The sequence below is a fragment of the Sardina pilchardus genome, chromosome 2 (genome assembly GCF_963854185.1).
Source record: "Sardina pilchardus chromosome 2, fSarPil1.1, whole genome shotgun sequence".
NCBI lineage: Eukaryota > Metazoa > Chordata > Actinopteri > Clupeiformes > Clupeidae > Sardina > Sardina pilchardus.
This window is the reverse complement of record NC_084995.1, coordinates 27,370,049-27,501,165: the sequence shown is the minus strand read 5'-3', so window position 1 is coordinate 27,501,165 and position 131,117 is coordinate 27,370,049. Positions and strand designations below refer to the sequence as shown.

The window sequence follows — 131,117 nt, the reverse complement described above, 5'->3', positions numbered from 1 at the left end:
TTAGAGAGGTAATTTTTTCTAAAATGGTGGAGGTGGGGTAAAATGAGACAAATGGTGTGGGGTACCATGAGGCACAAGTTAAAGGGATAGTTCGGATTTTAAGACACGAAGTTGTATGGGTTCCCTGTCAGCAACGTAGTGCATCAGCACTGACTTACCCCCGACAGCGTCCTGTGAGCCGAGATCCAGCCGGTTTTTGATCGTTTTTGATGCCGGACTATTTTCTTCAGCAAGTTTCTGGGGTCACGAAAGTAAAGTGTTTTTCTTCTCAAAACCATATGCGTTCAACAGAGTGATATATTTGCACCACAAAAACGTTGTCCAGCTGTCAGTAGCGCGCAGTGATAGGAATCGCGAAAAATAAGTAAGTGATAACGAGGTTTGAATTTTTCCTGGACAACGTTTTTGTGGTGCAAATATATCACTCTGTTGAACGCATATGGTTTTGAGAAGAAAAACACTTTACTTTCGTGACCCCAGAAACTTGCCGGACTACTTTCTTCAGCATCAAAAACGATCTAAAACCGGCTGGATCTCGGCTCACAGGACGCTGTCGGGGGTAAGTCAGTGCTGATGCACTACGTTGCTGACAGGGAACCCATACAACTTCGTGTCTTAAAATCCGAACTATCCCTTTAAGTTTAGTTTTAAACATATTTTAATGTAATTAATCATTATTATTTTCATTATTTATATATTATAATATATTATAATATTTATATAATGTATTAATTATTAATAATACATCATTATTATTATTATAGCCTAATTTATTACATATGAATTCATATGTAATGTAACATTTTTATTTTAAACGTGATGAACATTGTAGAAAAGCCATCATGCCAAGGCAATACACCAGGAAGACAACCTGGGGCAAAACACCCCTCGAGGAGATGGAGAGTGCAGCTGCTGAGGTCAAGGAAGGAAAGAAGTCTATCAGAGCAGCTGCAAGGGACAGAAATATTGACTCCACTTAAAGGGTCACTGCACCCTAAAATAGGTTTTTTGAGCTGTTGATTGATTGAAAATACTCATAAGTGGTGAACTGTACTATTACCAGGGTTAATATTGACAAAAATCGTGTTTCTCGACAAAAGTAACATTTCGTCTGATTTTGTATTGGAGATATTGCTCTCTCGCGCATACTACCGTTTGAAAACAACTAGAGTCACTTCACCCCATAACTCCACCCACTTCACATTTCTGAAAACGGCTTTCAAAATGGGCGAGACGTTCTGAAATTTGGAGAGAGAGTGCAGCACTGCTGCAACCAATCAACCATGGTGATTTCGTGTCAATCTGGGAATGAGTGCTGCAGACATGGCTTATCACAGGTAGGCTAATCAGGGCAGCAGGTGTTGGGGCGTTTCAGTCCTAATTTGTAACGACCCGGTGACGTAGTGTCGGACTAGAAGTACAGGACAACGTCATCATTCCAATAGTATTTTGGACCAACATGCCATGGCATGTTTTCAAACGGTAGTATGCGCGAGAGAGCAATATCTCCAATACAAAATCAGACGAAATATTACGTTTGTCGAGAAACACGATTTTTGTCAATATTAACCCTGGTAATAGTACAGTTCACCACTTATGAGTATTTTCAATCAATCAACAGCTCAAAAAACCTATTTTAGGGTGCAGTGACCCTTTAAGTGCCGTCAACTTGCATTTGAATATGCAGAGAGAAACAATATCCCTGTCCCTGCCAATTGGTCAAAGACACAATGTGCAGGTAGCTAGGGTGCAAGAGATCACGTGATTATATAGGTTAATTAAGGCCTAACTACTAAAGCTATCTTAATCTTATAATAATAATGAATTGTCTACTCTAGGTGAAGATTGGTTTCGCAGCTTCCTAACACGTCGCCATCTCTGTCCGAACTCCAGAGGCAACATCCCTGGGAAGGGCTACCTTCAATAAAACTACAGTCAGGGAGTTCTTTGACAATCTGGCTGTAGTGATGGACAGATGACAGAATTAATTATTTAGTTGCAAATGCTTTACGGAGGCTTTACCTGTGAGATCTTTGATTCTGATATGGTTCTTACTATACCTCTCATCTTTAACAGGCATGCATTCCCTCCACACATGATTTATAATGTGGATGAGTCAGGTGTCTTAACAGTACAAAAGCCACAGCAGGTAAGCTACACATGGACACTAGAGGGCATATTAAAGGAACACTTCACCGTTTTTTCATAATTATTAAACTGTGTTATTTCCCTAATTAAGACGAGTTGATACATACCTGTCACGTTTCACATGGAGGTGTTTGGACACTTCTAACTTCATCTCTGTTTGGATCCTAATGAATGCATTGGGCTAGCTAAGTGCTATCAAAGTTGTGCCACGTGCCAGAGCCAGTGAGTGCACGCATTGAAGCGTGAGATGTATCAACTTGTCTTAATTAAGTTAATAACGTAGTTTAATATGAAAAAACGGTGAAGTGTTCCTTTAAAGTGCTAGTACATATTAAAAATTCTGGTACATATTAGGTTAAGAGTATGGCTCTAGTAGACTACACATTAAAATGCCGTGCACAGTAAAGTGTTGGTACATGTACAATGCTATGAATCTGTGAATTGGATTAAATTAAAAAAAGATGTGGCATATGTTTCCAAAGCAGATGTGGTGAAGAAGATGCCTGAACCTAAGAGGCGTGGAGGAACCACCCGTAGAGAGCAATTGTTCATCTTCGCCTGCAATCTGCAGGGCTGGAATGTAGAGTAGTAGGTAGAGAATGACTGATGCTCTAATTTAGGATCTAGTCCTGTTCAGTCCCAGGCTGTTCTGGCTCTAAGGGTCCTGTGTTCTGACCCACAGACTGTGTTCTGTTGGCTGAAATTGTTTTTTATTTTATTATTATTATTATTATTATTATTATTATTATTATATGTGTGTGAGTGTGGGCTGTGTTCAATAATATTTTTATATTAAGACTTTTATACAGCCTACAGGATATTTTGTAGTGTATAAGTTGAATTACAGCAAGGTGATTTCTATCTCTCAATTGAATGTTAATTAAACATTTTGAATTACATTATTGTAGGCTATTTGATTTTGTTTAGAATCACTTTCAAGTGCTTAGGAAATAAAATGCTTAATTGACCAATCCCCATGATTCTATTACTAGTCAGGATTCTAACTGTTACAACATCTGTTGTTGTTTCAGAGTGGAAAAACTAAGTGAATCAGTTTACCCCAAGCTGGTTCACTTCACACCATTGACTTCTCTGGTCTGTCTCATTTTACCCCGAAGCTGGGGTAAAGTGAGACACAAGACCACTTTTTTAAAAAACATTATATTGTCACTGCCTTTCATCCAAAATACATTCTGATCATTACCATTGCAAGGAAACATCCTGAATTAATGGGAAATGTGTCAATTTCACCAATATATCATTTTAGCTCGCTTGGAGGGGAGCAAATGTAAAAAATGTCTCACTTTACCCCACTCTCCCCTATTGCCACACAGTGCGCGCACACGCACACACACACACACACACACACTTGTCTGATTGTCTTTCTGATCCCTTCACCCTTTCTTTTCTTCACACTTTTCTTACACGCCCAGACCTTGCGGATAGAGCTCTCTCAGCCTGCCCAGCCTCATGCTCCAGTCGCTGAGAATACCTGTGATTCCGGAGTCGGCTTACAGGACAGAACAGACTAGGCACAACATGGCAGTGGGCGAACTCCGTTCCAGCTTGTCACCATCTTTCAGCTTGCCCAGCTTTGTACTCCAGTCGCTGAGAGTTGCAGCTGTGTTCCCCTGAGCAAGGCACTAAACCCCTCTGTCAGGAAAATCTTCCCAATAATAAGACACAAGAACCACAACACGTAGTACGTTTGCTCTTGGCCGAGAGGAGAGAGTGACCAGAATGGAGAATTCTCCTTTCTGCAAAACAGTCTCTGACTTTCTCCTCGCAGCCTTTTTATTCAGCGGAGTGTGGCTCATCAGTTATACAATCAGTGGTTACAACAGTTGTTTACCAGACACTTTTTTGCAGTCCTCTTTAAATTTTGAAATCTGCACACTGAACTTTTCTTGGTGTGAACTTGACTAGGACATTCTGTGTCTGCAGATTTAGGTGTCGGCGGTCAACGGTCACTTTATGTCTACAGCAACTTGCAAGCACACATACAACAATGATAACTAGAAATGCAATTCCAAGGAATTACCAGTGCATGAAAATGCAAAAATATATAGATAGATAATGTAGATATGGTTACTAAGGTGTAGCTAGGGTAAACATGGTGGTTGCATAGTTTAAAGAGAGTTAATGTGTGAAGGTAGACAGTTTAAAGGTTAAACATTCCAGTTGTAACTTAACTAATGATTTCTAAAAGGTATGTTAAAATGTTAACAATGATAACCAGGTTGATTGGTTTACTAAGCTAATGATTTCTAACAGTTATGGTAAAAATGTTAACAATGCTAACTATGTTAACAATGCTAACCAGGTTGATCAGCTAACTTAACTAATGATTTCTAACAAAAATGTTAAAAATGTTAACTATGCTAACAATGCTAACTATGCTAGCAATGTTAACCAGGTTGATTAGCTAACCTAGCTAATGATTTCTATCAGTTATGCTAAAAATGCTAACTATGCTAACAATGCTAACTATGCTAATCAGGTTGATTAGCTAACTTAGCTAATCATTTCTAGCAGTTATGTTAAAAATGCTAACTACGTTAACAATGTCAACTATGCTAACAATGCCAACCAGGTTGATTAGCTAACTTAGCTAATCATTTCTAGCAGTTATGCTAAAAATGCTAACTATGCTAACAATGCTAACTATGTTAGCAATGCTAACTAGGTTGATTAGCTAACTTAGCTAATCATTTCTAGCAGCTATGCTAAAAATGCTAACGATGCTAACTATGCTAACCATGCTAACTAGCTAACTTGCTACTGAGGACTTTTATTTTGAAACATTTGTTGATAGGGTATCCATGGCTGCCACTATCAGGAATAAAGAAGTTACTGTAGTAAAATCATGTTGGTTGCTATGGAAACGGTCATAAACGCTTAATTTTGATGGTTGCTATGTTGGTTGCCAGGTACATGGAGGTCTCATGTAGTTGACTGGAGGCATAGTTGATGATAACTGACAGTTGGAATGGTTGAACAGTTAAATAGTTGAGTAGTTTCAATGGTTAAATGATTTAATAGTGTATTATTGCAGTGAGGACTTTTATTTTGAAACGGTTGTGGAAAGACGAAACAGGTTAACAGGATATGTAGTCTTCACAGAGAGTTGTATGCTTAAAGCCTGAGAGAGAGAGGGCTGCTGCAGGTGGGGCTGGCCACCTGGCATAAGATTCTAATTGCTTAACGACCCGACTGTGATGTCATAGAGGCCAATGTTAAGTCTATGGGGAAATTTTTAATAGTTTTTAATTTATAGTTTAAAAAGTATAAAAGTTACAAAGTTGAAAAATACTTAGCAGCATGCCCCTATTGAAGACCTACGTTACAACGTTTGAATGAAGTTTCTAGGTTAAACGGTTCAAGCTGAATAGAAAAAATGAATTTGGTAAGCGGAATAATAATAACTAGAAATGCAATTCCAAGGAATTACCAGTGCATGAAAATGCAAAAATTGATAGATAATGTAGATATGGTTACTAAGGTGTAGCTAGGGTAAACATGGTGGTTGCATAGTTTACAGAGAGTTGATAGTGTGAAGGTAGACAGTTTAAAGCTGAAACATTCCCAGTTCTAACTTAACTAATGATTACTATTCATGTTAAAATGTTAACTATGGTAACAATGATAACCAGGTTGATTGGTTAACTTAGCTACTGATTTCATGCAGTAATGGTAAAAATGTTAACTATGCTAACTATGCTCACAGTGTTAACCAGGTTGATTAGCTAACTTAGCTAATGATTTCTAGCAGTTATGCTAAACATGCTAACTATGCTAACAATGCTAACTATGGTAACAATGCTAACTTAAACTAACAATGCTAACCAGGTTGATTAGCTAACTTAACTGATGATTTCTAGCAATAATGCTAAAAATGCTAACTATGCTAACAATGCTAAAATTGCTAACAATGCTAACCAGGTTGATTAGCTAACTTAGTTGATGTTTTTTGCAGTTATGCTAAAAATGCTAACTATGTTAACTATGCTAACCATGCTAACTTGCTAGTGAGGACTTTTATTTTGAAACATTTGTTGCTAGGGTATCCATGGTGGCCACTATCAGGAAACAAGAAGTTACTGCAGTATAATCATGTTGGTTGCTATGGAAACGGTCATAAACACTTAATTTTAATGGTTGATATATTGGTTGCTAGGTACATGGAGTTTTCGTGTAGTTGACTGGAGGCATAGTTCTAGTTGATAACTGACAGTTGGAATGGTTGAACAGTTAAATAGTTGAGTAGTTACAATGGTTAAATGATTTAATAGTGTATTATTGCAGTGAGGACCTTTATTTTGAAACAGTTGTGGACAAAGGAAGTAGTGAAACAGGATCTGTAGTCTTAATGAGATTGTATGCTTAAAGCCTGAGACAGAAGGTGCCTCTCATATAGTGTTTACGCGTCCTCTCTCGCTCCTCGATCCTCACTGATCTTTCTTTATGTAGATCATTGAGGATCGAGGAGCGAGGGAGGGCATATAAACGCTGCTTGAGAGGCACCCACAGTAAATACTTTAAAAGTTGTATGTAGATAGTCTAATTAATGTTGATAGATAGAATGTTTAATGGATGTTGATAGGCAGATTGTTTAATAGATATTGATTGACAGTTTAATGGGTGGATGAGTGAATGGTCTGAAGAAGATGAATGGATAGAAGGTTGGATGGAATGTGCCTTATATTCTTGTTAAGAGAGACACTGATACAGCTCTCTGAGAGTTGTTGATACAGGTGTAATCAATTTAACTGGCTATTCTTAAGAGAGCCAGAGTGTACGCTTAAAGCCTGAGACAGAGTAAATCATTTAAAAGTTGAATGTAGCTAGTCTAATTAATGTTGATAGACAGAGAGTTTAATGGATGTTGATAAACAGTTTAATGGGTGGATGAGTGAATGGTCTGAAGAAGATGAATGGATAGAAAGTTGGATGGAATGTGCCTTATATTCTTGTAGAATGGAGAGACACAGCTCTCTACTGAGAGAGTAGTACAGGTGTAATCAACTTAACTGGCTAGTCTTAAAGGTGCACTATGAGATCCTGCTTGATCTTAGCGAGATTTCATTTGTATCTCAAATCGTATGTTTCTCCCCTTGATCAGCTTGCTGTCTGTCCACTGAATACGATGTGAAAAAACCCGATATCAAAAGACAACACAGGGGCTGTGATCCTCAAAACAAACGTTAACAACAATAGGGGCACAGGATGTGCACCAAAACAATAACAAACCAAAGATTCTAGAACAGAGCCAGATTGATCAGTTATTACGTCAAAAGAATGAAGCTCTGAGTTCGACGTCAGGCGCGCCACTGTGTAAGCTCAGCGCAACATTTCAGACACAGTTCAATCATAACACCTAAACAGCTGTTTTTGCCGTTGTCAGCTGGGTTTTTTTGTTTACACGGTAATGAACTGTAAGATCTGGCCGTGTGAAAGGCACGATTTATTATTTTTCAACTTTCCAGTGAATAAGGAGGTAATAGCCTAGGCATTTACTTAGTCAGATAATGTGCGCTGGTGAATAGATAATCAATTCCCATTGGGAGATTCTGTTAAGCTAGCTAGCAGGCAAACTAACTTAGCTACGTTATATTATCATCTTTTTTTCTTATTTTCTATCCGTAGGCTAAGTTAACCTTTGTTTACAGCCACTGGCGCATTACCAATCACTATAATGTAGGCCTAGGCTAAGTCAAGTAACATGGTAGCACGACAACCACTATAAGCCTATACTTTTCAAACGGGAGTCCAGAACAGGACCGAACAGGTGTTGTGAGTAATGAAGAAGCAGTGATCATAATCATAATCGTAAAACACGCCACATATGCTGCCTCCAGTGAAAGCTTGTTGTGCAGTCTGTGAAAGCACAAAAAAACACAAGCTTGATGCCTGTAGCGGTCGTTTGCAAGAAGCCTATGCCATAGCTTAATTTAAGACCGATCCGATTGCATCATATTGTAGCCTACCTATATTTTCGTTGTCGACTGACTTGAGAGAATTGGTTCATTGTAGCCCATATTCTCTTATTTCTCTCAACTGCAACATTGACACAGCCTAGCCTACTAACCACGACAGCCTAGCGTATCCTTATAGTTAACTTCTTACGGTATCCGTCTTTTTCATAATTGGCTGCTGTGCTGTGTCGTTCATAGACAGTATACTATATGAAATATAATATGAAGTATACTATGAAAGGGAGCGATGAGCGAAATCTTTAGCCTATAGGCTAAAGATTTCGCTCATCGCTCCCTTTCATTATCTCTAGGCCTAGGCTACTGTGCGCAAAGTGTCGAGGCCACATACAGTCGAGTCGGGACATAAAATAGTTTAAGGCATGTTTAGTAGGATATGGCAGCGCCATAGACTATCAGACTGTTTATTTAAGGATTTCCGATGTTGCGGAAGGAAATTCGTTGGGATCCTCGTCGTCATATTTTAACAAATAAAGCTCCCTCACTAGACCTAGGCCACTGGTATTTATGGAGGGTTAAGAGGGGGGAAATCGTTTAACAGAGACCTCACACCCCCAAAAAATGTCTGCCCGTGACATGATGAATGAATGCATAATTTTCCAGGTGCCACTGTAATCGCTAACTGTAAATTGATTAATCCAACACAACTCCTCGTCCGATTTTCAGTTTGCATGGAAATCATTGGTAGCCTATGTTTGCCTAGGGCTGCCTGTGGGCCGGCTTTTTCCTCGTTTTATACCAGCTAGCAGTGTTTGAAAAAGGCTGACTACTTAGACTTAATGGAACAAGTTCATGGAAAACTAAATGTTTGCGCAGAACGTGTTTCAATAATCTATCCTACAGACGAAGGTTACGTGAGTAAGTGTATCTTGTTGTTATCCAAATTGTTAGCAAGTTACAGAGGCTGGCTAACTCAGCTGACAGTCAGTCCGACAGAAGGGGGAAGCATAGAACGCTGATGTCGGATTTGCAACAATTTATTCCGACTCCACAAGGAACATTCTAAAATCCTGTGCACCTTGCGTTTGTTTTGTTTTGGTGTTTATGGAACGTCAAAAGAAGTGACGTCAAAAAGGATCTCATAGTGCACCTTTAAGAGAGCCAGGCCTGAGACAGAGTAGATTGTTTCAAAGTTGAATGTAGATCGTCTAATTGATGTTGATAGGCAGACTGTTTAGAATGGGTGGATGAGTGAATGGTTTGAAGAAGATGAATGGATAGAAAGTTGGATGGAATTAGGAAGACTTATGTTGATACCGTTGATACAGGGGAACAGAAAATGTAGTCTCAAGAGAGCCAGTTTAAAGCCTGAGAGAGAGAGAGAGAGAGAGAGCTGCTGCACCTGGACTGGCCACCTGGCGTAACATTCTAATTGCTGCCGTGATGTCATAATGAGCAATGTTAAGTCTATGGGGAAATGTTTAATAGTTTTTAATTTACAGTTTAAAAAGTATAAAAGTTACAAAGTTGAAAAATATATTGCACAGGTCTCCTTAGTAAGACCTACGTAACAAAGTTTGAATCAAGTTTCTACGTTAAACGGTTCAAGCTGAATTGCGAGCGTTAGAAGAAGTTGGAATAATAAGAAACCTAGGAAGAACAGTACAGTGCATTTTCATGCACTGTAATAAGAAGAAGAAGAAGAAGCCTAGGAAGAACAGTACAGTGCATTTTCATGCACTGTAATAATGTTTTCCATCACACCCTCACTGCTCCCCGAGCCCCGCTGTTGGGCAGGCAGCTCGCTGCTCTGGGTTAGTGTGTGCTTCACCTCACTGTGTACTGTGTGTGTTCACGAATTGGGAGAAATGCAGGGCCCGAATTTCCCTCACGGAAAAGTATCTAGTTACACTATGACAGCTTTTATGATTTTAGTTCAATTTAACTTTTGCACTTAAAGGGAAACTATGCAGGTCTTTTTGGCTTAATTTACCTTAACTGAACAGCTTCGGAGTAATCGGAATGTCTTTTTTTCGGGTTGAATGGTGGCCGTTTTGCTTCCACCTACTGTAGTGTCTGTGAGTGGAAAACCACCCTTGCAACATTGGGCTGGCGGGCCAGTGCACTGACAAACAGAAGTCTCGCAGCCTCGCGATCATGCGCATGAAAAGGCAGACTGACCGATTGAGGAGTGTTGTAAAATGTGCACGCTAAAGCTAGGAGCTCTGCAGAGAAACCTGCCAGCATAAAATGAGAAAACAGCAAAGTAATCGCCAAACCTGCTTAGTTTCTCTGCGTAATAATCTCTTTGAAAGCATGCTCAATCACTGGTATATGAACTATTAGGTGTTTGTTTTTAGAACTAAATATGGAAGGGGAAATAGGCTACACTTATTCAATAGGTTTTACTTTTATTATTCATGGCAGCCACACATTGACGCATAGCAGTTCTGAAATTGGGGGGACGGATGTTTATATTATGTCTGTATATGTAGTACTCTTCCCTTATGTATGCCTCACTGATGACAACTAAGACATTCCAAGGATGCGGACTGTTCTGATAATCCACTTAGTTCTCTGTTCTGATGATCACATCACTGTCCTACATCTTAAAAAAAACATCTGTTAACAGTCAGTTTGTAACAAAGCTATTCGGCACCTGCTTCATTAATTTATAGCATCATTAGTGATGGCGGAAGTGGAAAGAAAAAATAAAATAATGTTTTGGCTTCAGTCCTAAATTAGTGTCTATAAAAATAAGCTCTACGATAACAAATAAAATCTTTAGCTGTTCAGACATTGACCTTTTGTGCATTTCTTACACAGTGCTGAACAGTACAATCATATGAGAGTGGAGTGTAGCCTACACACCCATTCTACAAAAAAGTTTCCAATAAACAAATATTTCAGACATGCACATTCATTTAGTGACACACAAGCAGCAACGTGGTCCACCTACAAAGGAAAATATCCATCACGTTATGTGTACACTGTCAACAGCAAACCAAGACAAACATCTTTATATTCAAATGGTAACCTTACAGTTTTCAATGATACTTACAGAATTCGAGCAAGGAAAAAATCTTATTGATTGCCACTATGTTCGAAAAACATGAAATCCTGAAACATAAGCAAGAGGTCAGAAGTTAGGTACAGGTCAACACAAACCAGACAAGCAAGTGTAAATGGCTTGATGTCAGCAATATGCTTTGCTCACAATGAGAAAACAGGCCCCAAATAAGACAGCCTTTATTTTCACATCCAGGTCCAAGGGGAACTTAATTCCAAAATTGTCTGCATCAGTGAAGGCTTCTTGCACCAGACCAGTCCATTGTTTAGAAATGTTGCCAACTTGTGTGAGTTCATCCAAAGACACAACCTAACGAGTCATAAAAGTGTCATGCATAATTGAGATGTTAAAATGGCTATGCAATAAATAATGTTGCAGATTATTGTATAAAAGACAGGCTCTCTAAATATGCACATTTATTCAATGGTCTGGTCATGATTAATTTTAAATTCCTGTAAATATGCTTTGCTGAGTTAATAAATATTGTTGAAATAGTTGAGATATTGATGTTGATAATATTGCAGTGATCACATGGACCTAAAGCATTACGAAGATTTAGACTGTTCTACCTGAAAATCCACATCTGCACAGCATTTGCATGGACAACATGGACCCACAATTTTCAGGACATCCTCCCTTTTCTCATTTTGAATGGTCAGCTTGGGTAGGTATGGATGCCAGTTCTGAATGACATATCCAATAGGGTTTCCGGGTGGTGCCTGTACTTCCAGCTGTAACAGATGCAAGACACTTACAAGTTCCCGCATATAAGCCGCACTGTGTATAAGCCGTAGGACAGTGTTTTATGCAAGTTAAAAGAAACAAAACCATAGTAACTGGCCCCCTGTATTAGCCTCATAGCTGAAGACATTTAGCAAAATCAATGTATAAGTTGCGGCTAATAGTCGGGAAATTACGGTACAACCCCAACAATGTGGTCATTCTCTTTCTCTGACAAAACATACTGCACCTCCTGGAGACAGCAGGGAAAGCAGCACAAGGAGCAGTTCAATGGCCGCTTCAGGGTGATCACTTCAAGGCCGTGATTATCCTGAATATGTAAGACGAAGGAGCGCGAGGGTCCGCAGCACTGCCTGTTACAGCAGTCATTCTCCTCCGCCACATAGAACACCTGCTGGCCCATGACGTTCTTCACCAGATACTTATTATTGGTCTCCCATCCCAATATTGCTGCATGGCAGAAATGAAAGTCAAGTTTAAACTAATGCTGATTTACTCATAACACCAGAATTGAGGAAACAGCTCAGTAAATTGATGACAGTGCAGGTGTGCAACTGATAAATATGGAAGAAATGATTGATGTTACCTTCAGCTAACTCCACTTTCTGATTAACAAGAAGCTGATCAATCTGTAATAGGAACAAAATCAATACAAATACCATGTTGCCTCAACATGATATGCACATAAATAACAAGAAAAAATCTCCAAAATGTCTTTCCTCCCCTGAAATACAGTGTCAGAGAATAGACACCTTATTCAAAAATGTATTGTTGAAATAAATTGTCTTTTTTTTTAGATCTTACCTGTTTCTCCTAAAGCCTACCTTACACTGACAGACTTTCAAAAGATTTGGGAAAGGTTCTTGAAAGATTGTAGTCTTTTAACTCAATGGTTCTTAACTGGTCTGGCTTTGGGACCAACAATTGCCAGTTAAAGTCGCGACTCACGACCCATATATATATTTAGCGTTCAAGCCAACGGATATGGTGACCTAGCCTGACTCTCGCCAGACCCTTGTAGTTCTGCCATGCTCCACCAGAGGCGTTTCGCTGAGCTCCACACAAGGGTCTGGACGCGAGGGCAATCCAAACCCCTGCCAGTGATCAAAAAATGAGCAACCAATCAGGAGCGCCGAAGCGAGTGTTTGATTCAAATAACAATGGCGGCAAGCAGCGAGGAGTCTTGTGCTGACATTGCTTCTGCTATTTCAACCGTTTTGTCGAATCTATCGAGTATTCATTCTTTACAAGAATAGTTTTGAAGACATTTATTGGTGGCAAGGATGTTTTTACTCTTCTTCCGACCCAAGAGCTTGAAGAAGCCAGCACGTCATTCAAGATAACAGGCAAGTGGTTTATCAAATCACATGCGAGGATGTTTTACAAGGACCCGCCTTCATAAATACATCTCCTATCGAGAAGTCCCAGATCCTTGTGTGAAGCAGACAGCGAACTACAGGATCTGGCGAAAGTCAGGTTAATGGTGACCTACATGTTAACACACAAAGTGTCATGTAGACTTTACTTGTCTGGAACATGCTGATGTTTGGCATTACATTTGCATTTACCACTAAAATTGTGTCTAACATGACCGGTTACATAAACATTGTTTATGTCCATGGCCATGACTGACATTGGCTACAAATAAAGTCTGTTAAAATAAAGGTACAATATTAGATATGATAAGGTAGCCGTCATAGAAATGTATATGAAATTATCATTGTGAACATTATGTCCTAGGGCATGAGTGACAAGAGACCACAAGCAGTTAGATAGAGAAGAACACACGCACTCGCAAAAAATGATATATGAAACCATTTTATAAGAAACCCACACGCTTGGCAGGAAATCAACAAGGTGTATGACCTATGCATTGAGTAAAGATGCTTGCAAATAAAAGGAACCTGCTATGCTTGGGTGAGCAGAGACTACCACGGACAAGCCCCTCCTCCGGAGCAGAACGTCTTGTGTGATTCTTGTAGTGTAAGGGATTTTTCCCTCATATCACAGTAGCATTTTAATAAAAGCTCCGTGACCCACCCAGAACTGTTCCTTTACCCATTTTTGGGTCCCGACCCACCTATTAAGAAACACTGTTTTAACTAATGCCCCTCATGCAAGCTTTACTCAAAAGACTATACAATCTTTCAAGAATCTTTCCCAAATCTTGTCAAAGTCTGTCAGTGTAACTTAAGGTAGGCTTAAGGATCCCTTTAGAGAAATAAAGCAGGATAAGTTCACACCATGAACGGCCCTTATGAGGAAAACCAGAGTATTTTGATATTCTCAGCTGCAAAATAGCCTTCCTCTTACTGTACCTCAGCCCAAGTCCAAATTAACTTCAACTTAAGATCTCAAAATGCTTCAGTTTTCTTCTCAATCTATTCTTATCTTGCCTTGTTCCTCCTAAGGGTCCCATAGAAGACATTTGTGGGACTTGCTCTCCTATTGATAGATAGATAGATAGATAGATACTTTATTGATCAAAGGCATATGAACAAATATGAGCCTAAATAAAGAGCAAAGACATGCAACAAAAAAAAAAAAAAAAAGAAAAGAAATACGGTACTGCACATCCGTCACTAAGTGAATGTTTTAACTGTATAGTGTTGGTGAGTAGACACCTTACTTGAGCAAGGTATTCCAGGCCCGGAGGGCAGTTTACAGGTCTCTGTGGATTGGCCATCACCCCCATCTGAGGAGGCACATAATCTGGGGAAGACAAGGAATTGAAGAGATTACACATTACCTACATAATTTCATAGAAAGTAGTTGCTCCTTTTTAGGCATTAGCTCACCTGGTGGGACTTTTCCGTCAGGAATGGCTGAAAAAACATTTCTCTGTGGTTGAATGTCGATGGCATTACCTATGTTAGTAAAATAACAAGTCAAAATATGTTAGATCAGGCAAATAGGGTTAGGCTACAGACTATCAAAGGCTACTCCACTATGATGGCAGTGGCCATTCCATAGTGGCTCAAACTAAATGGTAGGCACAACATAAATTTTATCCAGGGGTAAAAATTAAAATGACCTAGAATAAAAGAATTGAAATGAAAACTGTCAAATTCAGCCTACCTCCAGCAGCCATGAAGCCAATGTCGCTTATCCTTAGGAAACATGTAAATAAACCAGACAAACAGGTTTGTCAAAGTTTCCCCTTATCTTGCACGTGCTGGTGCTGATGCTACGTAACGCCTATTGCCCAGTTACAGAAAAATCAACCGACTTATATTTCAATAGATAGCTGCATAGGCCTATGTGGATAGGCCAAATGTGTTTCTTACATGGTTGGTATAATAACAGGCCTAATCATAATCAACCCATAAAAGGGTTATAGGCTATTTGTCAAAATGTCATATAATAAAGGCACATCAACGACAAATGTTGTAATCATTCTGCCAAGAAATACATTTCCTAAATCTGAGTGGTTCTCTAAACTTGGTGGTGCGCGGTCGGCCTAACAAAATGTGGTCAAGGGGTTATGCTGCATTTTTTATAACGTTTTTATAACGCGATGTAGCCAATCAAGGACAGGACTAACCGTTTTAGAGGTAAGGGATAGGCCGCACCTCTCCGGGTGATAACATGGAATTAACAAAACAGGAAGACAACTAACATGTTAGGAAGAATTCAATCAACCATACTAGCGTTTAATTTGCATGCGCCGTCATAATAAATTAACTGTAAATAAACCTAAACAAAACTTCCCGGACGCTGATTGACGACTGACGGCGGTACCTTTAAGACAGGTAACAACAGACAGAAATAGGCTATCACTCGACAAATGTCTATACTTTTGACTACTAGGCCAGCAACCTCAAAATATTGCGCTACGACATATCCAACTGCCAGGAAGATATCCATACTGCATGTTTTGCAATGCATGTTCAGTGATTGCCAGACGTTATTTCAACAAAGGTCAGCGCCAAAATCAGGCTGTGACTGTTTAAAAACCTGTGGAGTGAGTCGAAGTAGACCAAAGAAAGGCCAATATAACATTGTCCATAAAACAAGACAAACTTACCACGAGTTAACCCAGATAGCAAACCCCTTTGGGCCGGACCCGCATAAAAGCCTCTAGATCCGGACGTAGCTTACACATGGTTTCTGGCTAAGGACCAGATCTGGGCCGGTTAGACTTTTCAGCTTTAACTGCAGTGCTGTTTTTCTTACGATCAGCAGATCTGGCCCAGATCCACTTACCACATCGGAACCAAAGCTTCCTCAAAGACAGTTCACTGATGTGGCCCACATCTGTAATACGGACCTAGGCCACCTTCAAGCTATTCAACGAGGCCAATCACAGCCAAATAGCTTACATACAAAACTTATAACTGATCCTTGCTTATTTCCAGATAATCTGGTAAAAAATCACCCTATAGATATGATTTCAAAATCATATCCAGCTAACATTTTTGGGGGGTGCAAGTAAAGTTTTTATTGTTGTTGTTGTTATTGTTGTTATTGTTGTTGTTGTTGTTGTTGTTGGTTTGTTTGGGCAGCAATTTTCCATGAAAAGGCCACCTGCTTGCTGATCGCACGCCTACCTGGACTATTGACAACTAGACAACTGCTTTACAAATATAATACATTCTTAAAAATATATACAGCATATAAGGTCCATATAAGGCCACATCCGCCTGACAGTCTACCTCCGTTTTGGCTACGGGCACCGGACCCGATCCGCCTCGCCAGCGCGCCTTCATTCACCGGGTCCGCGACGGACCCTGTACGGATGCATACACCGAACGCGCCCTAACGGTTTATTTCATCAGTTTTCTCGCTGATGGAGTGCTGCCGAGTGTGAGACAAAACGGTGGCGTCTGAAGGCTCACTGTAAGTATGCTCCTATATGCTTTATTTATGCAATTACCTAGTCTATCCAGTGAAAACGTACTTCCATAACACAAGTTACCTACTTATCTAGCTTTGTTTGCTGATCGATCCGAAAATGTGATGGTAGCTCACATTTACATACCAGCTAGCTGCTAACGTGTAGCTTGCGCAAGCTAATTTAGCTCACTTAGTCCTGTCCAACTTTATGAACTTTTTTAAAAAATGTATAATTAACTCAATACTGAATTTAAAATGAGCGCAACTTGATTTGACGGTAACCTTATGTGTTTGCCCGTGAACAACAAAAGTTGCCTTGCGTGAGCTAGCATTAGCAGGCTAGCTTGTTGGCCAACGATAACTTAAAGTTGTTACACAAACATAGCAGCTAATAGTTTTTTGTTAACGTTATGAAAGCTTAGATGTTGGACTCGGGAGTCTTTTCTCCCGAGAGAAAACTTAGGCTATTTCGTATGTGTTTAAACCTCATTTCATTCTGGGAGGGAGGCTGATTTCACATTGTTTCCCTGTCCTGATTTGAAATGCTGATTTTAAATTATGAACGACGTTAGCGGCTGGTTCCAAAACGTAAACTAATTAGGCAGAAGCTATGCGCCCTGTCACCCTCATGCTCAGACATTGTTGACACTTTTAGAAGACAGGAACAAAACAGCTTCGGGATTCATGCCCTTATATTTTGTAGCTACACGTTAGTGAGAAACCAACTAACTGGCCTACTATTCAATCTAAATAGTAGAGATTCCTCCCTAACTTTTATTAAGTAAGGGCACAAATTCCGAAGCCATTTGTTTTATGTAGAAATACTGCCGTCTACGAGTTCATTTAATGATGTTGAAAGTTTCTTGGAGTAAGATTTGACTGAAAAGGGACAATTATAGAAGAGGCAGTAGTTGACTTGATGTATATCCTTGCTTTGCCTTGTCACAGACCAGACTGTTTTCAATGTTTAGAATGGGGTGTAATATTAAGTATTGATAAAAATGTGGCTATTTCTTTCTGATGATGAGAGTAATGCATATTTATGTATCTGTATTACAGGTCATTCACAAGTCTGGTTTGGGGGTCTACCCTTGCTCATCCTGGCCTGCCACCCAAGTAAAGTAAGCTATACAGTTTTACATTTGATCTATTTGACTTTTGGTCCACACATTAATAACACAAATAACCATATGCCTTTGTAAGTGGTGTTACCAGTTCAGGATGAATTGAAGGTACATGTCAAAATACATGACTGCCTTTGTCTGCTGAAATAAAAATCCACCTAATACCTCAAAAGCTCTCTAAAGAAATGTACATATATATATATTTTTTTTTTTTCAGAAGAGAAATAACCACAGGCCTCTGCAACTGCTGTTTCCAGGTAAGGATCAAAGCTTCGGGATTCGTGCCCTTATATTTTGTACACATCAGTGAGAAACCGGCTAACGGGCCTACTATTCAATCTAAAAAGTCTTGTTTCCAAGTGACTCTTTAGACTGAATAGTAGAGATTCCTCCCTAACTTTTATAAAGTGTAAGGGCACAAATCCCGAAGCCATTTGTTTAATGCAGAAATACTGCTGTCTACAAGTTCATTTAATGATGTTGAAAGTTTCTTGGAGTAAGATTTGACTGAAAAGGGACATTTTAGAAGAGGCAGTTAGTTGACTTGATGTATATCCTTGCTTTGCCTTGTCACAGACCAGACTGTTTTCAATGTTTAGAATGGGGTCTAATATTGGTATTGATAAATATTTGGCTATTTCTTTCTGATTATGAAAGTAATGCATTATGTATCTGTATTACAGGTCATTCACAAGTGGCTCCAGTCTGGTTTGGGGGTCTACCCTTGCTCATCCTGTCCTGCCACCCAAGTAAAGTAAGCTATACAGTTTTACATTTGATCTATTTGACTTTCGGTCCACACATTAATAACACAAATAACCATATGCCTTTGTAAGTGGTGTTACCAGTTCAGGATGAATTGAAGGCATATGTCAAAATACATGACTGCCTTTGTCTGCTGAAATAAAAACCCACCTTATACCTCAAAAGCTCTCTAATGAAATGTACATATTTATTTTATTTTTTATTTCAGAAGAGAAATAACTACAGGCCTCTGTAACTGCTGTTTCCAGGTAAGGATCAAAGCTTCGGGATTCGTGCCCTTATATTTTGTACACGCTAGTGAGAAACCCGCTAACTGGCCTACTATTCAATCTAAAAAGTCTTGTTTCCAAGTGACTTTTTAGACTGAATAGTAGAGATTCCTCCCTAACTTTTATAAAGTGTAAGGGCACAAATCCCGAAGCCATTTGTTTTATGCAGAAATACTGCCGTCTACAAGTTCATTTAATGATGTTGAAAGTTTCTTGGATTAAGATTTGACTGAAAAGGGGCAATATAGAAGAGGCAGTAGTTGACTTGATGCATACAGTATATTCGCTTTGCCTTGTCATAGACCAGACTGTTTTCAATGTTTAGAATATATGGGAAGGGAAGCTAAAATGAAAATATTCTCTGGATCCCAAAATAATGCTATTTTCTAATGGGGTGTAATATTGGTAATGATAAATATTTGGCTATTTCTTTCTGATGATGAAAGTAATGCATATTCATGTATCTGTGTTACAGGTCATTGTCACAAGTCACAAGTGGCTCCAGTCTGGTTTGGGGGTCTACCCTAGCTCATCATGTCCTGCCACCCACACAAAGTAAGCTATACAGTTTTGCATTTGATCTATTTGACTTTTGGTCCACACATTAATAATACAAATAACCATATGATATGCCTTTGTAAGTGGTGTTACCAGTTCAGGATGAATTGAAGGTACATGTCAACATACATGAATCCCTTTGTCTGCTGTAATAAAAATCCACCTTATGCCTCAAAAGCTAATGGAATGCACATATTTTTTTATTTCAGAAGAGAAATAACTACAGGCCTCTGCAACTGCTGTCTCTAGGTAAGGATGAATTGAGATACATTCAACATAATATATATAGCCTATATGTATATACAATTCTTTATTCTACATGCTGAAATGTCTGATATTCATGACCGCACACTTCATGCAGATTATATTCACATTACAACTCCACCTCTTTAATTCAGCTGTCTGATTGAAGCCTCAAAATATTGTAAACAAAGTAACATAGTTGGCTAGCTTGTCATAGTCTACTGGTTGGACTGTTCAGTTTCCCCATGTGTGTTTAAGTTTAAAAGTAGAGTAATACTTGTGTCCTTGAGAGAGGCGCTTTTGAGTCTTTTGAGTTGAAAACATTGGTATTGAGATGATCAGTCAACTTGAATGCAAGAGTTTTAATCAAATGTGCGCCGCTTGCTAACCGGATTTTATAATACGCTAATTCAGCTAGTCGTCTTCTATGCATCATTGTTTTCACGATGTGAATGTTTTATCTGGATTGCATGTGCTTGTCTAGGGGCGGGTGTCCATTGAGTGTGCACGAGAGAGAGAGAGAGCGAGAGAAATCGGGCCATTTAGACATGATATGCGGAATGTATACGGCCACCTGTTGTTCACGTCTTCTTTAGAAGTTCTGTCAATTTCTGTCAAATGCGGCCGCGCCGTTAATGCCTGACCGCGGAAGAGAGTCGTTTTTACTAGCCTTTGAATGTTTCCGTGACTGGATTCACAGGACAGTTGTGGCGGCAACATTACGGCGAAATTACCAGGTCAGCTACAGGGAAGTAGCCTAGATATTATACGGATATATGAATTCAGACATCACAGCAAAGACAACCCTACCGTACACACCGTGGACATTGTGGAAATACACGTCTGTCTGAAAACGGCTAGTTTGGTAAAGTTGCATGCATTGTCTACAGGGAAAACTCCTTCCACCCGAGCAGTGGCAGGTGCATCAGTGCGAGCCTGCCCATATAATTTAGTAGCACACTAATATAACGTATTTTCTTTTTCCACAGGAGCGGTACGCAAGTGTCCAGTGACAGCCCAGGCAACGGATACCGACATTCACCAATGTGCTGGCGCATGACCGAGAAGGGGGGACGTCGCAAACGCCAGTGTGAAGGAGCAAGCTAGATTCATTGATGATCATCATGTTTTGAATAAAGTTTTTTTGAAAAAAAAAAGTCAACATTTTCTTCGATTCTGATTAGGGTTATTGGGGTATTGGACTATGTTAGTCGCTGGGTAATTTTCTTAGCCTTGTTTTAAAGACACCAAGCGAGAATGTTAGATTGTTAAATGTGTAGGCTACTTTATGCGGATGTAGGCCTATGATTGCTACTTCTGACTGTAGGGTAATTAAATATAAGGTAGCCCAAACACATCATAGACTAAACATCATGTAGCCTAACTATAAATGCCGAAAATAAGGCATAGCTGGCATCGATCCGGTACGCGGTTCCATGCTGCATCTATACGGGACTGGGCCAGCGCTGTTCCAGTTCCAGTTCAGAGCCGTGCAACGGATTCTGACCACTTCGTGGCCGATGTGCGTTTGGGCGCTGGGCCGTGTCCGTTAAACGGATCAGATGCGGATAGAACGGTAGGTGTGGGCCAGATCCACCCCAGTGTAGTTTTACTGTTTTGGTACGGGAATGGGCCAGCGCCGACCCATCTCCGGTGCAGAGCCATAAAACGAATCCTGACCACTATCGGCCCGCTGTGCGTTTGGACGCTGGACCGTGTCCGTGAGACGGATCCGGGCCGGATCGCATGATAGGTGTGGGCCAGGTCCACGCCAGAGTGGTTTTGCTATCTGGGAAGTCACTCTTCAATCCGCCGTCTACCTGGAAATGAAACTGATGATGGCAAAGCCCACTGCAGGAAACAGTCATAAACTGGTTGCTAGAGGCAACTCCCAGATAGAGCTCTAGGTGGCAATAATTTGGCAATAATTTCATGCCAGACGCAGCCAGATGGGGCTGCGCTTTTATCGAGGTACTGGTAGCCTACATAGGCTATCAATAAGGTAGGCTACAGTAAATTGAATCAATATAAGCGAGCCCTACAGCCAATATAGGCTAATAACGGTAGTCAAGAGAGAACGAAAATGGATGGTCAGATAGGGAAAAAGTAATAGCCTAGTGGTCCAGCTATATGTTTCAAGAGTTGGGTCTTCAGAAACGGTCTCATCAGATCAAGATTCTTCTTAAATTTGACCATAGAGTCTCCCACATGTCTTTTGGCCAGCCTTTGCCAAGAGTTAATAAGAGCTTTGCCCCTCACCTACTGTAGAGCTTTGAGTGAAGAACTTGGGCAATAGTTGTTGTATACATCTCCTATCTCAGAATAGCCTACTCAAAGTTGCCTTTGGTGGCCTCCCCCACCAGTACTCTTCTTAAAAGGACATTCAGTTTGTGGGGATGGCCTGATTCCCCATATTCCTTATGTAGTCATGGGGCCTATGTGGTTTCCGTGGAACTGACATTTTAATTTTTGGAGAGTGGTTGGACTGTCTTCAGTGGTTATTGAACATGAAGAAAAAGTATGTCTCCATTTTTTTTAAATTATTATTTTTTAAACCTGTTTTAACCCTATTTTTCTGATATTGTATATTTCACTGTACGGCAATACACTACAGGTGAATAGGGTAAAATATTTAACTAGCAGATATCACTATGAAACTTCCCCAATTGATTACATACATTAACATAACAAAAAACAAAATGTTTTCTGTAATTTAATGTGTAAATATGCAACTTAGGCAGAATCTAATTAAATATGCACTATAATTTGCATACATTTTGAAACACAAAATCTGAGCTTTGGATAAAGCCAGGTTCATTTTTTTTTCATTGTATTAACATATTAGATGGGAGAAAAATTACAGAGGGATTTATGGATATCTATGTCTGTTGTCCTGTAAAAGAATATACAGTAGGCCTACTGTCAATAGCCTTGAAAAATCGTTTTTTTGTTTTTGTTTTTAAGGAGGAAATATAAAGGATCATATATTAGGTCAGGAGTCAGGACTAATAAAATATTAACAAACCCCTCTGTAAAGATCTTGTAAATTTAGCTTGGTATAAGACTGGAATGTTTGGTGCACGTACAGTAAGTGCTTCAGAAGTGGAGATAACATAACGTAGCCTAAGATCAAACTTGGCTCCAAATTGTACTGGTTTCTAAGCATTATGCTCTCATGTGAAAACTTTTGGCAACACTGTTAAGCTGTATGATTATCTCACTGTTTTTGCAAAGGCTCATGGGAACACAATGTAATGGTGACACCAAGGCATCCATTCATTTGCCTTATTGGTTAGGTGCCTTGCTCAAGGGCACTTCAGCCGTGGTGGACTGGTCGGGGATCGAACCGGCAACCCTCCGGTTACAAGCCCGATGCGCTAACCAGTACACCACGGCTGCCCCACAAACTCTCTTCCCCCCTGTACTGTATGCTTACCCGATTACTCAATTGGAATGATTATATGAATACAATAAGGATGTAAAGTTGAAAATGTAAAGTTAGAGCTGTCCTGTTTATCAAACCATATTACTGTATGTTACAATTACATGAAACAGTCTAGTTCTGAATGAAACACATCCTTTAATGTGTTCAAATAGTCATTCCGATTGAGTAATCCACTTTTTCTAATTGAATCAAGTAAAGTAAGCATATGCTATATTGCCAAAAGGTATTCGCTCACCTGCCTTGATTCACATATGAACTTCGGTCACATCCCATCCTTAATCCAGCATAGGGTTTATTATGACGCCGGCAAACCCTTTGCAGCTATAACAGCTTCAACTCTTCTGGGAAGGCTTTCCACAAGGTTTAGGAGTGTGCTTATGGGATTTTTGTCCATTATTTCATAAGCGCATTTGTGAGGTCACACACTGATGTTGGACGAGGCGACTGGCTCTCAGGATCCGCTCCAATTCATCCCAAAGGTGTTCTATCGGGTTGAGGTCAGGACTCTGTCAAGCTCATCTACACCAAACTCGGTCATCCATGCCTTTATGGACCTTGCTTTGTGCACTGGTGCACAGTCATGTTAGAACAGGAAGGGGCAATCCCTGAGCTGGGCTTGGTCTCTTAGTTCTAGAGAAAGGAACTCTGAATGCCTCAGCATTAACCAAGAGATTTTGGACAATTCCATGCTCCCAACTTTGTGGGAAGTTTGGGGATGGCCACTTCCTTTTCCAACATGACTGTCCACCAGTGCGCAAAACAAGGTCCATAAAGGTAAGGATGACAGCGTTTGGTGTGGATGAACTTGACTGGCCTGCACAGTCCTGACCTCAACCCAATAGAATACCTTTGGGATGAATCAGAGAGGATCCTGAGAGCCAGTCGCCTCATCCAACATCAGTGTGTGACCTCACAAATGCGCTTCTGAAAGAATGGTAACCCCCCCCCCCCCCAAACACACTCCTAAACCATATGGAAAGTCTTCCCAGAAGAGTTGAAGCTGCAAAGAGTGGACCGATGTCATAATAAACCCTATGGATTAAGGATGGGATGTGACTGAAGTTCATATGTGAGTCAAGACAAGTGAGTGAATACTTACTTGCCACACAGTACACACACACACACGCACACGTCACACACACACCTGTCTGTTTGTCTATCTGATCCTTTCACCCTTTCTTTTCTTCACACTTCATACTATGGAAGGCCTTACAGGCCTCAGCTGGTGCTGGCTATATACAAGTTGATTAAACTTGATTTAACAGAGATCTCTGCACTTTGTGCTCTGAATGGGTGTAGACAAGAACTGACAGAGCAGGCTAGGCCTACACTCAAGCACACTAATAGGCACGAATTGATAGTATTGATATTTACAGGTTTTTTTGAATGCTTAAGCACTAATCGTGATTCTTGTAGCACAATTTCTAAAACTATTAACATATATGGCAAAACCACTCACTGAGTTTGCCAAACTAAAAGCACAAACACTGCTTTGAACTCAGTTTGCAATTTTGTAACACACACTTTGCAAAACTGTATAGGCACTCTTTTTGCGGAACTTTAAACACAACTCACTGCTTACACTCAATTACCAAATTTCCAACACACTCCTAGCAAAATCATACACATGTATGGCTATCATTACAGTTTTTTCCAATCGTTTACACACAATTTTGAAAATGGGGCTCTTTTTGTCTAAACACATCACACAATTAACCAAACACAACACCCAGTCACCAGAACATAACAGATTGTTAGCAAAATGAAATATTTCTGTCAAAACAATAAACACATTGATAAAACCTTATACTGTTCTCATATCACTAACACATTCTTTGAATGATTCCACACTGTCGCTATCTTATACACACCAACACAATAAATTCAAAACACATCTGTAAAAACCCTCTTCCAATATATGGATCTTATTCAGACATATTGTTTGAGAGCATTAGGATAATTTAGATGACAAAATATTTTGATGAACCCTCATCAAGCAATGCACAAAACTGATGCCGCAGACAATATTTCTTTCTTTCACTGTACCATATGTTCAGTTACAGTGACAAGTCAATCAACAGAAAATGGCAAAATTATAGTTCTTACTACTGTAAAGTGTAGAAAAATAAACATTTGTACACAAATAAAAAGTACTGTACACTTACAGTCACTGAAGAAACACTAAAGCAACAATACAAACAAGTAACAACAATACGTAATACTCTAATCATCTCTCCGTCTAGCTGGATCAAGCCATAAGAGTTCATCCACATCACAGGCTATGGGTGCCTCTCATTTGGGCTTTTATACATCCTCCCTCGCTCCTCGGGCCTCGATCCTCACTGATCGACATAAAGAATAATGGGGCGAAAACAATGGGATAGTCTATCCAGTTTCAGTTATAGATCAGTGGGAACGCCCCTCGAGGAACGAGGATAACACACCTGAGTGCTGCGTTTTCAATTTTGCATATGCGTGCTTACACAGCTGGTGGATGTGATTATTCAATTTGTTCATTAGTGTGGTCATTGGCAAGCCAGGGCTTTGTAATGAGAAGGAAGTACCTAACAATCTTTATCTGTGTCTAAGGTGTTAAAATGTGTTTTACGTTTTGACATTCACTGTGTGTAATGTTTTGCAGAAAGTGTGAAGCTGAATTTGGGCTTAATGTTGTACTGCTCTGCGCAGGTGTTTTGCTTAAGTATTGTTAACTGTATGATAACCTTGATTTTTAGTGTCTATACAATTGGAAAAAAACTATAACATTATTTTTGTGTTTTTGTGAAAACTGTTTTAGATCATTAGTTCACTTTGCAATCAGCCTTAGCAGTGTAAATAAGGCACAGGTAAGATATCTGTGTGGAGTACAATGGAGGGAGCAGGAAGAGTGAAAATTAGGAGGAGGCCTGGAAGAGGATGTGGAGGTGAAGAAGTAGGAGAAAGAGGAGGAGGAAGAGGACAAGGAGGTGAAGGAGCGAGAGGGAGAGGATGACAAGGACAAGGAGCCCGGTGCCTTGGACAGGAGGATATTGCATGCGATGTAGATGAAATTTTGTGCCCGTACCCAGAGAGACGTCATGATGTAGAGTTTTTTTTTTCTCAGTGAAATCACTATTTTGTCTTTTGTATTTGTTTTGATGAGTGTGAACACCAATACTTGAAGTTTGGATTCCTATGTTTACAGAACAAAACTATTGTTAAGTGTAGCGCCCTCTAGAGGACTGCTGACTACGCCACCCCTTGGGTTAGCTAAGAACTGTTGTGTCAGAGCAAGGGGAACTCTGCCCCAAAAAGGCACAGGCACAGGTGTTTAGAAAAATACAAAAATACAATCTTTATTAAATATCGCTGGATTTGTTGCATGGATTGGTCAATAAATATGAAAATACATTAGCTGAACGGGGCTTATAGCACCACCAGGTAAGTCAGTCAAGCCACAGAGACCTAGAGGAAGAGCACTTATCACATAGCTACAGTCTCTACCAAACGTGAATGGGTGCACACAACCCCATTAGTAATACATATTAAGAGTTCGAACCACACACACAATACAATAATTGAGTTCTGGCAAACACTCCACTCAAGCTTAAGAATGTTAAGCATTCACACTACAAAGCATTAAGCTCAAACATTATGTGAATCACTACTACAGTAACTAAGGAGACCTGCTTTCCTGGTGTTCCATGTGGCTGAACTGCTACCGAGGCTATATAAGGGAAAGAGGGAGACATTAACAAACAAAAAGAAAAGTAAAAGAAAAAAACATATCTAGCCTGTGGCTCACAAGGCTACAACACCAAACACACAGCATACAGCCCGCAGGCTAGATAAGATAAACTAAAGAAAATTACTAAACTAAGAGCAGCACACATCAAGCATACAATAAGCTACTAGAGAACAGCAACTAGCACACAGGGCATCGGTAGGTCTGTATCGGTATTTAAGTTGACCCGTGTTGGTGAGCCCTACTCTCGTCCACAGCCACAGTCAGCTGAGCACTTATACACGGAATGAACCCCCGACCACTAGATCCTATTTGTTTGTGTAGATCAGGACACCGCTAAGACACCGACCCACAGTAACTGATCAGCGTCGGCTCCCCGGCTCCCTCCAACGCTACCCAAACAGAAGCCCATTTAGTAAGTTCGTAAAAACAGCAACAGTCTACAAGAGAAATGTTCACAACATACCTTAAAACTGGTCACACGACCCAAACGCCGCTACGCACCCACCAAGCTTGCAACAGGGAAACACTACTGCACTAAGGAACCCAGGTGTCTATAACTATGCCTGTTCCTAACTGAGGCCGGGGTGAGCGGTAATTAGTGACGTCGCCAGGTGTGAGAGTGATAGGAAGAGGAAGGAAAACAAAACACACCCACTAGCAAGTCCCATACGCTACAATCCATCCCCTCCAAATGAATCGGCGGCCCGACGATGGTAGGTTATGCTTAAGGCCCATGGGGTTCACAGTCCAGCAATTCCTCTTCACTTCTGGCAACAATGCTTCGTGGGAGTCGGTAGGGGTTTGTGTGTTGGCCTGCTTTAGACCTGGCAGTGCGTCGCAAGGATGTGGGCACCGTCTCTGGTATGGTATCCACATCAGATGTAGAGGCCTCCAGGGGCTCTTGCATGGGTTCTTCCAGGGGCTCATCCTCATAATACACCATGACTGCATCTCCCAGAGGACCATCTTCTGCAGGTGTGAGAGTTGAGGGCGAGTCAGGTCTGCTTACAGGGTGCACATCTCCCTCTGATCCCGACCGCATCCCCTCAGGCACCATCCTCAACTCAGACCGATGGACATGCCGAACTGGTCCTCCATCCAGAGGAGCCACCGTGTAGACTGCCCCAGTTCCGGAGGGACTTCGAAGCACACGGAAGACCTCAGCCCTCCAGTGGTCTTGCATTTTATTCCGGCCTTGCACATGATTTCGCAGATATACAAACTGCCCTTCTTCAAGCCCTGCGTCATTCACTTGATTATTGTGATTCTGGTTTCGCCGGTGTGCCTGTTTCTCAGACCTTTGCTTCACATGTTCTTGTGTCAATCTCACACTCTCCTGATGCTTCTGGACCCACTCTTCCAGTGTGTCTGCATGCTGGACTGTCCCTGGGGTACCCAGGAGAAAATCCACCGGCAATCTTGGATGATGGCCAAACATGAGATAGTACGGAGTGTGCCCAGTAGTCTGATGGGGTGTGGTATTGTAGGCGAAGGTGAGCTGAGACAGATGTTGTGGCCAACGTCGCTTTTCCGCTACTGGCAAAGTACGCAACAGGTCATGTAATGTACGGTTGAACCGTTCACATTGTCCATTCCCCTGCGGGTGGTATGGTGTTGTCCTGCTCTTCTGAATACCGTACATCTGGCACAGCTGTTGAATCAATGAGCTTTCAAAATTGCGCCCTTGATCTGAATGTATTCGGGCTGGGGGACCAAATCGATGAAACCACTGCTGAACTAATGCCCGGGCAACAGTGGCCGCCTTTTGGTCCTTGGTGGGAATAGCCTGAGAGTACTTGGTGAATATGTCAGTTAGGATCAACACGTTTTCTCTGCCATCACTCGCAGGCTCCAGAACAGTGAAATCTAAGGCTAAAATCTCATTAGGTTGGCTAGCCTGTAATGTACTCCAGTATGAACGAACTTTGGGCTGTACAGCCTTCCCCAGCACACACCTCTGACATTGTTGGCACCATTGTTCTGTATCTCGGGTCATGTTCGGCCAGAAACACCGGGTCCGCAAGAGCTGAAGGGTCCTCTCCAGGCCTTGGTGTCCCTGGTTGTCATGGACACTTTGCAGTACCTCTTTTTGCAAGCACTGGGGAAGCAGAACTTGAAGTATCTGTGGGCCTCCACCCGGGGTCTGAATGAGGCGGTACAGCACTCCCTCCTGCTCTACTAACCGGTCCCACTGACGAAGCAGAGTCCTGCTAGCACTGGGCAATAGCTCCCGTTCCCTGGTCTCTGGACGTCGCCCCTCCTGGTGACACTTGCGTACAGGCCCAATGACCGGGTCGGCCTGCTGCAGCTGCCTTAAGTCTTCGGCTGTGCGTCCAGGCAACGCAACCATTTCTTCACACCGGCCCTCTATAGCAGGTTGTAGGCATTTCCTGCCCAAGACTTCCAGGGCTGGAATCTCTGTGCCAACGGCAAAACGCTCCAGATACTGACGGGACAATGAGTCAGCATTTTGATTAGTCCGTCCAGGGCGGTACTTGAGGGTAAAGTTGAAGGATGCGAGTTGCGATGCCCACCGCTGCTCAAGGGCTCCCAGCTTAGCAGTCTGTAAGTGGCTTAGCGGGTTGTTATCGGTCAGAATCGTGAAATGGTTCCCGAGCAAATACTCACGAAACTTCTCCGTGACTGCCCACTTTACCGCAAGCAACTCGAGCTTCATGGAGCTATAGTTCTCCATATTTCTCTCCGTTGGCCTTAGCCCCCGACTGGCAAAAGCCACTGGCCGGACTTTCCCATCCTGCTCCTGGGATAGTATGGCGCCTAGTCCCCCATGGCTAGCATCTACCTCGAGAATGAAGGCCTTTTTAAAATCTGCATATGCTAAGACTGGAGCAGAGGTGAGTCTCTCCTTAAGAGACTGAAAGGCATGTTCACAAACATCATCCCAAGCTGCCGTTATGGGAACTGGAGGAGTTTTTCCTTTCCGCCGGGGTCCATTCAGCTTCCCTACCAGGTGATGAAGAGGGGCTGCCAGTTTAGCGAAACCCTCCACATATCGCCGGTAATAACTTGCAAAGCCGAGGAAGGAGCGCAGTTCAGCAAGATGGTTCGGCCGTTTCCACTCTCTCACAACTTCGATCTTGGCAGGATCTGTGGACACCCCCTCAGCAGAGACAACGTGCCCCAAGTAGCTCACTTGATGTTGAAAAAAGTTACATTTAGACAGTTTGACCTTAAGTCCCTGCTTTTGTAGCCGCGCAAAAACTTCCCCAAGGCGTTCAAAATGTTGTTCTACCGTGGCCGAAAAGACCACCACATCGTCCAAATATAGAAGAACGGATTGGTACCGGCAGTCGCCGAACATGCGCTCCATAAGGCGCTGGAACGTCCCTGGAGCATTGCAAAGCCCAAATGGCATTCGATTAAACTCGAAGAGGCCAAATGGGGTGCAGAAGGCAGTCTTGGGCTTGTCTCTCTCGGCCATGGGCACCTGGTTGTACCCGCTCGCAAGGTCCAATGTGGAGAACCACTTTGCCCCAGACAGAGCATCCAATGACTCTTCAATTCGGGGGAGGGGGTACGCATCACGGCGAGTCTTCGCATTCAATTGCCGATAGTCGACGCAAAGCCTAAGACTTCCATCTTTCTTAGTTACCAGGACGATGGGGGAAGAGTACGGGCTACTACTCTCTCTGATAATCTGGCTATCCAGCAGTTGTTGAATATGTGCCTTCACAGTCTCATACTGGGAGGGTGGAATACGTCTATATGGCTGGCGGACTGGAGCATCATCCAGCAGGGGGATCTCATGAGTTATCAGGGAGGTGCACCCTAAGTCTCCCTCACCGCTGGAAAAAATGTTATTGTACTGGGCGAAAAGGGCCTTGGCCTGCGAGACTTGCTGCTGAGTCAGCCCCTTGAAGTCAGGAACGGGTGTAGCAGTGGCACATGGGGTCGTGGTTACCTCTTGGGTGGATACATAGGCGCAACAGTCCTCCCAGGAGGGGTCTACTGCAAACGAGGAGGTTCCTGTGGAGGGCGCCATTACAGCTTGCACTGTGCCAATGACACGGCGTGGGGGAAGCCATACGTCGGTGCTATTAACATTAACTACAGGGGCACACAAAAGGCCCTTCTGAGCAGAAACAAGGGTGGGGGATACTAAAAGGCCATCGGGTAACTGCTCCTCCTCGAAGCCTAATGGCTCCAGCAAAAATTCAGCAGACTCTAGCTGGGGGCATGTGACAGGAATCATGGTGAGGCAGCCAGCCCCAAGACGAACGGAAGACTCCCCCTGCACTTTCACTTTGAAGGGCTTGGCAGCATTGCTGATGGCCTGGATCTTTTCACACTGTCTCAAAGCACGCTGCGCTGCTGGGGCCGCCGACTTCACCAGAGGGGAGTGAAAGAGCCGAGAACCATGTTGCTCAAAAAGCAGTTTATAACATTCTCCAAGTATGTTCATCCCTAAGATGCCTGGTGTTGCTGTTTTTCGGCTATGGAGAATAACATCTTCCGGGTCCCTGACAACAAGTACCCCCCTCCCCGGAATACACTGTCCCAAAACTACCACGTCCATCTCAACATAGCCACTATATGGTATATCTAGCCCGTTAGCTGCCTTGAGGCCTAGCCATTTACAGTCTTTCTTCTGTAAGTGAAGGAAATGTTTATTAAAGAAACCCTCACTAACTGTGGTCACCATTGAACCAGTGTCAACTAAACAAGAAACCATTACCCCCCCCATAGTTACACTTAACACAGGACAATTCCCCACTAACTGTCCATATGAAGAAGAACAAACAGAGCCAGAGACTTCCCCTCCCAGTGCGTGGCTCTGCACACTAGGGGGCTCTAGTTTCCCTGCTGACCAGAGGAGCTACCGGTAGGAGCTGCGGGCTGGCTAATAGAGTGGGCAGGGGGTGGATGTGAAGCTGGGTTACCCGTAGAGCGGACTGCCTGACAGTATCGAGCTATGTGTCCGGGCTGGTCACATCGGAGACAAATAGGCTGCCCATTAGGGGCACGTTTAAAGCGAACCCCCCTGGGTGGCTGAGGAGCTGAGGGTGTGTAACTAGACTGCCCTAAATGTTTAACCAACATGTCTATTTGGGCCTGCTGTTTGGAGACAATGTCTTTGAGTTCGGCTAGCTCAGGATTTGGGGTGAAGGTGGCCTCACACTGTGATGTATAAGGTGTTTCACTAGTAACACGCACCGAAGTGCGATGGTTTCGATCCCGGCCTGCCTGTCCCTCTTGCACCCACCTAATGGCCTCCCGGCGTACTTCTAAGAGTGTTAATCCCTCATTAGTCCGCACCAGTCTCTTAAGTTCCCTACGCAACATGTGGTCATTAACATTCTCGCAGAATTGGTCCCTAAGTACAAGGTCAGAGTTAGCAATAGCATCGGCCTTTGACTGCTTTACCTTTTCCATAAGTTCCATCAATGCATGGGAGAATTCAAAGAGTGACTCATTTTCTTTTTGTTTTCTATCAAAAAAACGTTGTTGCCAAAACACATATGATTTAGCACACCCATACACCTCTTTTAAAACCTTCAGAATTTCTGTTGAACTTTCTCTGACCGCAGTCGGTCTGTATTTAATTTCATTCCGGGCTTCGCTCTCAAGGTGGTCATACAAAAACACCGCTTTTTCTACCTCAGACATAAATCTTGACGTGATACAGCTTTGCACCTCCTCAATCCAATCGTCAATATAAAGACACCCCGCTGCAGTGGAGCCAGAGAATTTTGGACACCGCCTCTCTCTAGGCAGATACAAAGCCTGTTCCCGTCGTATAGGTTGGGCACCATCATCACCGCCATTGCCCCTAGTACCTCCATTTTGTGCGCGGGAAAGTCTCTCATTTTCCGCCCGGAGCTGCTCCAGCCGCTCCTGAAGCTGCCGGAGTTCGATGTTGGATCCTCCACTGGTATCCTCGTCCATCTTGTTGCCAGCTGCTGTTCTCTAGATACAAGCACACACACACACACACACACACACACACACACACACACACACACTTGCTGCTCGCTTGACCAACCCAAAACACCACTTCCAAAAAAAGAAAAGTATCTCCTGCCAACTTACGCCAAATTGTAGCGCCCTCTAGAGGACTGCTGACTACGCTACCCCTTGGGTTAGCTAAGAACTGTTGTGTCAGAGCAAGGGGAACTCTGCCCCAAAAAGGCACAGGCACAGGTGTTTAGAAAAATACAAAAATACAATCTTTATTAAATATCGCTGGATTTGTTGCATGGATTGGTCAATAAATATGAAAATACATTAGCTGAACGGGGCTTATAGCACCACCAGGTAAGTCAGTCAAGCCACAGAGACCTAGAGGAAGAGCACTTATCACATAGCTACAGTCTCTACCAAACGTGAATGGGTGCACACAACCCCATTAGTAATACATATTAAGAGTTCGAACCACACACACAATACAATAATTGAGTTCTGGCAAACACTCCACTCAAGCTTAAGAATGTTAAGCATTCACACTACAAAGCATTAAGCTCAAACATTATGTGAATCACTACTACAGTAACTAAGGAGACCTGCTTTCCTGGTGTTCCATGTGGCTGAACTGCTACCGAGGCTATATAAGGGAAAGAGGGAGACATTAACAAACAAAAAGAAAAGTAAAAGAAAAAAACATATCTAGCCTGTGGCTCACAAGGCTACAACACCAAACACACAGCATACAGCCCACAGGCTAGATAAGATAAACTAAAGAAAATTACTAAACTAAGAGCAGCACACATCAAGCATACAATAAGCTACTAGAGAACAGCAACTAGCACACAGGGCATCGGTAGGTCTGTATCGGTATTTAAGTTGACCCGTGTTGGTGAGCCCTACTCTCGTCCACAGCCACAGTCAGCTGAGCACTTATACACGGAATGAACCCCCGACCACTAGATCCTATTTGTTTGTGTAGATCAGGACACCGCTAAGACACCGACCCACAGTAACTGATCAGCGTCGGCTCCCCGGCTCCCTCCAACGCTACCCAAACAGAAGCCCATTTAGTAAGTTCGTAAAAACAGCAACAGTCTACAAGAGAAATGTTCACAACATACCTTAAAACTGGTCACACGACCCAAACGCCGCTACGCACCCACCAAGCTTGCAACAGGGAAACACTACTGCACTAAGGAACCCAGGTGTCTATAACTATGCCTGTTCCTAACTGAGGCCGGGGTGAGCGGTAATTAGTGACGTCGCCAGGTGTGAGAGTGATAGGAAGAGGAAGGAAAACAAAACACACCCACTAGCAAGTCCCATACGCTACATAAGGATTGTAGTCAAGACCCAAATGCAGACCAAATGCAACTCAGCAGGTTTTATTGAAGATTTCCAAAGTCAGTAGCTGAGATCACGAGTGAACAAAAAATCCAAAAAAGGAGAAAGCACAAAAGATCCAGTCAAAAGATAAAGTCCAAAAGGTAACTCACAGGAAATCCAGGGAAAAAAGCTCCAAAAAAGACAGCAAAGTCACTTGCAAACACAGACCAAACATCAGGCTTCTGGTTACGTTCTGACACGGATCACAAAACAGACTGAACTTAAATAGCAGAAACAGGTCTAATTGAATGAGGAGCAAACAGGGAAAATCAATTACAATAATGAGCAAAGCAGGTGAGACTCAAATGAGGGGCGGAGTTCAAACTCAAAACAAAGGCACATGGAGTCAGAAACAAAGACATGTAATGCCACAAGGTTCCAGCAGGGCAGAGTCCATAGGCATGGGAGCTGAATACTAACAATACGCCCCCTCTAATGGGTGCCTCACGGCGACCCTTTGGGCAGCATGGGATGTTGGCGATGGAAGTCTTTGAGGAGCGTCGGGTCCAAGATGTGTCGCGCCGGGATCCAGCACCTCTCCTCCGGGCCATAGCCCTCCCAGTCCACGAGGTACTGAAGCCCACGGCCCCGACGCCGAACATCCAATAGTCGCCGCACTGTGTACGCCTCAGAGCCATCAACAAGCCTAGGGGGAGGGGGAGGTGTGGGGGCAGGGTGCATGGGACTGCAAATGAATGGCTTGACCCTAGAGACATGAAAGGTGGGGTGAATGCGGCGCAGGGGGGCAGGGAGCTTGAGACGGACTGCGGTTGGGCTGATGACCTTGTCAATGGGGAAGGGCCCGATAAAACGGGGGGAAAGCTTATAGGACTCAGTCTTGAGGGGCAGGTCTCGAGTCGAAAGCCACACGCGTTGTCCCTGACGATACGGGGGAGGTCGGGAACGATGTTTGTCAGCCTGGATCTTCATGCTGGCAGAGGAGCGAAGGAGGGTTGAGCGTGTGCGTCTCCATGTCCGGCGACATCGACGGATGAAGGCCTCAGCAGAAGGGACACCAACCTCCCTCTCCTGGTCCGGGAACAGCGGCGGCTGATAGCCCAAGGAGCATTCAAAGGGAGACTGGCCTGTGGAGGAGGAGATATGCGAATTGATCGCATACTCTGCCCATGGGAGTTGTTGGCTCCAAGAGGTGGGATCCGTCTCCAGCTGTTGATTCGCCCTCTCCGTCTGGCCATTGCTCTGCGGATGAAATCCAGATGATAAGCAAACAGAGGCACCAAGCAATTTACAAAAGGCTTTCCAAAAGGCAGAAGTGAATTGGGGGCCTCTATCTGACACCACCTCCACTGGTAGCCCATGTATCCGAAATACATGTTGCACCATTAAACCGGCAGTGTCCTTGGCAGAAGGAAGGCTAGGAAGGGGAATGAAATGGACAGACTTGGAGAAACGGTCAACAACAGTAAGAATAGTGGTGTTACCGTCTGATGGTGGCAAGCCAGTTACAAAGTCCACAGAGATATGGGACCATGGTCTTCGTGGCACCGACAGAGGTTGCAGCAGGGCATCGGGTTGAGGTCTTGTTCCTTGCACAGACCGAGCAGGATTGAACAAACTTGAGAATGTCCTCTTTCATAGAAGGCCACCAGAATCGCCTTCCTATGAAGGCCTGAGTTCTTCTGGATCCAGGGTGGCCGGACAACTGGGTGGAGTGACCCCACTGTAAAACCTGTGGACGGACAGAGTTAGGGACAAACAGACGGTTACTAGGACATCGACTGGGCCCTGCCTCTCCAGATTGAGCTGCGACAACAGCAGATTCAATCTCAAACTGAACTGCCCCCACAACACAATGAGAAGGAAGGATGGTTTCTGATGCTGGAGGTCGGTCTCGAGAAGCAAACCTTCGGGACAGCGCATCGGGCTTCACATTCTTGTGGCCAGGGCGGTAGGATAAGGTGAAGTTAAACCTGGAGAAGAACAAGGACCAGCGTGCTTGGCGTGGGTTTAACCTCTTTGCCGTACGGATGTACTCAAGGTTCTTATGGTCAGTCCACACCAAGAACGGTAGTGAGGCACCCTCCAGCCAATGCCTCCATTCCTCTAGGGCCAACTTCACTGCCAGCAACTCCCTGTTCCCCACATCATAATTCTGTTCAGCAGGAGTGAGACGGTGAGAAAAGAAGGCACAGGGGTGAACCCTGTTGTCCTTGGCAGAGCGGTGGGAGAGCACAGCACCAACACCAACCTCAGAAGCGTCGACTTCAACAATGAACTGCCGGTTGGGATCGGGCTGGATCAAGATCGGAGCAGAGGTGAAGCGTCGCTTCAGGTCCTGAAATGCCTCCTCCGCCGCTGAGGACCAGATGAATCTCACCACAGGGGAGGTCAGGGCGGTGAGCGGAGCTGCCACAGTGCTGAAATTTCGGACAAAACGTCTGTAAAAGTTAGCAAAACCAAGAAAACTTTGCAGTTCCCGACGCTTAGAGGGTGCTGGCCAGTCCAGAACTGCCTTGACCTTCTGTTGGTCCATGTGGATGGCTCCAGGTGAAATCACATAGCCCAGGAATGCAACAGTGTGTTGGGCAGAGGAGGGTTGTATGGGTGTCACGCTCACCAGTACCCCTCTTACTGGCGAGCGTTGGCTTTTACCGGGCAGGAGGCAATGAAGTGTCCTGGCTGGCCACAGTAAAGACAGGAACGCGAGTCAATCCTTCGCTGTCGTTCCTCTCGGGTCAGGCGGGTGCGGTCTACTTGCATAGGTTCTGGCTCAGATGCATCTGGAGGTGGAGGAGGTGGTTGCACGGCTGGACTAAACAAGAAAGTTCCTGGAGAACCCCTAAATGCTCTCCCCCGGCGGCGTTCTTGTAGCCTCTTGTCAATGCGGATAGCCAGGTTAACCAGGCCTTCACAGGTTTGGGGCAGTTCATGGGAAACCAGCTGATCCTTGATCTCAGAGAGGCCATTCAGAAAGGTGTCGAACAGAGCCGCAGCATCCCAGCGAGTACAGGTTGCGAGAGTCTGAAAGTCGATGGCATAGTCTGACACTGATCGGTTCCCCTGGCGCATATGGAGCAGTTCACGTGCAGCCTCATGCCCGTGCTTGGAACGATCAAAGACCCTTCTCATCTCAGATGAAAATTCCTGGAAATCACCACAAGAAGGCATGTCTGCATCCCACATAGCTGTCCCCCATTCTCTAGCACGTCCAGAAAGCTGAGTAATTACATAGAGCTAAAGTGGCCTATCAGAGGGGAAGGTAGATGGTTGGAGTTCAAAAATAAGGGAGCACTGAGACAAAAAAGAACGACATGTACCGGGCTCTCCAGAATACTTCTCAGGCGGAGGCAGCCTTGGCTCACGGACTGGTGGTGGACATGACGTGGCTGCAGTAGACGACTGAGCAAGTTGAAGTGGCTGGATCTGGGCCGTCAGGTCTCTGATGCTAGCAGAAACCGAATCCAGCTGAGTTTGCTGACGCCCTAGGAGTGCGCCTTGTTTCTCAAGACAGGTCATCATCCCGAGTCGGGTCCGCTGGGTCCATGGTGGTCAGAACATACTGTTAAGGATTATAGTCAAGACCCAAATGCAGACCAAATGCAACTCAGCAGGTTTTATTGAAGATTTCCAAAGTCAGTAGCTGAGATCACGAGTGAACAAAAAATCCAAAAAAGGAGAAAGCACAAAAGATCCAGTCAAAAGATAAAGTCCAAAAGGTAACTCACAGGAAATCCAGGGAAAAAAGCTCCAAAAAACAGACGGCAAAGTCACTTGCAAACACAGACCAAACATCAGGCTTCTGGTTACGTTCTGACACGGATCACAAAACAGACTGAACTTAAATAGCAGAAACAGGTCTAATTGAATGAGGAGCAAACAGGGAAAATCAATTACAATAATGAGCAAAGCAGGTGAGACTCAAATGAGGGGCGGAGTTCAAACTCAAAACAAAGGCACATGGAGTCAGAAACAAAGACATGTAATGCCACAAGGTTCCAGCAGGGCAGAGTCCATAGGCATGGGAGCTGAATACTAACAACTATGACCTCAAACTGACATACTGTAGCCTACCTTGTGCACAGAGAAAGCAAAAGCCAGATGTGTCTTGTATTCATACCATCAGTGTGTAGTTGACACATTGTGTGCTTAGTAAATTATGGCTTGTGTTTACTGTTTGATACAGAAACACCATTTTTACAAAGGTGTGGAGAGTTAATCAAGCTGTGTTCGCTTTTGCAAGAGAACTACAATGTTTTGATAATTTGGTGAAAGGTTTTGTTATTTGTGTGCAGAGTTTTGCAAAAATAGCCAATAGTTACAAAAATGTGCTTAAGCAATCAGAAAAAACTGTAAGTATTTTTAGGCAGACAATTTTGAGCATTTTAGGCACAGTGTCTTAAAGAGATCACTCATCAGCCTAAAGATGTTTTTTTATGTTGTATTGTTTCTGTCCACTTTTGCACACAACCTTGTAGAATATCTTTGCCTTAGTTTTTGGTACCAACCCCTGTGCTACAATACCAGAGATGTGAAGTTTATTGGCAAAACGCCTATTTGACCTTTTCAGAATTTGACCTTTGATTTGGGTCACTAAAACCTTCAAGAAAAAATAGACATATTTTTTTTTCTCTTAAGAACCCAAAGAACAAAGATATAGTATAGTCTCCAAAAATTAACATACGATTTCCACTAACCCCCAAATTAGACACATAGGCCCCGTGACTAACCCATTTAATCCCAACGGTCACAATTGTGACCATTTTTTTTTTTTTGCTTCTGTGCCTTTACAGATGTCATTGTATGAAGTATCAATACATTTTCCCCAAAAATGGAAACCTGAAAGGGTCTCAGTTAAATATGTGAAGTGCCAAATGTGTAGTGTAATTTGTCACATGGTCAGAGCTGCTTATGTTTTGGTTGCACCCTGAACAGAAAATTTCCACCCAAAAGCTCCCAAACTAAAGCTTAGAAAAGTATGTTTATGTAAAAATAGGGCAAAGAGTTTGGGTACACATAATCTTTAAGGTGTCTAGTATGGAGGGATGCAAATGAAATATGTGAACTTTGTTCAGCGTTCTCATAGCATGAGTGAACATGAAGACGGTCACAATTGTGACCGCTAGGCAACTACAGAGTCAGATTTTGGGGATTTTCTCTTTTTTTGACACATTTCTTTGTCCAATCATCTAATTTCCAATACATTCCAAACAGAGATGATATGGGGACATTGTCCCAGGTCTGTTATTTACATTTAAATGTGTATCACAATACAATACTCAACATTGCCTCTGCAATTCTCTGCTATATTCTAAGTGTGCCGATTTTTACATAGAGAAGCCATTGTATCACACTATTATACATAGCTATTGTAATAGCTAATTTTCTATGTTGTTCTTTTTCTTAATTTTACTTTCAGTAATGTCCTACACATATAAGATCTAACTGACTGTCCAGATTTTACAATCATACCTCAAAAACAGTAAATCATTGTCCCCATTGACTATATTCCTATATATTCCTATATTGCATATGTCACTGGTGGTGGGGGTTGTAATCAACTCGCCAGTCAGCCTGTTGAAGGCAAATTGGCTGAATGTATGCAAAGACTTGCAATAGACATGAACAACCTTACCAGAAAATATATTCCCCACCCCTTTCCCAACAGCCCCCCAACCCACCCCCCAACACACACACTTATGCACAGTAAAGGGCCTATGTCACAGGGGCCAGGCAGACAAACCAGAAGCACAGCTTCATGTGATCAAAAATAATTGTCTCATCAATCTGTCCTGACACTATTGTATGTCCACGTTACAGACTGTGTCCTATTATGTATTTAGAACCTTACTTAATCCAGTAGTAAAATTAATTAAATTGAGCAATATAATGGATATCACACCGTTCTGACACTAGATTAGGCCAATAACTGAGGTCAGAGCAGGCTCCTATGCTCCTCAGGGTTATTTGGGATCAGGGACAGGGGTCCTGTGTTCTCCAGGTCAAGCATTGTATGTTTCCAGGGTCCTCCAGCATTATAAAGCACATAGTAGATACCCGAATGAGCATAGGTCCCAGGATATAGGACACTGGGGACATGAGGCCTTTGGAGCAAAGGGACCAGGTAACTTAGGATGTCACTTCATGTGTGTTCACTAATTCACGGATGGGATAAATGCAGAAACCAAATTTCTTGTGTACGCAAGTATACTTGGCTTAAAAACTTGATTTACAATAATAAACAGACAAACGACATCTCTTTTTGCAACATGTGGTGGTTGTTGCATTGTGGTATATAGTTGATATAGATGATATAATGGCTTTTCTATGTAAACATGGTAAGGTTTTTCATGTCTATTGCAGGTCTCAGCATACATTTAGGCATTATGCCTCTAACAGGCTGACTGGCGAGTTGATTATACCCCCCACCACCTAGTTTGTATATGTGACATATGTAAAATAGTAGTCAATGAGGACAATGATTTACTGTTTTTGAGGTATGATTATCAAATCTGGACAGTCAGTTAGATCTGATATGTGCAGGTAATGACTGAAAGTAAAATTGAGATAAAGAACAGCATAGAAAATCAGCTATTACAATAGCTATGTATAATAGTGTGATATAATGGCTTCTCTATGTAAAAATCGGCACACTTAGAATATAGCAGAGAATTGCAGAGGCAATGTTGAGTATTGTATTGTGATACACATTTAAATGTAAATAACAGACCTGGGACAATGTCCCCATATCATCTCTGTTTGGAATTTATTGGAAATTAGATGATTGGACAAAGAAATGTGTCAAAAAAAGAGAAAATCCCCAAAATCTGACTCTGTAGTTGCCTAGCGGTCACAATTGTGACCGACAATAAAACACTCCTTTTCACCCACTTTTTTATTAAGATTTTAAAAAATAGTAATTGATTACTTCAAAGGGTTACTCAAGACACATGATTTTGATATTTTCATGTCTGGGAAAAAATTGGGATTAAACGGGCTAATGATGGATTTCGCTGAACTCCATATAGGATGTTCAGTGACTTGAATATTATTTTTGTATCCATCCCCTCACTTTTCAATAGCATTTTTCTGAATTGCTAAGAGTGTTGTTTTGTTCTAATTTTTCTTCATGGTGGAATGGTAGCCACTAGCCAGGAATACTGATTACTCAATGACTGGATCTTCAGGAGTCTCCATTTCACTAATTGCGAGACTAGGAGCACTGGTTGGACTGCTGTTGGTTTAGGTCATTCACTTAAATACAGTATGTATGCAGCCACTTATTTTATATATTTGTGAGTAATTAGTATTGCTTTGTAGAATTCTGCTTTCACTTGTAAATTATTAAACTATAGAACTGCTTTCACTTTAAAAATATATATATATATAAAAAAAGGGCCAAATTAAAAAGACCAAGATTTCATTTATAAAAGGAAAAAAGTGAGAAAATATCCAAGAGGAGTGAACACTTTATAGATACTGTGGTATCTGAGGAGTTTCAAAGCATAATAAATCCCTGTGAGATTTTCTTTTAAATAAAGAATGGATTTAACTTTCAAAAAGCAATGTAAGAAGGGAAACTTGTCATAACCTATACCCCTTTTTGCCATAAAACTGGAGAACTGAATGACATCTAGTGGTTTCAGCACGGAAGGGGTGGCATTTTTACATTCATTTATTATATTGGGTGGGTGGGGTTACATTGATGCAAATTAATTCCACATTGGGTCTCACATCTAGCATAGTTTAGGACATCTCTGCGTGTTATCAAACAACTGTAACTGAACATATGGTTTGAACCTATTAATGTTGAACTGGCGTTGAAAATGTGGAAAAACATATCAGCAATGGTAATGGTGGCTGTGTTTTATTATTTATTTACAGGAAACAAATGCATAAAATCAATTTATTCATAGTCAATACTGTTACGTACACTAGGGGGCACTATTTAATCACTAAGAGCAACCTCAGTGTTTGTCATTTTGTGTTTATACACCAAGTTATTCATTGTAATGAATACATTTTAAAGAGGCTTGGAGACATATGTATGCCCTACGACACACACTCATGTACACACACACACAAAAACACACACTTATACTCACACACTCATGTATGTGTGTAATGTATGAATATGACTCTCACTTCTTTCTTTTGTTTATGAAAATGGAGATCATGATTAATAAGATGGTGTGAACCAAAACAAAATGCTAGCAAAAATATGCATGATATTAACACTGAATTTAAATATGTGGTCTTAAAACTATACGACTGGAATAGTACATTGCACATCAACACTTCCCTGTATTTTAGACTCTATAATCTGAAATATCATGCAAGAAGAAAAACCAAATAGCCAACATATGAAATTAGAATACTGTCCTAAATAAATAAATACCATAGTGTTTACTAAGGTGTAGTGATAACACATTTTTGTGAGGAACCGCAAGAGATTTTTGTTGGACTCAATTTCTTTCTATTAAGATTTGTTACATGACTGAGTTGTAGACTGAGTTGTAGACTAAATGTAGCTTTTGTGATTTTGTGAAAGGAATATGTGGTGTGAGTGTGTGTGTGTGTGTGTGTGTGTGTGTGGGGGGGGGGGGGGGGTACACACAAACTAGTACATTTCCATATGCAAAAAACATGGTAACTGTCTGTAGATACAAGTATCCAAAAAATAATACAAAAAAACTCTAAAATGAGATAAAAGACATAAAACACTCACTCACACACTAATCAATTCCAAAGTTAAAGTAAACATTAAAACTCTTCATAAAGCCTCACTATGACATCTATTTGAACACTATATGACTTGGTACTGGAACAACCTGCCAGCCTCACATTTTAGAAGGACCTCTTTTCAACAAAGGGATTATATATTTGCTATAATTGCAAAACTATATAGCGAGTTGACGTGTTTTTGTAATGCTGTGTAATCTGTGGGGACCACTTTCGGTGACATCCAAACTCCGGGCGGCCATGTCACTTGTATGAGGGGGAGAGCTGAGAGCACGGAGGGGATCCCTGTCTAGGAGGCGGTGAACTTCCTGAGTGTGATGACGATGAGTGCCAACAGCACAGACGCCCCCAAAAACACAGCGATGACGATGGCAGTGATGGCACCCGGCCCTAAAACACCTACACACAGACAACAGGGCCCAGCTGCCGTTATACGTCACGTCATGACAAACTCAGGCTTGTAATACACATGTGACTACCAGGAGTTACCAAACGCATGCAATATTTCTGATGAAACCTCACATTACAACAAAATGCAATTGCTATTCTACTGTAAATATTATTCACTGTTTTATTTACATTTACTGAATGATATGATCTAATGTTATGTTTCTCATGAACTGTTAATTGGTGAACAGAATAAAATGCTGTTTTGCTAAAAATGTTCATGTGTGTTTGAGCTAATATACTGTATTTTAGTACAAAAATACGAAAATATTTGGTTTGTGGCAACAGTGTGTGACTACACTAATGAACGGAACATAGAACCTATATAAAGCATTGGCCAAGCTTTGTGGCCACTGGCTGGACAGAGCTTGACACAGTGCATGTCCTGCTGTTAAATCTGCACTGGCAAGTTCTGCAGTGGCCTCGCTCACCTTCATCCTCATCCACAACTGTTGGGTGTGTCATGTCCTCATAGTCAAAGGTGAAGGCGTTTTCCGTCAGCTCCTGAAAGGGGTCCTTGGTGGTGACATCTAAGGCTCCTCCACCAGACAACGTGTCCTGGTTATCACTCTGTAGTGTGGGGTTAGGATCAGCAACTGTTTCTGTGGAAACAATTTTCAGTCAGTCACAACGCTCTCTTGCTCTTGCCAAGTAGTGAAGAGGTAAACAGGTAATCCCTTCATGACTGCCATGATGAAGAGGGCCTTTAGACCTTGAGGGAGCTGACTGTAAGGAGACGACTGTTCCTTTGGGATGCTATCAAGATGACTAAGGTAGTGGCTTATTTAGCTGAACATAAAAGCAAGGTAGTAAAGAGAGAGAGGGTGCGAGTGGAAGGGGAGAAACTGTTAGTCACAGGGCCACTTTGATGCTACAGGGAAGAGGGGGTTGGGGCCGGTGGGATCTGAGTAATGGCCGCTCTGTGCTGCCGGCCGCGCTGCCTGCCCATGGGTGACGCTAAAAGAGAGCCTTTGTGTCCTGGCTACAGGTAACGTTGGCAGTGTGCTCCTCCTCCCTCCACCCCCCCCCCCCCCCCCCCATCCTCACATTTCCTGCGCTCCTCTCACATCTCCCGCTCACATTCCACAGCTCCTGGCATGGAGCGACCATGCGACTTTTCACACCCACACCATAGTCATGGCAACATGACCCTGGTTTCCCATGTCACCCCTCTCTCTCCCACACCTTCGGCATGACTGACACCAGAGAGGGGGGATTGACCTGAACATTGTGGAGTGCCTCCAAATCGATGCTAAAAACAGCAATCTGGGATCTCTCCTTCCAAGCTGTTCAATGTCTGAACTGAATCACCTCATCTTTTCAGCAAACAGTGACGAGCATGTCCACGTGCACACACACACACACACACACACACACACACACACACACACACACACACACACACACACACACACACACACACACACACACACACACACACACACACACACACACACACACCATTTATGTACTGGGTAAAGGAAAAAATCAGTCAACAAGAACAACACAGAAGCTGTGCCCATGCACATGTCAGGAAGTCACCGTCGCAGGCAGGTGTTGCGTAACCACCCTTCCAACAGGACACTTGGTAGAGGTAGAGTGGTTGATCTCCTTTTACAGGGCCAACGAGTGTCACTTGGCGCTCGGCGCAGAGGTGTGAGCGTGTACTAGAGGGGTATTTTTGATAATGGCGTGTTTACTCTCAGACGCACGGCTGCTTCCTGAGCAGCAGCGAGCCACAGGTACGGCCCGGCGGGCCCCCGGCCAGCAGCCCCATCAATAAGGCCTTCACTGCCGGGCACAAAAGGCCGCTTGTGCGGTCAGGGAGGGCGGCTCGCTACTGCAACGGCCAAGCCCAAATCTAGCCCGGGCACTGCATGTTAAACAACCTTGTTTATGAAACATTCTGTGGAAAGGCTCGGACTGGGGATGAGCAGATTGAGAAATGAAGGAGCAATGGCCCTCCCCCTCAAGATATTCCGTTTGCGTTAGCCAGGCCCTGTGTACACGGTTTTTATTTTTTGGGGTATTTTTCCTGTACTCTGTATTTTGAGCTGGGACTTGATGGGTTCACTATGGTTGGGTGAGGCTGCATCTGGTCAGGCTTTCATCTGCTGTGGAACATCCATGTCCCAACAGTTTTCACCTTTTATAGATGCAGGCCTAGATTATGGGGCCTATTTCAACAACACACAAACGGTTTTTGGTCATTTGTCCCCTCCAACACATTGGTTAAACGGTATTTTAGCAACACAAATCAATCAAACATGCAATGATATTCCGCAGTTCGGAATAATTGCAACTGAAGTTCTATGGGTTATTGAAAACAATGTCTCCTGTTCGTGGCATTGTTTTGCAAAAAAGTTGAACAATGGTGAATGCTAACATCTAGCAAGAACAAACAGCTGTCACCTGATGACCCCCGGTCGGGATTTCACATTGAGCAGAGAGATGACAAAGACAGAAAACAGGCGTGTGTGAGGGCCTGTGGATCCACCTAAGGTGGGGGGCAGACTGGGGCCCGTGTCCTCAGTTCACCTCTGTTTGTTGGGTGGAGAGACAGGCAGCTCTGAACAAAACCAGCAGACAGAGGCCCTGCTTGTGTGGGTGGCGTCAGAGTCATCCGTATACCGCTCGCCACGGTCACGACACACCTCAGAGCACACTCAGAACAGGACACAAACAAACTGGACGCTTTTGGAATTCCGACTCAACCCCCATGCTGGTAAATGACCAAGTTCGATGCCAACATTGGCCCAGAAAAAGATGTTTACATATCTACTAATAGTTATGTAGATTTTTGAAGACAATATTGAACTATTTAAGCAAACACCTTGTCTTGCACACATCCACCCACAGGTACTGAATAACATGGCATTGATTTTGATCTCCTCTGAAATGTCACAAAAGAAATCCTATGTCCACATCCAGTACACAAGAATGAGTCAGACTTGTGTGCGGTCTCGATCATTTAACCCATTATCAAGAATGTTAAATGCCATCTGACCGATCTGATGAACTAAACTTGCCATCTTTTTCCCACCATATAATTCCAGTCCATCACTTTTGATGTGTCTATTAAGAATTTGATTCCATCACAGTAGCCTAGAGGGGATGATGTTAATCAATAGGCAGAGTGAGATCACCAGAGAAAATCATGAGGTCAGGGTGCCTGTTTTGTTCAGTTGCGGCGGGCTTAACCTTTGGTCCCCATCTTTTGTGTAACTGTGCTGGTGGGATGTTTTTGTGAGGTGCACCACAGCCATATCTGACTCATTCTTGTTTTCACAGCATTTTTCAGGCTTAACACTGATACGCGAGAAAGCATGAGACCGCAAGGCTCTCATTCCGTCCATTCAGGCCTCAGAACTGCCAACAGTACAATCTACAGACGGATTTTGCAGCAAAAATCGATTTCACCCTTTTGTAGTAAGATTAAACAAGAAGGGTATATTAGACATGTAAAACAATTTTGATGAACATTAAAGAGAAGAGTAAGCGTAATTTACTTTATCTTAAATGATTTCTGTAGCAAATGACCATTGACATTCAAAAATTAAAGTCTATGGGTTTTTTTCGTCAATGAGGTGTCTTTCGAGAGCAACAGGACTTTCCAATGCTATGAGCATACAGAAAAGAAGCAACAGACACACACAGAGACTACTACCTTCCTCTCAGAGCTGGTATAATGAACACAGCCTTAGTATGCACTCACTCACATGATTACACAGTCACCTCAATCACAGGGTCAGTTTGCCATACGTGGTTGGAACCTACTCCTAGTCTATAAGAACATCAATGGAAAATCTCCACTGATCAAACGTTCCAAATCTAGGTCTAGGACTAGGCTTAATCCACGCACAGGAAACAGGACCCGCATTACTCTCTGGTCACATGGCTCTTGTCCTGTAAGTGTAGGGGAAGCGCTGTACCTGTCTGTGAGAGAGCCACGCACAGGCCCAGCAGTGCCAGGAGGACGAGTCGCGGTGCGCTGGAGCTGGAGCAGGAGCGGGAGCAGGAGCGGCTGTACATGGCCATGGTTCTTCTGAGACGTCTGAGGGCAACCTCCACAGCTCCTCGGGCATGGGTCTGCTGAGGCCCAGCCTCCACACAGCAGTTGAGGGAGAGGGAGAGGAGGGAGAGGAGGGAGAGGGAGAGGAGGGGCGCCGTCTGGGACAGTGTGCACTTTGTGAACACCTTTAGCGAGCGCCCACCCACTTCAACCCCACTCAAGACACGTAGTGGAGAAGCCCTCAGGCCTCAACCCCCTCACAGCGTGAACTCGTGTCTGTCTTCAGTTCTGATGTGACATCACATCACCCCGTCATACTGACCAGTGGGAAAATGCCTTTTTTTCCCCCTCATTTCAGATGCTCAAGATGCTAAACATGCTTATTTTGTCTTACACTGAGGCGCACTTTTAAGCTTGTGTACTCTACACTCCTCCCAAACCCACTTGAAAAGTGATTCAAGTGATGCAAGAACTGTGAGAGCACAACCGCTCCCGAATAATTAGCAGGGAAACATACCGTTGACTTTTCACTGACTTGATTACACAACTGCAAGGAATAAATAATAACATAAAAAAAAAACAGTATTTACAGAACCTTTCAAAATACATTTTCCAAATGAAGACATAAAAAAGTAGTCATAATGTAGTCATGAGAGCAACTCAAGCTTTAGTAAATGGCCCAATATTCTGTAGGTTTCCTTCACCATGATTCATTCTCCATGCCTTCTCACGGCCAATGTGAAGAAGCCCCTGCACCATGCGCACATGTTGATACAGTTCCAGTCATGAAAAGTCTTTCAGAGACGCAAGAGATGTAAAACAGCCCACACAAGAGACTGTTGATTTATTTCATACTGCAATAAAAAAGTATGACTCCATTCGTTCAACGTTTCCATATATTATAATACAGATGCAGATTTTGAAAGTTTATTCTTTAAACAGTCTAATATTTTACAAGAAATGGATAACTACTTGGAACTTTCAAAACATGTCCTTAAAACAGGACACTGGTGAATCACATCCTTAGGTCCTACAACACCATCGTCCACGAACAACCGTCAGCATACAGGAAGAAGAATGAAGAGGAGGGTGAGGCAAAAATGGTTGGGAAAACATCAATAAATAATAAAAAAAGAAATTTCTCTTTAAATCTTAATCTTTTTTTCCTCTTTTTAAATGCATGACCCTCATTTTCACAATTGGGGGAAAAAAAAAGAAAAAAAAAAAAAAAAAAGAAATTGATTGTGGGGGCTACCCACTGGCTGCTGGGACTGACGCGCTGAGGTGAGGTTCTGTCCTGAACCGCACCCGTGTTGATCAAACAAGGGTCCTCTCCCAACGCAGACACACAGTCCGACTTCAGCCGTTCTACCCGGTGAAGCCTCGTCTGAGTCGAGCTTGGGGGTTTTCCCCTGTAAGAACCTCTTGGCGGTTGGGCATGACACTGGTGTCAGGAGGCTCCCAGGATCCATCCACTGCTTGGAATTTGACATGGAAGGGTAGGCGGGGGTGGGGTGGGGGCAGACAGAAAAAGAAAAACAGAAGAGTAGTGATGGGGTGGGTGCGGGGGGGGAGGCAGCTGTTCAGATGGGAAATAGTCAGGGGGGTGAGATTGACGGGGCATCAAGTCGAGCCGAGCGGTCCCTTTCCAAGTCCTCAAAAGTCCTCCACTGTCTCGATCTCACCCATGTTCAACCTCTCAGAGGCGGCATTGACCGAAAAACCTGCACGGAAAACAATGGAGACACCGAGTCAGTGACATTCTACTCAGCAGAGCATATTATGCAACATCTCATCTGACACCTTTCCCTTTGCATTCTTAAATATGTGGTAATGTATTGCTTGTTACGAATTCCGACTTAAACTCAACCCCCATGCTGGTAAATGACCAAGTTCGATGCCAACATTGGCCCAGAAAAAGATGTTTACATATCTACTAATAGTTATGTAGATTTTTGAAGACAATATTGAACTATTTATGCAAACAACAATCAATGGCATGTTATTCAGTACCAGTGGGTGGATGTGTGCAAGACAAGGTGTTTGCATAAATAGTTCAATATTGTCTTCAAACATCTACATAACTATTAGTAGATATGTAAACATCTTTTTCTGGGCCAATGTTGGCATCGAACTTGGTCATTTACCAGCATGGGGGTTGAGTTTAAGTCGGAATTCGTAACAAGTCAAGAGGAATGGATCACTGCAGATTTCTCGAAATTTGAAGTATTCTAAAAGTGTCTACGTTTTAAGGGCTAGGTCTGAGGGGAGCATTTGCGGATGAATTCTAGGCCAAAGATCGAAAAGGGACGATCAAAGCTTACCGAGGAGGCTGGGGTCTGCTCGAACCATCTTCTGCTTTTTCTTCTTTTTCCCTGATGTCACAGTCTCAAAGCGCTGCTGCTGCTGTTGGAGGCTAGTGTGGTTGGACTGAAGGACTTGCTGTGGTGTCGTCTCCCCCCAAACAGAGCCCTGCTGCAGCAGGACGGCACGCAACACAGAGGAAAAGGGTTAGAACCTTAGAAGCCAGGTGCACCTCTCAGACGACACACACACAGATTTGCAACCAGCCAGAGCGGTCAGACAACCGCACCCTAGAGGGCTGTTAGTGTCCAAGAACACAAAATAATATGAGTAGATTCATTTGTGCCCTAGTCTTGCTGAACATCTCTCACACACACACACACACACACACACACACACACACACACACACACCTGCTGTTGCTGCACTTTCTGCTGCTGGATCGGCTGCGGTTTCTGTTGATTGGCATTCTGTTTGGCACGGCGCTCCAGGAACTGTTTGGCAAAGTCCTTGGCCTGGGGCGTGTCACCGAGGTAGGCTCTGACGTAGTCATGCACTTCATAGGGGGAGTCCACCTCCTTCAGGAAGGATGCAAACGTAGGAACTGTGGAGGACAGTCAAACATTAACACTGCTCAGATGACAAAAATTCACCATCTGCCTTGGAGAACAGTATCAAAATAAAGGTGTTACAGAGACACAGTCTTATTTCGGGGGACCAAACTAATGCAATAAACACTACTTCTACATCAGCCATAAAAGACATACTAGATATATTTTGTCATTGTTTTACAGTATTGAGCCTATGGTCTGTGTGACACATCTAAGGCATGTGGATGAAATCGCCTGTTCAGAAACTCTGAAGTCTCAGTTTGTGCATCAAAGGGAGGTAACACCAGGCCTACGCAACCCTGGCATGTAGGGCAGCCCTGAGGGGGAACTTCCTGCGCTTCGAGGGATCCTGTAACTTCCGAGCACCTTCACCTGAGCTGGCAGTTTAGCTACCACTTACGATGAACCGAATTGCTAAGCAGATGGGTCATACTGAAACATGAAAATGACATTATTTGAAAGTGTGCGTGTGTGTATGCGTGCGTGCGCGTGTGCCTGTGGGTGTGCGCACGCTTGTGTTTTCAGCTCACCATCCAGATTGTTGGCAGTGTTGAGCGTGTGCAGAGTCTGCTCACACCACTGCATGAAGCCGTCTTGACTCTTATTGGCTGCCTGGAACAGTTTTAGCAACTTCTCCTCTTCCTCCGCTTTCTTATTGGCTTTCGCACTCACCGAGTTACTGCACCCCACACAGACACACACAACACAGGGATTATTGCAATTAATATAGACACCACTGAACCTTTTGAGATGAAACCATGGAAATATTCTTACAGCTTATGACAACTGACAAATGAGGAGAGAAGTAGGGAAATTGTAGAGATCCTGAAGCACTAAAAATTCCTATGCATTTACACACACACACACACACACACACACACACAAACACACACACACACGCACGCGGGAGACGTGACAGACGTGTCTGCGGATAAGAGTGAGCGGAGGCTTTGCGGCGGTACCTGAGGTTAGCGTTTCCCTTGTTTTTCTGAGAGCTGGCCTTGCGCGGGGGAGGCTGAGCGGCTTCCTTGACGGCCTCGTCCCAGAAGCCCACGTTGGAGTTGTGGGTGTCGCCCCAGATGCTGCTGGTGTCCGAGCCCCAGGTGGAGCCAGCGCTCACCGAGCCCCAGACCGAGCTGCTCAGCGTGTTCTAGAATAGAATAGAATAGAATAGAATATATACTTTTTTGATTCCCGTGAGGGAAATTCGTTGTTCTGTGGCGGGAGGAGGGAGTCAAATCACCACCTCTGATATCTCAACACCGCAGTCTTATCATCAAGAGCTTTTTCTCTAGCAGACTACATGTCTTAAGTCATTTCCTCTGAATGTCAGCATAAATTTGAAACATAAAGCCACAAGGGGAAAACCACAGCAGGGCTTCTGCCAGCTGGATTTTACTGTTTTGTTTTTTTTGTCAGCTAAAAGTTATATCACTGATCAACTAAAATGTTGCCAGTCAAAATGTCCAATAATAAAGCAAATACCAAATCATTAAAACTTCACAGAACAAAAACATTAAATTGAGACTTTTGATCATTGTGATTAGCATATCTGTTGGATTAGAATTAGCACAAGCAGGTCGTTTGACCTTATTTACTGCAGATGTGACCCTGATTGAAGAAATGGTAACGTTAACCACACTAACGGAATTCTGTGCTATGCATAAATATCAAATATGGGTTAATACAAAAATGTTCCCGTTATTTGTGTCCATGACAAATAAAACGACATAGGCCTAACTAAACCCTTTTTTTGACTGCCCAAAAACACAGACAATGCGAGCCTTTGCAAAAAAAACTAACAAACATGCTGTCCTTATACTAGCCTATTCACTGAGAAAAGTAACGTTTTCCACAAGGGCAACAACACTGCATTGAATGATCTTGATGGCTATAAGAGGTTACTAGGCCACATTTAAATGTTGTAGCCAACATGCTATTGGCATTGCTACAATCTGCTGCATGTGATTCTGAAGGAGTCTGATGGTGCTCCTGATGGCGGGACCACTGACCACCTACATGTTCTGTATGGCATGGGTTCAAACCCAGCAGACATTGTTCACGTCTTTTTTCAGTACACCTGTTCATTGCAATTTAAACTCTTCCTTAACATGGGCTCACCTAATGCAGCCATTTAAAATGATAAGCATAGGCCTACCAAAGCAAGGCTATATCCTCTCCACATGACAGCATGAGCAGTGTATCAGGCTGCATAGAATGGAATAGAATAGAATATATACTTTTTTGATCCCGTGAGGGAAATTCAGTTCTCTGCATTTAACCCAATTTAACCGAATTAGTGAACACACAGCACACAGTGAACACACAGTGAGGTGAATCACACAACCCAGAGCAGTGAGCTCCTGCCCAACCAGCGGCGCTTGGGGAGCAGTGAGGGGTTAGGTGCCTTGCTCAAGGGCACTTCAGCCGTGGTGGATTGGTCGGGGATCAAACCGGCAACCCTCCGGTTACAAGCCCGATGCGCTAACCAGTACACCATGGCTGCCCAAATATGAGCTTAGCTCTGTGGAGCAACTGGTTCCATGGTCAACCAATTGCAGAAAGATATTGTACATTTATTATGAACACATCAAGACCATATACAACCCCTGGCAAAAAATATGGAATCACCAGTCTTGGAGGATGTTAATCCAGTTGTTTAATTTTTTAGAAAAAAGCCAGATCACAGACATGACACAAAACTAAGTTCATTTGAAATGGCAACTTTCTGGCTTTAGGAAACATTAAAGGAAATCAAGAAAAAAAATTAGTTAATCAGTAACAGTTGCTTGTTTTAGACCAGCCAGAGGGGAAACAAATATGGAATCACTCAATTCCAAGGATAAAAATATGGAATCATGAAAAACAAATTGACAAAAGAACACTTCAACGCACGTCTAGTACTTTGTTGCACCACCTCTGGCTTTTATAACAGCTTACAGTCTCTGAGGCATGGACTTAATGAGTGACAATCAGTACTCTTCATCAATCTGGCTCCAACTTTCTCTGATTCCAGTTGCCAGATCAGTTTTGCAGGTTGAAGCCTTGGGATGCACCATTTTCTTTAATTCTACTACAGATTTTCAATTGGATTGAGATCCAGACTATTTGCAGGCCATGACATTGACCTTATGTGTCTTTCTTCAAGGAATTCAACAGTTTTTGCTCTATGACAAGATGCATTACCATCTTGAAAAATGATGTAATCATCCCCAAACATCCTTTCAATTGATTGGATAAGAAAAGTGTCCAAAATGTCAATATAAACTTTATATAATAAATAATAATATAAGCATTATTGAAGATGTAACAATCGCCATCTCCCCAATGCCTTTACCTGACATGCAGCCCCATATCATCAATGACCTTGTTTTTTTCAGGCAGTTGTCTTCATTAATCTCAATGAAATGGCACCAAACAAAAGTTCCAGCATCATCACCTTGCCCATTGCAGAAACGCGATTCATCACTGAATATGACTTTCATCTAGTTATATCCACATTCCAATGAGATTTATGAAGACAACTGCCTGAAGAAAACATGCACATTTCCTCAGTCGTTGATGATATGGGGCTGCATGTCAAGTAAAGGCATTGGGGAGACGGCGATCGTTACATCTTCGATAATGCTCAATCCAATTGAAAATCTGTAGTAGAATTTGAAGAAAATGGTGCATCCCAAGGCTCAAACCTGCAAAACTGATCTGGCAACTGGAATCAGAGAAAGTTGGAGCCAGATTGATTAAGAGTACTGATTGTCACTCATTAAGTCCATGCCTCAGAGACTGTAAGCTGTTATAAAAGCCAGAGGTGGTGCAACAAAGTACTAGTGGTGTGTTGAAGTGTTCTTTTGTCAATTTGTTTTTCATGATTCCATATTTTTTTCCTTGGAATTGAGTGATTCCATATTTGTTTCCCCTCTGGCTGGTCTAAAACAAGCAACTGTTACTGATTAACTAATTTTTTTCTTGATTTCCTTTAATGTTTCCTAAAGCCAGAAAGTTGCCATTTCAAATGAACTTAGTTTTGTGTCATGTCTGTGATCTGGCTTTTTTCTAAAAAATTAAACAACTGGATTAACATCCTCCAAGACTGGTGATTCCATATTTTTTGCCAGGGGTTGTATATTCGCGCAGACATCTTCATTGCAGAAAAGTAGGCTTGGTATTATGATTGACTATTTGTCGAATCAGAGTCGCATCTGCAGTAAATAAGGTAAAGCGCCTGCTGCTCGCGATGATGTGCTAATAGCTTATCCCCAGATAAAATACAGCAAAATCCGTAACACCTGCATCCTCCTGCTGTTGCGTTTGCTGAAGTAAACAGACGATTTATAGTATTTCTTTTAACTCTTAGTGCCATCTGTCTGTACTGTCTGGCACAACAGTAGTTCTTCTTTGTACCCCTGGCTCTTACACACATTGTGTTTTCTGTTGTTACTATTGTATCGTGAATGGTGATGTTTTTCGAAATGTGCTATAATGATGCAATTCCGTAGTCTACTGCAGCGGTATCAAATTAATTCCATACCTATTTTGTTTCTGATGAAAGGCTGAATCTATACGAATGTTGTGCCTGTCCCTGAGTTTGTTTCATGTTCACACGGCAACATTAAGAGCTGAACAGAACTCCATGTATGCAGTCAGACCACCCACACTCCTGTAACAAAGCATCCTTATAGGATGACTAGCCTGCACGGACACTGAGTGTATCTGAGGAGTGATGCTGGACTTACGGCTCGGTTCTGTTGGACAGGCGCCGGTGCCGGTGCCGGTGCCGGTGCCGGTGGTTGTGGCTGTGGCTGTGGCTGTGGCTGCGTCTGCTGAGGTGGTGGTGGTGGTGGCGGCTGCTGCTGCTGCTGTTGCTGCTGTTGCTGCTGTTGCTGCTGCTGCTGCTGCTTCTGCTCCTTCCTCTGCTTCATCTGCTGCGCCTCCTCCCTCTGGATCTCCAGCAAGGACTTGGTTGCGGCCGGCTGCTTGGCCACGTTGCCCCAGCCCGAGAGCTTGGCCTGGGCCTGCTGGGGCTGCTGCAGCTGCTGGGTCTTCAGCAGCTCCTGCTGTTGCCGCCGCTGCTGTAGAGAACAGAGGTCAGTTACGGTGCGGTCACATGCTTGCGTCCGCCAACGTTCGTCCATTGTTTTCCCATTCACTTTACATTGGCTGGACTTCACTTGATGCCGCACTGAATTGTGGGGCCGATGCGTTGCCTGGGATACGCTGCCTCCGTTAAAAAGTTGAGAAATGTTCAACTTTTGACGGATCGTGCAAGCGCCAGCCAATGAAATTCAGTTTATGCAAATTTTCGAACACTGACAAACCAATCAGTACGCGTTTATGGAAATATGCTGACGTTGATGAAAATTATGCATACGTTGGTGGACGCAAGCGTGTGACCGCACCGTAACTAAGGACACATGAGAGCATTTCCCATTTCCTCTTAGAAGAGTATGATGCCCAGTGAAAGCCAGGGAGTGAAACGCACACTTGAGTTGGGTGTCTTATCTTGAACCTTTTCTTCATGTTTTGAATAACAGCTTCTCTGCACAGACAATTCATTTCAGAACAGCAGCAACAGTTAAATTGCTGGTCTAGGACCCCTGTCTGCATAAGGGATGGGGATGGGATCGTGACCAACACTGCCCAAGTAAATTAGCAACTTGCTTGGGTAATGTAAGATGATAACTGGCATCAGAGTAACTGCAATGTTCCTTAGTTAACACGAGTGAAGGAAAAGCAGCCAACAAGTGCTATACTATACATGAATGGGATTATGTTAATACTGTTGAAATGGTCTTCCCAGCGTCTTACATTAGGTCGGTTGCGAGAAGAGTTAAATGATATCATCATAGAGACATCAGAGTTGGCTGTTTAAAGACCCTAAAATATATGCAGCATTGTTTACTCTTTTTTGTTTGCTACATAACCCGATCTGTGCTTTCAGTTTTGTTCTACAATGTATAAATAGTCTGAGGAAAACAAAAAAGAAAGACCCATAAATAAGTAGGTGTTTAAAAACGTTTCACCGTTAGTGTATCCGATAGCTCATTCCCATCCAACTAATTTACACATTTTAAGCACATTCATTTAAATTGGGTCCGCATTTCCATTCAATGTTGTTCTGCAAATTAAAAATGGATGTTCTACCCTGCAGTCACATTATACCTTACACAAACAGGTTAAGTTCACACAGATCTCTGTGTCTCAAGTACGCCGAGTACTGGCGGTACAACCAGCGGCTAACACAGCCAGGCAGCTCTAGTGCTACACTCTGTGGGCATGTATGTGTGAGCTCACGGACATGCCCCCATTTCTTAATCAACTGGTCAACATGCGGCTGGATGGAAACCCAGTTATGGACGTAATGACGTCTCTATGGTGGGTGCCCAGCCCAAGGAACATCAAAACAGCCCTAAAAAGGCGCAAACAGCAGCCCACAACAATCACGTAGTTTGCGTCAGTGGAAAGAGGGCACTACACGCACATGCACACACGAAAACACACACACACACACACACACACACACACACACAGATCCCCACTTGAACACCATTCTGTCTGCTGACCTCCTGTCGTGCTTGGCGTTCTTTTTCCTCCTCTAGTTTCTGGATCTCAGCGAGTGACAGTGCATTCTGGGACTGGGAAGGCAGGGAGGCCGACTGTTGACCCCACTTTGAAGAAGAGGGAAGCTGTGAAGAGTTGCAGAGAAAGTGTCAGACACACACACACAAAATGTCTTTTCCTGTTCTAGTTTCAATTTCCTGTTCTAACACAAATGTGCAATGTCTAGCAAGTGCACTGATTGCGTCATGAGCAATGACCATGGAAAAAAGGCATTCAGTCCCACCGTGTCAGTAGAACGCGCCAACCCCAAACACCACCACACACTCTTCCCCCTGCCGCCACACCTGCAGTACCAGGCCACTTGCGTGTTTGCGTGTTTATGTGTGTGTGTGTGCGTGTGTGCGTGTGTGCGCTACCTTCATGTGGGCGAGCTGCTGCTGCTGCTGTTGCTGCTGCAGGCGCCGGAGGGCCTCCTGCTGTTGCTGCCGCTGCCTCTGCGCCTCCTGCTGCCGCTGGAGCTCCAGCTCGCGCCTCCTCTGCTCCTCCTGCTGCTGCTGCTGCAGTGCCAGGGCTGCGGCCGCCGCAGCTGCCGCCGCCGCCTCCTCCTCGCGCCGCTTCTCCTCCTCGCGCTTCCGCAGGGCCTCCAGCTCCTCCTGTTTCCGCCTCTCCTCTTCCTGGAGTCACGGCAACACAGAAGCCCATATTAACGTCACGGCAACACAGAAGCCCATATTAACGTCACGGCAACACAGCAGCCCATATTAACACCACGCTACATGGAGGAGAGCCTCACTCCTGAGGGCTACTGAGGACCTGGAGCTGACGGGGTGGAAAAAGCTTACAGTTGGCATTTTATATCAGCCGTAGGGATCAAGTCACACCTGTTTGCGGAGGAACTCTTCCCTTTGCCTCCTCTCCTCCTTCTCCTCTTCTCTCCTCCTCTCCTCCAGTCTTCGGAGCGCCTCCTCCTGGGCTAACCTCTCCTCCTCCTCCTCCTTCTGCCGGCGCTGCGCCTCCTCCTGCTCACGTTGCCTCCTCAGGGCCTCCTCCTGTGGGTGTCAAATGGGAGTTTAGCAGCCGTCCCGACAGCATGTTCCAAAAAACGTTGTCTAAAGTCCACTAAAAGCTCAGCTCAGGCTCCGGACCTGTTTCCTACGCGCCAGCGCCAGCTCCTCCTCTTCCAGGCGCTTCCGCTGCTCTTCCTCCTGCCGGGCTCTCAGAGCCTCTTCTATCCTCTTCCTCTCCTCCTCCTCACGCTTGGCCCGCAGCTCTGCCTCACGCCGCTCCAGCTCCAACTGCGCGCGCACACACACACACACACCCACACACTTTATACACAGTGCCAACTAACAAGGTCACCAAGACATCAAATAGAAAACCCATAAGATGCGACCACATCAATAATGAGATGGGAATGGTTTTCAAGGCCGGATGTCCGGTGTTGAAGCGGTGTTCCTCACCTTCATGGCCTTGGCCTTCTCCAGCTGCTGGATCTGTTCCATGGTAGAGGCCGGTGCCATGGAGTCAATTGGCAAATCCCACACACTGCCGCCTTCCCATGCACCTGAAACACAAGACACAAGCACACACCCAGGGCTTAAAGCAACACTAATATAAAGCACTTTTCCTCTGTCGCCCGCACACTATTTGTTTATCCAGCAAATAACCATGTCCACGACAAGGTAGAGTTATGTTGCATGATTTTATGAAAGTATGATGTACTGCGACATTGATGCAAGTCAAATTTGTAGTTTCTTATGTCTCATTTCATTGAACTACAGATACGCTACCCGATATGGTAAAATTACATATAGCAGTTATAGCCGATCGAGGGCCGCAAAGTGAATGCAGAAGTGCCATTCACCCTGTTACGAGTTGATGATTTTGGAAACATTATTTTAAGGTACGAAAAACTCTTACTCTTAACTTTTTCACTGGGGCTGCAGGGACATACATATACTTGATAATGATTATTTCTATGATTTTGGTGAGCTCTACAGGAATGACACGGAACCATCTCCAGATGTAAATGGTTGCGTATATTACTCAAATTAGTTAAAATATAATGTAGGCTACGTTTCTTTGCACAAAATTGTGTCTGCTTAACATAAACACAAACAAACGTGATTTCCTGACAGCGTCTTCAAGGTTAGCCTACTAGTTTTTGTTGACTTCGAACCTGGAGAGGAACAAACGGCAGCTGTTCCCGCAGTTCAATTTTTTACTCAATTAGGCTACTGATCGTGTGATTTTATTGCAGCGGTGCTCAGATTCCAGGAGCAGCACTGTGCCCAGGCTGAATACATGTAGAGGAAACACGGTCATAAGTACTGTAGTCTCATTGCCTATTCTCAAATCTTAAACATACCAGCTCACGCCTGAACACTGTAAGCCCTGCACACACATTCAGAACACCTGGCAGAAACAAAGGCACACGCTACTGCTAAAATAACCTTTCGAGCTTGTGGTTGCATGGCACAGATTTAAACACCGCAATCTTTATCTGCAACTGTCATCTGGGTCATTCCCACTGTGACGGATCTCCCTCTCGCTAGACACACTTTCAACTGGACCCAAAGAGAAGCGTGGGTGAAGTGTACGAGTCGGCGGTTGAGAAACATACTGTTAGGCGGTGCAGGGGGCATGCTGGGGGCGCAGGAGGCCTGAGAGGAGGAGTTCTGCATGTCCCACACCGAACCAGAGTCCGGTACCGACATGGACCGAGTGACCGGCGGCAGCAGAGTTTCCGAGGACCTGGAAGAGGAGACGCCGTCATTTCAGCACCTGATCTCAATCAGGTTGTGACCACAGCCTCCTTTGCTTATCTTGACAACCTAACCTTGTAACCTCTTAACACCATTTACAGACAGAGGCCCAGCTATTTTTCTGCGAAAGAAAAATGATGGCAAGACGGTTCCGGTGGCAAATCTTACCTCATCTTCAGGGCCTGGTGGAGGATCAGGTTGATCTGCTGTTGCTGCTGTTGCTGCTGCTGTTGCGGCGGTGGTGGGGGTGCTGAGCTGAGAGCTGCTGCTTTCTGCTGAGCCAGGGCCTGCGCCTGCACAAACTGCTGCCTGCAGCCAGACAAACACACACACACACACTCAACACTACAGGTTTCTGCTTAACTCCTTTGAATTAGGGCTAGAATATTTCCATAGCCACACAATCATGCACTAGGGCTGTGGGATATTGGATTTTGGCCAATATTGTCAGACTTGTATCTGAGACCTACCTGAGAAGATACTGATACTGCAGCTGCTGCATCTGATAGAGGTTGATTGCAGTTAGCTCCTGTTGCCTCTTTAATCTCTCCTGATCAACATCCCCCTAAACAGACACACACACAGACAAGACACACACACACACACACACACACACAGGATGTGAGAGCCGCTGGCACCCAAAGTGTGAAGAATGTGCACACGAAACACTCAAGTGTGCAGAGGTGTGACACGCTCACACGCTTACCAGCATTGGGGGTGCCGCTGGTCCGGGTGTGAACGGTACCCTCCCCCAGATCTTTATGATCTCCCCCAGCGGCTGGAAGACCTCGTCACAGCCCCTCTTGACCAACAGGGTCATTGTGAAGTAGCCCGCCTGGAACCATTCGGTCATCTCCTGGTTGCTGAAGGGTCCTGAGGAAGGACACAGGTGGGAGTTAGTTAGAGCAGACGAGGCCCCTCACCACATTAACCCATCACTACAGAGAGCTCTGTGGAACTGTGGGTAGTTTGATAGTAATCGGGTCTTTGTGCCTCGAATTATACCATTGCATTCCTCAAAGCCACCCAAGGTCATGGTCCTGCTGCTTTTAATGGACGTATGTAAATGAGACGTGCATGTTACAGCAGAAACAGTAGGTGTCACACTAGGATTATGAAAGATTAAAACGTTTATACAAAAGTCTAAACGCTAGGTTTCAAGCTCTTCCAGTTTCTCCACATAGATCTCCATTTCTCGGGTACCGTCAGTACGAAAACCCCCTGAAAACATTTGGTTTTTACCACGCTCGAGTTGCCAATTCCAACAGCTAAAGAAGCCAGGCAGCTACAGCACTACAGGTCTGGGGAAATAAACATGGGGGCTCACGTTTTCTTTCGTACTGACGGCAATGTCCTTTTAGGAAAGTCCCTCCACTCCGCGGCTATAATGCAACGCTTTTTGGGCACTTATCGGCCATCTATTGCGAGTAGAAAGCGGGTGTGCAAGGCTTCAGGACACCAACCATGCCTCAGCGGTGACATCACACAGCACGATTGGCACAATAGTTTTTACATGTCGACTTTTTTGTTGCGGAAAGAGTAGGATATTTTAGACAACTGCCATATTGGGGTTACAAACTAAAGCCATGTATTTCTGTGAGGGGTTTTTTGAGTGCTTTGTCTCCTCATTACAGTCTCTGCTGTCATGGTGACCTCCAGAGATGCGGATCTATGTGAAAAATGACAGTGATACTACAGCAGAGCCTCCTCCGTTGCTCACCCTGAATCTCCCCCTGTGGGTCCTTGTAGAACCATTTAAAAGCAGCATCGTGGTTGATGGGCAAGGCTGTCGGTTTGGGCCGATCAGCAATCTTGGCCAGCTGCTCATCGTCCACTACCCCGTCCTGGAGGTAAGCCACCATTTTCTCCGCTTCCTGAAGGGGGAAGAGAGTGAGTGTCACATTTGATTAAATCACAAAGCCTTCAATATTCTGACTCTAATCAGCTCCATTAACTACACGTTATGAGAACTGTCTAGGTTCCTAGCACCGAGCTCCCACCTGTTCAAAATGCTTTAGTCCCTCATCTTCATCCGCGTCGTGGGGCATGGTGCCGGGCCTGCCGATGGGTGCCATGACGCCCGCCGGGAAGGGTAGGTTGATGGGGACTGCTGTGGGTATCTCTAGAGACTGAGGCAGTTTTGGCTGTGGCGGTGGTAGTGTGGGGGTGGGGGCAGGCATGTCTGTGGGACACGAGAGGCGGGTCAGCACAGTAGTTTCAGCCGACTCATCTACAGAGACATGACCGGCACTGAAAAGCTGGCCGGGCTACTTCAGAGAGACTAAACCCAGAGATGACTGGAGCACTCAGATTACTTGTATTGCGTCATTGTATTATTGTGGTGCACAATCGACTGACGTTTCGACGCACTGCATCTTCCTCAGAGTCAAAACCGGAACTATGACACTCACCTGGACTGGCGGAAGCGACGTGGGGGAGCGAGATGCCCTCCACCATAGCCGTGGAGGTGGGGATGTGCTGGGGGACTTTGCAGGGCTCAGGTAAGACGTCTGGGGCTCTCTCTAGCGGCCGCTGGCTGGCCTCGGGTGCTACTGGCTGGATGGGGGACAGAGGTGAAGGGGCAGTGGGCTCTGGAGGGGTGGGGGCCGCCGGAACAGGAGCAGCCGTGATCACTTCTTCCTCTGCTTTTCCCAGTTCCTCTACTGAAAAAGAAAGCAGCGCATTTAGAGACAGATCACAATACAGTGAATTCATACTCACAGACTTCAGTTATCAGTCATCTATGAGCCTTGAGCGTGCACCAGCTCAGTTCCAGAACTGTCCAGCACTCAGAACTCACCCTCCCTCCACTAACCAGCTCAGTTCCAGAACTGTCCAGCGCTCAGAACTCACCCTCCCTCCACTAACCAGCTCAGTTCCAGAACTGTCCAGCGCTCAGAACTCACCCTCCCTCCACTAACCAGCTCAGTTCCAGAACTGTCCAGCGCTCAGAACTCACCCTCCCTCCACTAACCAGCTCAGTTCCAGAACTGTCCAGCGCTCAGAACTCACCCTCCCTCCACTAACCAGCTCAGTTCCAGAACTGCACAGCACTCAGAACTCACCCTCCCTCCGCTAACCAGCTCAGTTCCAGAACTGTCCAGCGCTCGCTCAGAACTCACCCTCCCTCCACTAACCAGCTCAGTTCCAGAACCGCACAGCGCTCAGAACTCACCAGCTCAGTTCCAGAACCGCACAGCGCTCAGAACTCACCAGCTCAGTTCCAGAACCGCACAGCGCTCAGTCAGTACTCACCCTCCCTCCGATCTCCCTCCTTCTTGGCCTCGGCGGCCGGGTCTTTGGTCTCCTCTGATTCGCTGTCGTCTCTCTCCGAGTGTTCCTCACACTCCTCCAGAGGCCGGAAGTCCAGCTCTGCCTCCTCCAGGATGGGCTCCTTAGGACCCTTCTGCCAAAGGAGAGGAACAGGGGAGGAGAGCTGTGAGGCATTGTCTAAGCACAAGATACCTATAATGGACTCCTACTTTATAGCTTTATAATTCATAGCTCTCTTTCTACAGAGTGCTGGCAGTGCATTCTCTTTATGTACACTGCCATTCAAAATTCTGGGGTCACTTAATAAATATCGTAAATGACTGCGGTAGAAAGAAATGGCTGACCTTTACTGCAATATCTGCCTTGCCCATTATCAGTAATCATTCATCCAATGTTCCAAAGGGACATTCTGTTTACTAATCTGATATCATTTGAAAAGGCGAACAGAAACAAAGGCGAACACCCTTTTACAATTACGTAAGCACATACTGTAATCTGAAAACAGCTGCCCCGATTAAGAAAACAATGCAACTGATCTCAGCTGGTACTCTGTCTTTAATGGAGTGGAATAGAAACCCCAAACTTTTGATAGCACGCACATTAGTTGACTTATTATTCTAAACTGCAGGGGACGCCCAAGAGCAAATCTTCTTCAGTGCTGCTTTAAGTGCAGTTCTCTCATTGATGCCCAATATAAGGAAATGGTGTGTTTCATTACACCAAAATAACATCCAGTAATCCCCAAATCTGTCTGACATCTCTACCCTGCTAGATCACATGTCGAACACCAACAAAACAGCAAACCTTAAATGCAAAGACTACGGTACGTAGGCAGACTAGGCCATGTTGCATTAACCTTTTAAGATACTGCTGTAGCTTGTGGTCACACGAGTGCAAGGCAGTGTTCACACTCTGCAATTCAAATGGGGGATACGCCAGTCTGACCTTTTATTTATAGTTGCACTGGTGGCTAAGGGCTTTCCTGTTTGAATTATTTTTTTTTTGCTTGTACACGCCTCAGTGTGAAGTAAAAGATCAGTGAAAGTATGTTGTTTTCATTAATAAGGAATATAAGAAATATTTTTTTTCATCCTCACTCAAACCGAGGTGATGGTGACAAGATTTACAGGTTGTGACAGCCAGCTGGCTGTGCTAGTAAATGTTTTTGGACGAGAGCTGTTGGGCCAATGACAGCAAACCAAATAGTGATTCAGATGGGGAAATGAGAGTAAAACAATCTCGCATGACAAACGTAAACTAAGTCATGACGAAAGTTCACGCGACCACTTTTAAATCACACTACCTTGCTTTTGTCACGCATCACAAAAATTCTGTGACGAACACTTAAGCCACGTGCTGATGAACATTTAGCCACGAAGCAAACTGCCCAAAGAGGATATGAAACACGCGGCATCTCTTTGGCCGAATGCAAAATGTACATCATTTGTCTTCAGTTCTTTATATAATTTTAACTCATCCAGGGCAGTACTGACAACAAATGCACTTGCTCTTAAGTGAAGTCAGACATGTATTTCCTGGACTCCTGAATCCCATAGGACAAATGTATCCATCGTTTTCCAAAATGTAACAGCTCACGCCGGTGTAGTGACACTGCGCTACGGCAGGCTCTCACCTTGAGTGAGTGGAAGGCTCCGGAAGAGTCAAAGATGCCCGTCTCCTCTTCGGCGTCCTCCAAGCACCACTCGGGCAGGGCGTCGCGGTCGTCGTCCAGGCTGCCGCTGCCTGAGCGGGGTCGCCGGTAACCCCGCTCCTCCTCCCCCCGTGCGTCAAACGGGAACCTCCGGCGCTCTGGGTGTTCCCGCCACCCAGCTGAACGAGGCGTATCTACGCAGACAGGGAGCACAGAGAGAGGTCATTGCAGGGGATTCTGGAACAATCATTGGGAGAAGTCGGGCAAACATAAGAGCTTTGGGCTTGATTACCTGTGGCCCTGCTACAGGACTGACAAATGCTAACATTTGGCATCATCTCAGAGGCAGCTAAACAAATAAGATCTCCACACTGTGTTTAAGCGTGGCACACAAAGCACACAGGACTGGGGTTTTGTCAGAGGGGGAATGCTGTCTATGCTCACAGTTCACAGAATAGCTGAATGAGCCATCAGAACCTCCATTCTACACCCTTATCTGTCTGCTGGAGGGAAAATGGGCTTGGCAGAGGGACAGACTGTGCAGGCTGTGGGGGTGTGGGGGGGGTTACAGCCGGGCGCACCTGGACTGGGGGGACACCACCGGTCGCCATCCCGCCTTGTGCCCCCTAGCCGCCAACCCCCCTCGTCTTCCTCACCGTTTTGCTCGTCGCGAGACATGCGCCAGTTCTCGCTCTCTGATCGCGTGAAGTCGTGCTTGCGCACAAGGCCCGGCACCGCATCCTCGTAGTTGGCTCGTACTGCGGGAGGACAACACACAGTGCTTACTAGACCTGCAACAGCTACTATGACAGGTAGCAATGCCACTCAATGACATCTCATGGGAATGACTTACTGTGGTTAAGCTGATAATGAGGTGGGGCTGCTTCTGTGAATGAGAGAGGGGAGATAAAACGGTGAGCAAAAAAAGACCTATTATATACCAGTTATACATCATAAAGGCATTAGCAGGATTAAACACAAATGAAAGTACACGGTGTTATCCACAGAAACACACTACATACTCTGAATCTATCCATACAAACCTGGATCTTTTCGTCCAGGCTTTTCAAACCTTCGGTCTCCCCTGGACAGAAAAACACACAAAGCATGTCAAGGTGACTTGACACGTACAACTTAGGACAAATAGAGACATCTGCCATGCAAAATTATGTAACATTGTTTTTTTCTCCAACATGGTGAGCATCATCAACACGATGAACAACATCAACAGGATGTGGCTCTTTTGTTTTTTTGGTGTAGGTTGGGGTAAGCTGGACTACCTCTCCTCCCAGCTTTGCGAGCGATGCATTTCCCTTACTCCTCGGCCAAAGCCTCCCTCCACATCATCAAAACTTCTTTGGTAAAACCCTCCGTCTCCTCTGCCCCGGCCTGTTCCATAAAACACAGACACACACATGAATGTGGTTAGTGGCCAGCAATCACAAATAAAAAATAAAAATACAACATAAAGAGAAGATCATTCACACATTTTCTCTAAGCAAGGACAAAACAACAACCTAAGTGGTCTTACATAGTGCTGTGGTAGTAAGCCCAGTAATAGGTAATAGTTTATATATTCTCATCACAAAGCTCACCTCTCTTGTCTTACATAAAAACTACAGGTACACTTGGTGGGAAGCCGTAGCATGGGCCAATGAACACCAAATAATATTCTGAGGTAGATCTGACTTACAGGGTGCCTGCACGAACATAGTTTGAGACAAAAAATTGTTTAAATTTGTAGGCTCTCCTTGTAATGGTTTTATTGCAGATGTAATGATGAGAAACACTAGTGGACTGAAGTCTATATTTCAGCTGATGCTTTACTTGTGTTTATTCAATCAACAAGGTTGGCTGAAGATGACTGCTAGTTATTTAGCTCCCTTAAAAGATATGAAAGACTTCATTTGTAACCTGAAATTGAAATGGCTGTCATCAGCGAGCAGATTAAATAGCCACAGTACATTCTACATGGCTGGTAAACTTCGGTAAGACAGTTAGGCATCACCAACTCCCATGCATCCTAGCAAGCTTTTCTAACTGTTGCTGTGGGGATGTGGCTTAAAGTCATGAACACTAGTAGATGTAATCAACATATTTCACACATTCCATATTGAATGATCATTAAATCTTAATTACTACAAGGAAAAATAGGATGTTATGCTAGCACAGTGCAAGTTAAATGTAGCCTACTAGGGGTGGGCGATATGAAAAAATAACATCTCGATAATTTTTGTGAGTTTGACGTTAACGACAATTAGTCGATATCCTGTAAAACATGTTTTTACAAGGTCTGAGTTACTTTTCAACCGATTATTTATGAATAGCATCATTACAACATCAATTTTTTAACCAAACCAAGCAAGGCACTGTCACTCTGACACATCTCCAATTCTGTCACCACTGTGTGTGGTGACATGGTCTAGCCAGCCACATTAGAGAAGACAAATAGGCCCAACAGTTTCCAAAGAGAAAGTCTGAAGCTGAAGTTCCTTTCAAATATTTACTTAGGATTCACTGTAAAACAATCAAAAGCTAGCATTCCACGTTACAGAATAGAAACTAATGTCTCAGCTTACGGCTAATGTATATGACAAATTCCATAGAGATGCTAACATTTAGCATAATCGATAAAAGTAGATAATTAGAGCAAACTTCAGTCCATTTACAAAAGGGTTACATAAGAAGAGTTCTTTGTCTGCCTATGAAAATACTCAAAGGCTAATGGTTTCTCTCCATATAATACCATGAAGGAAAAAAACTCCACTTTTTAACTCATGATCTTCAGTCTATAGGCTAGTCTAACTTGCCGTATGAACAAAGTACCCGCACAACAAACATTAGGGGTGCGTGTGACAACGTGGACCCACTAGCAATCGTGTGACTTGCTTTGCTGTAGCCAAGGGCTTCTGTCTCATACTCTGCCTGGATTTAGTAATGTATGGGATTTTAATGCATGATTTCGAGCAAGCATCCTTCACCATCTACCTATAAATTACAGGAACGTCTGTCGGTCTGTGAGTATGAGTATGTTTGTGCGTGGGTGACGGGTGAAAAATTACATGCAATAAACTGAAACTTTTAATAGGCCAGGCTACATTAGCCAAACTAAACAATTCCAATACACTACACTAGTTGTAATAAAGAATTTAGAGCATATGAGGATACTGTATGATCTCAATTGTTTGCCAAACAAGAAGGCAGACAGATACAATGCCGCCGGATTGGTCAGATTGTGATATGATTAATGTTATAGTAACCCATAACCTAATGGAACTTGATCAAGTTTCAGGATCTCTGGAAAAACAACTGACTGACTCAATCAACCACCATGCTTACCTCGTCCCCTCGAAGAACTTCGACCTCTCGGCGCCCCAACCACAGTGCCCCCACCTCTTCCTGTCAGCCGAAGCACAGCCGCACTGTTTACAGACATAGAGAAATTTCTCTGCGGAGACACAAACAGACAGACAGAGATCAGGGGCCAGTTGCACAAAACACTGTCTACTTTGGTAAGACATTTAGTTAAAGGAATAGTTCGGAATTTTGGTCGGTGGAGACCGTTTTTATCGCGTTTAACCCCTTCCTTCAGTTGCAGCGTCCCCCTTTGCTAACGCTGGTTCTTAGCTAACGCATTTCTACGGTAACATCAGTCTGACATAAACAACAGTCTTACTCACTCCACCGCACACCCGAGACAAGTCAATTAAAACGTCAGACTATCGATATACGTGTCCGTGTTGATAGAATAATTTTAGAAATAAAACTAACCTTGCAACTCAATGATTTATTACATTTTGAGGGACTAGTTTCTCAATATCAATCCGCCACTGCCATACAGGGAACAAAGTAGGCTATTGCGATGCCATGCAAGGTTATTTTTTTTCTAACATTGTTCTATCAACACAGGCATGTGCATTGATAGTCTGACGATATAATTTATTTGTTTCGGGTGTTCTGTGGAGTGTTTTCAGTGGCAGGCTGGATGTTACCGTTGACTTGCGTTATCTCGGCACCTAGGTTAGCACGAGATGAACGCTGCAACTCAAGGAAGGGCAGAAATTCACTGAAAATGGTCTTCACCGATCTATATCACCCCGACTAAGTTGGAAATAAGGTCCAATGTCCAAAATTCCGAACTATTCCTTTAAGGGTGTTGCACAGAATTTCTTATATGGTCTCATTGATCAACATTAACTCAGTCAGAGGTCCCTCAGATTTTTCCCCTTCGTTAGACTGCTATGGTCCTTTGTGCAACAGTTTAAGGGATTTCTTATAAGATAAGGAGAAACCCTTAAACACCTGATGGAACATGTTATGGAAACCTTAAGGAGAATACTTAAAGGTGTTTGTACAACCAATTTTATTTTAAGGGGGCCTTAAATCAGATTTTATGGTTTTGTAAAGGTGTTTTGTGCAGCCGGCCTCAGTATTCCGCCCTGAAAAGTAGTCAATTCTCCCGCTTGCATCTATGAGAATTATCCATTTAAATCAAATTTCAAACCTCATTCATAATTCATATTTTCAAACAACAAAGATGTGTTAATGTGTAAGTGAAAACTGTATGGTGTGCATGTTTGGTTGTGCACAAAAAAAAATCACCTGCTCCTCTTCTGTAAAAGGTACAAGGGCCAACGGTGGTAAGGGATCCTCTTGTAAAATGGGAAGAAATTCCTTGTCATGTAGATCTATGGGAATCTGAACAAGAGCAAGAGGTTGATCAGCTGAAGACAAATGCAGGTACCTGTCGCAATGACAAGATATAACCACAAAACATCAGGTGTTACTGTTATTCAATACTTTCCTTACCTTGTTGTCCTTTACATAAAGTGCTAGCATTTCTTCCCTCCCATAACGGTAGTCTGCTAGTTTATACTTTGGCAAAGCAGGGGAGAGAGGTGGTGAAGCAACACTGCTGCTGCTGCCACCACCTCCACCAGACAAAGCCCGGAGCCTGAAGAAGGTGGGGGGGGGGACAATGAACAGTGAGCATGTGAACAAGTCCAGACGCATACCAAACCAGTCAACACTACAGCTCAACAAATGCTAAATGTCACAAACATGGGCTCTTTCTTTACCATTCTGGTCCAAAGTTAAGTGTCTGGGTTTCTGCCATTGTTTTTCTTTTTCAGGGTAGTCTGCAAAAGAGAACACACATGCGAGTTATGGCAAATGTCACAGATTCTTAGGCCATCAAGGACTGGGCAGTTAGTGGTTTCACTCATCCCATGCTGAATGTATTTAAGGCAGTGGGCTTGAGGTTGTTGTTATAGACAATGGTCTTGTAGGTTTAGTTTTTTTTTCTGAGGTAAGTAAACTCAAAGACCCCAATGCTGCACTGGGGGATATATTATGTATCTTAATAATTAGGATCCCTTATCAAGAAATCAGAGACCCCAATGCTGCACTGGGGATACACTATGTATCTTAATAATTAGGATCCCTTATCAAGAAATCAGAGGCAGTAATCTGAAGCATCACACACTGTAAAGCTTTTAAAACAGCTATAATCATGACCAAAAACACTACATTTCCCTGGATGCTCACATGAATAGGGTTGATAGGTGTCATAGATCTCACAACTTACATTTTCTCACTCACTGTGTAAGGAGCCAAGCTCCCCTCTCACAGGGCAATGAATATTACAACGCACTCTGAAAGTTATTTTAAGATCCCTCCCGATTAGGAAGGGAGGTCTCGGAGACCCCTGCTGAACACTACCCATTACCTCGCCTGTCTGAGGCACTTTTATTAAACATAATGATGACAAGCCTGAACCTTCAGTTCCGATGTAGTTACATGTTTGGTTTTAGGCTAAAAAAAAAAAAATAAGAAAGAAAGAAAGAAACACAGGCCTAAATCAAATCATGCTTTATAAAAGGTTGGACTTCTAATGTAGCTAGATAATTGGTTATTGGGTAATTGTAAATAGAACGAAAGCTGTGGTCTACAATATCGGAATGCCTTCCACCATATGTTACCGAATTAAAACGCCACAGTCTGGCCAATACCACTTAACCTTCATTGGTCAGAGCCACGATTACTTCTACCCAGACTTTACTACACCAACAATAACATTAGCTAACACACAGGAACAGTCAACCAATTTCCTCATTTTGAAGACATGGTCAGTGTAGAGTGGACAACTGGAAGCCACATGCAGACTTTCCAGATAAGTTCAAAGCTGAACTGATTTGTACCAATGTCGCTATCTTCGGTAACTACAAGTGGTAACAGTTAAGGTCGATGTAATTAAGTCAGATTTAAATCAGATTTTTTTTTAAAAAGAAAAGACATTTCAATCGACACCTCGTTAACGTTACCTGCCCTGCAGCCGAGCATTAGCTGCCATTAGCTAAGAGTTATCTGACGCTAGCATAGGGTTACAGCTGATAGCCGGGTAGTGCAAAGAGGCTCTTTCACTTGACAGCTAACGTTACATAAAAGCTGGCGACGAGGCAAACATCTAAACTGACGGTGCATGATAAGACATTCAGTTACACAATCAGCTAAAAGAACTAACGTTACAAGTTTTGTCTTATGTTAATGGTGGTAAGCTAGTCGTGTCTAAATTACTGTGCGATAAGTTGACTCCACTAACCTGCATGTCTGCGAAACAAGTTATCTAACGCTACAGCTGGTTACTTTTCAAGGCAGTTACTCTAAATAAGTTAACATTAACATCGGTATCCGGCATTTTGGGTGACAAAACAAACAACTTCATCTTCCTTGCAACCAACTACCAAGGTTGGTTTGACACATTTGTAAAAGTAACAGACTGGATTAACGTTAACGTCAGATCATGAAGTAGCGCTAATGTTAGCTGCTAAGAATAAACTAAACATGACATTCCTTTGCATCACAGTTAATTATTAATAATACACAATACTGGCAGATCAAAGAGCTTGATCAGAATAGTTGTCTGAATACGTGATCACACTTCATCTACTCGAATCAAAAGGATAATTTACCGTGAGATATTTGCTAGCTGACATTGACGTGACGTTTGCTAGCTACGCTGGACTTCTTCACTTTAACGTGGCTATTAAAACGTGGTGGTTGCTGAATAGAGCACTATGGATTGTTATGGTTAGCCAGCAAACATGGCCAGCTAATGTTACGGTCACCAGACTTCCCGTAGCAATCGTTAGCTAGCAAGACACATTCTGTGAATGTAACTTATCACAGTATGCTTACCAACTACCACAATTGGCAACTTAGCATGGCAAGTTATATCATGTAACATCACAAAGAGAATAAACAGCTGATTAATATCATCAGTCAAGCATTCCCACTATAATGTTGACTGTTAAAGTATATGACTTTAAGAGTTAACGTTAGCTAACGTTAAAATAAATAAATCCGCTAACGTTAGCTAACGTTGGCTAGTTGAGGTCTAGATAACAGTTAATGTTGATACATTTAAACGAGCGTTTGGCAAATACGTGGAAGTTATGCAGCCAACAATGCTGTTAGATTCCAGAGGTTTGCACACAATTTATAACTGGACTAGATGCTGGCAAGTAGTATTACCTAAACATCACCTAACTTAACGTAGTTCATTTAGCAACGGCTACATTTCGTTGTTGCTAGCGGATGTTGGTGCAAGCGTAACATTAGGCTGCTAACGCTATGCCATTAGCCGTTTAAATGCCTACGCTAGTAGGCTAGCGACCCAATATTAGTTGCTGACAACTTTTCATGCTAGCGTTGAACTAGCTAATTAGACACTGCTAAATTTAAATGGCCAACTGTAACGTTACCGTTAGCTATGTACGATTGGTGTTAACGTTCAGCAAATATACATGTCAGTGGAATACTAACACTTCACAGTTACTCATTATGTCAGACAAATCAGAAGCGTTGTAAAGTGACTTCACACGAGTTAATCCTTAACCCCAAACCCTCCGTGAGGCCTAGCAAGCCTACCGCAACAACAGGTTTTCCTGTTAGCACACCTCCACCACGCTCTAATCCATAGCGGCCACTGTATTTAACTTGAGACCGACGCTTCAAGGCCATGCAGCCATGCGGATGTCAACACTTCAGATAATAACTTCGCAAACCGAAAGGAGGGGGGCTAAGCTACAGTAAATAAGATATTTAATAAATAAGGAGTATTTTACAACTAAATAATCTATTTCAGGCTCGCTGTCTTACCTCTGCTTAAACTGACAGCGCAGGGTTTGTATGCGAGTTGACTCTCTCTCCGTTTCCACAAGATGGCTGAAATGGGGTCACATGACAATAAAACTCCCGGATGAGCAAGAAACTGGATATGCTGACTACTGCAATTCGTGTGGTCTGTCTCACTCGGTCTCACATGGTCTCACTACGTTTTGTAAGTGGGAGAGATGAATGTCTGATTACTGTAGTAGCCTATGGCTAATTTACTGTTAGGATCAATAATAGGATCTTCTAAATTAGGATTAATTTAAAACGTTCAAGTGTATTTATTCAACTAATGTATTGTTCAGGCTAAAACACAATCACAGTAAAGGGGGTTAGGCTATTATGAAGTTGTTTAGGCCTTTAGGCCTACTAGGCCTACGTTATAGGCCAGTCAATCTAGCTCAAAAAAGGGCCAAACCTGTAACTAATTGCAATAGTAATGGTTCATACTTTTTATTGATCCTTAAACCCTCCTGCATCACATATTAAAAATCTACCCATTTATATTTAGTGGAACATACTTTTATTCAAGGTCAAAGGTAGCAATTTCCAATGCATTTTGCCATTGAGATTTACTACAGGTGAAATGGGTAAAATGTTAAACTATAGATATCAAATTGAAAATGTCACAGTTGTTTACTCACATTAAGGCAAATATTTTTTGTATTGCAAGTTTTCTGAAATGTGATGTTTAGATATGCAAATGAGACCAGTTTTACCTAAATATGCAATAATTTGCATATATTTCTAGAAAACTAAATCTCAACAATAGGTACAGTCAGCTTCAAAATAATTGCTGCATTTTGCTTCTATACTGGATACCAAAAGCCTATGCAAAGGGAATATTAGATATTACTTCATTTCACCTCAGAAATGAGGAAATCAAGTCAAGTCAAAATCAATGTGTTTCAATGGAAGTACATTATAGAACAAATGATTGTCAATGATATGGTATGATGAAAGTATCTCAATGCATGCCAAGTCACATAAGGAAGATATTGACCATTAGACAACATATCAAGTGAGTTGGCATGCACTGAGATACTTCCATCATACCATATCATTGACAATCATTTGTTCTATAATGTACTTCCATTGAAACGCATTGATTTTGACTTGACTTGATTTCCTCATTTCTGAGGTGATATGAAGTAATATCTAATATTCCCTTTGCATAAGCTTTTGGTATCCAATATAGAAGCAAATTGCAGCAATTATTTTGAAGCTGACTGTACCTATTGTTCAGATTTAGTTTTCTAGAAATATATGCAAATTATTGCATATTTAGGTAAAACTGGTCTCATTTGCATATCTAAACATCACATTTCAGAAAACTTGCAATACAAAAAATCTTTGCCTTAATGTGAGTAAACAACTGTGAAAGTTTCAATTTGATATCTATAGTTTAAAATTTTACCCATTTCACCAGTAGTAAATCCCAATGGAAAAATGCATTGGAAATTGCTACCTTTGACCTTGAAAAAAAGTATGTTCCACTAAATCTAAATGGGTAGATTTTTTATATGTTAATCAGATCATTATATGTTAATCAGATATACCTAGGGATCACAAAAAACTTTGAATGATTACTATTGCAATTAGTTATGGGTCAAACGCTAGATTGACTGGCCTATTAGGCCAGTGGTCGTCAGCTGAAGGCATTTTTATAAAGGATCATGGGGTAGGCTATTTTTAATTAATAGGCCTAAATGGCACTGCTTCGTAATGATAATTAAAAAAAAAAAAAAAAAAACTTTAAAAAGTTAACACCATGATATTACATTTGGTTGATGCTTTTTAACCAAAGTGACAACATTACTTTAAGGTAGCCTACCATATGAAGCAGTGAGGGCTCAGCTCATGAACACGTTACAAAAATATGGTCATAAGAATGAAAATCCCTGTTACAGTCTATAATAATGTGTGTGACACCTACTTTAAAATCACGTTAGCCTAATATGTGTGTGTAAATCTTAAGTGGTGTGCCTTGGTGTTTTGGTTTGACCTTTGGTAGGCTATGCCTTAGCTCCAAAAATGTTGAGAACCTCTGGACTAATGCTGTAGGCCTACTGTGATAAAGAGAAAAGAGATGAACATTTCGAACATGTTAAATTGGTATCTTGCAGGCAATAAATAGGCCAGTATGACACTACCCCACACAATTTAAAAAAGTAGGCTTGCATTTCCACTTGGGCTGTCAATATCATTTAAATATCTAATGTTTTTTTGTTTTTTTTTGACCAGGGCAATTATGAAAAAGAACTTTAGTAGGCTAATACTATACAATTTCTATAATAGCCCAGTTCTATGGTAGTATAGTCTGACTACCTCTATGTTTTATAAGACCATAAGGTCATATCCTTAATACAGTGTTCCTACAGTCTTACAGTATGTCCCATAAGAGTCCTACAATATCTATAGTATTCCTCTAAGATTATCCTCCAATAATATTCTGTCTCCATTTCATTCACATTTCTTTTCGTAAGGGCAGGCCATTAAAATAATAATAAAAAATAGTAAATATAAAGGGACCGTCCTAAACGATGGTGGTGGTGAGTGAGGTTCCCCCTTTACTGTAAACCGCTTTGGGGGCCATGATAAAGCGCCTAACAAACGCAATGTATAGATGTTGGTGTTGGTGTTGTCTGATCAACCTAAAGTGTGAAGCATCTAGCTAGATTGGGAAGATAGCCTAGCCTATTTGTTAGATACATTTTGCACATGTCCCTTTAACTAGACAGTCTGTGGCAGTTTGGCTTTAGCTAGCATCAGCAAATTGGCAGTCATGAAAACCACTATGAATGTCAAAACCCCTACAGGTGGGGAAATCAACCAAAAAAGATTATATCCACAAAATGTTGCCTCAGTTCCAACTGACAAAACTGACAACTATTTTTTTTCAACTGGTCCTCTCTGTTGGCCATTGCTATTATCTCGATACAAATTAATCATCCAGGATGAAGAAGAGATGTATCCCATCACCAAGAGACGTATCCCATCATTGTAAAGAATATTCATTTTCTTTTAATATAATATACTGTACAGTTTGGACACAGGACAGCTCACCGTTTATATTCAAATCAAATTGACCTCCAGAGAGGATTACAAGCATATTGGAATAGCCCATAATGGCATTAAACAATTAAACAATTGATATAAAAAGCAAGAATGGTCACATATGGAAAAATAGGAAATAGTATGTACTGTGTGCCTACTTACTGTAGCCTGCTTAACTGAAGTTTGTTCTCATATGATTAGGCAACTGATTTCACAGCGCTTTTGGCTGAAAACCACAAGGGAAAACCACGTGGAGACCAGTTTTGTTCTCAGACATGTTTGTCACGCAACCTCTTGTTGTTCTGAGAAAGTAGCATGACTATGCCATTACAATGTCATACTAATTTACAATTATATGGGCTAATGATGCAATCAAGGTGTATGATTACAGCACCTTCTCCATTTCTGTTCATCTTGATAATGAATTAATGCATCTTTACAATAGGTATATCTTACCTCTTAATGATATACATGATCATTATTGGACTGCATCATAAAGGGGTATTTAACATTGCCATAAATTCAGGAAAACCAGATTATAGCCAGACAGACAAAAAAAAAGAAACCAGACAACGGAAGAAGGAAGTGGTGAAAGAGAGCGCTTTTGAAGCAGAAGTTGTTCATTTTAAACAAATGAGCTTTACATGCAACAGCAAGGTGTGGTGGAACCTCCAAGGTAACATACCTTATTTATTTTTAACAGCCACACAATTTCACTGTGGTCGTGTTGCATAAGGCTACTTAATGCAGGCTAAAGGATTTAAATGTTATGATTATGGTTATGGTTGTGGAATTTAGCAAATGCTTTTGTCCAAAGTGAATATATAGAATACATTCAGAATATGCACAGCAATTGTTAGAATTAACAGTAAACAGTTTTAAAAAAAGTTAAGCCTGCATTAAGCAAATTAGAAATAATGACAAATCATACCAAAAAATTACATTGCAAATGTATTTTTGAGTCTTACACGTCCACATTTTACATGGTGTCAATGCTCTCACACTATCTTTAAGATTAACATTGATGTCTTGCTTAGTGTTTCATTAAAAGATTATGTTTATTCTGCCACTCACACACACCTACCCACACGACAGAGAAAGGGAAGGAGGTGGTTGAGGTTAAACAGTATGACTGCGTGACTCATCCGTGTGCCATCTTGTGCATGTGAATAGGCACACAGAGCATGTGGGAAGATAATGAGACTAAATCAGTGATCGAAGAGATTCACACGCACTTTTATAATCTAACAACTGGGGCTGTCTAGATCCTCTGTGTCAACCTGTGATTGGTGAAAACATCTGCAGGTAAATGCAGTTAGAATCATGTATAACATTGACTTGTACAATTTTGGAAATTAACTATTGTATTTTTATATATTACATTGTACAGAGATTTTGATATCTCACCATTGCATATCAGTGTAAAGTGTGTTGTACTGTATTAGATGCGGATGGTATTTGGCATGCATTTGATATTATGCTATTAATGTCAGTTTATGTCAATTCAGATACATTTTGTTCAGTGTTGACTGCCTTACATTTTTGTGCATTTGTGCCATGAATTTTCACACTATAGTCTTTAATGGATTGAACTAATAAAAACGGTAATAGGCTAATTCCCTCCGAATAATGACATTGATAAACGTTTTTTTGTTTCACTTTGTGAGAAGTATTTTTGGAACTGCATGCAGCTGATTTACCCAGAGTATAAACAGCTTGATTATAAAAGCCCTGAAATGGAAAAACACATTGCTTGGGAAGACATGTTTAATTCACTGTATTCACTGTATTCATACTTGAAGAACTAATTTATTTTATTTATTTATTTTATTTAGTGTGTAGCTGTAAAGACAGGTCCATAATGACAGAAAACTGCTCAATGGTCCATGTTGAAGTGCTGATGCAGTCTGTGCAGTTGGTCATATATGTGCCTACCTTTGTGTTTGGGCTGGTCCTGAACACCCTTGCACTGGTAGTCTTCTGTGTTCTTCGAAAATGGAACGAGTCCACCATTTACATGACCAACTTGGCTCTGATGGACCTGCTGCTGCTCCTCCTGTTGCCGTTCAAAATGCATGCCGTAAATAACCAGTGGAACCCCAGTATGAAGTTGTTCTGCTCCTTTTTGGAGAGCATGTATTTTGTGGGGATGTATGGGAGCATCTATACCATCACTTGCATTGCTATGGACCGCTACGTTGCCATTCAGCATCCAATGCGTGCAAAAGAGTTTCGGTCGCCAAAGGCTGCCATCATTATCTGTGTAGTCATCTGGTTTCTTGCGCTGGGGGCCACGTCACCTGTCTACAGCTTCCATAACGACAAAGAAGAAAAGTTTCGCTGTTTCCATGGCTTTTCGGATGCAGGCTGGAAGCCTGCTCTCATAGGCTGTGTGGAAGTGTTTGGCTTTCTGCTTCCAGCAGCCGTGGTGGTGGTGTGCTCTATAAAGAGCATCCGCACACTCAAGCAGTCACAGGGACAGAGCGTTAAGAGTCGTGCCGGCGAGAGGATACTGTACAGCAGCGTGTGTGCCTTTCTGGTGCCCTTCACCCCCTATCACCTGGGAGTCTTTCTGCAGTTTCTTGTGCGCCGAGAAAGCATCACAGCCTGCCAGTCAAAGACTAGCATTGCGCTGTTTGTGCAGATTGCCATGTGCTTGGCCAATGTCACTTGCTGCCTGGATGCCCTCTGCTATTACTTCATTGTCAAGGAAGTTCGCTGTTCCAAGGACACCATCAGGCGCTCTATAAGCAAGAGGACTACCAGCACATCAGAAGTGTAGTGCGATTGATATTGTGAATTTACTATAAAAAGCACCTTTTGTACCCCCCCCCCCCTCCAGTTTTAAAAGACCACATTTCAAGAGGGAGAAGACTAAGAGGGGGAAATAATATTTGTGTCCAAAGAGGTTATACCAGTGGTTATGGTGTAATTTAAACATTTGTTGTATTCACCACATATTTAAATGTAGTATCTTCAAGCTTCATAGGCTTCATAGGCTTGACTAATATTAAGCATTATTAATTGTTACTCGTATTTCTATATACAGTATTCCAGAAATGTACAAATGTCAAATGCATTACTAGTCAGCTTGTTCACATGTTAATGCATTAGTTTATATGTTTAGATCTATGCTAGAATTCACCATGCAATTTCATTAATTTATCTATATAATTTTTGCACCCCTCATATATATTGTTTTTTGTCTGAAGTACTCTTACCTTTTCAGTTTTCTACTTAAACATCAAAACATTTCTGCTTCACCTCTTATTCGCCTGCAATTTCCAATAATGGTCATCTATGTTATAAAATAATAGGTAAACTTAAAAAAAAGAAAGAAAAACTCCATTGTGCAAAGAAAAAAAAACATTTGTAATTTGAGACAAAAGAATGTGAATTTGTGATTGTTTTGAAAAAAAGTGACTAAATGGTGTGGTGTCTTTGAAAAATAGAGCTTTATAGTTTTATATAAAACTTTAATAGTTTTGAGAACGTTAATTTATGAAAATGTGCTCATGCAAGTTATTATACAAGTTATTGTAATAATGAAGGCTTTCCCAGACAGCCTTATGCATGTGTCTGCATCAGTGGATTGCTACTCCATCAACCTAAAAGGCACTGAAAACCACATGCGCATGTTTTGAAGCGTGTTCGAAACCAGAGGTTTGCAGGTATCAAAACCTCTTCTTGCTGTTTGAGTTATATTTCTCATAGTTGAACTGGGTTGTTTCCTGAGTCTCTGCTGCATGGTGGCAAGATCAGGTCTCTGTACGTTTCTGAACCACAATCATATGTGCAATGGGCAACACATGGCATACAATTACTGGTGTCCTTGGTAAAGCTAAATAATTACAAATTGTTGAATTGTTGAATCTCACTGAAAAAAAGAACAAAATGCCTAGTCAAAAAATATTTATCTTTAACAAAAACTCTGCCAACTCTGCATCAATACAACCTTTGTATAAATTCTCTTTGCCAAGAAGAAAACACAGGTTGAAGTATACAGTGCAGGGAATATGAGACATTCCTCTTTATCGCTTTATATGGCCAGTACTCATGGGGGAATTCTCCCCTTCGCGCATGAATAATGTGTAAGCTTTTTTTACACGTTTTAGTTGCGCACTTCTGTTTTGCGTGTATTCTGCTGTCTCAGCTTCTGACACACCCACATCGCGCAAGTTCGAAATGAAGGCGGCCTTATGAAAGAGTTGTGGACTTTCTCATTGACCGCCTGAATGCCATTTCAATTAAAAAAAGAACAGCAACCAGTTTTGATTTTAAAGACGTAAGCAAGGTGAACTGAATAAAGAACGGCCTACAGTAAAATGGTGTGTTATCTCATAGCTTAACAAAGAAATGACTTCACGAAATTTCACTTTTGCTTTGAAGTTTGTTTATAAAGAGTCAAGCCGTGCTTGATGTGTGTATTCATAATTCAAAAACTCACTGTTGACAAAGAAAGTTTCGCTGGCAGCTGCTTCTAATAATATCAATTTATCCACTATACGATTGTATAGACTGACACCTGCAGCTTCAAATACAGTAGAGACTGGCATAACAACGTCAATCTCCATTACAAACGAATCAGGAGACATAAACTATGCTGCTCGGCTGTAGTGCAGACGTCTGTGCAAATGTATAGATGACTTAAAGTAGGAAAGATACAGACAGATTGGAATGAAGTAGGCTACAGTAGGGTATCGGATTATTCGGATTTCACGTCAAGCTAAAACTGAAAACCGGAGCGCGTAGCTGGAAATGTGCGTAAGTCATGGCAGAATGCGCACAAGAGTTGTATAAGAAACGTACAGATTTTGGGTTGCTCCTCCCAAAACACGTAACTCCCTAGTCTGGTTTTCACCATACTAAGCTCAATCTTTTAAGATTGAACATTAGTCTGGGGAGGCTGCGCTTCGTTTCTACTGCACTTTGCGTCGCTTAAGTTTCGTTATCGTCTATAGCCTGAGCTGCCGGGCGAAATTCAAATTCCCCGGAAGTTCAGGCAGGGTTCACCCAAAGCCATCGATATCTCAAAGTTGTGTCAGCCGTTGACCTCGCTGTTAGAGCCAGATTAGAGCGGTCACGTGGTTAGTGGTAGTCTCAGTAGTTCCTTTGGTCCCTGGTTTACTACGGGATTGACAGCAGCGATCGCATTAATATTTACGGTAAGTACTCAATGAAAATTACTATAAACTGCAGTGCCACATATATTACTCACTGAAAATGCATTATTATGCACACAACCATAAGTCATGTAGAAAAGTCTTATGATAACACCTGAGATATTCATTCATTCCCCCATTGAGAGGAACTATTGAACAGCCATGACATACCGGATGTGCCGCCATTTTTTGGACACGTGAGTGAATGGTTGTGTCGCAACTTTGAGATTGTGGGTGCCTCTCATTATGCCTCCTCGATCCTCGATGCTCGATCCTCGAGGGGCGTTCCCACTGATCTATAACTAACACTGGATAGACTATCCCATTGTTTCCCCCCCATCATTCTTTATGTAGATCAGTGAGGATCGAGGCATCGAGGAGCGAGGGAGGACGTATAAACGCTACATGAAACGCACCCATTGATGGCTTTGACCCACCCTCCCTTGTAACTCCCTCTATCACGCGTAAATGACAGACTGAAGTGAACGGTGCGTTTTTTACTTACCTGCCCTTACGCGCATGGGAGAATCCCCCCTAAGTATTTCATATACCACCAAGAGTACTTGCACTAGTTACAGTTTTTTTGATTGCTTTGACCTGGTTGAAGAAACTGGTGACCTCTCAGTCTTCATCATCACTCTCTCAGCAGAGCAAAAGACACCTCTTGCAAATGAGTTAACCCATTGTCATTGTTTTGACACACTTCCCGCACCCTTTTGCAAATCAGTTAACGCAGATGTCATTCAAGCAGTCCAAACTCCATTGCTTTAGCTGTGGTAACCAAACAGAAACTATATGTTCCCATCTCTTAGAAACTTCTTGCCCAGTATGAAATCACTCAAGCACCTGTTTGACACTGCTTCACAAAACTTTTCAATTTGCAATCATTCTGCAGGCTTAAAAGGTGCCATGTTGTGTGTTGTAACTTGCAAGCATAGATGGTCAAGGCAGATGAGAGTGAGAGTAAGAATTGACCAGAAGAGATTTTTTATTTTTATTTTCCTTATGTCTTACACAGTGATGGATTTTACTGGATTTTTTTCTTTCATACTATATATGTGGTTTCTGATGGAATATTTCACTTCTTAGCCACAATCTCAAAAAAAAAAAAAAAAAAGAATGAATACTGCATTCAATAAAATTTGAAAAATCATTGTATGATTCTGGATCTATTTTTTGCAAGAAAGCAAATTGGCACTGATATGTAAGCTGCTGACCAGTAATGCAGCACTGATTCACATTGAGAGCTGAATTTTGTATTTTCATGCCCTGACTGATTGGAAGCGCTTATGCACTTGTGTGCAAGTTGTGTTGTTTGAGGGCAAAATTTGCTTTTGGTCCATATTTTAAATGTTTTGGAGGAGTTAGAGCCTTTTGCAGGCAAAATGAGTCATCTTGACCATTGGTGGCACTGTTTAGGCCTTTGCGTTAAGAGTTTTGAGAAATAGTTTTTTGAGTCGACTACTGCGTCAAAGCAATAAAAGTAAATCACACTAAAAGTTTTTAACTAAGAATTTAACTGGAAAGCCAGTCTGAACTTAGGCCCGCTCATGCCTCATCTATTGCATCATCTGAGCACATTTTGATTATGCTTTCCCTTTGGTTGCTAAGTGTTTGTTGAAAGTCACCAGTGTGTATGTGTAAGTGAGTGTGTGTGTGTGTGTGTGTGTGTGTGTGTGTGTGTGTGTGTGTATGTGTGTGTGTGTGTGTGTGTGTGTGTGTGTGTGTGTGTGTGTGTGTGTGCACGTTTATGTGGTTGTGTCTGTGTGTGCTCGACTTGACTCGGACTTGAGGCGCCAATGACTCAGACTTGGACTCAGATTCAAGCATTGACTGCATTCAGAGATAATTTGAGGTAAGGACTCAGATATTTTTTGACACTGGTACCTGATAAGGTATCCTGGGAGCGGATATGAATTTTTTCCCTATGAGTGAGTGAGTGAGTGAGTGAGTGAGTGAGTGAGTGAGTGAGTGAGTGTGTGTGTGTGTGTGTGTGTGTGTGTGTGTGTGTGTGTGTGTGTGTGTGTGTGTGTGTGTGTGTGTGTGTGTGTGTGAATTAATAATGTCTGTGTGCATACCTCTTTGTGTGTGTACGTGTCAGTGTGTGTGTGTGTGTGTGTGTGTGTGAATTAATAATGTCTGTGTGCATACCTCTTTGTGTGTGTACGTGTCAGTGTGTGTGTGAGAGAAAGTGAGTGTGTGTGGATTTGTGCACTTATAAGTGTGTTAACTTTACGAGTCATCAGGAAAATTTACTTCTTATTAACTTGTGTTAAGTTATTATTTCTACTAGGGTATTTCTAGGAGCGCCGGATGTCTATCAAATGCATCTGTGCTAACCAGTCATATCGATAGTAGACCTCTAAAGTTCGCCTCCAAAGCTGCCATCTTTATAGAGATCTGGATGTTACAGTTTTTTACGATTGTTTACACACTAAAATATTTTTTTTCACACAATAAGCAAAATTTTACTCCAAGGAGCAAAACACCTCCACAGATTTGCACAACATTACACACAATGTCTGCTTCACCCTTTTTGCAAAACATTACATACAGTGATTTGTAAAACTCTACACACATTTCCATACCTTAGACACAGATAAGGATTGTGAGGTTACTTCCTTGTCATTACAAAGCCCCGGATTGCCAATGACTACACTAATGAACGAATTGGATAATCACATCCACCAGGTGTGTAAGCACACATGCGCAAAATTGAAAACGCAGCACTCAGGTGTGCTATACAGTCTTGTTGCTTTTGCAGTAGTTGCTCTTCAGAGTCAAAGTGTATGTACTTTATGCAGTAGTTTTTGTTTGTCTACAGATTTTATTTGTTCAATTGATTTCATTGTTGGTTGATTACTGTAACTGATTATGGTTAGAAATACTGTAAGTACTGAAAGAAATACTTGAAATATTCAGTCTACAGCAGTCTTCAGTGTTGTACAGTGCAAGTGCAAGTTTATAGACCTATTTATGTACACTTTCCCTATGTCGAACTAATCATGAAGAATGTTGTGGGTTTGTCACTATTTTTTGGACATCTAAATGATCCCTTACATAACAATGTCTGGGCAAAAATCTAGCACATGCTATTTCCTAGTTTTTCTTTTTACAAATGTGTTTTGCATTTATCACTGCAGTGTGAAACTGGCTGCAATAGTATCTGATCATTGAGGACTGTGTTTGTTAAATGACAACTAATAGCATTTTTACAAATATGTGTATATGTTTTGACTGAAGTGTGTATGTTTTGACTGAGGTGTGTATGTTTTGACTGAAGTGTTTAATTTTGCAAATAATCTAGGAATTATGCAAACTGAGTGTGGTGTTTGGATAGCTGTGCTTAAATTTTGTTAAAAAGAACTCGGTTTTAAAAATTGTGTGTAAGCAATTGAAAAAAACTGTAATTGAAGCTAACTGCCTATGGCAAGTTGCGTCGTTAGCTCTGGGGTAGCAAAGATCAAAGTATACCGTCTTCACCCACCCACGATCACAGTATCCACTCGAAGACAGAGGACAAAACTTTGTAGTGCAAAACATCTCCATTTCCAATTTCTTCGTACCCGGGAGAGTTTAACAGGTGCGATAATTAAAAATCCCCATGTTATTCTCCCATAGAAAAAATCTCAAGATACCGGATCTCCTTATTTGGGCAAAGATGGCCTATACCAGATGACAGTAGAGTGTTTTAACACTTCCCAGTAACATTTGATAAATGGACCTTACATTTTAGTGTTAGGTGTGTAGATTTGAACAAAATCAAATAAAATCAAATAAAATCAGGCTCATTGGCCATGTATACTTGCATATACAAGGAATTTAGTCTCTCCATTTATCCCATCCTTGAATTACTGAACACACAGTGAGGAGAACACACTAACCTGGAGCAGTGAGCTGCCTTCATTCATCGGCGCTTGGGGAGCAGTGAGGGGTTAGGTGCCTTAGTCAAGGGCACTTCAGCTGTGGACTGGTCGGGGATCGAACCGGCGACCCTCCAGTCATAAGCTCGAAGCCCTAACCAGTAGGCCACGGCTGCCCCAAAACCTGGGTTGGCTCTTGCGGTCCTCCGATTCTGCGATTGGTTCCCTAGCTGAGGCGAAAATTAGGGCCATGGAATCCAGGCTACCTAACAGGGTGAATGAAATCTAACATCCAACCTTTGACTCTGTGGGCCAGATGTAGGCTACTAAGGCTTTTGCGGCCACTTCAGGCGCTTTTGTTTCGCAACTTGCACGTAAACAAATGGTGAGGTACGTAGGCTACAAACAGGCCGCACTGAGGTAAAAGCGCAGACTGCCTGTCGCCAGAACTAAGGCATGAAAGCGCACGTCTATTTTGCGCCTTGTAATAAACGTGTCAAATGTGGTTTGCGGTTTAATGCGTAGCCTATAAGATAACTTCAGTTTTACGTTTTTGTACTACATCAAAAAGTAACCCTAGCTTTCGTTGGCCTTTCAAATGTGTTACTTTCACTTTCATGTCATCCACTAAAACTTTCCATTTGCTCGATTTGACCAATCCTCCATAGCCTACGTGCAAGTTTGAGTAGAACTAGCCTATTGCTATTCATTATCTTCGAGCCAGTGAGTGCTCGCATTGAAACGTGAGAGGTATGTATCAACTCGTCTTAATTAAGGGAATAACATAGTTTAATTAATATGAAAAAACGGTGAAGTGTTCCTTTAACCTTCATAAATTGCGGTAGGGGGCGGAGAAAGGTGCTGCTTACCTGAGGAAGTCCAGGTTTGATAAATACTAATCTTGAATTTCCCCTTGGGGATCAATAAAGTATCTATCTATCTATCTATCTATCTACTACGTTAAGGCTCACTGCATGCGGTTTCTGCAGGTTGACCATGGCGCTGATAGCGCTGTATACGTTCGCAAATGTATGTAAATCTGGTCCTGTGTGTGCGCTATGCTTATGCTCTGCAAAGTTGTAGCTTAATTTAGGAGGGCGCATCTTACAACATGGTTCTTTTGGTCCTCATTTGAACTCTTCTTCTTCTCAGACAAGGGGTGTCCTGCGCTTGTATCCCAGTGTTAGCTGTGAACTGAACAGTAGCCTAAGTTGCGCAATTTTTGAGATGTCATTTGGGATTCATTTTATGACATGCACTTGGGACAGTACAGTACTGTCATGTGTTATGCTGGTATATTGACAACATGCTTAAGTTAAGTTTAAAATGTTTACAGATTCAAATCAAGTTATTATTACAGCACAGGAGAAATTAACTCTGGAGATTCTGAAGAATAGACTGTCATGTATTATTTATACAGTACATTACATATCATGACATAGACTGGGCTTATTTTGTAATTTAATGTGTTCCTATTACCCAGATAATTTGAGGGAGACAGAAAGTTAGGCTCCCAGTGTTCACCAAACATGTTGGCTATATATGTCTTTCTTCCCTCTTAAGGAATAGGGTTGAGGACATCAGAGCCCTAGCCTGGCTAGCGCCTACCACTTCTCAAATGAGACGTGGTCTGGCAACCAAACGTTCATTTTCTCGTATTTGAAAAAATACCCAGATGCGCGCCACAGATCAAATGTGTCTGTGCATAGCTCATCATCGTCTTGCTTTCCCCTCTGTTTTGTGATTGGTCCCCTATCTCAGGCAAAAACTAGGGCGGTAGTTTCCAGACTGCCTTAGCAGCGTGAATGAAATGACGTGCAAGGCAGCATGGGAACACCCAGGCTATCAGAGCCCATAAACTTGATGAAATTTCAAGACCAATCTATGGCTAAACCATTTTAGAAAGTACCACAGAGGAGCAAAATATGACCACCGATCAGTCCTGCACATTCCCTCCACAAAAATAAATCATGTTTGTCAATTCGGTTCCATCTCCTACGCCATCCCCTACTGCAACTTCTATGTATGTAAGTGAGTGTCTGCATGTGTGTGCTTGCTTTGTATAAGTGCTTCTCTGTCTGTGAGTTTTCGCTTGTGAGTGTGTGTGGTGGGGGTAATGAGATCTCTCTCTCTGTGTGTGTGTGTGTGTGTGTGTGTGTGTGTGTGTGTGTGTGTGTGTGCTTGCCTGCATTTGTGTGTGTTTTATGTGTCTGTGTGTGTATGTTCACTCTTGAGTGTGTGTGTGTGTGTGTGTGTGTGTGTGTGTGTGTGTGTGTGTGTGTGTGTTTATGTGTGTCTGCTGTCTGTGCTTGTCTCTCTGTGTGTGTGCATGTGCTGGCATTGTGTGTGCATGTCTTTATATACTATGTGTGTGCATGCGGGTGCGTAGTGTACAGTCACTAAGTGTACACATATATTAATTTATTGTATGGTGCCCCATGAACAAAATGACACAAAACTTAGCATACATTCAGAGGGTGTCATAATGATCCTACACTTCAAATTTCTTGCCGTTTTGAACCTGTCAACCAAAGATACCTGTGATTACAATGCCTCATTTTTGCTTTTTTTGACGGATCAAAACAAAAAACAATGGTTCCAGCTATCTTGGGGCTACATGCCCACCAGGTTTTGTACAACCCGGTCTTTCAGTGTCCCGGAAATCCTTGATGGAAAATTTCTCATGAGAAAAAAAAATTACCTTCACTGGGCGGCAGTCATAATTCTAACATTATTAGAAGTGTCTTACTTAATCCTTAATCAATTGCACTGCCAGTTCAATTAAATTGTGTAGTCCCACTTGCTAGACTATAGCCAGAGCATCTGCACAACAGCTGTCTGACTGCGCCCTCCTGTGGGAGAATATATATTTAACATCACCCAGGGCAACGTCTTAAAGTAATCTCTGGTTGCCTTTACTTCATTCATCCATTTTCATTCACATAATCAATTAGAAAAGCACTCAGACAGCACAAACCTCAGCCAAGCGACAACATAATCGCCTCTTGGATCCAGACGGTGACACGGATCACTCCCAAATTTAATCGTTTCTTCCTTCCTTCCTTCCGTCATTCCAGACCTTCCCTGAAAATTTGTCAATTTTGTCAAAATCCATCCATAACTTTTTGAGTTATCTTGCGAACAAACAAACAAGCAAACAAACAAACAAACAAACAAACAAACAAACAACCCAGATGAAAACATAACCTCCTTGGCAGAGGTAATTACTGTAAACACCAACATGCATGTGAACTTAACATGAAAACTTAAAGCAATAGTCTGTTCTATTTTTGACTAATTGAGAAAATTCTGTAGATAATTTATGTATTTGCTCTAATATTTGTGCTTGAGCAGTGAGCACTGGCTCAGACTTGTGCGGGTTGACACGTGCCCTACTTCACAGCCAAGGAAGTTCGTCCTTCCAAAGGAGCTATCAGACTGTCTATAAACCAGAGTACTAGCCTGGAAAGCCAGCCTGAATTCAGGGGCATAGCCTGAGGGGTGGCTCCGGATGGCACAGGCCACCCTTATTTGATTGGCCACACCCAAAAATCCTATAGTCTACGATTCACCATTACAACTTTATGAACATGTGATATTGTGGTGTTCCAAAACCAGACGGAACCACAGGCAAATGAAACATCTCCAGTCCCCTTGTCCAACATCACTCAGTGTATTGTCACTGACAAATATGCTTGTGGAGGAGTGGTCAAAAAATCCCATAAACACACTCCTAAACCTTATGAAAAGTCTTGTTGCTGCTGTTGAAGCTGTTTTAGCTGCTAAGAGTGGACCGACGTCAAAATACACCCTATGGATTAAGGATGGGATGTGACTTAAGTTCATTTGTGAGTCAAGGCAGGTGAGCGAATACTTTTGCCAATTTAGTGTTGCCAATAGTGTACAAGCCAAAAGGGGCTATGGGGCACACTGACTATCATTAACACGTCCTCGCCACCTACTGGTGAATGCATGTACTACAACAATGAAATGATTTGCATATTTGCATCATTTGTCCATGGATCACACGATCGAGAAGCATCTGTCAGGGCAGGGATGGGCAGTATTTATGATAGGCCTACGATAGGCCTGATGTATTTACGTATGTGTGCATTTTTGTAGTTTAAAAACACTTCCAAATATTTCTGTAAAAACAATACTTTTGGTGATGACATCATAAAAGTGTGAACCAATGAATGCAGCCTCTGGCTGGAGATGATTCAGTGCAAGATGGGTAACGTGTCGGTCGCTTACACACACACAATGCATCTCCTGTCTCACACCAACCTCAAGTCCTTTAATCATCCACATGAACACATGAAACTGGTTACGAGGTTCCCCTGCAGCATTACTCAAAAAGTTGCCTCATCTGCAGGGTTCGCCATATAGCATGACTATTGCTAAAGATGACTATTAGGTATTTGAAATGGCAACTCCATATCTGATGTGGAGGCATGACATAGGCGCTCTACTGCCATCAACTGTAAAGCGATGCAGAGACTCATGCAAACAGCTCGGGCTGATCTAATGAGAGCAACTGCTGCTGTTTGTGGTATCACAGCCTCAATCCTCAGAGCCACAGGCTCACAGGCTTTTCCCCATCAGGCAACCGGACAGATGAGCAATGGACAATAAGGACAAGGGCCTGTTATCTGTTTGTCTACCACACACACACACACACACACACACACACACACACACACACACACACACACACACACACACACACACACACACACACACACACACACACACACACACACACACACACACACACACACACACACACACAAACACACCTATACACAACTGTAACAAGGTACTGTATGTTTGACTGTATAATGGTCATTTTTCATTTGCACAATGCTGTAAAAGCCTTTGTTTTCTTTATACTATCACAATGTCTGTCAACAGTAGAAACTTTGAAACATATCCACCCTCTTGCAATCGACCCGACCACACACAATAATGTGTAACTCTGTAGTTTCGAAGCTCTGACACATAGAAAATAGTGATGCCTTGCACATTGTTCATTTGAAAATACTATCAGAGTAAACTGTCAGATTGACAAAACAGTTTGACTATCTTGACATAAACAATGGCGTAAGGACTTGCCATTTTGATTTAACTGATTCAACTCATTGGTATAAATATTTGCTTTTGAGACAGAAACAAAGCATTTTGATCAAGGTTTGTGCAAACATTAAAGCAACACAGCTTTTTGTACCTTAAAATAATATTTCCAAAATCATTTCAGTGTTTCATCAACTCGTAACAGGGTGACCGACACTTCTACATTCGCTTTGCGATCCTCTGCTGTAGAAACTCCAAATTTGACTTCAATGTTGCAATACATTATACTTTCATAAAAGCATGCAACATGCTGTATCTTGTTATTCGTTGACATTGTAATTTGCTGGATAAACAAATAGCATGTGTGCAATTAGAGCAAAAGTGCTTTAGTGTTGCTTTAAAGCAACACTAAAGAGTTTTTCGTACATTAAAATAATGTTTCCAAAATCATTTCAGCGGTTCACCAACTCATAACAGGGTGAACGGCACTTCTGCTTTCACTTTGCGGCCCTCTATCGGCAATAATAGTGTTGCTTTAATGATGATTTGAGGAATGCACAGAGAAAAACTGTAAAGGGTTTCAAGTTGTGGTTGTGTTGACATGCCCCTTGATGACGTGTCATCAATATCTCTATTTCCTCAAAGTGCAAGAAAAATACAAGCAGAAGGCAAAAGGGAAGCATGGAGAACACATCCAACTGCAGTACTTCTCACTTTAGGTATCCACTCTTCACAGCAACATACAGCCTGGTGTTGCTGGTGGGCCTGCCACTGAATGCTTTCTCCCTGTGGAAACTTGTGCGTCGAATAGGGCTGAAGTCGGTGCCAGTTATATACATGGCAAACTTGGCACTGTCTGATCTGCTCTTCACCCTCTCTCTGCCATTGCGAATCCTCTACTTCTCCACGGGAGTGTGGCACTTGAGCAACATCGCCTGCATGATTCCTGGGACCCTGTTCTCAGTCAACATTTACTCCAGTTCTTTGTTCATCACGTTGATCAGTGTGGATCGTATGCTGGCGGTGGTGTACCCACTACGCTCGCGCTCCATGCGTACTCGGTGTGCCTCTTGGATGGCGAGTGTGGCTGTGTGGATATGCATCATCGGCCTATCTGTTCCGGTGGCCTTAAACCATAGAGTCAACAATGATACGTACTGCAATGTCAGCCGCTGCTTTGAGCACTTCTCGCCTGAAGAGTGGGGACACGGTTTTTACATCCTTTGTGTAATTTCTGTGGCGGGGATTTTCATCCCTTTCGGAATTATCTTCGGTTGTACCATTGCCATCATCCGAAAGCTGCGAGACAGAACCCAGTCCACCTCAAAATTGATATCGGAAACCAATCTGGACAGGAAGAAGATGGTGAGGCTGTTCCTGACAAATTTGTTCATTTATGCCCTATGCTTCATCCCTTTCCATGTTGCCTTTATTCTCTATGGGTTGCACAAGCTGAAGAAGTTGGAATACAACTACTTTGACCTCCAGACTGTAACCATGTGCATGGCCAGCACCAACAGTTGCTTGGACCCACTAATCTATTACTTCAGCTCTGTGAGCATTCAGAGAAAAAAGGAAACAATATTGCTGAGAACGGTCCTACCAGAGCGCTGAGCTTAGCAGGACCGTTCAGTTCATTCTTCATCCAAATGCATGAAGAGACTTTGATGATGCAGGATAAGTAATATGTTCTAATAACAAACCAACATACCAGATATCAGGTGCACGTACACATTTGCGCATACAGCACAATTTTCGGTTAACGGTTTTTGTCTTCTCGAACAGGGGCTTCCTCAGAGAAAATGCTTCAGCCACACCTATGTTATTACAGCAGAAGTAAAATAGCAGAGCAATATTTGTACATGCAAATCAGCAAACCTTGCTTGTTGTGTATTGGTCTATTAGTCATTAAACATTTTTCTTACACTTCAGTTCGGGTGTGGTGCTTACTTCTGCACGCGTGATAGAGGAACATGACCAAACCACTGATCGAAAGAGAGATATCCGTTTCAGCAGTTTATTTTTAAGTAGTAAGAATTTTACAAGCAGATGGAACAGAAGCTCGAGGAAGAACATTAATCAAAATAGGATGATACATTCCCTTTAATCTGGAACAACATCAGCCCTAACTTCAGGGCCAATGATCATAACGAGAATACTAGCCTTGCCGGAGAGAAACATTCTGCCATGCAATTCAGATGAAACTGGGAGTAGGAAATGAGTAGGACCGCTATGCAACCGCAGACATCAATTGTAGATTAAAATGAGGAGGTATACTTGACATGAGAAAAGCTACCACAGCCTGTACATAGGGTTTCCATAGGGTTTTCCGCTCTAAAACATGTCTGAATGTAGGCACAGAATATACAATGATAACATGTACTGCACATAATCAAAAGAATGTACAGACAAGTTTGAAGAAATGCTGGACTGGAGTACGCATTAGCACATGTAAAAAAAGAGTGGGAGAAAAATGTACTTAACAAGCTACCATTATGCAACACTGATCTTGAGATATGAAATTCAAGATATGAAAAATTGAGATATATTGCTTCTATACACTGCAAAAGAATACCAAACTCGACACTAGGCAAACAAGTAAATTCTAAAATATGAGGTATGTTTTGGCTTCATGACAATATCTTCATATTTTGGATTTCCTAATAAACAGAATTGTACATGTGCCTCCAGAAAATCCAAACCTGGAGGAAAACACAACGTAATACAAAACAAACAAATCTTAAAACAAAGTCAGTGCATAGTACATGCGGCATTTTCATACCAGGCACCCCAATACCGTATAGACATTGCACATCAAAAGGGGGAAAAAAATAAAACGAGAACACATATACAAAAATCTAACAGTCTTCCCTAAATGTTAAGGAATACTGGATAAATCCACTAACCAACTTGGAGGGACTTCTTACAGTGGGTTCAAAGGATTTTGCAGATCAAAATTATAGGTAAACAAAGTTACGTTTACAAAAAAAGGTCATGAAAATCACAATCTAAGATTACATTACATTTTAACTCAAGACAGAATAAAACAAAAAAAATAACACAAATACATTACACAACATGTAGTGTACCATGCAGGTTAAAGTGCAATAAAGCTGAATGGAGAGGAGATCCAGTGGCCAGTTTGGGACTTCACCGGCTGTGATGCGGGGCGTGGGAGAGGACAGAGGAGCACATTTACGCTCGCTCGCAGATGACCGTCTCCACCACAAATGTGTTTGCAAAATGGCGAATATTGTGACAGTTTCTGGTCTCACGTCGGTCAATGCCTGTGAAAGATAGAAATCAGCTGTGGTCACTTCCCTTGTAACATACCAATTGATATACAACTATATTACTCTTTTCTGCATGCCTGTCCAACTTCCATAAAGATGGAATCTTATTATCTACACATCGGCTCACTAACACTTTTATTCTTTCTGAACCTGAAAATGATGAGCATGCTTATTTCACCCCATGCCTGCCCGCTTGAACTTTGATGTGTGGTTCCCTGGTCACTTTCGCCCTTTCCGGTTTCTTTTCCTGAGTTCTCAAACTGGTTTCCGTAGAAACATGCCTTGTAAGAAGTGGTAGCAAAACTTCTAAAGCCGAGAGACATCGACTGCTGTGAAAAGGCAGTGAGAAGAGTGACACTGACAGCAGCTCTATGCCGCCCCTGCATTCTGCTGCGAGCAAACGCACGGCAGTTCCGGCTGTGCCCACACATTACGCTAATAAGGAGGTCCACAGCGTACGCTCAGTGAGTCACCCACTCACACACTCACACACTCGCCAGTCACTAACGCGTCGGCTGGGAGAATAGCCAAGGCAGGGCTGTTGCGTGAGCAGGCTGCTTGGGTGGCGGCCAGGCTGTCTGTACCTACGCATGCCTCGCGAGGGGGCGGGATTCCTCGTTAGATCGTCATCGGTGAGAGGAGGATTAACCATTTCCTGTTTTAGCATTCATCCCTACTACACTGATGCCATCCTATCAAGGCCAGAGATTTTTTGTCCCCCCAGAAATCTTTTTGAAATCACATCAGCCACAAAAAAATAGCTGGACTTAATCGAAGGACAACACAAAGCTGACATGACAATACACAAGTGAGAGAGGGAGGTGGGTACTCACGCCTCCTCGTGCTGCGCCTCCTCAGTCTGTAGGTCTCTTTGCCGTAGCAGAGCCTGTGGATGAAAGGCCCCAGCTGCCGCAGGTTGCGCACGCGACCGGTCACCATCATGTCCTCTTGGACGATGTAGGTCTGGGGCAGGTATGTACCCTTCTGTGAAACGCACAACAAAGGCATCAGCATCTGGGAAGCTTGATCCAGTAACCCAACCCTATCCAACTCGGTCGTATCTCATGTCACGGCCCAAGGTGAAGTACAGTTAATAAACATTTTGTCCAAATTAACTTGCATGGCATGCATTTCTACGCAAGTAAAGTGACAAATGGCCTCGATGTTGTTGGTTCTTTGCTCTACAAGGCATTCACATAGAGGGCATCTGTGTGAGGAAGTGCAACAAAAGCCATATAGAAATCCCCTTACCTTGACATTCACAAGGAGCTCCCACAGACTTCTTGGAGGCATGACAATAGTGGTGTTCAACTCAATGACGTAGCACTTGTCCAATGCAATGTCATAATAAGCAGTCAGACCCTACAATTATTGAAATAGAGAACACCGTAAACAATTTTGCAACACAGGAGGACGGCAACTACAAAACCAAACAAAACTAGAACCTGGGCATCTTTACAAATAAACAGATTAACAGTAAAAACAGATTAACAGTGTTTTAACTATCAAATGCAAGGGGGTGACAACAATACATACTATATTTCTATTACACCATATCTATAACGTTTGCAGGACTCATCGTACCCGATGAAAGTCATGAATGATATCTGCGGGGTCACTTCCACCAAAGTCAGGCATGGGGACACTGATTTGCTCATAGTTGTCTTGTAGGTAGATGCCAACGTTCTCCTCCAGTTCCTGACGGCCATGCATTGGTGCATGCACACCCGTGTCCTCATACAGCATATGACAGTTGAAGAGCACATCTTCTGGCATCTGGGAGAACGTCTTTGGGGGAAAAAGAAGGCATACAGCATACAGTTAAAACTAGACATAAGGACTCACATCATCATAATCATTATAATCAGTCAAAAACTGAGGCTCACCTGAGAAATAAAATAGTAGCGGTAAACATAAATTGACGCCAGCACCAGTCCAGACATGAAGACCACAAGGCCAAAGGTGAGACAACACAGACCATTCACTGGGGACTTCTTGGATTGAAGGGGAAGCACCAACTCTTCCTGTTAAAATAACAATAAAAAGCAAATTATAATCCATCAATTATTAACGGCCTTCTCCATTATAATGACCGCCTCTCTCAAGTTGGTCTATGGTCGCTTCCGGTTATTGGCAAGTAATTGCCACTATCCTACACAGCCGGCAAACTTGGGCACCGTTCCTCAGGGTTGGATTGAATGTGTGACGCCAGCATCTCAAGACGTCAGCATCACCGTGAGCAACAGCTGCCCACCAGTCTCTCGGTAAATCTGCCACCGACAGACTCAACCCACGCGGGTTACACCGAGGATAAGAACGGCGAATAAAACAGATTTCCTACAGCGCCACTAGATTTGACTGGATGATATTTTTAGTGCTGTAGTGCATTCACACTCCATATTTGTACAGACGCATCAATCGCGTCAGCATTGCATAGCAAATGACAAGATGCATCGTGAATCCATGAAAAAAAAAAAAAAAAAAAAAAACATATTTGTTCAACGGAACTGTCTGAGACCCACGTAGGCGATCATGAATACAACACGTGTAGTAACGTGTAGTAATAATACAAAAATATATGGTCCAAGTTAAAATATGAAATTATCTAACGTGTAAGGGTACCTTTGCCTACAACCCCCTTAACACGAGGATCTCTGTCCAATATCCTGGCGTGAATCGGCCTACATGTTAACATTGTCGGTATTATACAGCATATAAAATAAATGCAGCCGTGTTTCTGCACGCTGCAAGTGCATTTCAAGATGACAAAATAGGTTATAGCGTAGTGGCAAAACATTCAGTCGGGCATTAACCCCTCGTCTTCTTTTCACGTTTAAAATGGAAGATTCGTTAACCTTAACATGTTTCATAAAACGTTAATGTGAACATTAACAGCTATGGTAAATAAATGTGTAGCATCTGCCATTTTGTGCAGTCTCCAACCAACCGGTCTGCTGTGAATTTGATGATGTAATGTCAACATTGTAAACCAATCTGATACAAATAGCTTCCACAGCAAAAAGCAACACTGTAACATTTCACACATTGTAGACGATCCAATCGTTACATCTGACAAATGCATGTTACACTTTTTCCCGTCGCAACAAAGTTACTATGAGCGCGTGTGTAAAATAACCTTGGAGAATGATAGATAGCTAGCCTGCAACCTGCGATAGTTAGCTGTTTTGAAAGGACGCAAAGCTGGCTAACCTTTTTTTCTTATAAGGGCCAGCTGATGGTTATAAAACGCCATGAATGTGTTCACTTTACCTGATAATCTTATTACAATGTAGACATAACACAAACGAAAAGCCTATTATCTGACAACACTCACATGCTAACTTATGCTTTCACAACAAAGGGATGGTTACGAGTACCAGCATTAGCAAGGTAAAGTAAACGGGTTACTTACATGTGGATAAGGTATATGAACCTCTTCCTTATCGGCATCGCTCTCCTTGTCAGGCTTCTGTGCCGTCACGGGTTGAAAAGCTATCTTCACCATGATTTATCTTTAATTCTTTGATTCTCTGAATAACCTTAAGTGCGTTGCTGATGCGAGCACCCTCACCAGCTAAAATGAATGTGATGAAGCTGGTGAGGGCAGACAATTTAAAAAGAGTGCGGAAACTTCCGGGAGAATATCAAAACAAAAGTCACCTCCTCTGTGACGTCAAAGTGTTTTTTTTTCCCCTTTGCTTCATGCTCTTCTTTCCTCTTGCTTTCTCACGTTACCAGTAGGCTACAATTTATGCCATATTCGCCAAATGAACTATAATCAACAAAAGTCAATTAACAAGAGTTCACCAATAAATAGTAGCCTATAAGTTTATTATGTAGCCTAACATGTCCTATCAATTGTCTGCTGTATTCAAGCATTTGTCTGAAAAATAATAAGACAATTGGCTATCACATTTGAGACAGATGCTAAATAGTTTGTTGATTAATAAGGTAGACTGATCATCTTCATCAGTTTCACGAGCTGATAAATTGTTAGTTACCGGTAAAAGCCAGAAAGGCTTTTAACTTGAAAATGGACAGATATGGTAGTAACATCCGAGTCTTATTTTGGTGCTATCGACTAGCGCGTAGGACAACTTCTCTACGCCATCCGGAAATTATAGGTCTATTAATGGATCTGGGCTAGGCCTACTCTTTATCTTATGAAATAACCATAGGCTACACCTTGTTGTGCGCACAAAGATAGGACCAGACTACATTTTATACATCACTGCTGCTGAGCCAGTGTATTTAAGGGAGTTTTAGATGGGGGGTTATTCTGCTGCATTTATATGGCTACATTAATATTTGTTATAAATATAGCATGGCTACATTAAAATTATGGTTACATTATATGTAATCCATAACATCATGAAGATCAATTGTGATTTTGGTGGTGGGGCCTGTCATTTTGTGAAGTAGATTGAAAAGTTGAGTGGCAGAATATAGGCCTAGTGCATAGGCTATATAGCCAGTCAGACTTCTTGAAAATAAGCTCTCCTCATTGCCAGCCTACTCACTAGTTTCACGAGTATCTGTAGGTCGATGTAGGCTAGGTGATTTCTGTTCTATGGTCATAAAGCCTCTAATTAGGCTAATAAGCTGGTCTTTGTTGTACCAGAACAAGCTGAGATGATGAAAAGTTTGCGACAGCCTGAAAACAGTAAACCCGATTTATGAAATATTCTGTGCTTGGGCATTTTTAGTCGTGAGCGTCGAGAATGGAAATGGGTCTGGTTTAATCTAACTCCATGTATTAGTAAATATGCGGCCTATTTGCAAGAAAGGTGTTACATTGATGGTGTGTGTCATCATAGGATATGCCTGCGCTCGAAAGAGCTAGGCCTACGTACGAGCGTGTCCTGCGATTGGATTTCTTTTTTGGAAACATCTAGCCTACAGAAAAATTTAAATACAGAAAAAGAAAGACTTTGTTATGAAGTTAGTAAAGCAGTCTCTCTGATGCAAATACATCCAACGATGGTTTGACAGAATCATTAGAAGTGTGGCTAAATTAAATTTGATGTCACGAATTAAGACCATCTGCCTTCGAGAGCTGACGAATGAAGTTCTCGATATAAACAGGACAGGACTGTTGGCTGAAAAGTCCTTACACTCTAGGCTTGGATAGGGAGACAAAGGCTCAGTCGTTGATTGGTTGGTCTCTCCACGTCCGCAGTCACCTCGTAGCGCAAGCAGCCAAGCCTTCCATTCACATGTAAATGGGGCCTCATAAATGCCTTCTACAATTGCCCACTTTGCACAGTATATGTAGTGCTTGTTAGCGCGCAGTGTGTGGATCTTTGTCTCTAACGGTGCTCGCCTACCATCTGCCATCTGCACCATTCAAGATCGTAACGGTAGCCTGCATTCTGTTCTCGACTCCATTCCACTGTACGGGATAGCAACATGGCCCCTGCCTCTAAATCGGAACTCAGTCGGAGTGAAGACGAATATTACGGCATTAAAGGAGACAGAAAGGTAAGATTTAAACAATGCGTAAGAATGTTTATCGTGTTCACAAGTGGTTTGAGTTTAATCATTTGGTAAAATCATTTAACAGACGAGAAAGCCGTTGGTGGAGAAAAAGAGAAGGGCACGCATCAATGAAAGTTTGCAAGAGCTCAGAACACTGCTGGTAGACATAGATGTAAGTTATTCTTCTCAATTTTATACACATGTTCAAGTGGACCAGTTTATCAAGCATTTGGCGCTATCCTCAGCCGAGAGGCGCAAAGCGCAAACCTCTGATGTTTGATATTTTCCTTAACCTTTTTACCCTTAGGCACCATCAAAAATGGAGAACGCTGAGGTTTTAGAGATGACGGTTAAACGCGTGGAGACCATTCTTCAAAATCGTGCGAAAGGTGGGTGACTTAAGCGAGTAAATAGCATATCATTCCGGTCATTTAGCCTACAAGAGCGTGTTGTATTCGCGTGACACTCTTGTTTTGGTTTCAACAGAGGCGGAGAATGTTAACCGGGAGGCAAGTGAAAGGTTTGCAGCTGGGTACATTCAGTGCATGCACGAAGTCCACACTTTCGTGTCCAACTGCCCTGGGATCGACGCCACGATAGCGGCAGACCTCTTGAACCATCTTCTAGAATGTATGCCCCTGAATGATGAGGATTGTTTCCAAGATCTCCTGTCGGATTTGATGTCAGACTCATCGAACAGCTACAGCACTTCAAGTGAGTCAATGCTGTCACCTGGTGGAAGAAGTGGCTCCAGTGGAAGCACATCTGCCCTCTCACCGTCTCCCTCTACTACCTCCGATGACCTCAGCTCCGACCTGGATGAGACGGACAGTGAGCAGAGTCACATCTCTACAGATGTGGAACACCATGACACCCCTAGCACTGCAACCATGTTTTATTCGAAGTCCATGTGGAGGCCTTGGTAGCCAAAGTGTCACTTCTTTAATTGTCTTAGAGCAAGAGATCATTAATTTATGAAATGGAATATAATACATTAGCGTAGGCAGTTAAAGGCATTAGGCCTTATCTGAACACATTCACTACTAATTTGCCTAGTGGGCTCTTAAAAGCTCTTTTGTTCCATGTGAAAACTTTGTATGCATTCGAATAATCGTTTGTATAATGTTTTACCTAGCCTATAAGCATTTGTTTGGTCTTTTTTGTATGATTGCTGTGCACAGATGTAAATATTTAATTGTGAGGCTTTCTTAGGTAGTGGGGAATAGGCCTAGTGTGTGGGTCGGGTTACTACATTACAACTGATATTTTATCAGGTACATTGTACCGATTAAGTGCTTGCTCGCCCATGATAACGAGAACATTTCACTGACAGAGATTCAATTTCGACTTATTTCATTAAATGCATTTCCCTAATACACGTTTCACACTGAAGTTGTGTTCTTTCATCAGGTAATTCATAAACCACTGCAGGCCGACATGTAGCCTAATAATTCACTCAACTAAAACAACTAATCTAGTGCAAGCTTCCGCCAACATGAAGGGACTATGTCGCCGCATCTCTTGAAAGAGCTTTATGAAGTGCAATGTCCGTTCCCTCGCGTTTGATCTCGGAGAAGTGTCAAACAAGACACTAGGAGCACATATTCGGACGCAGGCCTACGCAGATGGCGAATAGTCTTTAGAATCAACCAGATGCAAAAGACAGAACAACGTTTGTGCATGTTGGAAAAACACAGTCTCGCTTTTAGTCTCGCTTTTCTTATTATTGATAAGTCTACAGCATTTCACATCGATCTGAGAGACTAGCTTATAAAACATTCTCTTTTCTTAGTGGCTATATAGGCTAGACATATACATGTATAGGTTTAGGCTACGTCTTCTGCATGCCTAGACGTAGCCTAATCTTTGATTTGTTTGAATAGTCCAAATAGCGAGTGCGACTAAACAAAAAAAGTAGTGAGGCCTATTTGGCCTATCCGTACCTGTAGCCTATTATCCTTAACACACACTCGAATGGCCTAACTACTCCATGAATTACTTTTCTGTAAATACACATCGTTGGCTACTCCAGAGAATATCACACCCTGTCGCCAGTTTTAACTGTGCACTAGTTGCCAAGTCCGGATCAGTAGCGTCTACAGTAGGCCTAGTGGTCCTGGCGGGAGGTCCGTTACATTCGCACTTCGCCCCTAAATGTGCGAGGTGTGAACGGCGGAACGTGTAAATGACCTAGACCTCTTTCATCAAAGCTGGTGCCGGAGTCAAGTGTCACATCGGCTACATCTGAAGCCCAAATTACAACTACGAGCGTCCAGATTCAGGCTTTCTGACGGATATGTGTTGTAAAAAAGGACCACTGTCTGCTCTGTTCCGAACAGATGGCATCCAACGGTTTGATCTATTGAAACATAACGGCCATCCGTCACTTTGCCGTGAGAGATTGATTTCACAATCAAGTTTTAGACCCGTATTTTAAACAATAATGAAACAGACATAAACAGGCATAGGATGTAATTATGTTATCAAAAAGTCATTTGAATGACCCACGTGTTAGGGATGGTGTTGCATCTTAGGAATCAAACAAGGCATACGAAATATTCCTTTATTTATTTTTATTTATTTATTTAACAAATAGACCACTATTTGAAAAAAAGAAACAATGCACAGAGGCGTATGTTGAGTGAGTGCGTTCACATTCTCTTGTCCATTTCCTCTGAAATAAATACATATTTGCTACTTCACACATGAACAGGGAAATACGAATTGTCTTGTTTTCCAGCAGATGGCAGTGTAGTTAAAAATTGGCTTAAAATTCTCAGAGACCATGTCAGTCTTATTAAACCCGGGTCTTTAAGGATGCTGTGACCTAACCAATAAAAAGGCTGTAACCAAACCAGACGAGGGCCTACAACACTGTTGACAATGACACTATGTACATCTCCATGACATTTGCAATTAAGAGATTTCCAACAACAAATGTAACCTACATAGCCTACTACACTGCTCACCATTTGGTCAAATATTTAGGTCAACAGATTTTTGCTTGATCTTCAGGTTTAGCTAAAGGCCTATTCCTCAAGATCATTTAGATACCACGTAAACATGGCTCCAGACAAAGGAAAGTGATGAAAGAAATTAGCACCATTGTTAACCATGGGCCAGACAATCATCCACCAGACATCTTATAAAACTAGCTTTCAGTTAACAAATAATCATCTTGAAAGGTGTTACAACACCAGAATACCCTGCTCCACTCCGACTCATGTACTGCTACCTATACTGCACACTCTCAGCCTCTCTACTCTTGTAAGATAAAAAAAATACGCACGTTTTGTTGTGTTTTGTCACCATTTATCTCTGTATAAAAATAAATACTTTCAACTACCAAAGATTTGACTCACGCATACAATGGACACAAGGCAAGCAGAGAACAAGTCCAGAGGAATTTGTCTGAAGCCAAAGAATCATTTGAAGGATTTAAAAAATAAAATAAAACTCATTTAAAGATATAGAGAAATCTGTGGACAAACATTTTGAAACACATCGAAAAAAAGTTGACATTTAAGAAATAGAAAGGAAAAAGGTATCAAGGTCATCTGGTAGTACTTCACAACTGTGTGCACATGCATGTGCGTACGCACGCCAACACTCACACTTGCTCACATTCATATATTTACAATATCATTCACTCAGGACCACAAACATTCACACATGCACACACGCACACGCGCACACACACACACACACACACACACACACACACACACACACACACACACACACACACACACACACACACACACACACACACACACACACACACACACACACACACACACACACACACACACACACACACACACACACACACACACACACTCTTGCGCACGCATACAGTTTAAAAATAGAATGTTCAGTTTTTCTTGCCAGAGTATATTCTGTGTGTATGTGGATGGGTGGATGTGTGCGTAATGTATGTGTGTTATTCCACATTCAGTCAAGTTAAGTCTTTACAGTAGTCAGTAGTAGTGCTAGGTCCCCATCGCTGTGCTCAGGCCCTGGGAGGAGCCCGGCTGCTGCTGCTGCAGCTGCGCGCTGGTCTTGTCTGCAGAGGCCTCCTCGCTGGCTTCCGTCTCCCCCATGTGCAAGTCAGGCGTCTCTTCCTCAACGAGACTTTCGGAGAGATCCTCACAGCCCATACATGCCTGTTCAGGAGACACACACAAATTACAGTCAGTCACTCATCACCACTTCAAGAAGGTCTCTTGTCGCACAGGACAGGTACTGAATGACAATGGAAGCTCAAACAAAGCTTCCAGACGGAGCTGGTCGAGTGGAGTCACCTTGACGTCGATGGCTTTGGGCAAACCCCCTCTTCTCATCCAGGGGTGCACCTCCACCAACTCCCTCCTCTGGTCCTTGGTGAAGCGCGGTTGGTGTTTCTGCATCTGCCGGAGCTTCTCGCGGTCGTCCCTCAGAACCTTCTGCATGTCACTGGGGGAGAGACACACAAACAGGCACAGTTGTCAGTTGACAGTTGTCATATTACTCCTGTGGTGGGACACACACACAATCACAAGCTCTTGATAGGGGAAGACTAGAGCAGTGTTCATGTCATCAGTATGTGCCAGCAGTATGACATCATTTCCAACATATCACTTGATTTCTGGTTAACTAAAGTCTTTCAAGGGAGCAAGATAAAAGGAGTCGTTTACAATAGGGGAGTTCACACTTCACACTGCTAAGAGGAAATCAGGTCGTCCCCAGAGGTGTGAACATTGTCTAGGCTGACAGGCGGATTTAGGGGGGCACGTAGGTAAGGGAAACACAATGTTCCTTTACATTCATACCTACTGTAAATGGCTGCAAATACATGGCTAATATTGGCCATCTATTTGACACACCACATAACTTGTTTTTTTAGAGCTTCCTTTTGTACAGCAATGAAAAATAGGAAAAACCACAGATGGGAGACTTTCAAAATGAGATGATTTTCGAGAAAACAAAAAACTTGTGTCATGTCCCACTGTCAACATCTTTTTTTGTTAAATCTATTTTTCTTAATGAAGTTGAACTCAGAGAAGTTTAGACTAAAATAAGGTGCAACTACTAGCAATGACACCACATTGTTCATTTGACATAGTCTCAATACATTGATTTGAGTGACTGGGGGTGGGCCATTTGCTCAAATACAGAAGCTGTGTGTGTGGCGTCAGAATGTGGGTAGCGAGTAGGGCAATATGTCTAGTCTAATCACGCTGGTGTTGCCCAAGCACGGGAGCACAGAGCAGGCATGGAGTGGCAAGGGGCAGGAGGTTCCTCCTCTCACTCACCACGGTGGCATCTGGTACGTCAGCATGCTGGCCCCGTCTACGTTAGTCGTGTGGAGCCACGGTGGGTCCTGTGGTAGGTCCTTGGAGAAGTGCTGGTTCTCCTCCACCTCCATCTCCCCGCCCAGTCCTACGGTCATGGCTGCCTCAGGCTCCTTGGCCTTATGGCTCTTCTGAGAGGAGTCCACGCTGCCAAAGTAGTTGCTGCTGTTGTTGCTTACATGGCTGCTCCCTGTGAGGTGGTGGAAGAAATGCAGGCAGCTCATATTATCATCGGGTCTTTGTAGGGTTGCTAATATAACTGTTTTCCCCCTCAAGACAAAGTCTTCCAAGAGTGGCAAAAGCCATAGGCAGAACTTTGAGTGACCAAGCCCCTCTGTACAATACTCATCCTAACTCTATCCATCTGGTCTTAGAGGTCAACTTAATTCATGACACAACACTTTTCCAATATTGATTCATGCAGTTATGCAAATATGGACCAGTTTTTTACTGGTCCCTATTTGGTATGTTTCCATGTATGCTAACAGAGGAAATATCTACAAAACTCCTTTAGGCCTAGTGGCCTACACCTAACAACTTGTAAAAAAAGGCTCTGAAGAACAACACCTTCCTGTTCCACACTAGTTCTATGTTGCTATGCTTAAATACCTGTTCCACTGGCAGATGCACCACTAGTTGAAGTTCCGTAGGCAGAGGTTCCGCAGCCATTAGAACCAGAACCCATGGAGCCCGAGGTGGCCGAGCCGGTGCCTGAGCGCGAGTCCATGAGCAGGATGTCCAACATGTCGCTGGAGGAAGAGTTGCCGTCGCTGTGGTTACTGTCGCCTGGAGACTCCACCTCCTGAAAGCGAGAGAACGGAGTGGTCAGGAACATTAGGTCAGACTCGCAACGCTGCAATATACAGTCCTCTCTAGCTCTCTCACTGGCGGCCCGCTCGAGTGCCGTGACTTACAGGCCTCGTCCTACTCAGCCGCCATTCTGCTTCACCAAATCAATCAATCAATCGTCGCTTTACACAATAATGTATCAGTGGTGCCACTTAAATATACTGTATATTAGTGGCTCCACTTAAATCCAAACCTACTGTAGGTACTTCACAATGATTTATGAGAGTAAATATGGGGATCGTCTTCATCCCTGTAGGCTTATCATGACACTTGCAGATTCATACAGCATTCACACATATCAGTCTCATTATGGGGGGCAATAGGAGGCCCTGAGGGCAAATCGTATTGAAATGTTTGCACTTCAACCATCTCAATATTTGGGCACACGCTGTACCCACCAATACACAGCACCAAGTACAAAAGCCATGTTTCAGTAGGAAAGCCCTGAAGTCAACAGCTTAATTTCAATGGTGGGCAGGGCCGTCCCCAGTCTTGTGTGAATATTGTATTTCATGGGTGGATGCGACAATAAGAGTGCCTTCATACACACACAGACACACACTTACAGTATGTGATGTGTGTGTGACTGGTCTCCATGCAGACTGATATTAAATGGAGGAGGGGGCAGAATGAAAAATGTGCAAAGTGCAATGACAAGAGACTGCCATGACACCCGTCTACCCTTTTGGGGGGGTAAACAGATGGGATTCATCAACACTGTGTAATTCCCATAGTTGCACCCAGAAAGAAAACATGTCATTTATTTACTGAAGTGATGGGCATAGGAATGACATGCAGAATCCAGGCTGAACAAAAACAAAAATTAAAAAAAACAGCCACACTTTCAGAACTCAATTAAAATCAAAAAGAACCAAGGAAAAGAACAATGCCAGCAGAACACTGGAACCCAAAGGAAAAGCAGTCTTATTGGTCTCATAACATGGGAAAAGGAGGGAGGGGTGGGGGGACGGTAGAGTGGCGGGCTGCGATGTTGGCCTACCTCGTCGCTGCAACACACTTTAGGGAATAGCTTTTCCCAAGACAACCCCCCAACATCAGTCTGCCTGTGCCCGGACCTGAGGCCGAGGAGGCTAAGGCCAGGGCCAGGGCCCGGGGGGGTGGTAGGGCACGCCCTGTCTAGAGCGGGCAGTTTGAGTGAGCGCTAAAGGGTGTAAGGGACATATGTATTAACATCCATCTGTTGGGACACTACATGCTCTGATTCACTCCTCTATGGTAGATCAGATCTCATATTGTACTTCAATATGGCAGTTTTAAAATCACATTAGCATAGGTTATTTACACTGTATGCACGGAAACATTTTATATTTCATGCATTGGGAATTGTAGTATTTTTTTTTATCAATTTCAATACTATCAACTATTAGTCACATTACTGCATATTAGGGGCTATTTTATTAACCAACACACTTTGTATAACAATGCATTTCAATTCAAATTATCATATTAATCTACATTTTTTAAAATCATTATTCTAGCATCGGATTATCATATTGAACTACTTTTTTTTCAAAAAGATTTCTAGCATGCTTAAATTGAAGCAACAAAAAATGTTAGTGCTACTGCCACTTGAAGACAATAACTGTAAAGCTGACATGGTTTGTGCAACAAGCTGCCAGTGCCCACTTAAGTCATGATGCCCAAGAGCACTCTGTGGGTTGGCATTGCCACACTGCAGCGGTTTGGCACAGAGAACGCAGGGGACTCAAAGGGAGAAGCGCTATGAGGACACATCTGTGCTCACATGCCACACACTGGTGCACCACTCTCTCTCTCTCTCTCTATTGTGATCAGTGACAATAGTGTACCCTCACAACTGAGGTGTGACGGCGCCATCTTCTGGCCAGTTGAAACCATCATGTGTATTCAAATGAGAAAGGAAGAAGAGGAAGAGCGAGGGAGAGACGGTGTATGCATGTTGGTGTGTGTGTGTGTGTGTGTGTGTGTGTGTGTGTGTTGGGGGGGAGGGGTAGGGAGACAGAAAGGGGGATAGAGAGAGGTGGGGGGTGAAGAGAGACAAATGTCTACCTGCTGCAGCTCGGCGTCGGGTTTGGTCTGCGCGCTGGCGATGGCGATCTTGTCGGCGATGGCGGCGGGGGTGGCGGTGCCGTCCTGCCTCTCCTCCAGCTGCAGCAGGTTGAGCTGGAGCGGCGAGCTGCAGCGCGACTGGAACAGCGGCGGCGACGGCGGCGTGGAGCACCGCGACTGGCCCTCCCGCAGCAGCAGCTCGGGCTCCGACGCCTTGGGCGGCTCGCCGGGCAGCGTGAAGGAGAAGGGCTGCGGCGCGTAGCCGCCGGCTGGCGGGAAGGGGTTCTGCGCGGCGGCGGCGGCGAACTGCGCCTGGACCGTGAACGTGGACTGGCCCGGGAACGGCAGCTGCGCCTGGAACGCCGGCTGCGTCTGGAACGCCGGCTGCGTCTGGAAAGCGGCGGCCTGCGCGGGGAAGGCCGCCTGGTCGGGGTAGAAGGGCTGGCGGGGGGCACTGCCCATCTGCGGGAACATGTAGTTGGGCAGCACCAGGGCTACCATGGGCGTGACCAGCGGCGCCGGGTACGTGGGGGGTGGCATGGGGCAGCGGGGGTCCTGGTTGCTCTCGCTGAAGCGCGACAGCGCGGGGTCCACTTGGGGGGCCATGGCGCCGGCACCGGGGTACATCTGGAGCGGGTAGGCGGGCATGACGGCGGGGTAGGCCATGGGGAAGGTGGACTGCGACGTGTCCGAGAGTGACCAGGACGTCTGCTGGAGGCCCTGGAGCGGCGGCGGCCTCGGCTGCTGCTGCCTCTGCTGCGACTCCGTGCTGTCCGACGACTCGTTCTGCTTGACGCGTTTGGATTTGGTCTTCTTGTTGCGGCCGCTACGGCGGGCGGCCGGCTCGCCACCGCCTCCTGCTCCTCCTCCCTGCTTACAGGAGCGCACCGCTGGGACCGCTGCACAGCAAAGCCAGGACAGCAAGGACAGAAGAGGCCAGCGGTGAGAATACAGAATGAGACACACTTTCTATCGTCAGACAATACTGTTTAGCACACAGCTGGAGAACGAACCACAAGCACAAAACACAGATGGAGACGTAACCAAGGCCAGCCTGCTTTACAGAACTTATTTTGTAAACTGGAGTAACGAGCTGTGAGAAGATATGTGAGAAACTGAAGTCACATAAACTGGTGCATGTGTACAACTGACCAAAATGTCTTAGTTTCCGACAAAACGAATGTATGCCATAAAGAAAATGAAACGATATCACACAAGGATAAGTGTATTTCTTCTGAAAAGCCCCACCATGTTCCCCACTATTCATCTACGGCCAATTTGTGTGCTTTGACTGGACACACTGGCTTCCTGTGCAAGTGGACATTTCCCCCACTGGTTCCCTCACCTTCTGAGGCCAACTGGCCCTTCTGTCTCTCCAAGTACTGAGAGCAGTCGGCCTTAAAGGCATGGACACCGCGCAGTTCCCTGAAGCGGTTGAGGAAGGCGTGCTCCTCCTTCTGCGTGTGTGCCGCCAGCACCTGCTTGGTCAGGCCCAGCTTCTTGTATGCCTCCCTCTCCTGGCTGGGAGGCGAAACAGCGCATGGGGGCACGGTGGTCTGGCACTCCACTGCCTCTCCACCGACTGGGACGTCCTCGATGATCTCTGCGCAGACAATGAAGAGAAAGAACTCGTAGGTCAGGAGCGTCGCTACGACTCAGGAGATACTGACCGCCATGACGATGTATCAGATGTAAGGCCGTGCAGACACACAGAGGTGGGCCTACCTGATTCAGGCTGAGGCTTTTTGTCCCCTACGTGGACGATGGTGCTGCTGTAACTGCACTGGCTGGGGATGGACACGACGCTCTCTGCTTTGCTGGGCAGGGCCAGGGGGGCCAGCGACGTGCTCACCACCCCAGGGGCGGCGCTCTTCTTGGCCACGTTCAGAGTGGCCAGACTGGGCGGCGTTTTCAGCAGTGGAGCCTCTGCTGAGGAGAAGGGCAGCAATGGAGAGAGAGAGAGAGAGAGAGAGCGAGAGAGAGAGAGAGAGAGACACAGAGAGAGAGTGTAAGAGGCTGACCATGGACACCCACCAATCCTTTCATTCGAACTGCCATCCATCTACCAATAACAGTCACTGTACAAGAATACCAACTGGAGGTTCAGACAGATCAGGCACACTAAAACGGCTTGATTTCCTTAGAGGCCTTGCTTAAGACTAGCAGTGAAAGAAGAGAAGCCTAAAATACCTTCTCCTGCTTGCACAGAGCTCTCTACTTTCTGTTTTTCCTCATCGGAGTTGGAGGAGGTGGTGTTGGAGGAGGAGTGGCATTTCCTCTTCACGGTGATGGGGATGTTACAGCTCTCCAGATATCTGAATGGGAATACATACAGTCTCAAACAATGCTATTGGTACACAAGGAAATCCCTGTATAAGTCTTTACAACAAGCTAGACAAAATAGTTATAAAAAAAGGTACAGCCCACCAAAAAAAAATATTTCAGCTCAACTGCCAATCCCCCCTCTCTTCTGAGCTCCTGAAGCAAAGTGTTAACTGGTTGGAGCAACTCCATCAGAGCAACTCTGTGCGTTACTCATTTACAGATCCAGAACTGTGAGCAAACACACAATGTTCTGTACGCTCACACAAAACAGGTTCACAGAGGCCAGTGGGGTGGAAAATGAGCCTGATGCTCACCTGATGACGCTGTCCAGGCAGCTGATCTGCTGGTAGGAGTAGACGGTCTGGTCCTTGAAGGCCAGCTCCTCCTGCATGGCCACTCGCTCCTCAGGGCTGCCCGCGGAGTCCCGCCAGCTCATCGGAACCGCAGTGTCCTTGGGCCGGACCGCCGGGCCCTTCTGGGGCAGCGCTACAAGGGAGAGACGGCATGTTGACTATTGGGCTCAGCAAAAGCAGCTCAAGGAACAGAACCACGGAACAGAACCACAGCACGAGCAACGTGCGCGGGGATGATGTTCTCTAGCGGTCCCTGCTACTTACTGTTTGGGCTCTTCTTGGACTGCAGCTCCTGAGTCTTCTGCATGTGCACGCCCTTCTGCATGTGCACCCCTTTACAGATCTCCTGGAATGAACGCTGAGGGGAAAAGACCACACCAATGTCACCAACAACCGGGGGCCTTGCAAATTGACTCCTATTGAAGTGCACTGTCCATTTCAGAACTGAAGAAAAAAAATAACCTGCTTCAATTGAGATTAATAATAATAATAAAAAAAGAGTTGTCTTGAAAGTTTATTCTTTTGGCCTGATCGCAACGAACTTGGAACGACAAAATGTTCACGTCTGCCTTTGATTTTGGCAAGTCAGTGGATGGCCCTGGGAAGATCTATTGGTGATTATTGTAGTCACGTGGAGACCACAGAAAAGAGAAGTGAGAGGTCAGAGAAGTGAGAGGTCAGAGAAGTGAGAGGTCAGAGGTCGGAGAAGTGGGGTTTTTGAGTGCGGACAGGACACAGACGGACGGGGACGGAGTGCTGACTCACAGGCTTGGCCTTGTCCGGTTCGTCCTCCTCTGGCCGCGCGGCGGCGCGGGTCCCGCTGTTCCCCGTGCTGTCGCTGGACGACGCCACGCTCATCAGGTGGTCGTTGCTGCCCAGGCTGCCGTAGCCGCTGGAGCCGTTGACGTGCACCGGCTGCAGGGGGGCAAAGCGGGCACAGCAGTGGTCAACAGCTTTGCTAACGGTTGAGTGCCCTTACAATGCATACACTCTTCACCTAGTGACATGCCCTTTGTTCCTTTTGTTTGCCTTATGATTACATTGAAGAATTGAACACCACTTCCACACAGACCCACACACACACACACACACACACACACACACACACACACACACACACACAAAAATCACCTGCAATAGGTGCTGCGTCTCTTTTCACAAACTGAAATGTCAGTACCTGGTGATGTGTAAACTGTGTGTAGCAATGGCAGTATATGAGTGCGTATGAATCTCTCGGTCGGGCTCACCTGCAGGAGAAGCCGGTGGATCTGCTCGGTGATTTCGTGGATGTCTGAGTCCATGGTTTTGCTCTCGGCTACGGCTGGGGCCACAAACACATCCTCATTCACAGGGCCACTGGGAGAGAGAGAGCGTGTAGCGAATTAGTGCATAGACAACACGACGTAAACGATTTGGTAACAACACAAATATGTATTTGACTTGATTTGCCATTTATTTACAGGCCCATAACCTCCAAGGCTACTGTGTGATGTCCGACACATCCCATAAACCATTCCAAGCACTCACATGCGGACTTTGTGACGGCCGATGACAAAGGACACTTTGCGGCTCCAGGGGTTGACGAAGCTGGACCAGCTGGTGTCCAGGGTGACGTACTCTCCGTTGCGGGCGCAGAAGCGGATGGAGGAGTGGTCAAAGGGCTGCCCGGCGTGTTGCATGACTGGGCACAGAGACACACGAGATGCGGGGTTAAGCGGGTAAGCTCCTCACGTTACACTGGCATTCAATGGCTCATTCATTCAACAGAAATGCTGAAGTCCTTTCCTCAGACAAAGACATTAGATTATGGTGTGTGGTGTTTTCAGTAAGAAAGAAAAAATATGCAATTCAGTTCAGTGAGTGAAATTTTAGAAGGAGAAGGTCTTTTGGTGTATGCTATAAACAAAACCACCTTCTGTACTAATAACGGAAGAGAAGGAACACAGGGACTCACTCTTCCTGTGAATGCCCAGCATGACGGGCCAGTCATTTGGGTGGAGGTGCATGAGCACCGGCGTACCGATCAGATCCTGCGGAAGGAACCCTAGCAACGGAACAGCCCTGAGGTAGACAGGAAAACAATTGTGTTACAGCACAACTGTTAAGGAAAACAGGACTCCAATTCTCATGCAAGATCACAATTCTAGCGCAAGGTTGATGGCATAAATGCATGGCATACATGGACAACATGCTGCATTATATGATGATAATAAGATGACAAGACTGAAAACAACTCGTCTCACCTCTCATCCACGTCCTGGAACACACAGTTGGGGGTGTGTGTCGTGGTAAAGATCCGCTTGTCAGTGGGGATTCTGGGAGCTGGAGGCACAAAATGCAAAGCCAATTCATTTTCACTCATTTGAAATGAAAGGAGTCAAGGCATTGTGCAGGATGATGATGTGACAAGAGATCCAATGTGCTGGTGGCTTGCTTACCTTCATACCCGGAGTGCACCCTTTCTGCCAGCAGGAGGCAGCAGAACTGCTCTTCTCCGTGCACCGAGTCTTGCACCTTCATCAGGTAGGGCGTCATGCGGAAGGGGTAGTACTGCAGGTCCCCCTCACACTCCTTACCACCACTGGGGTCAGAACAACAACGGAATAGGGCAGCTTAGCATCACTTAGATCTCCACTGGGGTCAGAACAAGGGAATAATGCAGGTTGGAATCACATCACAGCACACATATGCATTCACACCAAAGCAGGGCTCCACAGGTGCAGGAGGGTGACTACTGGGGCAGCTGTGGCACTGGGCTACTCTGACTACGTGACGTGAGTGGTGACAGCAGTAGGTAAATATTCACAGATGTTCATCCTGACACTGCTATGAAGACTTGAGGCTGAAGTTCAGTTCAGTTATTGTCTCAAAGCCTTAAGTGCAAAATATATGGTTGAAAAAAAAAACATTTTGCTACAGCAAAATGGTAGTGAGTGATGCAGTTGAAATTGTGAAGTTACAATTGAAATGTATATGACTCATAGTTATGTGCGAATTCAGTATTGTTGTACAATCAATCCTTGATAAAAATTCACTTTTCTTTTTTCGTTTGTAGCAACACTTGTGTGACTTTAAATGACAGGAAGGCCTGTGAAGCCAGATATGACTGCCCCCTCTTATCAAGAGTACATTGGATAGGTTTGTTTGAACTGGTTGCGGTTGGCATTTGGTAACAAAGTCCATTACTACCGTGGCACTTCTTTGCCCATTATAATGGTGTCAAAGTGTATTCTGTCTGCCATCCTCTAGATGGCAGTATTGGGGCTTGTCACCACAGTGAAGGCAGGTGTACCAGTCAGCATGGACACACTGCAGGTGGTGAGCGAGGAACAGACAACTAACAAACAAGCACACACACACACACACACACACACACACACACACACACACACACACACACACACACAAACACACTCACCTGATCCGGCAGAAGAAAGATTTTTCCTGCATGCAGTCGGAGGGGGATGACTCTTTTGAAGGAAAAGAGGGGAAAAGGGATGTCATTAATGTGCATGAGTGCCGACCTCTGACATCTGCGTCAGTTTTTCCCTCTCCATTCAATCAGGTGACTATATGGCCCGCTAAAGGCCAGCCACAGCTGTGTCAATGCATGAATTAAGTGGCACACAGGCAAATCAATGAATAAAAGGATTTCCAGAGCATTTAAAATAATTGCCTGTGAGAGGAGATCATAAATAGCTGCAATGAATATCATTGGGCCTGGGCTCAATTGGCCAGCTACAAGAAACGTGCATACACCGAAACGGATGTGAGGCAGCCTGTGACAATCTGTCACTGTTCAATAGTCATGCCTGGAAACATATGTGTGTGTGCGTATGCGTGTGTGTGAGAGAGAGTGAGTAAGTGTGTGTGTGTGTGTGTGTGTGTGAGTGAGTGTTACCTGCTCCAGTGCACATGCTCCAGGAGGGCAGACGGTAAGGCGTTGTGAAACTGTAGAACACGCTGACATCCTGAGGCGTTAAAAACTCCACAAACTTGGCGTTCTTAAACACGTCCCTCTTGCAGTTGAGAATGGTGGCTGCCTGGTCAGAGATGTACACTATCTTCCCCGTGATGAGGGACACGGCGACTGCAAAAATGTCCTGCACACAAAACACAATTCCGCGTGTCAAAAACTACATACAGTTCACGTTTCACAGTTACATGTCAACCCCAAGATGTTACAGGCATAGGAAACAACTTACGTTGTTTTTCAGTGTGTACTCGGAGGTAATACTGTCTATCTCATCAATGGTGTAAGAGGCCACATCCAAGCCCGACGGCTGGCTGTCGTTGGTCATGAGCAGTTGGTAGTATTCCTCATTGGCTGAAGTACAAGAACACAAAAGTTTAAGATTATAACAGGAACTCATGAGACAGTCAGATAACTCTTTTTTTCCACGAAACAGTGACTATCTATATGAAATCTATATCTGACCTCTCTTGTAGTTCGAAATAATACGCTGACTTACAAAGGCAGCACACTGACAATTTGCTAGGACATAAAACTATGGCTCTCACTACATACCATCAAAAAGGGCCACATAATATAGACTGTTATCATTTGATGTAACACGGCACATCAGTCAGTCAAGCATTCTCCCAGACAGTTCAGGGGCCGAGAGGTCTACCGGGAACAGAGCTGGCTGCCCTTTCCCTGAATCTTCCTGCGCAAGTTCCCTTTCACCTTTCACACACAAGTGACTCCTCAAAGGCTCCTTACCTTCCACCTGTTTGACGCAACGTAGGGCATATTTGAGGGTGTTGAGGGTCGAGGACTTGTTGCCTTTCTTTCTCTTCTCTGACGGGAGGTGCCTCTTGAGCTCCTTGAGGGTCTTGAGCAGCTCCTTCTGTGTCTTGGCCTTGGCAGACTCTTCGCTGCTGCAAGGGGGTAACAGATGCACAGACGCACGAGTGTGTCAGTGGCCGTGACTTAGTGTCAAACAGGATGTCTAGGTGTGACTCTGGCAAGTGCAGGGAAGCCAGGGAGTCAGACGCGTGGGCCTGCATTGAGGCGGCTAGCCAGTCAGTGCTAACAGAATTCTCACTAATGAATGCATATGCATATGCTGCTGTTGTGATGAATAAAGCAGTCATCAAGAGCCCCATCCTGCTCTCGGTACCTTTTACATTCAGAAATAGCTATAGAGTACACAGATTTCTTTTTGTGAGAGAGGTTACTGGAGTGTGTGTGTGTGTGTGTGTGTGTGTGTGTGTGTGTGTGTGTGTGTTACTGCTAACCTGCAGCCACTGGTCGAGGGGTTATCCTGCTCGGAGCTGGCACTCAGTAAACTGAAGGCATTGGAACTGCTTGGTGGTGAAGGGCTGTGGGAGTTTGAGCTGTGAAGACACAAAATACATTCATCGCTGTTAGTTCCCTACTCTGTTAAATGGGTAGAGAAGAGTTTTATCTAGGTTAAGTACTTTATGATGACATGGCGAACCAGGAAGTCCATACCAGTGTCAAGTTCTCTGACCACAAAACTGTACTGTGTAAACAATTCATTTCTGTATTCCTTTTTTGGAAAAGATGGGCTGCTGTGCTCTGGAACCCATTATTTCCAGTGGCTTGCCCTGTGCAACTATGTGTGCCACTATGCAGAGAGAGAGAGAGAAAATCTCAAAAACGTGTGGTTGAACTAGTAGAACTGCCAGTTCTACACGGGCCAGACAGAAATAGAAGACTATGTCATGCTCAAACAACTCCATCCAATAAACACAAACATATTCGAACTGATGGATCACACTGACACTAACAATTGGCACTCATTGTCCTTTGTTGGGGCAGTGCGTAAACACCTTGACATTGTAGCTGGTGATAACATTCTGAATTGTTGTTCATGATAAAAGAGAAAAGAGAAAAGAGAAAAGAGATAGAGATGAAAGTGGTTGATATGGTTCGTTTGGTTCATCTCAGCGGTTTTAATCAAATAAGTGGAGAACAAGACATCAACAACATTAAAACCATACTTGTCAAACCTGGAGGAAACCGTTTTCTAGAGAAGTAAACATGCTACCATATAAACAGTGTCCACAACAGGTGTTAATTTGAGACAAGAACAACACAATAGTCTTTTAAAGTCCTAAAGCACAGGGTACTGTCAGCAGAAGATCATTCATTCCATTTCAGCTGATTATTTCAATGTGCTCATTCAGTAGGCCATCCTCTAGGCTCTCTCCTCTGGGCCCCTCTGAACGAGAGAGAGAGAGAGAGTAGCGATCGAAGAGAAAATTGAAAAAATGCTGGGTAAATGAAGGAAAAATGGAGGGGAGGATGGGGAACCAGAGAAAGCCACCTGGGTCTCTGCTCCAGAGTCCAGACAGCTCTGCTGTTGTTGACTACAGCTCTCTACTGCTCACACACCCATTATCAGGCGCTCCACTGTGCCACTGTGAAGGTCACTCTGACTCATCATTCATACTTTTTCAAGCACCCAATTTCAACCGAATAACGACATCCCGCACCATCTCTCTCTCTCTCCAGCTCTTTTCCAGGGGACCCTGGGCTGGGGCTGCAGAGGGCCTGAGCCAGGCCTGGAGAACCACGCCAGCGGAGGCCTACAGGGCTTGAGCCTGCTGAAGGGGCTGAGCGTCGGGCTTTGGATTAGGACCGTTAATTCACCCGCGTGGCTATAAGCAGCTGCAGATAACACAGCAGTTAACGTGAGATGAACACATGGGCACAAATATAGCCCGCAAAGGCGCTTAATATAGAAAGTGGCCCTACAAATAGCGGCTCACTTTGGTTACCTCTGAGCTAATTATATAACCAAATATGTGCCAACACCTGGACGCTAAGATTGTGGACTAGTAGGTGGCTGTAGTAGGTTAATACAGTATTGTGGGTTAGCTGAAATCCTCCGCACTCAGAGAGGTACTGCTAGTGCAAGCAGATGTCTACTAGGAACTGGACTGATCCGAATCTTCTAGAATATTAGGTGGTGGGCGGGTATAGCTGCGGAGGAGCCTTCGACATGAGCACACCGAGACTCGCCCTGTCAATCCCACTGGTTCACCTTAATGGCTTGGCACCGGCTGTAGGCTTTTCACACCTACTCTGTGGGCGACGCACAAAGACACACTGCATTATAACTCCGGGGGCCGAAGGCCCTCTTCGCACACTCGCCCAGGGAGCTCACAGCATGGTGCGCGTGGGAGGAGAGCATTACAGTGCTGATTGGTGGGGTCAAGAAAGGAGCGAGGAGGCGGAAGGAGGAGCGACTGAGTCAGATGTGCGGGCCTGGCCCTGGACTGGGCAGGCACCGGCCCTTGAGGAAACAAGACAGGCCACTTACGTCCTCTGGTCTCCCATTCTCCCCCTCACAAAGGTCTGTCCCTGATTGGTGGAAAAGGTGGGAAATGGGCATGTCGGAGGGCAGAGGCAGGTCCTGTGGTGAAAACCTTGGTAAAGTAGCACTCTCAGCATGAAGTAATGATAGAGCGAGAGGGTCAGAGAGAGAGAAAGGCAGAGGGAAAGAGTGAGAGCGTGAGATGGCGCACAGACAGAGGGCGGGAATCGGGATAGATAGACAGAGCGAGAGAACAGAGGGCACGAAAGTGCTTTCCAGTAAATAGCAGTTTGTCACCTTGGGAACCGGCTTGCTGATGGTCTTTTGGCGCACCATCTGCGGTAAACTAAACAACCTCCATTCTTCATCTGACATTGGCCCATGATATGAGTCATGCCCCTACTTAAAGTAAACACTGAGGGAGGACAAGTGAGGGGAGTGGCCCAGTAATGTGGTGGCACTGACGTCACATGACGCTCTGGGGCCTCAGAGCAACTATCATGTGTAGAGGGGCATTAGAGCCTCTGGAGTGGACACGGACTAGTCTAATGCTGTTTCCATTTTATGAAGAGGGAAAAAACATGTTTTCCACTCTTCACCAACACTCTCATTGGGCCCATCAAGCATGCGAGCGCTTGTTCCAATCGAGAGCCTGTCCTCATCAAAACCCATCACGGAATGGAGAGGTAGTGACTGTCGAGTGTGATGAGATCAGCGTCAGTGTCAACGTCATGTGGCGGGGCAGGTGACAGGATCATAATCGTGAGAGGCAGAAGACAAGAGCACTGCGACCTGTTTTGGATCATCCTTTTCACCTAATGATGCAGGGTGAGACTTGGCCCTCTAGTTCAGCTTGATTCTTGGTGTTTTAAGCCCCCAAAATTGTCTTCAAGGTAGTGCTGCCTGGAAGGCGTTAGGGTTAGGCACGGGTTAAGGTTAGGGTTAAGGTTAGGATTAGGTGCCTTTAAGTTGACTGTGGCAGCACTGCCTGGAAGACAATGTTGGGAGCTTAAAACCCCATTGAGGGTTCAGCTCTGCAGGTTAAAATGCTTACTGTCTCTATACTAAAATTATTGCTCCAAATATCTGAGAGAAACAGAGAAATACACCATACAGCAGTTTATGGACAGACAATAACAGCAATAAAATCTACTACTACATCATCCAAAATTAAATTAGCAGAAATTTCTAATTTCTAATTGTGTTAATTTCTACACAAAATAAATATTTGTTTACATAAAAAACATTCTAACAGTCTTTGGACACAAGATTGAAATATTATTTTACAGGCTGGCCTATCTGACTACCAGTTTTGTTTTTCCTAGTTCAAAACAGTGTTGCAATGGAAACTTTCAGATTTTTCTAACAGGCTGTTTCCTAGGCTACACATAGGCTTAAGGAATCGGAAGCTAGTTGTGCAAACATCTTTTCTTTGTGAGGTAAACCTGCCCAAACAAGAAATTTAAGCTTTCTCCTCAGCAATTATTACATGTTGTTGTTGCTAATCCCTGGAATCTCTGGCAGATTCTACCTGCCCATATCAAGTCCACCTTCAGCTCGTTAGGAAATGTACTAGGCATATGTCAGGAGGCAGAGGCGGCATGAAGTTTGATGGAAGCGACCATTTCGCCACTTCCATGCAATTTTTCCATGCAGGAAAAACCCTGCAATTTTCATGCAAATTCAATGATAGGCCACATGTACTGTAGCTCTACCTTCCTTACTTAGTGACTCACTGCTGTAAGGAAGAGGCAGATACTCCATGTGTGGAGTTTCCTCTGCCGAGATTTCATCATAGTTTCTAAAGTATAAGAAGACAATGCCCCAACCAATCAGAAAACAGCACATTATACAGTCTAATAATAATTGATAAATAAACTCTAATGTCAACATCGTGGAGAAGTGGGATTGTTTTACAGACAACTTTGATTTAAAAAAATAAATAAATGTACGACTCTCTTCAACAAGTTGTGTTTGACTCCACACTCACAAAGAATGTGTCACTGTTCTTTGAATATAAACATTAGATATTTACAGAAAGGCTTCAATTAATGTTAAAACGTGTTGTTTGTTGTATAGTTTTTGGTGTGTTTTGCATATATATATATTTTTTTTAAGAACTCTCCTTAAAGGATCCTGCTTAGACTGACCTTTTGTTGCTCTCGGACGACTCCAGCAGAGCCGAGTCCTTGCTGCGGCCGTTTGAGCTGCCCGTCGACTCGTTGCCGTGGGACTCGTTGCCGTGTGACTCGTTGCCATGGGACTCGTTGCCGTGCGACTCCGTCCCGCTGCCGCTGGAGCCGCTGCTCTTCATCTCCACGTCCTCGTGCAGCGAGCGTGTCATCTTCCTGCCGCTGCGCGGGGAGCTCGGCGGGTCTTGCCCGCTGCTGTCGCTGCCCTCGGAGGGCAGGCCCAGCTCGGCCCCGTCCGCAAAGCCCCCCATCCGGTGCAGCTGCGCCATGGAGCTGCACGCGCCGCCGCCATCCTGGCCCTCCAGCGAGGAGAACAGGTACGGCTTGGAGTCGGAATCCTCAGACATGGCTCGGGTTTAAGGATGTGTGGTGTACAGGTTCAGGAAAAGAAAAAGTGAGAGGGGCAAACCCAATCACCCCATCATCACAAAGAGGTATGCTTTTTGAAATTGTGATGCCGCAGGATACCAAGACCTGTGAATGTAAAAAAAAAAGGAATTGAGAATATGAGGGAGGCCCATGCAATCACAGGCTGTGACAAAGATAAACACAAACCAAAATATATTTGGTCTATTAATATATTTATATTTATTTTATTTGATCTATATTTAGTCTCCCCAGTTGTCTGTGGGGAGAGTCAAACAGCCATTCCAACACTCTTTGATCCGCTCTTCTATATTTGCTGTAAGCTGGGTCAGAAAGGTCTCGAGTCGCTTGCCCTTCTAACAGCAGAGGCTAGCTGCACATCAAAGCTTGAGGCGCCCGTGTCTGAACTCCCTACCGCAGGGTGAAGCCCTGAGGCCTTGCCAGGCCCAGACCCCTGTCCTTGCCTTCAAACGAGTCCCATCGGGGAGGCCTCGAGGCTGCCCTTTGCCTGAGAGGGAGCGGACCCGCTTTTAGAGCATCTGCCCCAGCTCAGATAAAGATGGCATTTGGATGCACCATGTGTAGCGTCCCTGCGTAGACATGAAAGACGACCAGCAGTGGTCTAGACAGAGACATGCATGCCATGTCTTCTTTTAGCATTCACCTGGGGAGTCCCTTAAATGAGGTCATGATTGATACTGACAATGGTCAGCTTTGAGAGGTAAACATTAGTCAATATATACGGCACAAACCCATCGGAGAGGATGTTGCAAGATAATTTATGTAATATGTATAAAAGATCCATTGATCACTTGCACTGTGGCCTCTTGGGTCTTTTGTCCAAGTACAGTAGGCAAACATAACCCGATCTCGCCATCATCACCATTGTTAGGTACACATGCAAAAAAAATGCATCAATAGTAGAGGCTCCTGCAGTGTTAGATAAGAGTGTGGTGTGCTCCAGAGTACAACACCTTGGGTGTTTAAGAGTATGATGCCTGTAGGGCTGATTACGGAAAGCATTCCCTTTTATCTATAGCTGACATTCAGAGCCAAGGCTGCACTGCTGTATGAAAGGCCTACACTTAGCCTACTGTGGCCTAAAAGTCAAATATTTGAATGCAAGGAAAATATCTCCCCATTCTCTTTAAAGTGTGCCAAAGGACAATATCATATATTGTCTTTGAGGGAACAAAACCAAGCTAATACAAATAGATCATTGGTCTGGAAATGGTAGAAAAAAGGGAAAAAAAATGAACAAAACCAACCTAATAGAAATAGATAATTGGTTTGGAAATGGTAAAATATATATATATCTGCAGCAGTAGTTTGCCCAAACTTTCCCTGAAGTAGTAGCCTCTTGACCTCTGGTGCATGTGAGAACCACATAACTCACGTTGCAAGTTGTGCAACTTCGTTCTGAACTTTGCTCCATCTGACTCCACTCCACTCCAGCCTGCGCCAACCTATCTGACGAGACGAGGATGCCTGTCTGGCGCTAGGCCAAGGTAACCCAGTAACCCACAGAGCAGTGGGAGTGGCAGTTACGCTGTCCTGGATCCACGCCTACTGCAGACTCTCTTCAATCAGGCATGGCAGTGTGAAAGCACACGTGTCATAGACATGACAGTTATGGCCCTCATTTGCGTCATACTTAAATGCTTTCATGCAATAAACCCATCAAGGTATGCCAAACTGGTTTTTAGTTTGATATGGGCAAATGACAAAGGTCAGTTCTCGGACAAATGTCCTACCATTTTACCAGTGCAAGTCTTGCATTAACAAGTTATATTGTCTGAATGCATGGTTCATACTAGTCAGCGCAATTGTGAAGAAGATAGTTTAGTGAGTCTGATGGAAGATTCTCAGAGACAGTATCATATAGACCGGGAGAGAGGGAGGAAGTTCCAGCCTCATTAATTTCATTCGTCAATACTAAACTGGCCAAAAATATCACTGGCCTGCCGCCATCTTTAAAAATGGCACCTAGGACGTTTATGGTGAGTTCATGTACTCCTCCGAAAATGGGTAGTTTCCCTGTGATGACGTCATTCTTCTGACTGAAGATTATTCATGTGCTTTGAAGAAAGAATGTCAACACAAACAACATATACTTGTGTCCACCAGTGGTTTATATCTGAGAGATATGAAAGTATGAAAGGTCATACTTATTACCAGTGTCAAACATACATATTACGTATAAAGTACTTATGAATTGGCCTATTAATATATGAAGACACGTCAATGCGGATATGCCTATATAGTGACAAATGCCATGTATGACATAAGCTGGTTGATTACAGCACCACCGGATGCTCACAATATATGCCTGGTGCAGGTTTCACATAAAGCCTACATACAGGCTTACTTGGAAAGAGGATCTCAGCTCGGTGTGCATTTGGATAAACACTGAAAGTGTATCCTATTAAGGATCCAGCCCTGGAAGTTTGACAACAGAACACTTAACATAGCCTAATTTATAACACATGAATTCATACTTTGAAGTCACGTGACTACCATGGATACCTGGTGGGAAAGAAACGCTGACAAAAATGGCTGATGTTTGCATGTTTGTAGCTAAACACAAATTGACATCTGTTATGTCGTGTCATGAAGTACTCATCTGAATGTACATACCCTGCCTGCTGGCGAATGACAGCTTGATAAGGAGTTTTTCAAAAAAAAATCCACTGACACTGGATTTTGTGTAGAATGGAATGGTATGCCATCTTTTATCTCTGTCAAATTTTCCTCATATGCTTAAGTCATGTAGGTTTTAGTAGACTAGAGAGAAGACAGGCTGGAAGCCATTGTCCCCAAACTCCTTGAGCTGCCAGCCACAGATGTCCTGCTTGGCCACAGAGATGGAAAAAAAGATCTCAGACGGATCGGCGCGACACAGCCTTCCTGTTCTGTCAGCCTGGCCTTCTCTGCATTGTAAAATGTGAATGGACTCATCTTGGATCCTTACATGCAGAGCCAGGTGCCAAGTCTGACCAAATGTGCCCCCTTCAGGGATGCTGTGACTGATAATGGCTGGGTAATATGATTGTGGCTTAAAAAGTTAAATGGGAGCATCTTGACATAACTCAATCAGAGGTTATACTCCTACGCAAGTAGGGGTGACATTTCCTCAATGGACACAAACACTTCCGTGAAATAGTAGCCTATTTTGGGGACACTGGCAATGGATTCGTCTTGCACAAACTCAATGAGCCACACAGAAAAACATCCTGGTCGCAGGTGTATTTTCACTGGTGAGGCCACTGACCAAGACAGGCAGTGTGAATTGCACAGGCAATTTAGTCAAGGTCAATGTCTTTCAAGGGACCACATCATGGCAGTCTACCCAAACAAAGTCACAATGGAAACCACCGAATAAGCACAATGACGCAGGTAGACACACTCAGCAAGCAAAGTAACGCGTGGTCTTGGGAAAGTTCAAAACCGATCAAAGTACACACACACCTTTTACGCTGTAAAAGGTAGGCTATATAGTATCTTTAACAGTGAACATTCATTCAGTGAACATCTCATTTGGTGCTAACCACATAAGTGTCATCCACACTGAACGGCAGTTACATAAAACCAGACCTGAGCCCCTGTGAGCACCCAAAGACTCAATGGACTAAATTACAATAACAAATGAACTTACACAAGCCTATTCATTAGTGTTGAGTCTGGTATGAATTAAGTAATGTGTTAAACCATCCATTGAAGCTGTTTTATAACCCAGCATCAAGTTGAAGGCATTTATGTAATTGAATGCGGAGCAACACGGTTCCACACTGGCTCATTTTATGTAAGGGGCTTACATAATTTGAAACTGGTAGAGGGGTGTCAAATGGAGGAAAGTTTAAAGCAAATATGGACAAATAATTTGGGTATACTGGAGAACATGCTGAGCAACTGTTTATCTTCGTTATACATCATAACATGTCTTTTCAGAGAACAATTTAACAGGCTCTTCACCAAACAATCTGCAGATTGTGGGGTTTCCCAGACAATAACAAATTCTACTAAATCTGCTCTCTTTCTGTTGACTTTTAAGTCACATTTTTTAAATCCAGTTAAATTTCAGTAAATTCATAGAAACACTGACCCATATCAACCACCTCACAGTTATAGTGACCCATCACCAACTCACAAACAATCCATTCAGAACCAGGAATCTTTATATCAAGATATACAACTTTGTGGCCTGCTGATACCAGCTATGCTGGTGTATCCACTGTTTGGACCACTCACATACTTCCTAAAACCATATACCATTTATGAGACACAATCACCACTTATTGTGTCTCTTGTCAGTGACAGCAATTGGCATTTTGGCCTGATTACAGCACTAATCACCATGACAGTAATTATGGCACCACCGAACCAGTCAACACTCTCAGAGACCCTGAGATGAAAAGAAATCCATAACACAAAAACATCCGATAATAGTCATAGGTGTCTGACATCACTATCTGCACGGCAACTTTCCTGTCAGCTAACAGGTTGGAAAAGGTGTGGAGCAGGGGCTCTAGCAGGTCAACAGCTGGAGAAGTGGAAGAGATTTATCTCTCACCTCCTTTATCCAGGAAACGCCAGTGGCTCTGCATCTATGGGACGCTCCATTTGTGTACAGCTTTATGGAGATAGCATTCATGCAGATCGGAAACTTCCCAAATAACAGCAGATGCCGACAAAGGCTATAGTCTGTCTGCAGGATCACCTTCCTCGTTTAATTCTAATTTGCATTTGGGGTAAGCCTCTCCACATAGTGCTGTAAGCATAGGAACTTCAGTGGTAGCAAAATGAAAGTTAGAAATGAATGATCTCATCTCGGCCAGAGACGTGAAGTAAGACTAGAACCAACAAAAAGAACCAGCTCACAATGGCAACCTGACATACTTTATGGAATAATTGCTGTAAAACATCCATTCATGAGAGGTGATGTGTAAACCACATTTCTTCATGCAACAGTAAAAATGGTAAGACTGCTCAGCCCCCCCAAAAATAAAAAAAATAAAAACAGAAGCCCAATTTCCCTAAGGACCGCCCATTGTGCGTCATCCTCCACTCCATGCAGTCCAGTGGAATGTACTGAGAACACCCGCATTGCATAGCAACCAGTAAATAAAGCATGACTACATCTTTTCGAGACTGTAAAACACTCTCAGCTACAAAGTTAGTCGCTGACAATAGCGTCCGGCCAAATTAGAGCAAATTAGTAACAACCAAACATACAGACTACTTCCAGATGCAGATTGCTATAAATAAATGGTTAAGTTTAACACTGTCAATACAGCCTGAATGCTTACAACTATCATCACTGAAACTGAATAGGGGACATTAATTGAAACTCTTAATAATAATAATAATAATGATAATAATGATAATAATGATAATAATAATAATAATAATAAAATTATTACTTTATTTGATTTATTTAAGTAGTAACCTCCACTACTGCAAATCTAGCTAGATAAAGATGATGAAGACTGCAACAAGAACAATACTTTCTGACCCTTAAAAGTTAACTCTCATGTTGGCTGTCTCAGGTAAAATATCATGGGTTTTAGGATGGTTGTCATGAACAAATGTCCAAGCAGAGGTGTGTTCTCAGTGCTTTAACACCAGATTAAGGTATTTGGAGCACCTCATGTAGGACTAGGTCACTTTTAATAACCTGCTGCTATTAAGGCTGATTAGTGTAGACCCATGGCATAGGAGCAAACAAAACTTTTAGGCTGCACTAACAATCAGAAAATCAATAAAAAGCGATGAAGATACTCAAACATAAAACCAATGTAGGCCAAAGGCATGATGGAAAATATGAGAAGTAGGCTAGTCACCTAAAAGACCTGTTGAAATGTGGGGAAAATCTCAAAAACAAAATATGAATAGGCTACAACGACCCTCCACTCCAGGGGATTGCAGACAAATGCATATCTGAGGCCTTTTAACTGGGCTAAAACATTTCGTCCAAGTTTGGCCAACGCCTAGGTCTATTACCTCAGAGAGGGTTAATGAAAGGATATTTGATTACTTCGCATATAATAAACGATATGACGTTCTACTTAAGAAACAGACAAATGTGGGCTACCACGGAATTCATAAGAAACATTGTAACCTAATTGATTCGCTGTTTTCTGACCTCCTTCAATAAAATGTTGCAACAATAGGGGGCAGTGCAAAAGGTGTTCCTTACACATGACTTCCTAAATCACTGGAAAACAAGCCACTGACACAATTCTATCCACAATTAAGTCCACATCACTCGACTAAAGATACATCCATTGTCCACTCAACTGTCATTTTTTGAGCATTTGTGGAAATAACTAAAAAGAGGGAATTTCAGACGAAAACTGTGGGCTCTAGCTCTACTCCAGTGACCGGCTTTGACCTGAGCCGTGGCACAGTTATGCAACCCAGATTTCAAATCGAAAATAAACGAAACGAGATAATATTTCCACGCGTTTTCTTCAAGAATATGATCTAGTGTAATAGGTCAAGTCGATCTAGATATTAATTGATTCTTCCCGAAGCAGCAATGCTTTCATAACAGTCACATTGCACTGAATGGATGTCAATATGTTATACAACATCATCCTGAGATCTAACTGGTTTAAAGACGCAAAAACATACCTTAACAAAGACGTGGGTTTCCTGTGTGTCTTGGAAAGATTCCTCTTGACGCAGATATTAGTTATTAGTATTTAAAACTTCAGAAAAGTCTATATCTATCCGAATTTCCTCTATCCAGTTGTCGACTTCGGCTACTGACACACTGCACTCACTTAGTACGGCCAATGTTCACTCACGGTTCTGCCCTGGATCCTGAGCGCTCAGCATGACCTCAATTCAAACCCCGCCTACCGCACCTCCTTCAGAGTGTGTTCATTGGTTACGAGTGGTAGGTTAATTGCGGGAATAGAAGAGTTGAAAGACCATTGGTCCATAGATCTGCCAATCTTTTTACATAAGTATGTCAAACGCCTCACGTGGAAAACCACGTCTAGTGACGGCATGCGAGACGTGTGGGCAAATGAGTAGTAGCGAGCGTTGCGAGTGAATGAAACCGTGGCAGAGGAGGACGGTGGTTGGTTCAGGGAGGCGAAATACGAACGAGTGTTATCTAAACAGTTATACAAGTGTGTGTGTAGTCAATGTGTATGATGACTGCGCCAAATAAGCTCTCTAATATCGCGGGCATAGTCTAGCCTACAGTAGACTGTAATTTCCTCCTTTCTTTGCTACAGTCATCAGACTAACAACCGTTTTATGCGTTTTATCAGAATATTTCAGACATGCTGTAGTTTAGCGCAGAAAACACTTATTGGAAGGAATGCAGACCGGCGAAGACAAACTGCGTATTTTGAGAGTGAACTAAAATGTCTGGCTAGACTATCAGAGACAATAAGATATCCCAAGATGTTGCTGAAAGATTGTTATAGCTCAGCCAATGTGAGTTGATGTCACAATGTTAAGTTGGTCACTTTCTGAGCCACACGACACCTTTTTACACAGCCAGTAGGCTGCCTAGCCTATGACACGATTTGCTCGACTAAAAAGTGAATTGGAATGGCAGACGAGACGAGAGTTAAGTTATGGCACATTTCTAAATGTGTGACCATGTTACCTAAGGCCTAGACTAGCTTTCTAATCAGAGGTGGATGGTCGTAATTAGTCCTACCACTGACACATGCGCAGGTGAGATGATCACTGATTTAGCTTGTTGAAGTCAATTAGAATCTCCTGGAGCTGCGAATGGTCGGTAACAAATGTGTGGTGGACCTTTTACCAGATACATTAAAATGAGACACAGCACTCAAAGCCTCCTCCATCTCCTAACACATAATGTGACAGTTGTCTGTATACCCCGTCCCTTCCAGTCTGGCTATCACCGGACAAAGCTCAATCTTTTAAGATTGAACATAAGTCTGGGGAGTCTGCGCTGTATTTCAACTACAAGAGGCATGATCAATGGGCATAGTTCAAATGACTGAACGCATGTGGAAAATCCTTCAACCAATCCGACCAACGATCTAGGTGCACCTGGTGGATAAGTTTGTGATTGGTTCCAGCAAATGTGGACAGGAAGCAGGACAGATAGATGTGCAGGTTTCCAGCCTGAGCTGCAGGGTGAAATCCAATCGCCGGCTGAGTTTATCCATATGTCTCCTGTAATGTAAGTAGGCCTAACAAACCACATTTGTGTCCTTTTTAGCCATATTTTATATATGGAAATCCAGAGTTCTTGCGAGAGCACAATTTGAATTTGCTCAGCGAGTCATTCTGGCAATCAGTAATGATCAGGGGGTCAGGATTTGACTGATTAGCTTCACCGATTAGCAAGGCACTTCCTCGTCGCCATTTTCCAGAAAATACATCATGTCCGGTGCCGTTTTCCCTGCGTTTTCCTCATGTTGATTGGTGGCTGTTCCACTCTCAGCTCATGCACGATGAATGATTTCCAGGAAGCGGGTATGTTTTCGCTTGGCGGAGGTCTGCACTCCCGGAATGCTTTTCTAGTTGTGAGTTGTTCACTTTGTGAATGAGTTCGGTTGACCAGGCAAGGATTGTTCAATTCAGATTTGAACACAGATTGGCCTGACACTTCTTTTTATGTTAATATGAGCTCAGTAGCTATGCCTCCCCATTCACGTGAATAAGAAAATGAATGCACAAATCGCCTGAAATAATGGTCCGAAGTGCGCTACCAACATGGCCGTCGAGTGGGGTGACTTGCCCATAAGGACTTCCCTAGACTTTAGCCTATGTCAGCAGTGGATCAAGGAGACAGATGAACACGGGAAATTTCCATGTAGGCCAGCCTGGATGCTACGCAAATGGAAAGACCGGAGAGCTAATTTTAGCTATACAAATAATTTTCTCTTCTGCCTCCCGCCCCTTACTCTAGCAAATCAAACAGCACTGTGAGCTTTCACCATTATTCTTCATTACAGTCTCACACATTATTTTCTGTTAGAAGAATATTCATGGAACATAGTAGCCTTTACCATGTTTACAGTGACATGTCAGAAACTTGCATCTACCATGAGAATTACTAAAAGTTAGGCCTGTAAATATTTCAGTGTCAGTAGAGTAGGGTCTGGAGACTAGGACAAAAACATTGTCCCATCAATGTTTGTTTCCTATCAATCTAAACTCATTTAATAGCCTAGTAACTTTGGATACACGGGTATAGTTCCAGATTTATACACTTTTGTCAATGTCAGTGAAATTCTCCCCACATCCTTTCAGCTCTCTGTCCAGTATGTGCTATGCTCTCAAAAAACTCAGACAGTGGGAAGCAAAGTAGCCCGGAGCAAGCAATACAACATTTCAACCAATCAGCATCAAGTGGCACTTGTGCCAACACCAGAGTGCTGAAAGGTGACGTGTATTATGGACTGTTTAAATATCAACAGTCTTTCATCAGCATCAATGACTACAACTTCAGCAAAAGATCCTACTTTAAATGTCTTGGAATTACCGCCTAGTTTACTGAACGCAAGTGCTTCTTCTGGGAGATTCATTTTTACAGTTCATAGTCATATGCAGGCTTGATAGCGTACATCATTCAAATGGGGGTCAGATCTGTTTTAGAATCAGAAACCACCCAAAACATTAATGACAATAATTTGTAGAGATTGACAAATAGCATGTGCAGACAAAAGGATTAATTGATGAGCATGGCTACATTACATTTTTTGTTGAATAAAATATGACTGACTTTCTTCATCCAAAATATTCTTCCTTCTTTCTTTCTTTCTTTCTTTCTTTCTTTCTTCTTTCTTCCTTCAAACTGTTTCTTTGAACTACTGTATGTCTTTGTGTAAACACAGTGCAATACAAAACAGATCCTTGGTGCCTCAACATGACCAAGCAGTGATCACTTTGGTCACTCATTCTCTTTTTTGGAGCTGCCACCGCTGTCTAGCTCATAATTACATGTAAAGACCAAAGAATAAAATGAAGAACAGAATGTTGGGTAGAAAACAAGCTGACATATTGTCATACGACACATTCATTTCTGCATTTCTTGGCGACAGATGGGTAGGAATTGGCAGTATCAAGTCAGAGGCACACACACACACACACACACACGTGCAAAACAACAACCAAAAAAAGCCCTTTTCACAATAGCAGATGGTCATAAATGTTGCCGTCTTCACTGAATTTTCATTTGAATGAAGACATTATTCGGGTTCTCCCAGAAGATAAGACAGACAAACAGATAAACAGATAAACAGTGACACATTTGTCACAAAGATAACATTGTGACAGTACATTATGTGTGCAAGCACAATGGAGAATGCAACAGGGATTTATGTGCTCGGTCACCTATAACTTAGTGTGATTTTATTGCTCTGTATCATGTTATTGTAACTCATGGCTCAGAGTGTTTTTTGCAAGGAATACAATCAGGTACAACTGATGTGTTTCTGCATGAGGTATTCAGCTGAGAGAAGATTGCTTGTATTCCTGAAGAACTGAGTGGCAGGAGATGTCGCATCTACCTATGATCACAGCTAATCATGGCTGGGCAGGAAATGCTTACAGCTTCATGCAAACAGTCAGGGGGAACGTGGGCGCGTTGCAGCCACCTGGCGGAAGCACTCCGGCGCGTTAGCCGTGGCAGAGATCCTTATGACTCACTGAATTAAGTGGGATCATCCACTATACTGTTTGAGATGCCACGCATCATAAATAGGACTGGCCAGCGATGAGTACTTTCCCCGGAGTCTGACGCGTAATCAGTGCAAACATGGGCTCCAGCTGGCCTCGGTTTATGGAGTTTCGTGGGCACTGTCCCTCGCCACTTCCACACACTCAGCCACACATAGTCGTCTTTGTTTTCTATGACTGAGTGGGAAGCGCCTGGCCACTTGTGAGCCCATCTGATTTGGCCTATTTAGGCTGTCATCACACTCAGTGAAGACAAGGACAATCATAGGTAATGGTTATTGCTCCAAATCATACATATTCATACACGACATTGAGAATAAGAATGAATGAATTGTATGGAGCACACAATACATCCATGAATGAACAATACCTGACTTGAATGAAATGAAACACAGTGAGAATAGTTGACCTACATTGTGAAGAGAAAATGAGAGGGAAGATGTTGAGGATATCAAACTGCCATGACAGGAAAGACAAATGCATTCTGTCAGAAATTAGTATAAAGGTGAATTTTTTTGCTTGTCAAAAACCCCTTATCATTTGTCATCATTTCGTCATCGGACTATATTTACATTGTTGAACAAAACAAAAAACTCACAACTACAGTATGAAAACACTCATGGAGTTATGTAGTAAACAGAAAAGGTGAACAAATCTAAATGTTGATCAGCGGTTTCCAAACGTTTTTCCCTCCCTCTACATCTTGGCTAGCCTAGCCCCACCATCCTCCTTACCCCCTAGAAGCAGCTTGTGTACCACCGGTGGTTTGTGTACAGTGTTGGGAAGGATACTTTCAAAACGTATTCCGTTACAGAATACAAAATACATGCCCAAAAAAGTAATTTGTAACGTATTCCGTTACGTTACTCAATCTGAGTAACGTATTCTGAATACTTGGATTACTTCCGCATTGAATTGCATTTTATAGCCTAAGTGTAGGAATGCGCCCATCAAATCCAGTTTAGGCCTATTGTGGTGTGTTCTTCTGTTCCAAATGGCTGAATGCGGCCCACGTAGGCCTACTGTATGAGAATATGAATTCAACTAAGTCACCTGATACAACTAAAGTTTTATAGTAGTAATAGAAGATGC

The 131,117-nt window shown here is 43.4% G+C and overlaps 8 protein-coding genes and 1 long non-coding RNA gene across 16 annotated transcripts; 4 read left to right on the top strand and 5 right to left on the bottom strand.

Annotated features, from left to right (window-relative positions):
* Positions 1-9,701: 9,701 nt before the first annotated feature.
* LOC134068376 (phospholipid scramblase 1-like) lies at positions 9,702-15,002 on the bottom strand. The gene is made up of 9 exons (XM_062523946.1): positions 14,971-15,002; positions 14,691-14,759; positions 14,522-14,604; positions 12,479-12,521; positions 12,122-12,342; positions 11,721-11,882; positions 11,299-11,460; positions 11,143-11,201; positions 9,702-11,036 (listed from the first exon to the last, which is right to left on the bottom strand). The coding sequence occupies exons 1-8, from the start codon at positions 14,981-14,983 to the stop codon at positions 11,166-11,168; spliced, it is 789 nt and encodes a 262-aa protein (XP_062379930.1). The 5' UTR covers positions 14,984-15,002; the 3' UTR covers positions 9,702-11,036; positions 11,143-11,165.
* A 1,528-nt stretch (positions 15,003-16,530) lies between these two features.
* LOC134101798 (uncharacterized) lies at positions 16,531-20,836 on the top strand. The gene is made up of 8 exons (XR_009941453.1): positions 16,531-16,731; positions 17,788-17,849; positions 18,070-18,109; positions 18,536-18,606; positions 18,826-18,865; positions 19,362-19,441; positions 19,654-19,693; positions 20,677-20,836. It is a non-coding gene; the product is annotated as an uncharacterized LOC134101798 (long non-coding RNA).
* Positions 20,837-42,743: 21,907 nt separating this feature from the next.
* snorc (secondary ossification center associated regulator of chondrocyte maturation) lies at positions 42,744-47,377 on the bottom strand. The gene is made up of 3 exons (XM_062555598.1): positions 47,250-47,377; positions 43,749-43,919; positions 42,744-43,269 (listed from the first exon to the last, which is right to left on the bottom strand). Exons 1-3 carry the CDS (start codon positions 47,353-47,355, stop codon positions 43,160-43,162), a joined length of 387 nt encoding a protein of 128 aa, XP_062411582.1. The 5' UTR covers positions 47,356-47,377; the 3' UTR covers positions 42,744-43,159.
* Positions 47,378-48,138: 761 nt separating this feature from the next.
* Positions 48,139-72,743, bottom strand: gigyf2 (GRB10 interacting GYF protein 2). Of its 5 annotated transcripts, none has more exons than XM_062523901.1 (29): positions 72,652-72,743; positions 69,570-69,629; positions 69,301-69,445; positions 69,094-69,189; positions 67,831-67,939; positions 65,772-65,880; positions 65,535-65,575; positions 65,345-65,377; positions 65,073-65,249; positions 64,474-64,685; positions 62,823-62,973; positions 61,979-62,230; positions 61,568-61,749; positions 61,288-61,441; positions 60,274-60,440; positions 60,038-60,132; positions 59,736-59,876; positions 59,426-59,556; positions 58,263-58,366; positions 57,948-58,097; positions 57,684-57,851; positions 57,219-57,476; positions 56,805-56,927; positions 54,978-55,313; positions 51,207-51,394; positions 50,775-50,923; positions 50,047-50,237; positions 49,654-49,804; positions 48,139-49,053 (listed from the first exon to the last, which is right to left on the bottom strand). In XM_062523901.1, the coding sequence occupies exons 2-29, from the start codon at positions 69,605-69,607 to the stop codon at positions 48,986-48,988; spliced, it is 4,119 nt and encodes a 1,372-aa protein (XP_062379885.1). In that variant the 5' UTR covers positions 69,608-69,629; positions 72,652-72,743; the 3' UTR covers positions 48,139-48,985. The 5 variants fall into 5 exon arrangements, with proteins under 5 accessions (XP_062379885.1, XP_062379894.1, XP_062379902.1 ...); XM_062523910.1 differs by having other exon boundaries at positions 49,654-49,801; XM_062523918.1 differs by having other exon boundaries at positions 54,978-55,310.
* Positions 72,744-76,363: 3,620 nt separating this feature from the next.
* Positions 76,364-82,035, top strand: LOC134068348 (G-protein coupled receptor 55). Its single transcript, XM_062523887.1, has 2 exons — positions 76,364-76,396; positions 77,556-82,035. The coding sequence occupies exon 2, from the start codon at positions 77,582-77,584 to the stop codon at positions 78,500-78,502; it is 921 nt and encodes a 306-aa protein (XP_062379871.1). The 5' UTR covers positions 76,364-76,396; positions 77,556-77,581; the 3' UTR covers positions 78,503-82,035.
* An 8,464-nt stretch (positions 82,036-90,499) lies between these two features.
* lpar5a (lysophosphatidic acid receptor 5a) lies at positions 90,500-91,749 on the top strand. Its single transcript, XM_062555584.1, has one exon. The coding sequence runs from the start codon at positions 90,500-90,502 to the stop codon at positions 91,430-91,432; it is 933 nt and encodes a 310-aa protein (XP_062411568.1). The 3' UTR covers positions 91,433-91,749.
* Positions 91,750-91,821: 72 nt separating this feature from the next.
* itm2cb (integral membrane protein 2Cb) lies at positions 91,822-96,703 on the bottom strand. Its single transcript, XM_062523872.1, has 6 exons — positions 96,524-96,703; positions 94,998-95,135; positions 94,696-94,899; positions 94,363-94,473; positions 93,945-94,095; positions 91,822-93,105 (listed from the first exon to the last, which is right to left on the bottom strand). The coding sequence occupies exons 1-6, from the start codon at positions 96,614-96,616 to the stop codon at positions 93,014-93,016; spliced, it is 789 nt and encodes a 262-aa protein (XP_062379856.1). The 5' UTR covers positions 96,617-96,703; the 3' UTR covers positions 91,822-93,013.
* A 1,508-nt stretch (positions 96,704-98,211) lies between these two features.
* hes6 (hes family bHLH transcription factor 6) lies at positions 98,212-99,965 on the top strand. The gene is made up of 4 exons (XM_062555571.1): positions 98,212-98,592; positions 98,675-98,761; positions 98,897-98,978; positions 99,076-99,965. Exons 1-4 carry the CDS (start codon positions 98,521-98,523, stop codon positions 99,513-99,515), a joined length of 681 nt encoding a protein of 226 aa, XP_062411555.1. The 5' UTR covers positions 98,212-98,520; the 3' UTR covers positions 99,516-99,965.
* A 1,173-nt stretch (positions 99,966-101,138) lies between these two features.
* per2 (period circadian clock 2) lies at positions 101,139-126,144 on the bottom strand. Of its 4 annotated transcripts, none has more exons than XM_062523836.1 (24): positions 125,979-126,144; positions 118,938-119,453; positions 114,740-114,838; positions 114,222-114,379; positions 113,704-113,825; positions 113,400-113,601; positions 112,917-112,968; positions 111,937-112,079; positions 111,742-111,820; positions 111,453-111,559; positions 111,026-111,179; positions 110,746-110,854; positions 110,264-110,413; positions 109,763-109,856; positions 109,460-109,631; positions 109,011-109,135; positions 108,546-108,749; positions 108,166-108,423; positions 106,821-107,719; positions 105,772-105,933; positions 104,532-104,724; positions 103,884-104,112; positions 102,894-103,044; positions 101,139-102,755 (listed from the first exon to the last, which is right to left on the bottom strand). In XM_062523836.1, the coding sequence occupies exons 2-24, from the start codon at positions 119,324-119,326 to the stop codon at positions 102,582-102,584; spliced, it is 4,425 nt and encodes a 1,474-aa protein (XP_062379820.1). In that variant the 5' UTR covers positions 119,327-119,453; positions 125,979-126,144; the 3' UTR covers positions 101,139-102,581. The 4 variants fall into 4 exon arrangements, with proteins under 4 accessions (XP_062379820.1, XP_062379825.1, XP_062379833.1 ...); XM_062523841.1 differs by having other exon boundaries at positions 108,546-108,746; XM_062523849.1 differs by lacking the exon at positions 105,772-105,933.
* Between the last annotated feature and the right edge of the window lie 4,973 nt (positions 126,145-131,117).

Bases quoted from the DNA above. Each gene is read 5' to 3' on its own strand.
- lpar5a (XM_062555584.1), top strand. From the start codon at position 90,500: ATGGAGAACACATCCAACTGCAGTACTTCTCACTTTAGGTATCCACTC.
- per2 (XM_062523836.1), bottom strand. From the start codon at position 119,326: ATGTCTGAGGATTCCGACTCCAAGCCGTACCTGTTCTCCTCGCTGGAG. The intron at 113,826-114,221 runs GTAAGGAGCCTT...CTTGTACTTCAG, and splicing joins TTGCGTCAAACAGGTGGAAG to CCAATGAGGAATACTACCAA. The intron at 109,136-109,459 runs GTGAGCATCAGG...ATTCCCATTCAG, and splicing joins TGCCTGGACAGCGTCATCAG to ATATCTGGAGAGCTGTAACA.
- snorc (XM_062555598.1), bottom strand. From the start codon at position 47,355: ATGGCCATGTACAGCCGCTCCTGCTCCCGCTCCTGCTCCAGCTCCAGC. The intron at 43,920-47,249 runs GTACAGCGCTTC...TTGTTTCCACAG, and splicing joins CGTGGCTCTCTCACAGACAG to AAACAGTTGCTGATCCTAAC. The intron at 43,270-43,748 runs GTGAGCGAGGCC...GTCTGTGTGTAG, and splicing joins AGTTGTGGATGAGGATGAAG to GTGTTTTAGGGCCGGGTGCC.
- gigyf2 (XM_062523901.1), bottom strand. From the start codon at position 69,607: ATGGCAGAAACCCAGACACTTAACTTTGGACCAGAATG. The intron at 62,231-62,822 runs GTGAGTACTGAC...TTTCTTTTTCAG, and splicing joins GGAGGGAGATCGGAGGGAGG to TAGAGGAACTGGGAAAAGCA. The intron at 57,852-57,947 runs GTCCGGAGCCTG...TGACACCCACAG, and splicing joins CGCTGGCGCGTAGGAAACAG to GAGGAGGCCCTGAGGAGGCA.
- LOC134068376 (XM_062523946.1), bottom strand. The intron at 12,343-12,478 runs GTAACATCAATC...TCTGCCATGCAG, and splicing joins GAAAGTGGAGTTAGCTGAAG to CAATATTGGGATGGGAGACC. The intron at 11,202-11,298 runs GTGAGCAAAGCA...CTTATGTTTCAG, and splicing joins TTGGGGCCTGTTTTCTCATT to GATTTCATGTTTTTCGAACA.
- hes6 (XM_062555571.1), top strand. From the start codon at position 98,521: ATGGCCCCTGCCTCTAAATCGGAACTCAGTCGGAGTGAAGACGAATAT. The intron at 98,762-98,896 runs GTAAGTTATTCT...TTTTACCCTTAG, and splicing joins CACTGCTGGTAGACATAGAT to GCACCATCAAAAATGGAGAA. The intron at 98,979-99,075 runs GTGGGTGACTTA...TGGTTTCAACAG, and splicing joins TCTTCAAAATCGTGCGAAAG to AGGCGGAGAATGTTAACCGG.
- itm2cb (XM_062523872.1), bottom strand. From the start codon at position 96,616: ATGGTGAAGATAGCTTTTCAACCCGTGACGGCACAGAAGCCTGACAAG. The intron at 94,096-94,362 runs GTAAGGGGATTT...TGCGTTTCACAG, and splicing joins AGCTCCTTGTGAATGTCAAG to AAGGGTACATACCTGCCCCA. The intron at 93,106-93,944 runs GTGAGTACCCAC...TATCTTTCACAG, and splicing joins GAGGCGCAGCACGAGGAGGC to GCATTGACCGACGTGAGACC.
- LOC134068348 (XM_062523887.1), top strand. From the start codon at position 77,582: ATGACAGAAAACTGCTCAATGGTCCATGTTGAAGTGCTGATGCAGTCT.